Source organism: Muntiacus reevesi, chromosome 8 (assembly GCF_963930625.1).
Source record: "Muntiacus reevesi chromosome 8, mMunRee1.1, whole genome shotgun sequence".
In the NCBI taxonomy this organism is placed as follows: Eukaryota; Metazoa; Chordata; class Mammalia; order Artiodactyla; family Cervidae; genus Muntiacus; species Muntiacus reevesi.
This window is the reverse complement of record NC_089256.1, coordinates 21,155,102-21,299,280: the sequence shown is the minus strand read 5'-3', so window position 1 is coordinate 21,299,280 and position 144,179 is coordinate 21,155,102. Positions and strand designations below refer to the sequence as shown.

The 144,179-nt window shown below is 44.3% G+C and overlaps 1 protein-coding gene and 1 pseudogene across 3 annotated transcripts; one reads left to right on the top strand and one right to left on the bottom strand.

The window, feature by feature from the left end:
• The first annotated feature begins 10,135 nt into the window (after positions 1–10,135).
• On the top strand, positions 10,136–11,261 carry LOC136173574 (actin, cytoplasmic 1 pseudogene; annotated as a pseudogene).
• Positions 11,262–30,934: 19,673 nt separating this feature from the next.
• Positions 30,935–136,562, bottom strand: BACE2 (beta-secretase 2). 3 transcript variants are annotated; one of them, XM_065943716.1, is made up of 9 exons: positions 135,872–136,560; positions 92,744–92,832; positions 77,259–77,475; positions 73,602–73,730; positions 69,772–69,906; positions 67,690–67,791; positions 62,438–62,587; positions 58,175–58,343; positions 30,935–31,480 (listed from the first exon to the last, which is right to left on the bottom strand). In XM_065943716.1, exons 1-9 carry the CDS (start codon positions 136,169–136,171, stop codon positions 31,227–31,229), a joined length of 1,545 nt encoding a protein of 514 aa, XP_065799788.1. In that variant the 5' UTR covers positions 136,172–136,560; the 3' UTR covers positions 30,935–31,226. The 3 variants fall into 3 exon arrangements, with proteins under 3 accessions (XP_065799788.1, XP_065799790.1, XP_065799791.1); XM_065943719.1 differs by lacking the exon at positions 30,935–31,480 and adding an exon at positions 43,075–43,128 and having other exon boundaries at positions 135,872–136,561; XM_065943718.1 differs by lacking the exon at positions 67,690–67,791 and having other exon boundaries at positions 135,872–136,562.
• Between the last annotated feature and the right edge of the window lie 7,617 nt (positions 136,563–144,179).

Here is a 144,179-nt window from a genome sequence, read left to right as displayed (position 1 = left end):
TTGCCCTCTTCTCCTTCTGCCTTCACTCTTTCCCAACATCAGGGTCTTTTCCAATGTGTAGGCTCTTCGCATAGGTGGCCAAAGTATTGGAACTTCAGCAGCAGTCCTTCCAGTGACTATCCAAGGTTGATTTACTTTAGGATTTACTTTAGGATTTACTGGTTTGATCTCTTTAAAATTAGCAAGGTCTTAAAATAATGATAATAACATCAGCCAGATGACTGATTTCATCCTCTGCTGAGTGGAGTGTGAATTTGAGTAGCTTCACTGGAAAAATATTTAAATCCTTGACTTGACAGACCCTCCACTTCAGATAACATGGGGATGCTGTCTGCTCCAGCTACCTAATGAGGTGGCCAGAAGGAACCAAGGAAATAGTGAAATTCAAGACAAAAGCGTAGAGACAATAGAATATGTTACTCAAACAGTCAAAACATGGATAGGGTACTGTCATGGTTGCTGGGCAGGAATCTGAAATCCTATTCAGGACAAATTATTGTTATTCTAGCATGGGTTAGAACTGGTTCTTCTGAAACTGGGAGCCAGGTTGAATCCCTTCCTCCACTATTCATGCATTCCACTCTCAAGGGGGCAGATCTAGCCAGGCCGCAGCAACTGGCATGGGCCTGCGTGTGTTCTGGTTGTTTGAAGTTTGATGTGTGCCAGCTATTATTACACAACTTGATGATTGTTCCAGGCATCGGCGTGTGACAGGTGTGCCCTGGAAGAGGTAGAGTTAGGTCAAATTGGGGCTGGTCTTGAATGCTTGCATATGGATTTTTCTCCTGTGGCTGGTGCAAGCCATGGAAGTGTTTAGGATGGGAGTGGTCCAGCTCATAGGGAAAGTGGGTTCAGGATGGGAGAGGCTGAAGACAAGGAGACGAATAAGGGAACCAACTCAAGAGCCCAGAGGACAGGTGGCTAGAACAATCCAGGTGAGTGCAGAGGGGTTTGGGCTCTTTAGGAGGTAGGACCAAAAGCAATTTGAATGGGGAATAAGGAAAGGGAGGGCATGGGATGATATAGGTTTCCAGCCCAGGCTTTTGGTGGGGGGTGGGGGGGGAGGGGGAGGGAAAAGGTTGGCATCCACTTAGAGAATAAAATAAGAACAGAATCAAGTGTGGAACAGGAAGAAAACAATGTACAAAGTTGTTTTTCAATAGTTGTTCCTCATTATTAAAAGTAACATATGTTTAGAAAACATAGAATTTTTCAAAAGAATATTGTAAATTAACTGTAGCTCTTTTAGAGATAACCTCTCTGACTTTTTGCTCCATGTTTTTCAGTCTTTGGTCTCTCTCTCTTTTTTGGGGGGGGGGTCTCTGTTTTTTTAATCCGTCTTTTAAAAAACTTCTTTTATTGAGGTGTAGTTGATTTACAATGTGGTGTTAGTTTCTGGTGTACAGGATAGTGATTCAGTTCTACATATTGGGTTAGTCAAAAAATTCATTCTGGTTTACCATAAGATGTTTCAGATTCTTTTCCATTATAGGTTAATACAAGGTATTGAGTATATCCTATACAGGTCCTATATAGATATAGTAGGTCCTATACAGATATAGTAGGTCCTATATAGTAGGTCTGATACAGTAGGTCCTTGTTTGTTTATTCTATATGTAGTAGTATGTATCTGTTAATCCCAGACTCCTAACTTATTCCTGCCCCACTTCCCCTTTGGTAACCATCAATTTGTTTTCTATGTCTGTGTGTCTATTTCTGTTTTGTTTATAAGTTCATCTGTATCATTTTTTTAGATTCCACAAACAAGTGATGTCATATTTTTTCTGAATGTGTTTGTGTGTGTTTGTGTAAGCGTGGATGTGCATTTAAAATTATTGATATCACTGTATAGACAGTTTATTTTTTTCTTAGTAAGATATTTTTTTGGTTTCCAAAATCATTGCAGATGGTGACTGCAACCATGAAATTAAAAGACGCTTGCTCCTTAGAAGAAAAGCTATGACCAACCTAGACAGCATATTAAAAAGCAGAAACATTAAAAAGCACAGACATTACTTTGCCGACAAAGGTCCGTCTAGCCAAAGCTATGGTTTTTCCAGTAGTCATGTATGGATGTGAGAGTTGGACTATAAATAAAGCTGAGCACTGAAGAGATGATGCTTTTTAACTGTGGTGTTGGAGAAGACTCTTGAGAGTCTCTTGGACTGCAAGGAGATCCAACCAGGCAATCCTGGAGGAAATCAGTCCTGAATATTCATTGGAAGGACTGATGCTGAAGCTAAAACTCCAATACTTTGACCACCTGATGTGAAGCACTGACTCATTGGAAAGACCCTGATGCTGGGAAAGATTGAAGGCAAGAGGAGAAGGGGATGACAGAGGATGAGATGGTTGGATGGCATCACCGACTTGATGGACATGAGTTTGAGCAAGCTCTAGGAGTTGGTGATGGACAGGGAAGCCTGGCGTGCTGCAGTCCATGGGGTTGCAAAGAGTTGGACATGACTGAGCGACTGAACTAAACTGAATGACATAATCATTTCTTTAAAAGGAAGGCAGACTTCATTTCCTTCCATTTCTTAGACACCGTGTTTTTCACAAAGTGAATGTGGGCCTCCTGCATCAAGCAAGTCTATTGGCACCACTTTTCCAATAGCATTTGCCTACATCATGTCTCTTGGTCATATTTCAATGAATCTTGTAACATTTCAAAGTTTCCACATTATTACTGTATTTGTTAGGGTGATATTTGTGATCAGTGATGATCACTGATCTTTGCTGCTCCTTCTGCAACTCATGAAGACTCAGATGATGGTGAGCATTTTTAGCAACAAATTATTTTTTAATTATGTAAGGCATGTATATTTTAAAAAGATACAATGCTACTTCACACTTAATAGGCTATAGTATAGTGTAAACATAAACTTGTGTAACTTGCTTTACTGTGATATTCGCTTTATTGTGGTGATCTAGAGCCACACCTATAACATCTCTGAGGTCTACCTGTATATTTTTAATGGTTGCTGATTATTCCACCCTATGAATGTGTGAGAATTACTTTATTTCTTTACTGTTGGACATGTAGGTCTTCCATTTTTTCCACCTTGTATAGTACAACAATACATTTGTATTAAATCTTTACCTAAGTTTCAACTAAAGAGTTTAAAAACATTTAAATAAACAAACTCAACATTCTTGTAGAAAAGACAAAGAAACAAGCAAACAAAAACCTTAAATGATATAAAAATGTATACAATAACAGTGGAAGATCAGGGATTTCCCTGGTGACCCAGTAATTAGGACTCTCAGTTGCCACTGCAGGGGCATGGGTTCAATCCCAGGTTGGAACCAAGATCCCACATGTTGCATGGCATGGTCAAAAAATGACAAAAAAAAGTGAAAAAAGAAAAAAAAAATCCTAGAAGACCAGAGTTTCAGTATGAACATGGTCATGTAAGACGGCAAACACCCTCTGCTTCTCTGGGAAATCACAGACAAGAAACCAGAAAAATGAGATGAGTGAACCACACTCCCTGAACCTTACATTTTTAGTCAAAGTAGGAGGGAGGGAGAAGTTGCAGGTGGAAAGAGTGTGGAGAAGCTTCCAGAAGCAGCTGAGAGAGGGCAGAGGCCACAGGGAAGGAATGGAATGATAAAGGATGACCAGTGATTTCAGGTTCCAGCAGCACCCAACTCAGAAGGCACCAGAAAGAGTTCATTTCCCCACAGGAGGGGCTCACTGTCAAGTGTGAAAGCCTGTCCTTTCTTTTCAACAAGGGAAAAGTGAAGGAGAGGGACCTGAGCTGGGGGTACTTCTGGGAGAAGCAGCACACACACATTCCACATTTCCAGAAAACAGTTCACATACTTGGCAGCCAAGAAAGGGGGAATATTAGAATTGTGAGACCTGGAGGTTGAGTGAAACCTACACTTGCTTCCCCATTGGTACCTCCTGCAAATAGCTGGTCTCTAATATGGTGAGCAATTTAAAAACACAACTCAAGCACAATTATGAGCAGCTATTATTGAAAAAAAAAAGAAAAAAAACTTACCATCCAACGAGGAACACTCACCAGAAAAAGGTCTTTGGAAAGCAGGTAGAGAATGGAAGTGTGTGTTTCATCACAATTTTTTTCTTTTTAAACCAAAGCAATTCACTGAAGCAATTCCTTCCATGAAGAAGGCCCCTAATGAAGATGTGCAAAGATTAGGGGAAATAACAAACTCATTGGAGGAAATAAAATTCAAGCTGACCAAACTCAAGAAGGCCTGGGGAAAAAAAAAAGATGGAATCACACAAAGAAGCCCCAGAGAAAACAGACCGTCAAGAAAACCTAACAGGAACACAGGAGACAGAAATGAGGCAAGAAAAAGAGTCAGGATGGTGGAGTAGGAGGAGGTGGAGTTCATCTCCTGCCCGCCACCCCACCCCCACCCCCGGTGCATCGAGAAAACATCTACAGATGGGACAATTCTCACAGAGCACCCTCTAAACACTGGCAGAGGACCTCAGACACCTAAAGGGACAAAAAAGATTCCCACATAACCAGGTAAGAAAGAAGAAGGGAAAAGAAAGAGGAGACGAAGTGGGATAAGACTTGTGTTCCTGGTTGGGGGGCATGAGCCTTGGGGGATGGGAATGAGTTCCACAACCAGGAATGCTTGTGGAGAAGGCTCCATTGTCAAGTGATGTGCAAGGAGGAGGGGTGGGGGTGGGCGGCCACTACAGCCTCTCTCCCCACATCCCAGCCTTTGCCTCCCCAGCCACTAGGGAAGGCCCCCACCAGAGCCTGCAATCTCTTGCACCTACAGCCACAGGCTCCCCCATGTGACCTATCACTGCTGGGGCCAGCTCCTTCAGGCATGTGGCCGCCAGCCCCCCTGCACAACCAGCCCCTACTGGGACTCTCATGATTCCAGCTGCTGCTGTCTCCTCCTCCACCCCAGTCCCCACCAGAGCAGATGTTCTCTCGACCACCACTGCCTTCACGCCCCCTCCTCTCTGGGGCACACTCCTGTGCGCCATGGCAGCCTCGGGAAGCAGGCCTCTGTGGGTGGCCCACATGCAGAGGTGGGGTTAAACCCACAGCCGAGCCCCAGGGGCCATGCAACTAAAGAAGAAAAGTTGAAATCTCTTCTCTCAGCTGTGCAAACTGCCACCCCTGTGACCAGCTTTGTAAACCTAGCACCTATAGAACATCTGCCAGGGAGGAGGGAATGGCCACCCACTCCAGCATTCTTGCCTTAAAAATCCCGTGGACAGTGGAACTTAGCAGGCTGCAGCGCATGGGGTCACAAAAAGTCAGACAGGACTGATATGAACACATAGAACATGTGAATGGACAACGAGTGCTCCCATAGCCAAGACGGGTCATCTTCAGCAGTTATAGACTTTATGGGCATGTACACATGGGGTCAGGGCCAGGCGAGGACCTGTGCTGCCCCCATAGTGCCCACAGCGGGTGCAGAGCCATGATGCTGCGATCCTGGAATCTGACTTCAGTGAATCTGTGTTGGCAACCTGACAAAAGCAATTCCTGAGAGTTGCCGGGGCCAGCTGCCAGCATAGCCATGGCTTAGATGGGGCTGAGAGCTCTGCCAGCAACCATGTAATCTGAGAACTTGCAGAGCGGGTGAAAGGTGACACGACAGAGCACTCCCACAGGTGAATATCTCCTCCGGTGAGGAAAAAAAAAAAAAGCTGGCTTAAAACTCAACGTTCAGAAAACTGAGGTCATGGCTTCCGGTCCCATGACTTCATGGCAAATAGATGGAGGAAAAATGGAAACTGACAGATTTTATTTTCTTGGGTTCTAAAATCACTGTGGACTGTGACTGCAGCCATGAAATTAAAAGAAACTTGCTCCTTGGAAGAAAAACTATGAGAAACCTAGACAGTGTATTAAATAGCAGAGATATCGCTTTGCTGACAAAGGTCTGTATAGTCAAAGGTATGGGTTTTTCTGTAGTCATGTTTGGATGTGAGAGTTGGACCATAAAGAAGGCTGAGCCCCAAAGAATTGATACTTTTGAACTGTGGTGCTGGAGAAGGCTCTTGAGAGTCACTTGGACAGCAAGGAGATCAAACCAGTCAGTCCTGAAGGAAATATTCATTGGAAGGACTGATACTGAAGCTGAAAAGTCAGTACTTTGGCCACCTGATGTGAAGAGCTGACTAATTGGAAAAGACCCTGATGCTGGGAAAGATTGAGGGCAGGAGGAGAAGGGGACGACAGAAGATGAGACGGTTGGCATCACCAACTCAAGGGACATGAGTTTGAGTAAACTCAGGGAGATGGTGAAGGACAGGGAAGCCTGGCGTGCTACAGTCCATGGGGTCGCAAAGAGTTGGACAGAACTTAGTGACTGAACAACAGCAACAGGAATACTCGGTGGCTTGGCTCCCTATGGGAGTGCTCCAGTCCCACCTACCTCACACCTTAGATCAGAAACACAGCTAAGAAACAGATCTGAGGGCTTCTATTCCAACAACTAGGGAGCGGATCCTGCCTCTGATAAGGTGGTGACACCCACAGAGCAAAGAAAAGACCCTGTTCAGTGCGCAGTGCAGGCTCTGGTGAGAATGTCAGTCACACCTCCTATCAAGGGGATAATGGCCACACACATTGAGAAAAGAGGTGGCGGACATCTACACTAAAAACAGCCCTCGTGCCAAAAAGCATTAAACTCACACATGCTACAAAGGGATGGTCCCATAGAAAGATAGCCCTCCAGGACAGTCTGAGAGTCTGGCATTAAGGGGAAGAGCCCCTAGAGCATTTAGCCTTGAAGGTCAGCAGAGCTTGAGTAAAGAGCCCCACAGAGCTGGGGGAAGCAGAGAATCCACTCTTGGAGGGCGTCCACAGGTCTCACGTGCACTGGGACCCAAAACAAAGCAGTATCTCCATGGGAACCACCCATGGGCTCCACCTCCCTAGGGACAGTTTCCTGGGGAGGCGAAGGTCAACAGTAGGTCACTATGGGTCAAGGACACTGGGAGTGGAAGACACAGGGAATATTGATTGGAGTGAGCTCTCCCAAAGGTCCACACTTTGGTACCAAGACCCGGACCCACCCAACAAGCTGCAGGCTCCAGTGCTGATAAGCCTCAGGCCAAACACCCAGCAGAGCTCCACACATCAGCAGTCTGCACAGAGTCATCCTGAGTTCACCGTGGGCAGGAGGAGAAGGGGACAACAAAGTATATGATGGTTGGATGGCATCACCGACTCAATGTGCTACTGAAAGAGGTGTGTGGGTCTGGCGGCTCACCGCTCAAAAGCCAAGAAACAGGCCAGACTGGTGGAAAGGAAAGTTGGCTTTATTTCAGATGCCGGCACCTTAGGGGAAGAGTGGTGGACATCTGTCCAAAGGCTGACTCCTCCCTACCCTGACAAACAGGGGATGAGAGCTTTTATAGACAGATTAGGGGAGGGTCTACATGCAGACACAACACAGGCATCTCTAAGTCATCTTGAAATTGGTCATCAGTGCTCTGATCAACATCATCTTGGTTGTTTTAGGTACAGTTAATCTTCAGTTCCAGGGTACATTTGTTCCTATTTCTTTCAGCCAGTTCTCAGATGTGTGGCAGCTCATGTCCTGGGTACAGTCTGGTCAACATGTAGTTAACTTCTCCACCTAGTGTTTTGGTATCTATATGACAGCTCACAGGACATGGTTCAGAATATTATCTATGAAAGTGAAAGTCACTCATTCGTGTCCGACTCTGCGACTGGATGAACTATACAGTCCATGGAATTCTCCAGGCCAGAATACTGCAGTGGGTAGCCATTCCTTTCTCCAGGGGATCTTCCCAATCCAGGGATTGAACCCAGGTCTCCCGAAATGTGGGAGGATCCTTTACCAGCTGAGCTACCAAGGAAGCCCATCTATAGCTCTTGAGAAAAAACTAAAGGTTTTTGACTATGCTTAATGACTATATTATTATTCTTTAGTCTCCTTTGATTGTTTTCCTTTGTTTCTGCATTTCTCAATTCTCTGATTAAAATTTACCTCTGGCTAACGTTTTCCACAGACAAAAGGCAGGCAGAGGACATGGAGGGAAGGGAAGGACCATAGCATCCTGCTCTATTTCAAATGGATATGTTCAGTAGCATCTGTGACCCCTTGGACTGCAGCACACCAGGCTTCCCTGTCCTTCACCATCTCCCTGAACTTGCTCAAACTCGTGCGTTGAGTCAGTGATGCTGTCCAACTATCTCATCCTTTATCTCCCCCTTCTTCTCCTGCCCTCAATCTTTTGCAATGAGTCAGATCAAAGTATTGGAGCTTCAGGTGGCCAAAGTATTGGAACTTCAGCATCAGTCCTTCCAATTAATGTTCAGGCTTGATTTTATTTAAAATTCATTGGTTTGATCTCCTTGCAGTTCAAGGGCTTCTTAAGAGTCTTCTCCAGTACCACAGTTCAAAAGTATCAGTTCTTTGGTGCTCAGTCTTCTTTATGGTCCACTCTCACATCCATACATGACTACAGGAAAAACCATAGCTTTGACTATAAAGAACTTTGTTGGCAAAGTGATGTCTCTGCTTTTTAATATGCTCTCTAGCTTTGTTATAGCTTTTCTTCCAAGGAACAAGTGTCTTTTAATTTTATGGCTGCAGTCACCATCCACAGTGATTTTGGAGCTCAAGAAAATAAATCTGTCACTGTTTCCATTTCCCCCCCATCTATTTGTAATGAAGTGAGGGGACTGGATGCCATGATCTTAGTTTCAAGGCATGTTGAGTTTTAAGGCAGCTTTTTCACTGTCCTATTTCACTTTCATCAAGAGGTTCTTTAGCTCCTCTTTGCTTTCTGCAATAAGGGTGGTGTCATCTGCGTATCTGAGGTTATTGATATTTCTCCTGGCAATCTTGATTCTAGCTTGTGATTCATCCAGCCTGTCATTTTGCATGATATACTCTGCATATAGGTTAGATAAGCAGGTGACAATATACAGCCTTGATGTACTCCTTTCCCAATTAGGAACCAGTCTGCTGTTCCATGTCTGGTTCTAACTGTTGCTTCTTGACCTGCATATAGGTTTCTCAGGAGGCAGGTCAGATGGTCTGGTATTCCCATCTCTTTAGGAATTTTCCAATTTGTTGTGATTCACAGTCAAAGGCTTTAGCATAATCAATGAAGCAGAAAAAGATAGATTTTTTTTTTTTTTTTTTGTAATTCCCTTGCTTTTTCTATGATCCAACAGATGTTGGCAATTTGATCTCTGGTTCTTCTGCCTTTTCTAAATCCAGCATGTACACCTGGAAGTTTTCAGTTCATGTACTGTTGAAGTCTAGCTTGAAGAATTTTGAGCATTACCTTGCTAGCATGTGAAATGAGCTCGATTGTATGGTAGTTTGAACTTTCTTTGGTATTGCCTTTCTTTGGGATTGGAATGAAAATTCACCTTTTCCAGTCCTGAGGCCACTGCTGAGTTTTCCAAATTTGGTGGCATACTGACTGCAGCACTTTCACAGCATCATCTTTTAGGATTTGAAATTGCTTAACTGGAATTCCATCAGCTCCACTAGCTTTGTTCATAGTGGTGCTTCCTAAGGCCCACTTGACTTCCCATTCCAGGATGTCTGGTTATCCCGGTCATTAAGAACTTTTTTGTACACTTCTTCTGTGTATTCTTGACACCTCCATTTAATATTTTCTGCTTTTGTTAGGTCCATATCATTTCTGTCCTTTATTGTGCTCATCTTTGCATAAAATGTTCCCTTGGTATCTCTAATTTTCTTGAAGAGAGCTATCGTCTTTCCCAGTCTGTTGTTTTCTTCCTTTTTGCATTGTTCACTTAAGAAGGCTTTCTTATGTCTCTTTGCTGTTCTTTGGAACTCTGCATTCAAATGGCTATTTCTTTCCTTTTCTCTATTGTGTTTCACTTCTCTTCTTTTCTCAGCTATTTGTAAGGCCTCCTCAGACAACCATTTTGCCTTTTTGCATTGCTTTTTCTTGGGGAGGGTTTTGATTGCTTTCTCTTATACAATGTTATGAACCACTGTCCATAGTTCTTCAGGCACTTATCTATCAGATCTAATCCCTTGAATCTTTTTGTTATTTCCACTGGATGTCCACACAAGACCGTATCCGCCCCCGCCAGCACAGGCCTCTCGCCTTGGCTTCACCGCCTTTGCCGCAGATGGACACGGCAACCAGTTCACCATGGATGATGATATTGCCGCGCTCGCGGTTGACAACGGGCTCTGGCATGTGCAAGGCCAGCTTCTCGGGTGATGATGCTCTTCGGGCAGTCTTCCCCTCCATCATGGGGCGCCCCCAGCACCAGGGCGTGATGGTGGGCATGGGCCGGAAGGACTCCTATGTGGATGATGAAGCCCAGAGCAAGAGAGGCATGCTGACCCTCAAGTACCCCATCGAGCATGGCATCTTCACCACCTGGGACGACATGGAGAAGATCTGGCATCACACATTCTACAAAGAGCTGTGTGTAGCCCCCGAGGAGCACCCCATGCTGCTGACCGAGGCCCCCCTGAACCCTCAAGGCCAACTGTGAAAGATGACCCAGATCATGTTTGAGACCTTCACCACCCCCACCGTATACGTGACCATCTAGGCTGTGCTGTCCCTGTAGGCCTCTGGCTGCACCACCGGCATCGTGATGGACTCCGGTGACGGGGTCACCCACACGGTGCCCATCTACGAGGGGTATGCCCTCCCCCACGCCATCCTGCGTCTGAACCTGGCTGGCCGGGACCTGACGGGCTACCTCATGAAAATCCTCACGGAGCATGGCTACCGCTTCACCACCATGGCCGAGCAGGAAATCGTCCGTGGCATCAAGGAGAAGCTCTGCTACGTTGCCCTGGAGTTTGAGCAGGAGATGGCCACCATGGCCTCCAGCTCCTCACTGGAGAAGAGCTAGGAGCTGCCGGACAGGCAGGTCATCACCATCAGCTGTGAGCGGTTCCGCTGCCCTGAGGCTCTCTTCCCGCCTTGCTTCCTGGGCATGGAATCCTGCGGCATTCACGAAACCACCTTCAGTTTCATCATGAAATGTGACGTCGACATCCGCAAGGACCTCTACGCCATCACGGTGCTGTCTGGCGGGACCACCATGTACCCCGGCATTGCGGACAGGGTGCAGAAAGAGATCACTGCCCTGGCACCCAGCACGATGAAGACCAAGATCATCGCGCTCCCTGAGCGCAAGTACTCCGTGTGGATTGGCGGCTCCATCCCGGCCTCGCTGTCCATCTTCCAGGAGAAGTGGATCAGCAAGCAAGAGTAGGATGAGTCTGGCCCCTCCATTGTCCACCGCCAATGCTCCTAGGCGACTGTTAGTTGCCTAACACCCTTTTTCTTGACAAAACCTAACGCGCAGAGAACGAGATCAGATTGGCATGGCTTTATTTGTTTGTTTTTTGTCTTTTTTGATTTTTTTCTTTTCTTTCTTTCTTTTTTTTTTTTTTTTGGCGCTTGACTCAGGATTTAAAAACTGGAACGGTGAAGGTGATAGCAGTCGGTTGGATCGAGGATCCGCAAAGTTCTACAATGTGGCGGAGGACTTTGTACATTTTTTCTTTAAATAGTCATTCCAAATATCCCGAGATGCATTGTTACAGGAAGTCCTTTGCCTTCCCAAAAGCCACCCCACTTCTCCCTAAGGAGAAGGGGCCAGTCCTCCCCCAAGTCCACACTGGGGGAGGTGATAGCATCGCTTTTGTGTAAATTATGTACTCCAAAAAAATTTTTTTTTGTTTTTAATCTTCACCTTAATACTTGTTATTTTTGTTTTATTTTGAATGGTCAGCCATCATGCCCCCCTTTTTTTGTCCCCCAACTTGAGATGCAAGTATTAAGGTGAAGATTAAAAACAAAAAGCGATGCTTTTGGTCCCCCTGGGAGCAGGTTGAGGTGCAGAGCAGGCAGGGCTTTCTTGTACACTGATTTGAGACCAGTTCAATAAAGTGCATACCTTAAACATACACACACACACAAAATTGATTTGGATTTGATTTAGGTCAGACCTGAATGGTCTAGTGGTTTCCCCTACTTTCTTCAACTTAAGTCTGAATTTTGCAATAAGGAGTTCATGATCTGAGCCACAGTCAGCTCCCTGTCTTCTTTTAGCTGACTGTTTAGAGCCTCTCTATCTTCGGCTGCAAAGAATATAATCAGTCTGATTTCGGTATTGACCATCTGGTGATGTCCATGTGTAAAGTCGTCTCTTGTGTTGTTGGAAGAGGGTGTTTGCTTTGACCAGTGTGTTTTCTTGGCAAAACTCTGTTTTGCTCTGCTTCATTTTGTACTCCAAGGCCAAACTTGCCTGTTACTCCAGGTATCTCTTGAATTCCTACTTTTGAATTCCAGTCTCCTATGATAAAAAAGATATATATATATATATATATATATATATATTTTGGTTCTAGAAGGTCTTGTAGGTCTTCATAGAACTGTTCAGCTTCTTTGGCATTAGTGGTTGGGATGTACACTTGGATTACTGTGATACTGAATGGTTTGCCTTGGAAGCCTACCAAGATCATTCTGTCATTTTTGAGATTGCACCCAAATACTGCATTTTGGACTCTTTTGTTGACTATGAAGGCTACTCCATTTCTTTAAAGGGATTCTTGCCCACAGTAGTAGATATAATGGTTATCTGAATTAAATTTGCCCATTCCCATCCATTTTAGTTCACTGATTCCCAAAGTGTTGATGTTCACTCTTGCCATCTCCTGTTTGATCACTTCCAATTTATCTTGATTCATGGACTTAACATTCCAGGTTTATGCAATATTGTTCGTCATAGCATTGTACTTTACTTTTGCCACCAGACACATCCACAGCTAAGTATTGTTTTCACTCTGGCTCAGCCTCTTTATTCTTTCTGAAGCTATTTCTCCACTCTTCTCCAGTAGCATATTGGACACCTACCAACCTGGGGGTTCATCTTTCAGTGTCATATCTTTTTGCCTTTTCATACTGTTCATGGGGTTCTCAAGGCATAAATGCCAAAGTGGTTTGCAATTCGGAGACCCAAGGAAAAGCTGATGTTGCAGCTTGAGCCTTAAGGCAGTCTTGAGGCATAGTTCCCTCTTTCTCCACGAACTTCAGTCTTTTTCCCCTAACACCTTCAACTGATTGGATCAGGTCCAATCACATTACTGAGTGTAATGTGCTTTACTCAGCATTCACTGATTTAAATGTTAATATCACCTAAAAAAGAGAGCCTCTTGATGAGGGTGAAAGAGGAGAGTAAAAATCTGGTTGAAACTCAAGATTCAAGAAACTAAGGTCATGGCATCCAGTCATATCACTTTATGGAAAATAGAAAGGGAAAAAGTGGAATCAGTGACAGATTTCCTTTTCTTGGGCTCCAAAATCATTGTGGATAGTGTCTGCAGCCATGAAATCAAAAGACACTTGCTCCTTGGAAGGAAAGCTATGACAAACCTAGACAGTGTATTAAAAAGCAGAGACACCAGTTTGCTGACAATGGTGTATGTAGTCAAAACTATGGTTTTTCTAGTAGTCATGGATGTGAGAGTTGGACCATAAAGAAGGCTGAGTGCTGAAGAATTGATGCTTTCGAATTGTGTGCTGGAGAAGATTCTTGAGAGCCCCTTGGATAGCAAAGAGATCAAACCAGTCAATCCTAAAGGAAATCAGTCCTGAATATTCACTGGAAGGGCTGATGCTGAAGCTGAAACTCCAATACTTTGGTCACCTGATTCGAAGAGCCAACTCATTAGAAAAGACCCTGATGCTGGGAAAGACTGAAGACAAAAGGAGAAGAGGGCGACATAGGATGAGATGATTAGATAGCATCACTGACTCAGGGGACACGAATCTGAGCTAATTCCAGGAGATAGTGAAGGACATAGGAGTCTGGTGTGCTATAGTCCATGGGGTTGCAATGAATTAGACATGACTTTGTGACTGAACAACAACAACAAAGTCACCTAAAAATACTTTTGCAGAAATACTGACACACAAAATTAATCATCAGAGATGGATACTTCCTCTGCATAATAAGTTGTATCTTTCTCTGCTGCTAGGATCTTTTTTTAAAGTTGGGAACATAGTGGCTGTACTAGTTTGCATTTCTTAAAAAACTGGAAATAGAACTGCCATATGACCCAGCAATACCACTTCTGGGCATACACACCGAGGAAACCAGATCTGAAAGAGACACGTGCACCCCAATGTTCATCGCAGCACTGTTTATAATAGCCAGGACATGGAAGCAGCCTAGATGCCCATCCGCAGATGAATGGATAAGGAAGCTGTGGTACATATACACCATGGAATATTACTCAGCCGTTAAAAAGAATTCATTTGAATCAGTTCTAATGAGATGGACGAAACTGGAGCCCATTATACAGAGTGAAGTAAGCCAGAAAGATAAAGAACATTACAGCATACTAACACATATATACGGAATTTAGAAAGATGGTAACGATAACCCTATATGCAAAACAGAAAAAGAAACAAAGAAGTACAGAACAGACTTTTGAACTCCGTGGGAGAAGGTGAGGGTGGGATGTTTCAAAAGAACAGCATGTATATTATCTATGGTGAATCAGATCACTAGCCCAGGTGGGATGCATGAGACGAGTGCTCGGGCCTGGTGCACTGGGAGGACCCAGAGGAGTCGGGTGGAGAGGGAGGTGGGAGGGGGGATCGGGATGGGGAATACGTGTAACTCAATGGCTGATTCGTGTCAATGTATGACAAAACCCACTGAAATGTTGTGAAGTAATTGGCCTCCAACTAATAAAATAAAATTTAAAAAAAAAAAAAAAAAAAAATAAAGTTGGGAACAAACTAAGGGTCCCCATTACTATTTAGCCCTCTACTAAAAGTACTAGATTTGTAGTCAGAAGAAAGGAATTAGAGATGTAAAATTGGAAAGAATAATGTGATACTATCAGTAATTTTATATCTGCAGAATATCAGATACTCAAAGGCTCAAACAAAAGAATTCATGAAGATAGCATCATATAAAATTAATACACAGAAATTATCAGCTTTCATATTCAGAAAAAATCAGCCAGTTAGGAGATAATGGGAGAAAAGATCTCTTTTGCAACAACAAAAAGACTGAATACCTAGAAATAAATTTAATAAGAAATTGGAAAGACTTTTATCAAGGAATTTTAAAAATGTTCTGAAGGAACAAGAAGCTGTAATGAACACATAGAAACATTTCTTCTTGTTGGATAGGCTATCCCAATGTTAGAAAGGTGTTAGTCTCCCTCTCTTAAATTATATGTGATCTCCACCAAGTCCTAATATGTACTTTGTGGGCATCTATATATGCTAATTCAAATGCTGATATTAAAAAATAAGAGCAGATTGGCCTCCAACTAATAAAATAATATTTAAAAAAAAAAAAAAAAAAAAAAAAAAATAAGAGCAGCCAGGAAAATTTTGAAAAAGAAGGGTAATGTGAATGATGTAGCCATGATGTCTATTAAAACATAGGATAAAGTTTTTTTGTGTGTGCACACTTGCTTTTTTTTCCATTTATTTTTACTAGTTGGAGACTAATTACTTTACAATATTGTAGTGGTTTTTGTCTTACATTGACATGAAAGGATAAAGTTTTAAAACCCGAAATAGCAGAATTCTCACAAGCAATGGGACAGACCAGTGGAGAAGAAATATAAATGGAAAAAGAAAGTTCAGAAACAGACACAAAAACACACAACAATTAAGCATGTGATGTCATTTAAACCAGTGGAAAAGGATGAACTAGTTAATAGTGTTGATATAACTGGGTAAACCTTCCAACAGAAAAACCATATCCCCCATCTTGCACAAGCATATATTCCATATGGATTAAAGACTGATTTTTTTTAAAAGAAAAAACAACAAGCTACTGTTGAGGATGAGAAACTTCAGGGCAAGATTAATGATGAAGACAAACAGAAGATTCTTGACAAGTGTAATGAAATAATCAACTGGCTGGATAAGAACCAGACTGCAGAGAAGGAAGAATTTGAACATGAGCAGAAGGAGCTGGAAAAAGTCTGCAACCCCATCATTACCAAGCTATACCAGAGCGCAGGAGGCATGCCTGGAGGAATGCCAGGAGGAATGCCTGGGGGCTTCCCTGGTGGTGGAGCTCCTCCATCAGGTGGTGCCTCCTCTGGGCCCACTATTGAAGAGGTTGATTAGGCCAGCCTAGCATAGATCTAGCATTGTTCCACACAAAACATGGAAGGACCCAAATTTGTAGCAAATCCCGTGGCAGTTATGAAGTTGAGCTGCTATATAGTAAATAACTGGGCATTCTTGATACTTGAACATGGAATGTGTGTGCACATGGAAAAACATTGCACTTTACAAGCACTGTATTGTAAGTGGAAAAATGCAATGTCTTAAATAAAACTGTATTTTAAATTGGAAAACAAACAAAAACAAAAACAAAACAAAAAAACAACAACAAGCCATAAATGCACTATAAGAAAACATATTTCTTTATAAAGTTTCAAGTTAGGTCCATTCAGTTCAGTTGCTCAGTCATGTTCAACTCTTTGCGACCCCATGAACTGCAGCATGCCAGGCTTCCCTGTCCATCACCAACTCTAGAAGCTTGCTAAAACGCATGTCCATTGAATCGGTGATGTCATCTAACCAACTTATCCTATGCTGCCCCTTCTCCTTTTGCTTCCATCATTCCCGCTATTAGGGTCTTTTCCAGTGAGTTAGTTCTTTGCATCAGGTGGCCAAAGTATTGGAGTTTCAGTTTCAGGCATCAGTCCTTCCAATGAATATTCAGGATTGATTTCCTTTATGATTTACTGGTTTGGTCTCCTTGCAATCCGAGGAACTCTCAAGAGTCTTCTTTAACACCACAGTTCAAAAGCATCAATTCCTCTGTGCTCAGCTTTCTTTATGGCCCAACTCTTACATTCATACACGACTACTGGAAAAAGCATACTGGAAGTTGGATAGGCTTTTCAAATAGACTCAAATCCAGAAGACACAGTACAAAATGTTTAGCAAGTTTGAATATGTGTGTATGTATGCACTTTTATCCAATGCAAAAACAGAAAGGAAAAAAAAAAAAACTGACACAAGGAAAGCCAGAAGACTTGAAAAACTGGAAATAAAAACTGCAACTGCTAATTTCCATTCCTTTAAAACAATTATCACATATGGTTTTTCTAATGTGACAGATGTAAAACTGAGCACTTAAAAAGAGTTAAGTTAAGCTGTATACCAACCCTGTGATGCAGAATTATTACTAACCCCATTACACAACTGGAAAATCCAGGCTGGAAGGGTTAAGTAATTTGCTAAAGTCACAGAACTAGCACAAAGTGACCTCCAAATGTGAACCCTGTAACATGTACACCAAATACAGGATTCCCCAGAAACTGACCAGCAACCCAGTAGAAAAATGGGCAAGAGAGTTGAAGAATTCATAGAAAAAGAACTCCAATTGGCTCTTACACATAAGAAAAGATATCTAAAGTTGCTCATAATAAATATATGCAAATTAGAACTTCACTGAATAATTTGCAGAAGATGCAAGAGTTGCAGGAGATGCAAGACATGCAGGCTTCATCCCTGGGTCGGGAAGATCCCCCATAGTAAGAAATGGCAGCCCACTCCAATATTCTTGTCTGGAAAATTTCATGGACAGAGGAGCCTGGTGGGCTATAGTCAATGGGGTCGCAAAGAGTTGGACATGACTGAGCATACAGGCAGAGATGCAGAGAAATCATTTTCAACTTTTGAGCTTGGCAAAAAATTTGAAAGCTTAATACTCAATTTCCTGATGAGAGAACAGGGGAAATGGTCATTAGTCATCAGTTACTCATGGGAGTGTCAACCAAACTAATCCCTGGAAAGGGCAGTTGGACAGTGCTTGCAAGGATGACAAAGGTAGTGTCTTCTGATCCAGCAGTTCCCTTCCTGGAAATGAATCCTAGGTGGATGCTCCCACATAGTGATGTTTGTATAAGGTTATTCACTTTCTAGGAGCAAAATGGGAAAGAGCCCAGATGCTGTCAACATGGAACTGGTTACACACAGAATGAGGCATCTGGAAAAACGTATGGTGCACATCATCAAAGTAAACTATGTGAATTTTTTCTTCCTTTTGGAAGAAAGCAGCGCAGTGTTTGTAGTTTGCTACTTTTTTATGGAAAAAAAGATGAAAAATAAGAGTACATGCCAAAAAAAAAAAAAAAAAAAAGAATACATGCCAATCTGTGCCTAAAGATAAGTTGGAAGGCTACATGGCAAATTCTTAACAGGTCGCCTTGGCAGAGGTGGCGGGGGCAGCGGGCCCTCTTAATTTCAGGGTTGAAATTAAGCAGATGAGGTATCAGGCATGGGAAGGAGATTTTTCACAATATATTGTTTTGAGTTTTGAACTTTGAGAATGTATAACATTAAAAATTAAGTTAAAAAAACTGGCTTAAACATTGTGCTATATGCCACAGTAGGCATTTAGAAAGAAGAAGATGTAAAATAAAAGGCATCGATATTAGAAAGGAGATAAGGTTGCCATCACTTGCAGATGATAATATTTTCTTCTTGGAACCCCCCAGAAAATTAAACCAGGGAAGAAAATTTGCTAGAAATAATAGTTCACTGATGTGATCAATTGTTGGACATAGAAAAAAGGCTTTTTCAGATATATTTGCAGATATATATTATCATATATGTATTGTGTGCTCAGATGCTCAGTCCTGTCCGACTCTTTGCAACCCCATGGATTGTAGACCACCAGACTCCTCCGTCCATGGGATTCTCCAGGTAAGAATATTGGAGTGGGTTACTGTTTCCTCCTCCATGGGATCTTCCTGAACCAGGGATCGAACTGCATCTCTTATGTCTCCTGCATTGGCAGTAACCAATTTTAAAACATTATAGAAAAAAATATCCTCATAATGATAATAGAAAATCCCAAACCTTGGAAATTAAGTTATCAAGAAATAGGCATGGATCTACATGAGATAAACTTTACTCAGGGATGTGACCCATGACAAAGATTACACCATTCCATTGAATTTGAAGGCTCAGTTTTTTCACAATGTAAATTCTCCATAAATTCATCCATAAATTTAGCATGATTCCAAAAACAGATCTCAAAAGGATGATTTAAGAAATATTACCCATTAGAGGATATCTAGGAGAATATATACTTGATAATGTTACATGCAAGGAGACCAAAGCAGTCACTCCTAATGGAAATCAACCCTTAATGTTCATCAGAAGGACTGATGCTGAAGCTGGAGCTCCTATATTTTGGCCACCTGATATGAAGAACTGACTCATTGGATGACGCTGATGAAGACCCTGATGCTGGGAAAGATTGAAGGAAAAAGGAGAAGGGGACAGCAGAGGAGGAGATGGTTAGCATCGCTGACTCAATGGACAAGAATTTGAGCAAACTCCAGGAGATAATGGAGGACAGAGGAGCTTGCTGTCCATGGGGCCACAAAAAGTTGGATGTAATTGAACCCAGGTCTCCCACATTGCAGGCAGATTCTTTACCAGCTAAGCCACAAGGAAAGCCCAAGAATACTGGAATGGATAACCCATCCCCTCTTCAGCGGATCTTCCTGACCCAGGAATCTAACTGGGGTCTCCTGCATTACAGGCAGGTTCTTTACCAACCAAGCTATCAGGGAAGCCCTATATTACCTATTAATCATATAATAATATTAATTAATTATATTGGGCTTCTCTGGCGACTCAGATGGGATCTACCTGAGGAGGCCTGGCAACCCACTCCAGTATTCTTACCTGGAGAATCTTCATGGACAGAGGAGTGTGGCGGGCTACAGACCATGGTGTCACAAAGAGTCAGACACGACTGAGCACAGAACTTTATATATGTGTATTAAAACCACATCGACAGTGACATAACTAGGACAAGTAGGCACAGGTGTGGAAGCAGCTATGTAGAATCAGACGGGGCAGAGATGATCCTAGTAAATGTCAGAATTTAGAAAATGCTCAGGCTGGCCATGATCCAATCAACAGGATCAGCTCTGATCACGTAGGAAACCCCGCATGGATACACCATTAATTGATAAAAAGCAAGGAAGTAAATGCCAGGGCAGACAAGACTGAGAGCTGCCTCTGCACAGCAGGATCTAAGGGTGGGCAGGGGTGAGGCAGGTGACCACTGTTTTTTTTTTTGTGATTACCTGCATTTTTAATAGTGATGTAAATGTATTACTTGAATAAAAAAGTTTAAATATCCATATGTTGTCCCTTTTCATCCGGATCCCCACTCCTTGGGGTGACAGGTTCATGTGGATTTCATGTATGCACTAGATTCATATTTTATCCTCTCACATTCATATTAATATATTTCTCTTTAAAATGGATGCTGTATTGGCACATTATTCAACAAATTGCTTTCTCGCTCACTGTACACTCTTTCCTGGTCTGTCCATATTGCTGTTTCTTTAGAATTTGTTTTCTAAAAGAAGTGTTGATTCAGTGATGACTGGGATGTTTTAGGGCTCTACCAAATTATTTTTTTCCTTGCAGTTTACACTTCTCATCAAAGAGGAGGCTGTCCCCTCTTAGGCAGCTGTTTGTCATTTAAGAACTTGTTCATTTGATTTTTAGGTACTTCACCATTTTGCGTACATCATTAAACTGAACACTGGTGTGTTTCTTGACCACTTTGTCAGCTTTTGGTCATAGGTTTTGCATGTTTCTCTCCCAGGTTCTCATGTTCCTCTTCTTTGGTATTTGAGGCTAGCTGGGGTTTGTTTTAATGAGGTAAGTCATGCAGCAGCAGAAATGACTGTCATGAAGGAAGAAGTTTGTTTTGCTCACATCCCTAGAGACAGGAGGCAGGGCCTCCCATGCGGGCCACGCAGGAAGCACTGGGACAAGGGAGGGTGGGCAGGGAGGCCGAAGGGAGAGAGCAGGAGCGTTTATTTGTACTTGAAGGAATGTGCAAGGCGGGGTGAATAGGTTTAGGGTGGCCTAGACTTAAGTTCAGCTGGCTCTGGAGCGCTGATTGTCCCTAATCCTCTGGTACCCAACCCAGGGCTGATTGGGGCAGAGGGTGGTGGCCCAGAGGATAAAAGTCCATGAAGGATAAAGGACACCTTAGGGGTGCAGGCTCTGGTTGCTCTGCACCTGAGAGACACACACCCAGGTGAGCTGTTTGCTTACAGCTGAGTTGCTTGCTCACTCTGGGAGTTGGCCAACCCCAGGAGTCTAGTCTCTCAGGGTCAACAGGACAGTCAAAGCATCAGAATACCTTGATTATTTGTATGCAGTTTTTACATGTGAAGGATCTTTTCAGTTTTATTTATGTACCACTTTGACATGTTCAGGTTTGAGATCTCCCTTTCTCTGTCCCCTTTGATTCCTCCGAATCTATGCTCTCTGGGCTCCCTGCCTTCCACGCCAGGGTTTAAAAAATATTTTGTAGTAACAATGTGTACCTGTTGGGGTCATTCTGAGGATGAAATGTCATAATGCACCTAAGATGCCAGAATTTGTGTTCTATAAATGTTATTTTCTGTTCTGTATTTGTGACAAATATCTTCCCCAATATTTTCCTTGGTAGCATCTTTATCTTAGCATACATCCTTTTTAAATTTAAAATAAAAATAGCTTTCATGGGAATTCCCCAGAGGTCTAGTGGTTAAGACTCCACACTCCATTGCAGGGGCGAACGTTTGATTCCTGGTTGGGGAACTAAGATCCTGCATGCTTAGTGGTATGGTTAAAAAAAAAAATTTTTTTTAAAGAGAAACTTTCTATATTAAAAAAAAGGCCGGGGCGGGGGGGGGGGGGGCGCGCTTCCCTGGTGGCTCAGATGGTAAACAATCTGCCTGCAAGTTGGGAGACCCAAGTTCGATCCTTGGGTTGGGAAGATCCCCTTGAGAAGGGAATGGCAACCCACTCCAGTATTCTTACCTGGAAAATCTCATAGACAGAGGAGCCTGGAGGTATACAATTCATGGGGTCTCAAACAGTCAGACACGACTGGGCAACTAACATTGCAGTGGCGAGCGTTCAGTTCCTAGTCAGGGAACTAGATCCTGCAGGCCTTGTGGTGTGGTTAAAAAAAAAATTTTTTAAAAGAGTAACTTTCTATGTTAAAAAAAAATAGCTTTCCTTTTCATTTCCGATTTTTAACCTTACAAAGACAGTAGTTTAATGTTTGAGATTATGGCTCTGGTAATCAGACAAGCTGATTTTTCCAGTCTGGACTTGGCCACCACAGTGAGAATGTGGGGGGCTTTTTGGAAATGGCACCCCCACTCCAGGACTCTTGCCTGGAAAATCCCATGGGTGGAGGAGCCTGGTAGGCTACAGTCCATGGGGTCACAGAGAGTCGGACACGACTGAGCCACTTCACTTCACTTGACTCAGTTTACTTTCCTGTGACTCAGCCAAGCAAACCAGCCATGACTGGAGGTAGGTATTTAGACACTGCCCCCAAGAATGATTACACATCTAGCCAGTATACTTGGCAGGTTCTATGTTGGAGAAAAATGGAGGCGTGGACACTCTTTGATAGTTGCTGGATGCAATTTAATCACATACACACTGGATAAAAGTTGTCTGTGAAAGCCACCTGCCTCTTGAGAAACCTGTATGCAGGTCAGGAAGCAACAGTTAGAACCGGACATGAAACAACAGAATGGTTCCAAATAGGAAAAGGAGTACGTCAAGACTGTATATTGTCACCCTGCTTATTTAACTTATATGCAGAGTACATTATGAGAAACGCTGGACTGGAGGAAGCACAAGCTGGAATCAAGATTGCTGGGAGAAATATCAATAACCTCAGATATGCAGATGACACCACCCTTATGGCAGAAAGTGAAGAGGAACTAAAAAGCCTCTTGATGAAAGTGAAAGAGGAGAGTGAAAAAGTTGGCTTAAAGCTTAACATTCAGAAAACTAAGATCATGGCATCTGGTCCCATCACCTCATGGGAAATAGATGGGGAGACAGTGGAAACAGTGTCAGATTTTATTTTTTGGGCTCCAAAATCACTGCAGATGGTGACTGCAGCCATGAAATTAAAAGACGCTTACTCCTTGGAAGGAAAGTTATGACCAACCTGGATAGCGTATTAAAAAGCAGAGACATTACTTTGCCAACAAAGGTCCGTCTGGTCAAGGCTATGGTTTTTCCAGTGGTCTTGTATGGATGTGAGAGTTGGACTGTGAAGAAAGCTGAGCACCGAAAAAAGTATTTTGAACTATGGTATTGGAGAAGACTCTTGAGAGTCCCTTGGACTGCAAGGAGATCCAACCAGTCCATCCTAAAGGAGATCAGTCCTGGGTGTTCATTGGAAGGACTGATGCTGAAGCTGAAACTCCAGTGCTTTGGCCACCTCATGCGAAGAGTTGACTATTGGAAAAGACCCTGATGCTGGGAGGGATTGGGGGCAGGAGGAGAAGGGGATGACAGAGGATGAGATGGCTGGATGGCATCACCGACTCGATGAGCATGAGTTTGAGTAAACTTCGGGAGTTGCTGATGGACAGGGAGGCCTGGCGTGCTGCGATTCATGGGGTCTCAAAGAGTCGGACACGACTGAGCCTGAGCGACTGAACTGAACTGAAAGTCACCCAGGATGAAAGGGAAAAAAAAAAAGCACAAATATCGTTCCACAGTTTCACAACATTGCCACCTAGTGGCAAGCATGCAAAATAGCATCGGCAGTGCCACCCTCAGCTGAGAATGGCCAAAACTGATAAACCTAGGAAAACCGCATAGAAAACAAAAGTGAAATCTGAACTCTAATCATCTCCTTTATTATTAGATATTAAACCTCCTATTCTGTTTCCCCAGTAACTATTGCTTCCCCTCCTAATGATTTGACCCTACCCCCCACCCCCTTTTTCCCCCTTGCCTGGGTGATGGTGAAATTTGCTCAGTAGTGTCCGACTCTTTGCGACCCCATGGACTATACAGTCCATGGGATTCTCCAGGCCAGAATCCTGCAGTGGGTAGCCTTTCCCTTCTCCAGGGGACCCTCTCAACTCAGGGATCAAACCCAGGTCTCCCTCATTGCAGGCGGATTCTCTACCAGCTAGCCACCAGGGAAGCCAAGAATACTGGAGTGGGTAGCCTATCCCTTCTCCAGCGCACCTTCCTGACCCAGGAATCGAACCGGGATCTCCTGAATTGCAGGGAGATTCTTTACCAGCTGAGCTACCAGGGAAGCCCATCTATAGTCCTTGAGAAAGAACTAAAGGAGGAATCTTTACTAGCTGAGCTATGAGGGAAGCCCATTGTCAACCAAAAAGTGTTCAGTCACTGAAAGAAGTTTGCTTTTTGAAAGGGATGCCCATGGCTCAGGGATGATGTCTGTCTCCATTAAGTATCTGTGCTTGGCCGGAGTTGGTACACACCCCTCTCAGCTGGATCCCTAGGCTTCCGGAAGGTGTGACTGAGCGCTGCGCCTGGGCAGGCGAGTGCAGTGCAGAAGAAGCTCTGCTTTCGGAGGTGGGCCCATTACCAGGGCAAACCCTTTGCTGTGTTTTCCTGGGCACATGACTTGGGGCTGTCTTGTCACCTGTGGCATTTGGAGACCCCCCATCTCTGGCAGGAGTATTCCTGATCTGGCCATTTTCAGTTCCCATATGACAGCCCTGTTCAATCCTTGAGATCGTTTAAATGTGCTTATCGGGGGTATTTTCTACAGGTGGTTTCTCTCTACCACTCCCCAGGATGGTTCTCACATTCTGAAGTATTTCATTCTTCTCCACTTTCCAGCATATTTTACACCTTAAGGGTTGGACATGGACCCTCCATTCAACTCTATCTTGAATATTTTCCCAGAACCCACATTAAAGTAGTGCAGGCAAGCAGACCATGACACGTTGCCAACAGTAAGTTCAGAAATGTGACTTGAACTGAGTATTTAAAAAATTCCAAACCCAACAAATTGGAAGTAGTAGTTATTCAAACAAATCAACTCTTTTATTTCCTTTTCAATGGTGCACATCTCAAATTGGTGAAACAGACAGGTAGAAAAATAAGATTATTATAGAAAATTCCACTTTTGAAGTGTATAACAATTTGGAGACTGATCAGTAGCTAAGATAACCTCTTCTCAGATGACATGAACACCTTTGCAGTCCTGCTCCTGGTCCTATGGTGACATAGATTTAAATCAACATGATATATTAAAAATAGAGGAAAATTCCAAAAGGGAAATATAAATAACCTGAAGCATTTCCAGAAATACAAGTGACACATATGCATTGTGTATTGAAGGATGAAAATCTGAAATACACACATAAAATACATTTTCTAAAGCATTACTTTTAGGACTTTTTTTTTTTTTTTTTTTTAAAGAATACAAGGTTTTCAACTCTTTAGCCAAAACATAAACACTGCTGCTGCAGAAAAGTCACCCTTTTTGAGAAAAAATCAGTGGCTGCTTTACATGATTGAACATAGGGACTTTAAACTTTAAGTATATTTAATGGTGCAAATTAACAGACATAGTAGGAATACATCATTCTAGATTACAAAACTTCATCTTTTATTAGCACATGGTAAATCTCATCCATTGTTTTCCTCTCATTATGCTAATTCCAACCCTAAATTTCCAGCCTCATTGATAAGAATGTATAAAACTACATCCACAGTTAGGGGAAAAAAAAAAATCCAAGCCACCACTAGCAGGAAAGAACACCAAATCATAAAAGAAACTGGGGTTACCAAAGTTTATTTTTGGTGATTCTCATTACAAGTGAATAGACTCTTAATTAGCTTTGCTTATTTTTCTTTAACTCACAAAGATAATTTTTGAAAAGTTTTCTTAACTTTCACTCAGAAGTGTTGACTACCAGAATGTGAGGTGTAGGTGAAATTTTATTCTAACACATGAAATGAAGCAAGCTGAAACCTTAGTTATATCAGGAAACTTTCAACTACCTCTGCACCTAACATTTTAAAAAGAGGAAAAAATAAGCCCTTTTGGAGACACTAGTTTCTCATGTAATTCTGATCCATGCATGCATCATGAATTAAAAAAGTAAAATTATTCCAAGTGGAAGGAAGGAAGTTCTATGGAAAAATATCAATGTCAAATTAGGCTAGGTTCCAAAGATTTTCAACATTTCAAGTTTCCTTTTAATGACATCATCAGTATGACAGCTGAGTTTGTATTCAAAATCTATTTTATAAATCTATAATTTGTAATTATATGTTATAATTATAAATCTACATTGGCAAAATATTCTACTCAGATAGATATGTGTGGGGTACACCTGTGCGTTAGAGCTTCCCAGGTGGCACAGTGGTAAAGAATCCACAGCCAATGCAGGAGACACAGGTTCGATCCCTGGGTCAGGAAGATCCCCGGTAGAAGGAAATGGCAACCCACTCGTACTTAATCCCAGTAACTAGAGGTTTTGAAGACACACTGCATCACTGAGGCCTGGCTTTGCTTTCATGACCACATCCCACAGTGTTGCTGACTTGGGGCATCAGGCCGTCTCTGCTCGCCCCTGGGAAGGTGTTCTTACAAAGGCTGAAAGCTGGGTTTGTGTGCTAGCATCTCCTGCGGAGTCCAGAACTCCCTGAATTCTGCCAAGGATGTGTGTGCGTTCAGAGCCAGTGTGGACCTGTGAGGATGCTGCTGTCCAGGTGCCCTGAGGGAGGCTTCTGCTGCCCCCAAGTCCTTCTTCCTGGTCATGCTGCTGACAGCAGGTATCCCTGGAGAAGGAGTGTGCTCACGAAGCTGCAGGATTCTGAGTCAGTGAACTAACTGGCTGGCAGGGCTGGGTTGACATGGCCAGCTGCTCAGATCCTAAACTTCACCAGCTCCCTTTGACTTCAGACTCTTGGCCCTGTCCCATGAACTTCCCAGGGCATGACTTGAACCTGCAGCCTAAGGATCATGTCCTGCTTGGGAGTTCAGATATCTCCAGTTGTGTTAGAACAGCAGCGATGGCTCCAAAGCAAGTTTCTCTTTGATAAATTTGTACATCCTGAGAGTTTCCTTTGGAAAATTCCTAAGAAGGTAGGCTGTTCCCCAAACTTGGGGAAATGAGTTTCCTATGACATCCTGGGATGTCTTCAGTTCGTCCAGACCTTGGGCATCATCTGCTGACTGAGGGATATGACCTCTTATTCCCATTGCCCTTCCCAGGTTCTAGAATTCTCCCAGTCCCAACCATCGCCTACTCCCTGTTCCTTGGATGAACAAATCTTCACCTGGATCAGGTAATGCCAAGTGTAAGGGGCCTTGCTTTCTGTGTTTCTGTGCTGACATCTGACACGCACTTCCAGCTTGAATGTTCTTGAAATTTGGGGTTTGCAGCTGTGTGAAATAAATCACATCTCCCATGGTCTCAGCAATGTTAAGAGTAAAAGAAATCTTCTGATTCCTGGAATTGAAGCCATTTTCCAAAAGAGATAATTCCACTTATTTTGTTAGCTTACTTTTGATTATATTTCTATTTTCCCCTCCTCACTTTCAAAATGTAGTTTTCCATCTTGCTATTTAATTGGTAAACTGCCACAAGTTCAAGTCTGAAGTTCTTAAAACCCATTGAAACTGTAACAACAACTTCTGTCGGGTGGAGTTTTCTTGGCCCCAGAAATCTAGTGTCTTTCTTGGCAAAACTCATCATTTTACATTTTATGGTTGGTGTTTAGTTGTTTTGCCTAAAAGAGAAAACACTCTCAGTGGCAAGTATTCCCTCCGAACAGTTCTGTTATCAATTCTAATAAGTTTATGCAAGAGAAAAATGCACTGGGATTCCACTCAATTATTTGCTTTCTGCTAATAAGGATAAAGTCTGTGAAACTCAATTATTGTTGTTTATGGAACAGGCTGTCAGGCAGTGATTTATTTCTAATGACAACAGGTGACACCAGACTAAAACTTGGCACTGAACCATGCCTGGCAACTCCCCCAGTGGGGATCTGGTGAGAGGAATTTAACAAATTTTCATTTGAGAGGAGACTCTATTAAATGAAGAAATAGTCCTTCTGCTCCTCTTGAACGAGATAATGGAATCCCCAAAGCAAAACTGCTTTGCAGAATCTATGACCCAAAGCTCTGTGAAGTTGTTAATGCCTCATTGCTGGGAGCTACTTTTTGAACTGTAACCGACCCCAAATTTATCTCGGACCAAAAAGTCTGCATTTCACAGAAGCAGGTAAGAAAAATCCTGCAGAAATCTGGGAGTGGGCTGCATTCAGGAAGACCGTCCCGATTGTCACACACCAGGAATCTATTTCTTTAACACCAGGTCCCTGTGTTTTGGTTCATAAGAAAAGCAAAATAGTTCACCATGGTGATCACACACCAATCAGTTGCAGTTCTTCTAAATTCCAGAGGAAAAAAATATAATCAATCCCCATCTCATCGCTATTTTTGATAAATAGTTTCAGATTCTGAAGATAGGGTTTCATTTCAGGCTTCTGAATAACTCATCAAGAATATAAAGCATCAGCCTATTTAAAAAAATACATTGTTCAGGTAAAAACATCCTTTTTCCATCAGAGAGTTGACAAAGTTTTGACAAAAACCTGATGCTAATTTGCATCTTTCAGGAGAGGACCATCTTCCAGCTCCTTCCACAGTGTGTTGCCTGGTAAAAATGACACCCCCAAAGGGCTGCTATCTTCTTTCCTGTTCAAAGCAAGCCTGCTTGAAGGTTTGCCAAGTGAAGGATCAATTTACATAACCGGAGGAGGTGCGTGTCACTAACAGGGTTTTGACTCAAAGTCCAATTTTCAGCAGCAAGGCATGCCAGGAAAACGTCCCAATTTCAATTGTCTAGTTCATCCTTGTTGCTAAGCTATGCTTTTGTAATTTCAGTATTTCCATTAAAATGTCACATCCACTGACATCTCAGATGAAAAGGTAGAGAAATTTGATAGGAAATACAGAGCATTATAGCAAACTTCATTCAAACACCCAAGCTTGAAATCTAACTTGCTATTATCAAGTATTCTGGGAACCATGCCTGCTAGTTGATGGCAGGAGAGACAGCCCCCAGCTCAGAAACCAAACACGGGAAAATGAAACAGAAGATGCCTGAGTAAAGCAATAAGCAGCAGAATTAACCGGGTCATATATACAATCCCCTCCTTTTATTTCAGGAGTTTGGATTTTTCAGAGCAAGGGGAAGGCACTGTCAAGGGATATCACCTGCACGCCCAGGGAAAGTGGACCACCGAACAGGAACCCATGAAAAAGCCAGGAGGGCAAAAAGAGAACTGGACTTCCCAGAGATTTCTATCTCTGAAATGTATTTTGAAATTCTTACCTCTCCACTAGCTGAGGCTGGAAGTGACAATGACCTTCTGATAACCGCGTCCTGTTCTCATCCCATTTCAAGAGGGTTCCATTCTCACTACAGCCATACCTGCATGGACCTTAACACAGAAGATCCATGTTCTAAGATGCAACTCAGCCCTTCGCCACAAGATTCTTGGGGTCCCTGGGGGGACACTTAGTGTCTGTGAGGACACTAAGATGCATATCAATGGCCCTGCATCTCTCTGGCACAGTCATCTTGGGCAGGCTCATCTGTTTCTGAATATGGAGGTGACTTGGGGAGACAGTGAACCGGGCAGGTGAGTGAAACATCCACAGGAACATGAACAACATCCTAGCCAGACGAGATGGTTCAGGGAGCCCTTCTGGGTTTGTATATCTGACCCACCCCGACAGTGATGCAAAGGGAACCTTGAACTTGGCACACAGCAAGAGAAAGGATATTGCCTTTAAACCCTTCTTGTGATGACCTCAAGTTAAAGGCTTCTGCTTTTCTTTGCCAAAGTCCTCAAATAAATGATAGCAAGCGTGGAGTTCTCCAAATAAGGAAACCACCGCACCCCTGACTCATCACCAAAGACTGAACATGCCAAAGGGAAGAAGCATGGAGGTCAGCAGCTGTTTCAGCTGGGTGTGCTCGAGCCTTGGCGGTTCTGCACACAGAAGCTCATGGTTCCAAAGCGCAGGAAAAAGCAGAAATTCCCTCACATCCTTGGAGAGCTGGTCGGGGATATGGGCACTGAGCCATGTCTCTATTTCCCAAAAGAGTAATCAGCAACCTACCTTCAGGGGAGGCTTGGAAAAAGAAACAATTAAGCCAGTGAAAGAGAATCTGTTTTTCTCCTTCACACAGTGTTTATTCATTTTGGCTAAGAGTAAGCGTATGCGATGATAACCAGCTCCGTGACAGAACATCTCCAGGTTGATCTGTGGTTCAGCACCTATTACGTCTCTCCTGCTGGAAAGAGGATTCTTTAGGCGGGGGCAATGGCTGGAAGCAGGCTGCCTGTACCCCCAGCAGGCACAGGACCCTGGGTAAAGTGTTGACAGAGGTAGTTTTTACTTTCACACCCATAGTACTATGCAAGTATTGAGTACAAAGAGTATGCTTCCTTTGCACTTGAAGGCCTTCCGTCTTCAGAAGAGGCTGGTGAAGACTTGAGTGATCATCTCTTCCTAGTAGAGTCCAGCTCTCCTTCAGATCACAGGGAGACCCAGGACTTCCCAGGTGGTGCTAGTGGTAAAGAACCCCCCTGCCAATGCAGGAGATGCAAGAGCCATGAATTCGATCCCTGGGTCGGGAAGATCTCCTGGAGGAAGGCGTGGCAACCTGCTCCAGTATTCTTGCCTGGGGAACCCCGTGGACAGAGGAGGCTGACAGGCGACAGTCCATAGTATCACCAAGAGTTGGACACAACTTAAGTGACTGAACACGCACGCAGAGCATAGAGAGACCCAGAAAAGGGGCCTGATGCTCTCTTTCCAACTCCGAAGGGGGCAGGATGCTTTATCATCAGGCCCCAGACTATTTCTCCTGCTGTCACATTGCAAACCTTCTTCTTATCACTTTGACTCAGGCGGATCCTGGTACAAAATACCCTTAAATGTGATCAATACAAAAAGCTTCCCATTAGCTAAGAAGAGTTATAAAGTATATGCACTTATTTCTCCAGAGACAGAAGGGAAAAGAGAACAAGCCAAGGCTTGTGGTTGGTTTCTTTTTTTTGGGGGGGGGGGGTGGCTCACCCACATAGTTTGGCATAACCAGCTACATAAAGCCTGAAGCCCAATTCACTCTGTTTTGATTAAGAATGAGGTGCTTTTTTATTATCATTTTCCTTGGAAGTAGGGGGGAAAGAGGAAGCTGTAAAGTCAAGAATCAAAATACAGTGAATCTGGAAGGCATCTGGGAGCAAACAAATTTAAGACTAATGCGCACAGGAAGAAGCCTTGCCTTATAACCCCTGCCTGCTGCACTGAATCGTCTTAATTGTCAGGTTCACGGTCACCAGGCTTTTCTCTTCATTTCCAGCGATGCCGGACGAGCGAGGACTCATCGTTGACCACCTCGGGATCTCGGGGGTGATGCCTACACCGGACCGGAAGTAGCAGCAGGGTGATTAAAACAAGAAGGATGACTCCACACACGCTCATGAGAGTATAGGAGACGATCCACAAAATGGGCTCGTTCAACGGCAGGGCAGGGACGCAGTTGCTGGCTATGTCCTCTGTTGAGAAAGGCCCGGAAATCTCAGACACCGGAGCACCTGCGATCTCTGAGGAGACAGAAGGGGGACAGGCCACGGCTGTGAGACGAGCAGTCATCCCTACCACGTGACCCAGGACATAACCTCTTGCTTTACCGGCCACAGTCAAGTCGCACCGGCTCTCACGTTCCGAAGGCCCCAGTGTCTGAGCACACACCAGGGGGTCTCGGCGGCCGTGTGCCTTCAGAGGGTCCAGGCCCCTTCTTGGTGGAGTGACAGCGTGTCTCAAGGACTGCAGGTGCTGAACCCACATGGCAGAGAGCAAGGTGCAGAAGGACACAGAAGCATCAGGTCCTTCTCGACAAGAATGGAGCACCAGGCAGGTGAGCGTGAGCCGCGGGGCTGTGTGCCCTCAGCGGAGGTGAGCAAGGAAGACTAAGAAGCATCTAGAACAGAAAACTCAGCTGCACCTGCCAGAATCATGGGGATTTACCCTGTGGAGTCATCCTGAGTTCACGCTCCGTCGTAGATTCCATAGTAGGTAACATGCCTACATCAGCCTGACCCATGCTCCTAGTGTGTTCTAAGACCAGCAGGGTCAGCCTGGCCCAGGAGACTCTTCCCCACCCCACACTTGCCCCACACTTGTCCTAGGTCACATCTCCAGTGTACACAGTGCCCAGAATCAACAGAGGTAAATGAGGGACTCCCCTGGTGGTTCAGTGGTTAAGACTTTGCTCTTCCATTGCAGGGGGAGTGGGTTCAATCCCTAGTCAGGGAACTAAGATCCCATATGCCTTGAGGTGAAAAAATAAAGAGTGTTAAATGAGTATACCAGTGGATTTAGGATGTAACTGGTAACAAGGAAAAAGAAAAACAACCCAAAACACAGCTACAATTCTACCCATTACTTTTGCAAACTGATGCCTGAAAAGCATTCTCCCTGGAGAAGGACTTCCCAAAGCAGATTTGGGGATCCCTAATATTTCATTTGTCTGTACTAGGCTGGTCTGCTCCTTTCAGAAGTATAGAATTTGCTTGACATCTCAAGTTTTACTTGGAAAAAGAAAAAGGCCTCATGACCCATTTAAACTGACTGCTAAGCATTTAATTTTTCTATAGGTAAAGCCTCAAGATCCTAAGGCCTGCCAAGTAAAATCCTTTTTTACCGAGGGAAGAAAAAGTCAAAATAATACCTTTAAAGGTATGGTCTAAAACGAAGGAAAGGATAAACATGAATAATTTGCAAAAAGGTTGCTTTTCTTACTACCGATGTGGATTCTGTTAATACGGATCCATGGCTTTTTCTCCTCCCAGGTGGCGCTAGTGGTGAAGAGTCTGCCTGCCAGTGCAGGAGACATAAGACTTGTGGGTTCCATCCCTGCATCAGGAAGATGCCCTGGAGGAGAGTATGACAACCCACTCTGTACTCTCGCCTGGAGAATCCCACGGAGAGAGGAGCCTGGAGTGCTACAGTCCATAGGGTCACAGAGAGTTGGACATGACTGAAGTTAACTTAGCATGTAGCATGCCTGACGTTTTCTAAAAGTGCGGGGAGAGAAAAGCAAGAAACAGAACATGCAAACACCTACGAACAGAGGGATGCTGGCCTTCTGTTCGTCTAGACACTCAAGTGCCTACAGCCATCCTCAGTTAACGACAGAAAGAAAAGTGAAGTGTTAGTCACTCAGTTGTGTCAGACTTTTTGCAACCCTGTAGACTGTAGCCCGCCAGGCTCCTCTGTCCATGGGATTCTCCAGGCAAGAAGAGTGGAGTGAGTTACCATGTTCTCCTCCAGAGATCTTCCTCATCCAGGGACTGAACCTGGGTCTCCTGAATGGCAGGCAGATTCTTTACCATCCGAGCCACAGGGAAGCCCCTATAGCATTTAACAAACATTACATAACAAGGGCTTCCTGGATGGCTCAGTGGGTAAAGAATTCACTTACCAGGCAGAAGATGCAGGAGACACCAGTTAGATCTCTGGGTCAGGAAGATCCCCTGGAGAAGGAAATGGCAACCCACTCCAGTATTCTTGCCTGGAGAATCCCATGGACAGAGGAGCCTGGTGGGCTACAGTCCATGGGGTCACAAAGAGTTGTATATGACTGAGCATACACATTGTTACATAATGAAAATAACCTTTATTACAAAGGCAATAGATAGTATGGTTAAAAATTTGAAACTGTAAGTAAATAAGGAAATAAAAACACACTCAAAATTTACCACTCAGAAATAGCCAACACTGACATTTTTTAATATAATCATAGGCATCAATTTTTTAAACAAAGATGGAATCATGCTGTTCTATACACTGTATTTTCACTTTATATGTGATATGTCTTTTCATATCATTTAATTTTCAACCATGCTGTCTTTATGGTTACACAAAAACCATACTATAGATGTATCAAGTCTGCTTACCAATCTCTGAGACCATTTAAGTGGGGTTTAATATTTCCACCACTGTGAACACTGACATGTAAAACATCATGTACCTAAGTCTTTGCCCTTATTCATAGTTTGTTTCAGAATGAGTTAGTAAAGTAAAACTATGGGTCAAGGTACGCCCACTTGATATATGCTGGGCGTATGATATATGCTTGGCATTTGGATAAATACTGACAACATACACGCAAGAAAGGCTGAGACACTACATGCCCATCAACACAGGCTGGGGTACCACTTCTCACACACTTCCTTTTCTATAAGGAAAAACGATGGCTCTCAATCCAAAATCATGTCTGTAGTTCTTTGATTACCAGTTGGGGGCCCATTTGAAAAACACACTCATTGGCCATTTCTATTATAATTCCTATCTTTTTCTCATGGATTTGTAAGAGTCATGTAAATAGTAACAACTTTCTTTTGTTGCAAATGTCCTTCCACAGTAGGCCATTTGTCTTTTCAAAGATTCATTTACTTTATAAATAGAGAAGCTTTAACAAGCAATTATGAGAATGAAACATGCTTAGTGGAAAGATAATATCTTAATAGAACAAAGCACCAAGAAATGAAAAGTCACTTGAAACCACTTCTGTTTCCAGACAAGATGGAAGAGGGACAAGATTTACCCTTCCACCTGAAACAACTAAAATAGACCAAAAAAAAAAAAAAAGAAAAAGACTCTGAAGATATTAAAACTTGGGTAAAGAGACACAGCAAACCCTGAGGGATGGAAACAGATGGAGCCAGCCTCCCAGGTGCCCATCTTCCTACATTGAGAGTTTCTGGGCAGTGGCACAGACAGGGGTGTCACCCAAGTTGGGGAGACAGGCTGAAACCCACAGAAGCAAGGGCTCTTGGGGTTTGCAGGTAGCGTGATGCAGAGGAGAGAGAGCTACACAATGAAACCCCACACATCCCCAGAGGACTTCCCCTGAGTCGTCAGCCCAGTGCTGACCGTAAAATGAACGAGGGCCAGTGAAAGAACCACTTGGAAGGATGAAAAGAAACTGTGCTTGGAGCTCACACAAGAATCATGTGAGCTCACACAACAATAATAATTCTTATGCTCACATAAGAATAATGACTGTGGCCGATTATTTCCTGTTTGGTTCCCACGGTGAAAAACAAAAACCCAGAAAAACTCACTCAATTCACAGGGTACTTAGAGTACTAAAGGTCTTTGCTTTGTAGTAGGAAAGATTATCCCTAGACTAGCACTACTCTGATGCCTCTGATAAAGCTTGAAAGCAAGACAAAAAGGGATCAAACTCTTTATAAGGAAATTAATTGTGACCCAGACACATCTCAAGAGTATTTTAAAGAACAGAAAAGTATTCAGCAACCGACAGGGTAAAATTCACAATGTTTGTTATCTGATACAAAATTACCAAGATGCAAAGAATAGAAAAATTCATAATGGAAAAATTAATAAATTAAAATTCAGGAAGAAATGACACAGGTGATAGGATTATAGGAATTATATTAAGCCAGTTATTATTACTGTATTCTACTTAGGAAATGATAGCAAAATATTAGTCACATTAAAGAGAGACATGTGCTCAGTTGTGTCCGACTCTTTATGACCCCATGGACTGAAACCACAGGCTTCTCTGTCCATGGGATTCTCCAGGCAAAAATACTGGAGTGGGTTGCCATTTCCTTCTCCAGTGGATCTTCCCAACCCAGGGATCGAACCCACGTCTCCTGTGTCTCCCACATTGGCAGGCAGATTCTTTACCACTGTGCCACCTGGGAAGTCCTAAAATACAAACTATTAAAAAAGACATAAATCAAACTTTAGGGATTAAAAACTACATTACGTAAGATGAAAAATATACTGAATGGTGTTAATAGCAGATTACACGTTGGAAAAAAAAAGATAAGTGAACTTGAAAACATAGCAATATGAATGATTAAGATGAAACAAAGTAAAATACTGAAAAAAATAGAAAATCAGTAAACTGTGGGGCCACCCAAATAACAGGAGAGGATGGGAGGCAGAAACAATAGTTGAAGCAACAGTAACCAAAATTTTCCCAATGGGATAAAAACTATAAACCCACTGATCCAAGAGACTCAGAGAACCCCAAGTACAAGAAACATGAATACACTAGTGAATCGCTGATAACCAGTGTTAAAGAGAAAATCTTAAAAGGAGAGAGAAAAAGAAATCTTATGTACAAAGGAACAAAGAAAAGGATTATAGATGATTTCATGTCAGAAACTATAGCAGCTCTAAGAGAGTAGAGTGATATCTTTAGAGTATCAAGGGGAGAAACGCAGCCAGCCTAGAATTCTATCCCCCCCAAAAATAAGTCAAAAGTGAAGATAAAGCAATGTTTTCAGACATATACAAGCTGGAAGAATTTATCATAAGCAGACACACACACATGCATTCATATTGAAATATTATTCAGCCTTAGAAGGATGTCTTGTCATCTGGGCAATATGGATGAACCTGGAGAATACTGCTAAGTGGAATAAGCCAGACACAGAAGGACAAACACTGCATGATCCACTTACATGTGAAATCTAAAAAAGTCAAACTCATCGATTCGGAGAGTACAATAGTGGTTGCTAGGGGCTGGAGGCTACAGGTAAGGGGAGATACTGGTTAAGGGAGGCAAAGTTTTAGTTATGCAAGATGAGTAAGTCTGGGATTTAAGGTACAGCATGGTGACTGTAGTTAACAGTATTGTAGACGTGAAATTTGCCAAGAGGGTACATCTTAAGTATTCTCACTACCACCAAAAAAAAAAAGGAAAAAAGAAATGATTATGTGAGATGATGAATATGTTAATTACTTTGAGTAACCACTTTACAGTGGGCTTCCTTGGTAGCTCAGTGGTAAAACAACAATAACAACAACGACAACAAAAAACCTGCCTGCCAATGCAGGAGATGTGGGTTTGATCCCTGGGTTGGAAAGATCCCCTGGAGAAGGAAATGGCAACCCACTCTAGTATTCTTTCCTGGAGAATCCCCATGGACCGAGGAGCCTGGCGGGCTATAGTCCATGGGGTCACAAAGAGTTGGACATGACTGAGCGACTAAACAACAATAAATCATTTTACAACGTACAGGTATATCAAAACATCAAGTTGTACACCTTAAATATACATAGCTTTGTCAATTATACCTCAATAAAACTGAAAAAAAGAAAGAAATCATTACCTCAGATCTGCACTATCAAATGTACTAAATGTACTAAATGAAGTAAATGTACTAAAGGAAACCCTTCCAGCAGAAGAAAAATGAGATCAGGTGGAAACAGGGATTTACACGCAGAAATGAACACGAGAAATGGTAACTATGTAGGCAATTGTAAAATCTTTATTTCTAACTTAAAATATTTAAAGAGATAAGTGACTGATTCAAGCAAAAGTAATAACAATGTACTGGGTGAATTCTGGGCTTCCCAGGCGGTGCTAGTAAGGTAAAGAACCTGCCGCCAATGCAGGAGACATAAGAGGTGTGGGTTCAATCCCTGGGTTGGGAAGAATCCCTGGAAGAGGGCATGGCAGCCCACTCCAGGATCCTTACCTGGGAAATCCCCTGGACAGAGGAGCCTGGTGGGCTACAGTCCACAGGATCACACAGAGTTGGACACAACTGAAGTGACTTAGCATTCATGTACAGGAGATTTGTAAAATATACATGATAGTGATATTACAGAAAGGACAGAAGGCAAGGAGGGGAAGGACAGTTTGTAGGTTTGTTTACTACAGGAAGTGGTAGGTGTGATAAAGTAAATGGATAACACAGACCTCAGAGCCACTAAAATAACACAGCCAGGAGTCATAGCTAATGAACTTGCCGAGGAGAAAAAAAATACTTGATTCAAGAGAAGACGGAAAAAGAGAAAAAAGGAACAGCTGGGACAGAGAAAACACATAGCAAGACAACAGACTTAAATCCAACCATATCAATCATCTCATGAAATATAAATAGTCTACACTAGGGGTTTGTGAACTTTTTCCATAAAGGACCAGACTGTAAACATGTTAATTTTGGGGGTCACACATGGTTTCCATCACATACTCCTTCTGATTTTTTAACAACCGTTTAACAATGTAAAAATCATTCTTAGTTCATGGGCCATATGGAAGCAAGTCACATGCCAGATTTAGCTACCGGCTGTTGTTTGCTGATGTCCGGTCTAAGCACTCCAGTTAAAAAATGGGGATTGTCAAACTAGATAAAAAGCGAGACCCTACTATATGCTACCTACAAGAAACCCACCTTAAATGTTACTACTCAATTATGTTGAAAGTCATAGGATTTAAAAAGATGTATCGTGCCAATGCTGATAAAAAGAAACTCAGAGTGTGTATAATAATATCAGACAAAGTAGATCCAGAGCAGAACACTATCAGATAAACACAGTAATTTCATAATGATAAAATGTTCAGTTCATAAACATGGCATAATACTAAATATTTTTATACCTAGTAACAGAATTTCAAAATATATAAAGTAAGAATGATGAAAGTGCGAGGAGGAAGAAACAATTTTACAAATAGAGTCTGAGATTTCAAATTCCTTTTCTTAAAAATAGATAGAAAATAACTAAGGACATAGACGACCTGAACAATTCTATCACCTAACTTAACAATTATACAGAACATACATTGTTTTCAAGAGCACATGGAATATTTACCAAGATAGACTATTTCCTGGGCCACAATACAACTTTCAATAAATTTGAAAGGATTCAACTTATACTAAGCATGTTCTCTGGCAATGGTGGAACTAGACATTAGCAACTGAAAGATGGACTGGAAAATCTCTAAATATTTGGAAACAATTCTAAAACTATAAAATGCTTAGAAAAAACACAGGAGGAAATCCTCACATCATCAAGTGAAGCAAAAAATTTCTTGGCTATAACACCAAAATACACAATGTATAAAAGAAAAACATTGATTGAGTCTTATTTCATCAAAATTAAGAATCTGTCCCCTTTGAAAGACAAGGTTAAGAGACTGAAAATATTGGGAGAGAATGTTTGCAAGTCCCATTTTTGACAAAAGATTTGCGTTCTGAATATAAAGAACTCTGACTCAAAAATAGGAAAACAAGTGTGTGTGCTAAGTTGCTTCAGCACAACTCTGCGACCCTATGGCCTGTAGCCTGCCAGCCTCCTCTGTTCATGGGACTCTCCAGGCAAGAATATTGGAGTGGGTTGCCATGCCTTCCTCCAGGGCATCTTCCTGACCCAGGGATCAAACCCGAGTCTTTTTGTCTCCTGCAACGGCAGGCGATTCTTTACCACTAACACCACCTGGGAAGCCCAAGAAAACAGCAACCGAGCACAAACATGGGCAAGTAAACTGGAAAAGACACTTCACCAAAGAAGATGTGTGAATGGCAAATAAGCACATGAAAAGATGTTAAAGCCTATTAGTCATTAGGGAAAGGAAAATTTAAACCACAATAAGATACCACTAACTACCTACTCGGAGAAGGCAATGGCACCCCACTCCAGTACTCTTGCCTGGAGAATCCATGGACGGAAGAGCCTGGTAGGCTACAGTCCATGAGGTCACTAAGAGTCGGACATGACTGAGCGACTTCACTTTCACTTTTCACTTTCCTGCATTGGAGAAGGAAATGGCAACCCACTCCAGTGTTCTTGCCTGGAGAATCCCAGGGATGGGGGAGCCTCGTGGGCTGCCATCTATGGGGTCGCACAAAGTCGGACACGACTGAAGTGACTTAGCAGCAGCAACTACCTACTAGGGGCTTCCCCAGTAGCTCAGTGGTAGAAAATCCACCTGCAATGCAGGAAACATGGGTTTGATCCTTAGGCTGGGAAGATCCTCTGGAGGAGGACTAAACAACAACAGCTACCTATTAGAATGAAAAAGACTGGCCATATCAAATGCTGATGAGTATGTAGAGGCACTGAAACACTCACAGACAGCTGGTAGGAATGGAAAATGACACAGTCACCTCTGAAAAACAGTTTGGCAATTTCTTAGGAAGAAAATCACAGCCCCTTGATATGACTCAGCCATTCCACTTCCAGGTATTTACTCTGGAGAAATGAAAATTATGTCTAAGGACTTCAACACTAATTTCAGAGCAACTTAATTTATAACAGCCCCAAAACCCAGAAACAACCCAAATATCAACAGGTGAAAGAGGGTAAACAATTATATCTGTGCAATCGAGCACTACACAGCATAAAAATGAATGGACTAGTGATACATGAAATAAAAAGAAGTCAATCTTAAAATAATTATGCTGAGTGAAAGAAGCCAGGCAAAAAGGAACGCATGAAAAAGGAAATATGAGATTCTAACAAGGGAAAAGCAATCTGTAGTGCCAGAAGGCAGATCAGGGGCTATCTGGGGTTGGGGTTGGGGGGCAGCAAGGTCTAGGGGGTAGATATACCAGAAAAGTACAAGGAAATTTTGAGGCTTGATGGAAATATTTATCATCATATGTAAAACTTTTCAAATTGTACCCTATAATGTGAATGGCTCATTTCATATCATATCTCAACAGAGCTTTTAAAAAATCAAAAGAACAAGGCAGTCAAAAAATGCATCAAAGAATAACAGATGTGAAAATGATTGCATTTAGGATGAAAAAGAAAAAAACAAAACCAACCCCAGCTCTGTTAGGTACCTAGCAATTGATTTTAGCATTGTTCTTTAAGTGGAATGCCCAAGCTTATATACTTTGTCATATCTCACACACACACACACACACACCCCTTCCTAGACTTATGATGGGGTTGCTGCTGCTGCTGCTAAGTCACTGCAGTCGTGTCCGACTCTGTGCGACCCCATAGATGGCAGCCCACTCGGCTCCCCGATCCCTGGGATTCTCCAGGCAAGAATACTGGAGTGGGTTGCCATTTCCTTCTCCAATGCATGAAAGTGAAAAGTGAAAGTGAAGTCGCTCAGTCGTGTCTGACTCTTTGCGACCCCACGGACTGCAGCCCACCAGGCTCCTCCATCCACGGGATTTTCCAAGCAAGAGTACTGGAGTGGGGTGCCACTGCCTTCTCCGTATGATGGGGTTACATCACAATAAAAGCATGGTGAGTTGAAAATATAACTAAATCAAAAATGCATTTAATACACCTGACCTACTGAACATCCTGGCTTAGCCTGGACTATCTTAACTGTGCTCAGAACACCTACATTTGCCTACAGGTGTGCAAAATCAGGACTTCTACATGGCTCAGTGGTAAAAGAATCCACCTGCCATGCAGGAGATGTGGGTTTGATCCCTGGGTCAGAAAGATCCCCTGGAGGAGGAAATGACAACCCACTCCAGTATTCACGCCTGGGAAATCTCATGGACAGAGGAGCCTGGTGGGCTACAGTCTACGGGGTCGCGAGAATTGGACAAAACTTAAAGGCTGAGCATGCACACATGGGCAAAATCATCCGAGACACACCCTGTTTTATAAGAATGGGTTGAATCTCTCCTGTAATTTATTGAATACTGTATTGAAAGTGGAAAACAGCATCTGTGGGTACAGAGTAGTTCTAAGGATATTGGTTATCTACACTTGTGATCACCTGGCTGACTGGGAGCTGTGGCTTCCACAGCTCAGCACTCCACGAGCATCGGACCGCATATCGCCATCTCAGTGAAGGATCCAAATTCACACCTCGAAGTAAACTTTTTACTGAATGCATATGGCTTTCACACCATTATAAAGTCAAAAAATCTCAAGTCAAACCATCGTTTAAGTCTAGGACCATCTGTACATATATATAAATACAATAAAAATAGTAAAAAAATCATCCAACTTTCTTTAACGTACGTGTGTCATTCTTATAATCAGGAAAGTTATGTATCTTTTAAAATGTTTTTGAGAATTAGCACACATTTAAGGTTGTCAGCTCCAATACTTTGGCCACCTCATGTGAAGAGTTGACTCATTGGAAAAGACCCTGATGCTGGGAGGGATTGGGGGCAGGAGGAGAAGGGGACGACAGAGGATGAGATGTTTTGATGGCATCACCGACTCGATGAACATGGGTTTGAGTAAATTCCGGGAGTTGGTGATGAACAGGGAGGCCTGGTGTGCTGCGATTCATGGGGTCACAAAGAGTCAGACATGACTGAGCAACTGAACTGAAGGTTGTCAGACATGATGTATCATCTGGAGACAACAGACTTCTCATTTGCTAACTAGCTACTCAACATGAAGGGCTTTCCAGGTTGTGCTAGTGGTAAAGAACTTGCCTGCCAAAGCAGGAGATGTTAAAGATGTGGGTTTGATCCCTGAGTTGGGAAGATCCCCTGGAAGAGGATATGGCAACCCATTCCAGTATTCTTGCCTGGAGAATCCCATGGACAGAGGAGCCTGGTGGGTTATAGTCCATGGGATCACAAAGAGTTGGACATGATTGAACATCTGATCATAGCACTCAACACTAAAGGAAGGTTGATTTTCAGTTACATCTGGGACTTCCCTGGTGGTCCAACGGTGAAGAATCTGTCTGCCAATCCAGGGAACATGGGTTTGATTCCTGGTCTGGGAAGATCCCGCATGCTATGGGGCAACTAAGCCCACACGCCACAGCTACTGAGCCAGTGCCCTAAACCTATGCTCCACAACAAGAGAAGCCACCACAATGAAAAGCTCACACACTGCCACTAGAGAGTAGCCTCTGCTTGCTGCAACTAGAGAAAGCCTGTTGTAGCAGCTAAGACCCAGGGCAGTAAAAAATTATTATTTACTTAAAAATAAATGAATAATAAATAAATAACATCTAGAGGATATTTTCTAGAAATGCCATTCACAGAAAAGCCTGCACATATATTACACATACTACTAATTCTTTGGTCGCAGAACTTTTAACTTCATTTGTTGTTTAGTCGCTAAGTCGTGTCCAACTCTTTGTAATCCCATGGACTGCAGCATGCTAGGCTTCCCTGTCTTTCACTGTCTCCCAGAGTTTGCTCAAACTCCATGTCCACCGAGTCAGTGGTGCCATCCAACCACCTCATCCTCTGCCGCCCCTTTCTCCTCTTGCCCTCAATCTTTCCCAGTATCAGGGTCTTTTCCAATGAGTCGACTGTGCATCAAGTGGCCAAAGTATTGGAGCTTCAGCATCAGTCCTTCCAATGAATATTCAGGGTTGGTTTCCTTTAGGATTGACTGGTTTGATCTCCTGAGAAGCCACAGTATACTGTAGCTAAAAGCAAGGTCCCTGGGGTTCAAATCTTACTTGTCACTTGTGAGCTGTGCCATTTTGGCCAAGTTACTTAACTTCATTGCCCTGCAGCCTCCCCATCTGTAAAGAGAAGATAATAACAGCACAGTCTTGTTGTGTGGATAATCAAGTGAACAGGAGTTAAGCACTTAGCATGGGGCCTGGAGTAAGGCCAGTGTTTATGGAATGCCAGCTGGTAACACACTGTTGTTTTAAGTTCTTTCACCAAAGTCTTGGGTTAAAATTTTAATCATGCACTTTTCGTCTTATTGCCAAGGAGGTGAGGACCTAGTTGATAATGAATGCCTGAAGACGATATCTCCTTTACCAACTATAACATTTATCATGGTCAGGTTTTTTCCGTCATAGCATACAAAACGAAGTGACTTGTCCCCTTTGATGGACGGATTAGTCAGTGCTCAGATGCTTTCTGAGCAGACATGGTTTACTAGAAAAGTGTCCTGGGTTACAGGACAGGTGTAATGGATTTAGTACCACCTTGCTTTGCAAGGACCTGAAGTCGTTTACCACCTCGAAGCCTTGCTGTGCTTTTCTGTAAAGTGAGGAAGCAGGGCTGCCTAATGTATGTCTTTGGGAGCCCTTGGCTTTGGCGTCATTTGGTTGTACTCTAAGTAAATGTCAGAGGCGTATCTCTGAGACTATGTTCTTAACAGCTAACTTTCCTATTTTTAAACATGAACCAGAAGATCCAATTTCAACCTGCGGCAAAGAAAATTCACAGTGAAACGATTGCCACAATCCATGATGTGTCTCAAATTTTCTAAGCTGTAATCTATACAGCTCTTGGGTGCTAAATGTCTCAATCTATAAAAAGAGATGGGTGGTATTTCAGAAGCTTTGGATACATTAGGAGAAAGTTGTCAATTTTAGCACTGTATTATTTTCCTAGCTTTAGGACACTTGGCCCGGGCAACAGAGAGGCAGTCCCTCATACCTATTCCAGGCATGGGAGACTATGTGCTGAAGACCCCAGTTGGCCAACTCCATGATTCACTGTGACTCATGCCTTGTTTATCTGATATGAGATGAGAACAGTGACTGTCCGTAGGAGTGGAGGTGAGTCGAGGAGAAGCAGGGGCAGCAGAACAGAAGCATCTTGGGGTCTTTTTCCAAAGTACCCATCGCCTTCCCACCCACCACCAATCTGATATACCTTGGCTACAGAAGGAGGTGAGGATATGGACCATGCATATTTTAGAAAGCTCCCCAAGAGGTTATAATAATCAACGAGCTCCTACTCACTGCTCTCCTTCCTGCCTCAGCCCATCCCTTATAGAGAAGTCTAATCCCATAAACAAAGTGGTACTTGACAAACACAGATTATTATGAAAACCAAGATAAGACCCAGGGCAGGGGAAAGGGGAGTTCCCAAAGATTTTTCAAGTGCTGGTTGATGCAAAGGTAGAACTTTCTCCTGCCATAACACATAGAAATGAGAATAAAACAACGCTCAATTTAAAATATGCAGCTGAGGTCAGAAACAGACCCTAGTGCTACAGTTTCAATATCCAACAAGTTGGGGGGGGTGGTGGTGGTAATTGATGCCAGCACCAAGGAGAGAGGTACTAGAGCTGAGATGCCAGTGAAAGTCTGGCCAATCAGTACAGGGAGCCAGAAAATCTCTACCAACAAGTAAGCCTGACTCTGTCTGAGGTTTGAGAAGGGGTAGAAGTTGAAGGGAAGAAAGATTCTTCCTTGAGAAATGGGACCTCCCAACCAGTACTTCAAGCATGGCTGAGATATAAACTTATACAACTTGGTGTAGAAACCCTATACTTGGTTTGAAAACAGCCAACAGAAAAATGCAAAATTGCTTTATAGGAACATTTTTACAAACCAAAGTGCACTGAAGTCTCTCAGATGGAAAAATTGAAAAGCACTTTCACTAAAGATGAACTTCCCTGGTTGGCTCAGAGAGTAAAGCATCTGCCTACAATGTGGGAGACCCGGGTTTGATTCCTGGGTCGGGAAGACCCACTGGAGAAGGAAATGGCAACCCACTCCAGTACTCTTGCCTGGACAATCCCATGGACGGAGGAGCCCGGTAGACTATAGTCCATGGAGTCGCAAAGAGTCAGACACGACTGAGCGACTTCACTTGTCACTTTCACCAAAGATAAGTTCACAACAAAAAATTACAAACCAAGTGAGAAAAAAAATTCACCATGAGAGAACAGTCAGCAGACACAAAAACAGGGAGATGAGTTCTCCTTCAATCTTAGAAAATACAGCGATCTGCTTGAATTATACGAAAGCTGTGTTTAAAGGGATTAAAAGCTCACTAAAACATCAAAAAAGATTGCTTTTTTAACTGAACAAGATGATTCAAAGTTCATAAAGGAAGAGAAAATTAAGAATAGCAGAGAAGTTTTGAAAAAAGAACAAAAGAAAAATAATACTCTACAACATATCAACTGAACAAAATAGTAAGTCCAGAAATAAACATATATTTCTCAAGTATTTACTTGAACTTGGTATGCAAAATAATAGTGGGATTTCCAATTAGTCAAGAAGAGATAGATCAATTGATAAATGTTATAGAAACAATCTGGCAGTCATCTTGGGGGGAAAATATTTAATCTATACATTCTATGCCAAGGGGAAACCAGACATAAAAGTACTTAACTCACAGAATAATTTTAGTGAGGAAGATAATTTGAAATGGAACATTAAGCCCAAGAACCTTTGAGCAAAAGACTGATACACTTAAGTACATAAAAGTAAATAGTATTTACACTAAAATTCATCAGAAGCAAAGTTTAAGAATAATTTACAATTGAGATATGAATTTTAGTGTTTTTTCCCCTCCAGACAAATGTACACATAAAGAGTTCTTACAAATTAACACTAAAAAGTAAAAACCCAACAAAAAAAATGGGGAAAAGATCAGCATAGATAGTTCACAGAAAATGAAAAACAAATGCCTTTAGATATATGAAAAGAAACTCAACCTCACCTATATAAAGCAATACAATTAAAACTACAGTGAGATAATCTTCTTCACCCATCAGATTGGCAAAATTCCCCAAGGTATGTCACCATGTTGGTGAGTCTGACTAGAGAAACGGGCCATCACATACATTGCTAGAGAACTAGTACAGCCAGGTATAAACAAGCATAACCTGTTAGGAAAGCAATGTGACAATATCCACCAAGATTACAAATGCTACACCCTTCAGCCCAGTCATTCTACTTCTAGTAATCCAACCTGGAGGTATAATTTCTTATGTGTGAATAGACATACAAATGGTGTTCATTGTAGCATCATTATAACAACAAAAGTTTGGAAATAATCTAAATATCTATCAATAAGGATTAAACAAATTAGGAAACACCCATACAACAGATCATGATGCTCAAAAATTAATAATAAGGGAAGATTTTATGTACTCTACATCATTGACTCTGGGCTTTCCTGGTGGCTCAGACAGTAAAGAGTCTGCCTGCAACACAGGAGACCTGAGATCAGTCCCTAGGTTGGGAAGATCCCCTGGCAGAAGAAATGGCAACCCACTTCAGTATTCTTGCCTGGAAAATCCCATGGAGGTAGGATCCTGGTGGGTTACAGTCCAAGGGGTTGCAGAGTTGGACATGAATGAGTGACTCATTGGACTGGATAGAATAGTAAACTAGTACATTTGAGAAAATACAAAATAGCGTTTCTGGAAATGAAATATACAGTCAATGTAGTTAAAAACTCACAGAATAGGTTAAACAGATTAAACACAGCTGAAGAGAGAACGAGGCTAATATAAGATGTATCTGAGGAGCCCACACTGGATAGAATAGTAAACTAGTACATTTGAGAAAATACAAAATAGCGTTTCTGGAAATGAAATATACAGTCAATGTAGTTAAAAACTCACAGAATAGGTTAAACAAATTAAACACAGCTGAAGAGAGAACGAGGCTAATATAAGATGTATCTGAGGAGCCCACACAAAACTCAGCAAAGATGAAGAGAGAAAAATATGAATAAAAGGTCAAGGGATATGTAGGAAATAATGAGAAATCCCCAAATTTATTTCATAGAAGACTAGAAGAAAATAGGAAGAATGGACATGAGGCAATAGTGGAGGAGATATTGCTGCGAATTTTCCAGGGTTGATGATGAAAAACATAAATTATCAGAATCAGAGAGTACAATGAGTTTTAGCAAGCTAATAAAATAACCTTCATCTAGATATATCATGGTGAAAACTCAGAACACTAAAAATTTAAAATTAAAAGAACTCTCAACATTGTCCAGAGAGAAAGAAAAGATTACCCTTAAAGATGTAACAATGGAAATGCATTGTCAATTATTATGGCAGGAGAATAATGAATAGCATCTTCAGAACATTAAGGGAAAATACGTGTAACTCTATGGCTGATTCATATCAATGTATGACAAAACCCACTGAAAAATTAAAAAAAAAAAAAAAGTTCCTCCAAAAAAAAAAAAAGAAAATGGTCATCCTAAATTCCATACATAGCTAAATTATGATTCAAGACATGGTGAGGACTTCCCTGGTGGTGCAGTGGATGAGAATCTGCCTGCAAATAAAGGGGACATGGGTTCAATCCCTGGTCCAGGAAGATCCCACATGCTATGGGGCAACTAAGCCCGTGTACCACAACTTCTGCATCCACGCTCTAGAGCCTATGAGCTACAACTACTAAGCCTATGTGCAGGGACTCCTAAAGCCCAGGCACCCAAATCTGCACAATGTAACTACTGAACCCATGTGTTGCAACTGTGGAAACCTGCGTGCCTAGAGCCTATGCTCCCCAATAAGAGAAGCCGCCCCAGTGAGAAGCCTGTATACTGCCACGGAGAGTAGCCCACACACACAGCAACTAGACAAAGCCCGTGGTCCAGGGCAACCAAAAATAAATAAATGCAATTATTTTAAAAAAAGAAATGGTGAAATGAAACATACATTTCATAAATTTTCATAAAAGAAATCCTAAAGTACATTCTTCAGCAGAAAGAAAATTGCTAGGTAGGGTTACACTGAGTGGAAAGATGTGCTTACCCATTCTCTTTTGCAGGAGGCTGTTCCTAGTTTGAAGGAAATGATCGATTTATGGAACTACTAAATGAATGCAGTACTTTGGTTGGTTTTATGAATAAAGCTGTTTCTGGTCAAGTCTTTGAGTGGACATACATCTTCCTTTCTCCTAAGAGGAAACTGCTGAGTCATTGAGTAGGAGTCTGTTTAACATGAGTAGAAACTGTCAAGTGGTTTTTTTCATTCATACTAAACAACTGGAATCCTTTAACTGAGGATTAGAAGGGAATTCCACAAACCTATCCCATATATTATGCTCAATGGTAAAATATAATAATTACTCCCATTAAATTAAGGAAAAATATCCATTACCATTTCTATTCAATATTGCCTCTAAAAGCATCACAAAATAAAAACAAAAGATAAAAGATTAGAAGTGATAAAAATGTACCATTTGCAGAGCATATAACTTTTCAAAGAAAATCCAAGTGACTCTAATAACTATTTTAAAAAAGGAGAATCCAGCAAGGTGGCTTGATAGAAGATTGATATACAAAAAAAAAATTGAATGCCTGTATACCAAACAATCCATTAGAATGTACATTTTTAAATAATCTCATAGCAATAGAGAGGTCATAGGTATATGTGTTAAGACCTGTTTAGGGACAACTTCAGAGCATTGCTGTAAGACATAAAAAAGCTTACCTAAACAAATGGGATTTAGCACTTTGATGGGGAAAAGACTCATACAGTGAAGATTTGATTTCTTCTTAAGTTAACCTACAAATTCAGTATGGTTCTGACCAAAATCTTGGTATGATTCTTCAGAGATTTTGATAAGCCAAATAAAACAACAAGGGTAGACAGTACAACTTTAAAGAAGAATAAGGAGAGTCAAACCCCTACAAGATAGTGAGTCTTCTTTTAACTACAGGAATTAAAACCATATGTTATAGCACAAGAATACAACACTGGCCCTATTGGAACAGAATAGAATTCTCAGAAATAGACCCAGATATACATACATGACAAAGATGCTATTAAAGTTTAGTAGGTACCTTGCAAAACACATTTAACCTGAATCTAATCAAGCCTCTAGACTGAAGTTCAAGTATATAGGACATTTGAATATGATGCCAAACAAACATATTAAATGATACCATCAAGAAATACTCCAATAAATTTGAGTATGATACATTCTATAACACAACTGGCCTTCATATGGGGATATTGGACTATGGTTTAGACATTACATGATATTAAGTAAGTATTGTTACATTTTAGGTTTCATATTGATATGATTATTTTTGAGATGAATAATGAAATATTTAGGGGTGAGGTACCATAATATTGAAACTTATTTGCAAATGGTTCAGCAAACCATACATACACACATATATACATAAACCAATATATGGCAAAATGTTAAAATTAAATCCAGATGGTTGGTATGCAGAAAATTATTTTATTACTTTTAGTCTTTTTGTATATTAAAAATTTTCACAGTGAAATTTTGAAAAAAGTATTTGGAAAAGCATATAAGCAAAAAATGATGCTGAGAAAATACAATGTCCTCATAAAAATTAGATTTCTACTTCACATTTTAGAAGAAAATGAAACAAAATCATATCTTTAGAAGAAAAATAATTTCTATTTTTTTAGAGTAAGGAAGAAGTTCTCAAAAAAGGTACAGAATAAGAATCTTAAAAAGGGATTAGTACATTTTATTTCACTAAATTTAAAAAGGATAAATAAAAGACACCAAACCCAAGAAAAGCCAGAGAGACTAGGAGAAAATATTTGCCATGCACATAACCCAGAAAAATAGTTTCTCAACTATATAAAGAACTTAGGCATGTCAATAAAAACTAAATAGAAAAATGTGCACAAATTGCTACCAGAAAAATTCGCTATCAGATAAAAAGGTTAAACAGCCCATAGACATATCAAAAGTTATGTAATTTCAGGAGGAGTTAATTAAAATGTGACACTATTTCACATACGTGTTGACAAAAACAAAACAAAATGAAATTAATATGGCAATATTTTGACAGAATCAAAATTCTGTATAACCCTGGTAGTCCAGCTGCTTCAAAGAAAAATATGATAGCAGCCAGTAATACTGAAGGCTGGCATACAAGTCACCTACAAATTCCATTTACAGAAGGTCTCATTCATGTGCACAAAGACGTTCAGCATAGTACTGTTTAGAATTGAAATATCAGAAACAAGCCAAGCGTTAATCAAGGTAGGACTGCTAAGTGATCTGGGTATACTCATATAATGGGAAACTACCCAGCACTCATGATGAATGACCTGTACTCATTTCAACATGGAAAATCTAGCAAATGTGATGCTGAGCAATCAAAGCAAGTTGACAGTGAATATGCAAAGCATCATAGCATTCATATAAATTTTTAAATGCCCAAACACCAAAACAAACCAACCTACATTTGTTGTTGTTGTTACAATTACTCATTTATAGTATTTAGCAGGCAGCTTCTAGGCTTCCCTGGTGTCTCAGATGGTAAAGAATTCTTCTGCAATGCAGGACACCTGGGTTTGATCCCTGGGTCAGGAAGATTCCCTGGAGAAGGGAATGGCAACCCACTCCAGTATTCTTGAAGGGAATCAAGGGATTAGACCTGATAGATAGAGTGTCTGAAGAACTATGGATGGAGATTCGTGACATTGTACAGGAGGGGGTGATCAAAACCATTTCCAAAGGGGGAAAAAAATGCAAAAGGCAAAATGGTTGTCTGCGGAGGCCTTACAAATAGCTGTAAAAAGAAGAGAAGCAAAAGGCAAAGGAGAAAAGGAAAGATACATCCATCTGAATGCAGAGTTCCAAAGAATAGCAAGGAGAGATAAGAAAGTCTTCCTAAATGATCAATACAAAGAAATAGAGGAAAACAATAGAATGGGAAAGACTAGAGATCTCTTCAAGAAAATCAGAGATACCAAGGGAATATTTCATGCAAAGATGGGTTTGATAAAGGACAGAAATGGTATGGACCTAACAGAAGCAGAAGATATTAAGAAGAGGTGGCAAGAATACACAGAAGAACTGACAAAACAGATCTTCATGACCCAGATAATCACGACGGTGTGATCACTCACCTAGAGACAGATATCCTGGAATGGGAAGTCAACTGGGCCTTAGGAAGCATCACTATGAACAAAGCTAGTGAAGGTGATGGAATTCCAGTTGAGCTATTTCAAATCCTAAAAGATGATGCTGTGAAAGTGCTGCACTCAATATACCAGCAAATCTGGGAAACTCAGCAGTGGCCACAGGACTGGAAAAGGTCAGTTTTCATTCCAGTCCCAAAGAAAGGAAATGCCAAAGAATGCCCAGACTACCTCACAGTTGCACTCATCTCACAGGCTAGCAAAGTAATGCTCAAAATTCTCCAAGCCAGGCTTCAGATGTATGTGAAATGTGAACTTCCAGGTGTTCAGGCTGGATTGAGAAAAGGCAGAGGAACCAGAAATCAAATTGCCAACAGCTACTGGATCATCGAAAATGCAAGAGAGTTCCAGAAAAACATCTACTTCTGCTTTAATGACTATGCCAAGCCTTTGACTGTGTGGATCACAACAATCTGTGAAAAATTTTTCAAGAGATGGGAATACCAGTCCACCTTACCTGCCTCCTGAGCAATGTGTATGCAGGTCAAGAAGCAGCAGTTAGAACCAGACATGGAAAAGTATACTGGTTCAAATTTGGGAAAGGAGTACATCAAGGCTATATGTTGTCACCCTGCTTATTTAACTTCTATACAGAATACATCATGCAAAATGCCAGGCTGGGTGAAGCACAAGCTAGAATCAAGACAGACAGGAGAAATATCAGTAACCTCAGATATACAGATGACACCACCCTTATGGCAGAAAGCGAAAAGGAAATAAAGAGCTTCTTGATGAAAGTGAAAGAGGAGAGTGAAAATGCTGGCTTAAAACTCAACATTCAAAAATCCGGTCCCATCAGTTCACGGCAAATAGATGGGGAAACAATGGAAACAGTAACAGACTATTTTCCTGGGCTCCAAAATCACTGCAAATGGTGACTTCAGCCATGAAATTAAAAGACACTTGCTCCTTGGATGAAAAGCTCTGACCAACCTAGACAGCATATTAAAAAGCAGAGACATTACTTTGCCAACAAAGGTCCATCTAGTCAAAGCTACGGTTTTTCCAGTAGTCATGTATGGATGTGAGAGTTGCACTATAAAGAAAGCTGAGCACCGAAGAATTGATGCTTTTGAACTGTGGTGTTGGAGAAGACTCTTGAGAGTCCCTTGGACTGCAAGGAGATTCAACCAGTCCATCCTAAAGGAAATCAGTTCTGAATATTCATTGGAAGGACTGATGCTGAAGCTGAAGCTCCAATACTTTGGCCACCTGATGTGAAGAACTGACTCATTGGAAAAGACGTGATACTGGGAAAGATTGAAGGCAAAAGAAGAAGGGGATGACAGATGATGAGATGGTTGGATGGCATCACCGACTTGGTGGACATGAGTTTGAGCAAGCTCCAGGAGTTGGTGATGGACAGGAAAGCCTGGCATGCTGCAGTCCATGGGTCACAAAGAGTTGGACATGACTGAGCGACTGAACTGAGCAGGCAGCTTCTAAGATGACCCGCCGTGATTTCCTGCTGCTTAATATTTATTCCATGTAGTCCTCTGCCAGGTTATATAGTACCAAGCTGGGTCTGTGTGACAAGAGTGTAGGCATAAGTGATAGATTAAATAATAGATTAAAAAATGACACAAACTTCTAAGATTAGATTGTAAAAGGGCCATGGCTTCATGTCATGGACTCTATTTGCTCTTTCTCTCTCTCTCTCTCTCTCTCTGGGATCACTTGTTCTGGGGCGATCAGCGCCCTGACTTGTGAACATTTGGGTGGGCCAGTGATGAGGTCCATACAGCAAGGAAAGAGGGCTCTAGCCAAAAACCAAGTGAGTGAGCTTGGAAGCGCCCCTCTAGCCTTCAGGTTTCTGCAGCCCCATAAGAGACTCTGGGCCAGGACCACCCAGCTGAGCCCCCTCTCAATTCCTGACCCTCAGTACCTGCACAAGGCTGTGAAGTGCTGCTAAATTCGTGGGTAACTGTCACATAGCAATCGATAACTAGTCCAAGATAGTTACAGTCACATAGTGAAGTTTAAACATGTTGTAATTATGAAAAGAATATACACAAATTTCAGGATAAGGAGAAATTCTGGGAAGGCAGTGGGATAGGGCGTTGGCTATATTTATCTATTTCTACAATGAATTTCTGAAGAAAATATGACAAAAGGTTAACATTTGTTGCATCTGGGTGTTCCCAAGTATGTGCATAATATATGGCTCCTTGCAACTGAAAAAATTTTATTTCAAATATGTTATAACTTAAAAATACACACTTTAAAAAGGAAAAAAGAAAGGCAGCATATCTCTTCCACTTACTATGGCACTTTATTCCACTGTCTGGCTCCTAATTGCTGCCCTGAGGGATGTGATTACTTTAATGGCTAAACAATTTGCACTAAAGAGGAGACAAAGAGTATATTCCCACAGCTGGTAAAATCTAATGTTTAAGTACCAAGACCTTAAATACATTAAAAAAAAAATAGCAACAGAATTTGTATAAGAACACCTAACAAAGAATGCACGGTGAAATGTAGGGAAGAATGTAGCTCTGCTTCAGTTCAGTTCAGTTCAGGTCAGTCGCTCACTCATGTCTGACTCTCTGTGACCCCATGGACTGCAGCATGCCAGGCTTTCCTGTCCATCACCAACTCCTGGAGCTTGCTCAAACTCATGTCCACCAAGTCGGTGATGCCATCCAACCATTTCATCCCCTGCTGTCCCCTTCTCCTCCCGCTTTCAATCTTTCCCAGCATCAGGCTCTTTTCCAATGAGTCAGTTCTTCACATCAGGTGGCCAAAGTATTGGAGCTTCAGCTTCAACATCATTCCTTCCAATGAATATTCAGAACTGATCTCCTTTAGGATGGACTGGTTGGATCTCCTTGCAGTCCAAGGGACTCTCAAGAGTCTTCTCCAACACCACAGTTCAAAAGCATCAATTCTTCGGTGCTCAGCTTTCTTTATAGTGCAACTCTCACATCCATACATGACTACTGGAAAAACCATAGCCTTGACTAGATGGACCTTTGTTGGCAAAGTAATGTCTCTGCTTTTTAATCCACTGTCTAGTTTGGTCATAGCTTTTCTTCCAAGGAGCAAGCATCTTTTAACTTCATGGCTGCAGTCACCTTCTGCAGTGATTTTGGAGCCCAAAATAATAAAGTCTGTCACTGTTTTCACTGTTTCCCCATCTACTTGCCATGAAGTGATGGGACCAGATGCCATGATCTTAGTTTTCTGAATGTTGAGTTTTAAGCCAACTTTTTCACTCTTTCACTTTCATCAAGAGGTTCTTTCGTTCTTTTTTGCTTTCTGCCATAAGGGTGGTGTCATCTACATATCTGAGGTTATTGATATTTCTCTTGGCAATTTTGATTCCAGCTTGTGCTTCATCCAGTCCACCTTTTTGCATGATGTACTCTGCATATAAATTAAATAAGCAGGGTGACAATATACAGCCTTGAGGTACTCCTTTCCCAATTTGGAACCATCTTTTGTTCCACGTCCAGTTCTAACTGTTGCTTCTTGACCTGCATACACATTTCTCAAAAGGCAGGTAAGGTGGACTGGTATTCTTATCTCTTGAAAAATTTTCCACAGTTTGTTGTGATCCACACAGTCAAAGGCTTGGCATAGTCAATAAAGCAGAAGTAGATGGTTTTCTGGAACTCTCTTGCATTTTCGATGATCCAGTGGCTGTTGGCAATTTGATGTCTGGTTCCTCTGCCTTTTGTAAATCCAGCTTGAACATCTGGAAGTTCATGGTTCATGTACTGTTGAAACCTGGCTTGGAGAATTTTGAGAATTACTTTAGTAACGTGTGAGATGAGTGCAATTGTGTGGTAGTCTGAGCATTCTTTGGCATTTCCTTTCTTTGGGACTGGAATGAAAACTGACCTTTTCCAGTCCTGTGGCCACTGCTGAGTTTTCCAGATTTGCTGGCATATTGCGTGTAGCATTTTCACAGCATCATCTTTTAGGATTTGAAATCACTCAACTGGAATTCTATCACCTTCACTAGCTTTGTTGATAGTGATGCTTCCTAAGGCCCACTTGACTTCACATTCCAGGATATCTGGCTTTAGGTGAGTGATCACACCATCATGATTATCTGGGTTGTAAAGATCTTTGTTTATATCGTTCTTCTGTGTATTCTTGCCACTTCTTAATATCTTCTGCTTCTGTTAGGTCCATACCATTTCCACTCTACTTAGAGACGCTTAATATTAAACTATTTCCAACAGCAATTCACTCAGAGACATACAGTGATTATGCTCTCTGATATATTAAGTGGACAATCTAATGGCTGTTGCCATAGTAGCCTCTACTTTAATTGTATTACACAAGAGTGTAGAAATTATGGAGAAAATTGCTCTATTTCTTAGATCCTCTGGGTTGAAGAAGGCAAAGAGTCATGGGAGATACAGTAGTGTTTAAGGTTGCAGAGAAAGTGCTCTGTTAGTGATAATCTAGCTGGTTGAAAGAGTGAATACATACCTGAAAGGTAAAAAGTGACAAACCTCAAGGTTCCAAGTCTGTTCACTAACGCATAGTCAAAGAAATCCACATGGGTGCAAGACATTGAATCTGTACATGGGGTGGGATGATTTATTTATAGAGAATATGGCCTATAGTCCAGATGGGCTTCCCTGGTGGCTCAGTGGTAAAGAATACGCCTGCCAATGTGGGAGACATGGGTTTGATCCTTGGGTTGGGAAGATCCCCTGGAGAAGGAAATGGCAACCCACTCCAGTATTCTTGCCTGGGAAATCCCATGGACAGAGGAGTCTGGTAGGCTACATTCTATGTGGTTGGACATGACTTAGAGACTAAACAATAATAGTCCAGATACAATTTTTCCACTTAATATTTATCTTCTGTCTTCCATATTGTTATTTTACTTAGTGGGAATAGGCAGTATTGTTGAAATGAGAGTATAAAGCATCACTTACCTGCTTTATTTACTGGGCCTCTATTTTATGACCATGATTTAGCAATTTAGACAGTAAGAAATAAAAACTGAAATCTCACCTCCTGCGTAAGTCAGCTGTGAGCATTTGGCATTGTCCCTGTATACGCCCCCTCCTTCTCTCCCCTCCAAATATCTCCACTGGTCTTAGGTCAAAGTGAAGGTCTGGCTCAAGTGCAGGCGACCAGGATGGTTGGCAGCTTCCCTATCAGTCCTAGAGCTACAGCTAATGTTTAAGGCTATTTTTTTAAATCAAATTCGTATTTTCTTTCCTTCACTACATAATAGTCATGTATTTCACTATAACCCTCAATTTTCTTCTGTTTTATCTTTTTTTGTTGTTAGTTCTTATCTACTTCACATTTCTTGTTCTTCTCCTGCTCGCTGAAGAATTGCTTTTGAACTGTGGTGCTAGAGAAGACTCTTAAGAGTCCCTTGCATAGCAAGGAAATCAAACCAGTCAATCCTAAGGGAAATCAACCCTGAATATACTTTGGAAGGACTGAAGGTGAAGCTGAATCTCCAATACTTTGGCCACTGATGTGAAAAGCCCACTCACTGGAGAAGACTTCGATGCTGGGAAAGATTGAGGGGAGGGAGGTGACAGAAGATGAGATGGTTGGATGGCAACATCAACTCAATGGACTTGAGTTTGAGCCAACTCTGGGAGATAGTGAAGGACAGGGAAGCCTGGCGTGTTGCAGTCCATGGGGTCACAGAGAGTCAGACATGAGCGAGTGACCGAACAATCACCTTTAGCATGATATCAGCACAACTCAAGGATGTTCCTGAACCCGAATTCAATGCAGTGGGATGTTTTCCTTCCTCTGAAACCCCATCTTTAGTGCAGCATCTCTCCCAGCCTCCACCCTGGTGCATGCGCTTTCTTCATCCCTCTAGCAGTTCAATTTCCTTCCACTTCTGAGATCTGCCTTTTTCTTGCTAGCTTCAGCTATTAGTCAGAAGTACATGATCCTCCCTCTAACCCGTGTGCTATGGGGACACTCCATTTCAAGCAAACTGCTTACTCTACAGACCTTTCCAAGTGGAATGGGTTTAACCACCCTATCAGCTTTACTGTGCTCTCCTGGTTTTTCTGAAGAGCCACCCAGTCGTCAAGCTAGACATCGCTGAATAATACTGCTGTGTCATCCTCATATCATCTCTTCAAAAACATTCCATGAGAAAAATGGACTCCTTAGTTTTAAGATTTTAGGATTTTGAAAATAGCAATGACAGGCATTTAACTCTTATTTCATAATGAGGATGTCTTTGAAGAAGAAAATATATACAGCTTATCTATGAATTTTCTTTTTTATTCATTTTGCTTTCATTGCCCCAAAACTGTAATTCATCCCCAAGGTCCCACAGAGTATTGTTATTCCTGGTATGAGATGCCATTTTAAGTTTAGTATGAGAGGTGACTATAATGACTAACATTTATTGTGCATTTGCTGTGTGCTCAGCACTCACAGCAAGGAGATCCATCCAGTCCATCCTAAAGGAAATCAGTCCTGAATATTCACTGGAAGGACTGATGCTGAAGCTGAAGCCCCAATACTTTGGCCACCAGATGTGAAGAGCTAACTCATTGGAAAAGACCCTGATGCTGGGAAAGATCGAGGACAGGAGGAGAAAGGGATGACAGAGGATGAGATGGTTGGGTTGCATAATCTGCTCAATGGACATGAGTTTGAGCAAACTCTAGGCGATAGTGAAGGACAGGGAAGCCTGGCATGCTGCAGTCCATGGGGTCACAAGGAGTCAGACATGACTTAGTGACTGAACAACAACAACAATACTGGATTTAAGTTTGACATGAATTATTCTGATTCCTTTCTGCAACCCACACAGTACATTCTGTTGATAAGATTTTGATCGTTGATGACAGGCATGAGTGAAACAATTCAACAGCACTGACCTGTCATCAAGACCTGCTTCCAAGTCAGCCATCTGACATCAGGCATTCTCCCGAGGTTCCCTGTCTGACGTGAGCATCGCTTACCTGCACAGGGGCTGGCCGCAAAGCCCACTCTCTTCCGAGCTCTGTCAAAGACCACGTAGAAGCCCTCCATGACGGTAGCACCAATCACCAGTGCGTTGGTGGAAGGCGAGATGCCGAACCGGTAACATTCATAATTCAGGCCAGCCCCCATCATGGGCTGAATGTAAAGCTGTTGAAGAGGAAAGAGCAAAAGAGAAAAAGCACAGATCAGGCAAATCACAGAACTGTTGAGGTCGCTGTGTGCTCAGACCCTCCAAGGTGCCATCAGAGTTGCAGAGAATGGCAAGGATGATACCAGTCCTGCCATCTGAGAGGTGGGACCATGTGCCTGGTGAGGAACCTGCTGAAGGATAGGAGCACGCACACCACCTCTGGCTGCACACAGGTACACCCATCCAGGAGTCGTCCATCTGTCCATCCATCCACCCACCACCTATCTGCTCAGCACTTACTGAACACTTCATAAGGCCCGAACACTGTCCTTGGTACCAGCAATACAAAGATGAATAATCATGCTCTCTGCATGATCAAAACATGCATGATCAAAGTGACACACGAGGAAGATGAACGTCAGTGTACTTGCCATGTGCAGCGAAGACCAGAGCGAGGGGGTCTCAAGGCAGGAAGGTGTGCAAAGGCACAAATGGGTGGTCTGGAGTCATCACCCACTGGACATCAACCAGCTGCCATGTCCAGGGGGCGGGTACAGCAGTTTTAAATCAGGCACTGACTGGTATCTGTCTGTAAACACTTCTTCAAGGCAAGGAATTGTCCTATTCTCAACTCTGTTCTTGGCTCCTAGGTATCTCGTAAATGCTCTGCACACAGTAGGACCTCAGTAAGTGTGTGTTAAATGGATGAGCCTGATCAGTGTAGTGAAATAGACAACTTCCCCTGAGGGTCAACGTGAATTAAGAAAAGGTAGTGGATGTATTTAGCTGTTACTAAAACACTTCCATTTCTGGCCCTGTAAACACTTCCATTTCAGGCCCCGTAAGCAGGTCCTTGGACACACACACACACACACACACTCCTACCTTTGATGGAAGAATTCCGTAATAAGAGCCCCCCAAATCACCAAATAAAATGCAACTCTGACACTGACACAAACATGATGCAAACTGAATTTGTAACTTTCATTCTGACCTTTCTGTGTGTGTCCCCATTGACTTCCAGCAAAAACTCCAGACTGTAAATTTTGTAACATGTTGAGAAAGCTCCAGTGTTGCTAGGTCTCAGAGTAAAATGCCTGCCTTCAAAGGTAGGCAAATAGACAATCTGGTGGTATTTAGATGGAAACTATTTATGTTTTTAGGATCATATGAAAAAAATCAGAATTTCCCTGTGGGCCAGAAGCTGCTTTATAAAATAAGCCAAATAGGATTTCTTGGTGGCTCAGGTAGTAAAGAATCTGCCTGCAATGGGGGAGACCCAGGTTGGATCCTGGATTGGGAAGATCCCCTGAAGGAAATGGCCTCTCACTTCAGTATTCTTGCCTGGAGAATCCAATGGGCAGAGAAGTCTGGCAGTCTACAGTCCATGGGGTGTCTAAGAGTTGGACATGACTGAATGACTGAGAACACACACAGAATTCAGCCCGTGTGGTTTTGGAAAATAGAGTTGGGCACAGGCACTCTGTTTTTTGACATGATTCTTCTGCACTTAGAATTGATCATCAATCTACTGCTGCTGATGCCTAGATGGTCCTGGGTAGGGACCTCATTCTAAAACTTGGGTGACCAGGAGCCTTGATGATTGCTCTGAATGTCAGGAAGGGCTTCGATCAGGCAGGGCTGGGAGGGGGGCCTCCAGCGCTGTCCCCAAGGGTGTGTACCAGAACATGGGGCTCATGAGGTTCTCATCAGGTGATGGTTCATGACAGTCATCCCTTCCCATCAAGGCAATGGAAAGCAACTGGGATGTGGATGATGAAGGAGGAATCAGGACAACAGGGGAAAGCAGATTTTAAAAGACTGAAAATATGGACATGTCAAAGTCCACCAAGAGACATCTACAGTCTCATAAGTGAGAATAAAACTGAATTCTTATGCAGAGATGTGCAAATTAAATGCAATACTCCCAGACCTCCTTCATTATCTTTTCACGCTCACCCAGCACTTGGTCCTGAAAGCGGTTGATGGGCCCCAGTGGATCTTCAGCTCAGATGGCTACTGCCTGCCCTGGATGTAACGACAGATTTCACCCTGCAAGCCTGCTTTCCTCCTGCTTCTTAGAGTCCCTGACTGTCGACTCACCCACACGCCATTTATTCTCCAGCTCACATTTACCTCTGTCCTCAAGCTGGGTTTCAAGTTTAGTGACAAACCACACTGGTGAAATAATGTCCACATTTTGCTGGTGGCCTGACCAAAATTTAATCACAAAGAGCACATAATTTTAAAGGTGCTGAAAACATATCATTCTCACATCACCCTACGCAGTGCTGTTCATCCAAGGATATTGCAGTCTTCTGAAAATGTCTTTGGCAAGTATTATTATTTCTCTTTTTATACTTAAAGAGACACACAGAAATGGAGAAGTGACCATTCAGAGTTACAGTGTGAGTCAAGGGCAGTGCTGCGAGTGTAACTCAAGCCTCCGGCTCTGTGCTTGTATCCTCTGTTGGGCTGTTATTTCTCTTAAAGCTTTCAATCCTAATCCTAACAGCTCTCCATTTTGGGAATGCACTTCTCCATATAAAGTTGAGAACAGGGAAAAGGCAATATTTATCATTTACTTTTTTCTTCTGAAATTATTCCTCCTTCCCTATCCCCCAGTCCCACTCCTTTATCTCAAATTCACCAAACTGCAACAAAGACACATTCATCTGTCCACTCAACAAACAGTTATTATGCACCACCCCCTCACCACAGAGCAGTGTTAGAAAAGGAAAGATGACCTTTGAATCTCATGATTATCATCTTCAAGGAATTAATAATTTAATGGGGGAAGAAATAAAAGTGTGTGTGCAATTAAAGAAAAAAGAAATCAAATGAAGAAAGCAACAGCATAAGCTCAACCCTGAAGATATGATTCCGGGCCAGATGAGTGGACTAGAAAACATGCATTATAAGTTTGCAAGGCAAGCTCACAAGTGGACCATTCTGCTCGGCAGAGGTTCAACAAAGAAGAGTTGTTTGTGTTGGGTCTTAAAGGATGGGAAGAATGTGGATACACAGATGGAGTGGGGCATTTCAGGCAGTCAGTGGGGGAAGCAAAGCGAGGAGATGGAGCAGGCACCCAGTACTGGAGGACAGCCACCAAAAGGGGAAGGAAGGTCAGGGGGGAAGCAGGAAACAGGCTAGAGAACCAGGGTGGGTCCTGTGAGGTCAAGGAAAGCCACAGTGGCGAGTCTCCAGGATCGCAGTGGTGGGGTGGAGAGCTGCAGCTTAGCAAGAGGAATCTGGCAATGGTTTTGGAAGGAAGAGAGGGTGGGGGTGTGTGGAAGGCACTCTGGTGGGTCCTGAGGTGGGAGTGAGAGGGGATGTGAGTGAGGGCTCTGGGGATGGAGAGAGCAGGGACAGGTGAGACGGGGAGGACTGATGCTTAGGATGAAGGAGGAGTCAATGATTTATTGAATATGGAAAAACGCATAGCTTCATCTCTGAGCATCCAGTGTTATTTTCTGTTTATAAATAAAGTGGAACTAAACATATATTAGTGTTATTGGTACTTATTGCAAAAATGTCCTCAATTCTTGACCTTTCCTGGTAGGCACACCCTTGTGATGTGGCCTTGCAGGTCTTCCCACTGGGAATTGGCATCTACACCCTCACCTCGGGAATCTGGGTTGCCCTCGGCCTGGTTTGGGAAACATGGTACAAGAGGAGTCCAGTTCTGGGCCTGGACTTCAGAAGCCCCCGTGTGTTTGCTTTCTGTCTCACAGAATCCTGCTGCCACCCTGTGAGCCAGGATGCTGAGAGACAGTGGTCTTATCTCTTCATCAACCCAGCCACCAGGTATGCAAGTGAGGCCAGCTGAGACCATCCTAAACCGAGGCCAACCTATCCTTGGCCAACCACCAGCTGTCCGGGGACATGTGAGCAAGCCTGCAGAGACCAGCAGGCCTGCCTAGACTCACAAGCAGGAATAAAGGCTCAGTGATGAAAGCTGCTGTGTTTTATGGTTGCTCATTACGTAGCATTATCACAGCAATCGCTACCTAATACAGGTGTGATGCTGAAATGTGTATATTATGCATCAAGTGCTTTACTTTTTCATGTTTCATGTTAAAAAGACAAAAGCACAAATCTACGTTCATACCTGAGGCAGGATAGTTATACGGAATGATCTGCTGGAGTTCTCGTCTCTCAGGTAGATGGAGATTTTCGGGAAATAAGACCAAGGTGTTTCAGAATTCGTCCAGCATGCCAGCTGGGAACCAGTCCAGAAACCTTCAGAGAATTCTGGAATCTAGACAAAACAAGATCACACAACAAACAGTGACAAGTCTGGCACATCAACAGGAAGTAGCTCCCAGCTCTCCTCTTCACCTCGCCAGATGCCCACGGCGATAGACTCTGTTTAATTTGGACAGCAAAGCGGAGACATCAGTCCTCGGGAAGAGTGATGGTGATGACAAAAATCAAAATGATTAAAATTACCCAGGCATGTGGATTATTTACTGATATTAGACCTGCTACAGGCACTTTAGTCCTCAACACCCATATCAGTGCCGTAACAGCTTCCCCTCCACTTTACAGAAGAGGAAACCAATGCTCAGAGAGGTGAAGTGACTCACCCAGGGTCACATTGTAGGAGGCAGTACCCTTAGAAGAGAGATCAGATTTTAAACGTGCTCAAAGCTCCTTTGGTCATCGCCTTCCCTATACATTCCCTGAGCCCAGTAAGTTTCCTCCTGGTACACAGCCCTGTGGGGACCCTCTGCTCTTCTGGAACATCTTTCTTCTCCTCCAGATCTCAACTCCAATGCCACTTTGTCCAGGAAGCCCTCCTTGACTATCCCTGACAGTGCTGGTATCCCACCATGTATCTCTCCTCCTTGGCCTTTCTCTTTATATCAGTTATAATTTTATATTTGTTGGTGTGATTGGTTAACTTCTGTTTCTTGCAGGAGAACCTGATTCCTCTAAGGATACAGGTCTGCTGTCTGCTCCCCCATTTCCTCTCCATAGTCCTAAAACCTGACCCATAGGAAAGACATAGGGAATGCTCTTAGAGGAAAAAAATGAATGACCGAGAACACAGAATGTTCACCGATGCCTCTCATCAGGGGACGGAAGGGTAAAGCCGATCATGCTTGTCCACTAGTTGCTGAATCTGTAAGTTAACTACAAATCACTTCTGAGCCCTCTCACCAGATCCAGTGGTCTCTAAGAGCAGACCTGCTCTGTTCCTGCCAGCTCCCCGAGGGAAGGATTGTGTCAGATGGGTTTCTTTCCACACACCCAGCACATTGCCCTGCTCAGGTCAGTAGCAGAGGTGCCTGTGATGGGGCAGAGCTAAGAGGACACCTGATGGGGGGGACCTAGGAGGGGATGAGACAGGGCTGGAGCTAGGAGGGCATGGGACAGGAGATGTGATGGGGATGTGAGGTGGAGCTAGAAAAGGTTGATTGGAAGGAAGGGGTGTCTGTCAAGGTCCTGGAGGAAGAAGTACATGAGCTAAGTTGAGCAGGAGGTGAGTGTCAGGGCGGGCGGAGCACGGAACCTGTCCCACTGGACACCATGAGGCCATGGAGGCTGGTACTGAGGACAGGAAGGGGCAGCTGGGAGGGACCCACGGGTACCATCAGGCGTTTATCAGAGATCAGTTATCAGGATCACATGAGATGTGATGAAGGCATTCTAGCAGGATTTGTGTAGGTCACTTCTTATTTGACTCTAATCTCCAGGGAGTCAGCCTGGGCTAGACAGAAGCATTTGAAAGTCAGTGACCAATGGGTGGGAAGTGATGGTGTGGCTGTGGGTGGGATCACTTAGGAGAGGGTCCAGGGAGAAGGAAGGGGGTGTAGGACCCACCCTGAGAAACGGGCCAGCAAAGGAGACCCCATGAAGCAGGACACAGGGTGGGGAGAAAGTTCCAAGAGGAGACTGTTGCGGAAGCCGAGAGAACAGGTCAGGCAGGTAAGCGTGGCTGCTATGGAGGTCAAGGAGGACAGCAGCTGAGAAAAACACGGTGCCCCCGGATGAACACACGGCGACACACGGTGAGAGCTGCCTGTCCAGGACCATGCGGGGCAGGAGCCGCCTCCCTCAGGGCGGACAACCGGGAGGAAGGGCCTGCGGTCTCTTCACCCACTGCAGGGCTGATGCGCAAAGTCTCAATGCCTTCATGTATTGGGTTGGCCAAAAAGTCCCAATTTTTTGGTCAACCCAATATTTGTGCATTTTATGAAAGTGAAGTCGGTTTGAAATATGTGTCACCGGGAAGAACCCCCTGCTGGATGAGTTGAGAGGGGGAGGGGCGGTCACCTTGCTGGGTTTCAGGAAGAGTGAAGGGTGGTGGGGCCTGCAGGGGGGGCACAGAGCTCCAATCTCCAGATGAAGAATGAGGCTCGGAGGGGCCAAGTAATCTGCCTAAGGGACACAGTGCAGGAGTGGGTAGGGGACCGCCTCTCTCCAAAGTGGTGCTGGTGAGTCTGGAAGGCTTCTCTGGGGCCAAGCCTTGTGTCCTGGGGGAGAGTCTGGACACTCAGATCAGAGAGTTGGAAGTCAGAAGTCAGTTTACAGAAGGTATCAGCCTGCTGCCGGATTCTGCAGATGGAGAAGCACTGGGCCTGAGCCAACAAGGGCATCACAGCTGAACAGGTGGGGAGCCCAGGTCTCCATCGAACACAAAACTCCCTACCAGGCTCATTTAGAAAACACAGACTAACATATAGCATAGAGAACTGTATTCAATATCTTATAATAACCTATATTGTTGTTCAGTCACTAAGTCACATTTTATTTTTCCAGACCCCATGGATTGCAGCATGCCAGGCTTCCCTGTCCTTCATTATCTCCCAGAGTTGGCTCAAACTCATGTCCATTGAGTCAGTGATGCCATCGAACCATCTCATCCTCTGTTGTCCCCTTCTCCTCCTGCCCTCAATCTTTTCCAGCATCAGGCTCTTTTCTAGTGAGTCAGTTCTTCTCATAAAGTGGCCAAAGTATTGGAGCTTCAGCTTCAGTGTCAGTCCTTCCAATGAATATTCAGAGTTGATTTCCTTTAGGATTGACTGGTTTGGTCTCCTTGTTGTCCAAGGGACTCTAGAATCTGAAAAAGAACCTATCTCTACATATCTATATCTATGTGTATCTGAATTACTTTGTTGTACACTTGAAACAACACAACATTGTGAATTAACTATACTTCAGTAATTAAAAAGAACTACAGACCTACAAACTATTCATTTCTAAAATCCCATCTAAACAACCCAGGCCCAGAGACAGAGCCTGGCATCTGTACAGTATTGACTTCTCTGAAGCCAGCCCTTTGCTTAACTAAGAACGAAAACCCAGGTGAAGAGAGCCGGCTACGATGAACCCCGCAGAGAGAAAGCTCAGGCACATCTCTGGTCTGTGCACTGAGACAGAGAGCATCCCCCCTTGTTGCGCTTTCCCAGCTCAAGACAAACATCCCCCTGGGCCTCTCCTTCCTGATGCAGGCACTGAAACCAGAGGATAATTTTAGATTAGGTAAACAAATTTCGTAATCTCGTTCCTTCCACCTCGCGCTTTTCTTACAAAGTCAGGCACTGCTGAACATATGCTGGGCTGACCTCAGGCATGCGAGCGCCCCTCCGCCACAGCCCCGCTGGTTCTGGCTGAAGTCACGAAATCTGCAGAGGCCCAGGCTGGTCACGGGCTTGCTGGAGTCACATGCTGTGTTCTGCCAGTGAGTCCCTGGGATGTGGGTAAAACCCTTACAGCTCAGAATATTAAATCTGAAGATGCGCATGTTAATTTCACTGAGGACATATTTTACTCTGAAGAAAAGAAGCATATTGCTCTGTATTTCCAGCATGGTCTGGTTTTCAGCCAGTTTCCTAAATTTAAGTCACTAAAAACATTGCCTGCCACTTTTTTTCTGATTCAGCAGATATTAGACAAGATAGAGGTTTGCTCTGGCCTTTCTGTCCACTGTACTCTTGACCTCCCGGTTCACAAAGGACCTCGGTGTTGTTTCTTCTGGTTTTCCCTCTGGGTTCTTTTGATTTGCCTGCTGCATCTCCCACAGCACTTTTATTCAGGCGTTTGAAGTTTTGGTCCAGGACAACCAAAAGCCTGCTCTTTCTTCTCTGTTCCTGCTGCATCACCTGTGACAAAGTAACCGCTGTGCCTCTTCCATCCATCAGTCTCTGGGTTTGGCCACAGCCCAGTGGCGTCGTGGGACTGCCAGCCCCACTGGAGTCAGAACCAGGAGAAAGATTTTTTTTGGTGGCCTTGTAAGAGTGGCCCTGCGTGGACAGATGCTTATGAAGACACCCAAGAAGCTGAGAGAAATATTTATCTTGCATCCAAACAAAAAGCAGTAGCACCATGGTTTAGACATTAAATAGAAGTACTTCTTGACCAAACACCCACTGTGTTACCCTAGACCCTCACAACAAGCCATGATAAGAACACAGAAGCTCTCAGGGGGCACAAAAGAACCCCTTGCCCCACAAGGCACTCAGCTAATTAGTGGCAGAAACTAGATTAAATTCTAGTCCATCTGCCCCCCAAAGCTGTGGTCCTTCCAACCCACAAAGGATGGTCCTTCATGGTCCATGCTAGTGCTCAAACTAATTGAAAGTTGGGGTCACACTGGGATGATGTTAACAGGCCCTCAAGGCGTGTTGTCCTTTACCAGGATTTTAACGGTATTTCAAAGCATGGCCATAAAATAATTATTACATTGGTGGATTGACCTTTGTCTTCTGTGAATCATACTTTGTTACAGAAGTAGGAGTTAAAAATCCCAGCATAGCTTGGAAGGAGGCCAAAAATGGAGCATAATTTTTGGTTTGTTGAAAAAGCTACAAACACATTCCTGGTTTACTATTTAATGTGTTACCAAGTGGTTTATTTTTCCTTAGTTTAAAAAAGTACCATAGCAACTACATCCTTATTTGAAATACTGAAAAGCATTGCCTCTTTAGATCCAAGACCTCTGAGATTAAAATGAAGGAACTATTTGCTGGTTAATATCAAAGAATAAATTGGGAATCCCCAGTAGTGCAGTGGTAAAGAATCCGCCTGCAATGCAGGAGATGCGGGTTCGATACCTGGGTTGGGAAGATCCCCTGGAGAAGGAAATGGCAACCCACTCCAGTATTCTTGCCTGGGAAATCCCATGGACAGAGGAGCCTGGTAGGCTACATTCCATGGGGTTGCAAGAGTTGGACATGACTTAGAGACCAAACACCACCACCATCCACGAATAACATCATGAACTTAAGAAATAATCATTAAAACAACCCTCCAAACCCTTGGATGGGAATTGTTAGAATACACGGTGGTACTCCCCAGTATGTGGTCCCGACCTGGCGTGACCTCCAAGACTCATCAAACATTCTGGGGACTCACCAGAGATGTGCGGGCCACAGCCTCCACCACGGCGTCAAACACCTTCTGGGGCAGGCGCAGCAGCGTGGTGCCACTGTCCACGATGGCCTTGTCCGCATTGTACTAGAACAGGGGATGTGGGTGGGGAGAAGGCGCGTGAGCAGCAGGGCAGCCACGTCAATGCACGGTCCAGCCTGCCATCACCCTGCTTCTGGTACACACACATTCAGTAGTCATGGTACCTCCTTGGAGGCTACAATTCATTTCATATTCTCAGAACTTGGGAACCAAGAACTTCCTCACCCAGTGTTCTCACTACAGATAAAGAAACTGAGGCCAGAAAAGGGCAGTGATATCACCAAAATCAACAGCTTAATTCAGGATTCTTCTGTTATTCAGCAGTGGCTGGATCCTGTAAAGGATCACCACCCTTCCCGCCCGCACCCCCACCCCCACTCCCCCCCCACCCCCCCACCAAAGAGGAAAGACCCATTTGTCTTTAGAGGTTGAAATGAAACACTAAATTTTATTTATGTAAATCATGCAAAATCAACTCTCTATTACTCCATTAGCAGAGAAAGAGGAGGAAGGACGGTTTTTCAACAGACACTCCATATTTCATTTAGAATGGAACCAAAGCCCCATTCAATAAGATAATCTTACAACACAGAGGCATTGCCAGCCCTGCCCCCACCTCTATCATTCATTATGTGGCCAAGGGGGAAGGTGGAGGTCAGTGGGCCAAGACCAAAGAAGTCACCCAGCCTCTAGGGACATAACTGGATGAGCAAGGCTGCCACATGATGGAGTGAGCCATGGGCAATTTAATCCTCCTGTTTCCACGGCAAATCCCTGAGTCATATGATCAAATACACCAATCAGGTCAAAAGAAAGTAAGGATTTGTTTAGGTAGCAGGTGGGAGGAGTGAAGCATTTTGAGAAACTGAAATACAGCAACTGATTCATATTCTTTTCAAGTGTAAAACTAATTTCAATTTAGAAAAACTCTAAATACAGTTTTGTTTGTTCACAAAATTATCATGCCTGTGTGTGTAAGAAAAGCAAGACTGTATACTGAAATGTTGGAGTAGGATGATCTCACTTTTATTTTTTTCTCTGTTGTGGCAAAAGGTGGCAGATTGGGAAAAGGGGCAGGAGAGAATGAAGACTATGAGAATCAAACCTCCAAAGGTGCTTATACTTTCCAATACACACACACACACGGAGTTTGTACTTTATTTTAGGCCAGCCCATCAGATTCTACCATTGGATTCTTCAGTGGCAAGTGCCTTTTGACAATAAACAGATTTGTAGACTTAGGACAGAAACACCATCCCAGGGGACTGGACCATTGCTTTATCAAGCTTTGATTGTTTCTGCAGAGGCATCTCTATATATACTCATGGTGCAATGTGATGGTTAAAGTGAAAGGCAATGATGACAGGTATGAATACAATCAATGCTGATGAAATGCTGGTGGTTTTTAAAAACAATTCTGAAAATGTTGGAGATCATCACAATCATGTCATTATGTGCCACAAATAAGCCAAAATGCAATGAGAGGTGTGAACGAGGTTAATGAGAGATGTGGTTTCCCAGCTCTGCCTCCTTTTAGCACCATCAGCCACCCACATCTTTAGATCATAATGTTTCTTCGAATGAGAACTGTGTACTGGGGGGGAAATGGGAGATTAGTTCTTGATGGAGGATAAAGCTGATGATGTATTTCTGGTTTCATTTTGCTTATTTTTAGTCCCCTTTTACTCTGATAAAAACCCTGCTTATTTTACTCTCTTGAACAGAGTTCAGGGACCATCAAGCCTGGATGATGTGGTTCTATATAACTTTTTTCACTCATCATTTTATGCTAATTCCTCTTTTTCAAGAGGAGGAATTCAAGGGAAGCAATTAGAGGGAGGGTCATTGATATAAAATTACCTACAACAAGGCCCTGTAACTTTTATTGTCATGAGCTTTTGATTTATTTTGCAGTGTAACGCACAGTCTGATTTCATATTCAGGTCCTACCTGAATTAAATATGCAAATTTAGTGGCCCAGGCACATGCAGACAAGGAGACACACGAGATAAAGAGTGGAAATACCTCTCTGCAGTCCAGATTAAGGCTCTGGCCTCCAATTTCCAATTTTAGAATTTCTATCTGATAATACCACTCTTCCTTAATAGGGGTGTACCAGATGTCTCCTTTGTACAAAGTTGGTTCAATTCCACCTAGGACCTGGGAAGGAAAACATTTACATATTTAAGAGAAAAAAATATACAGGCATATAACAAAGTTACACAGAGAAGCGTGCTTTTTTGCTTTTTAAATTTATTTTTTTATTGGAGGAAAACTGTTTTGCCAATGTGGTGTTGGTTTCTGCTGTACAAAAAGGCAAATCAGCCATAATTATACATATATCACCTCCCTCTTGAACCTCCTTCCCCTCACCCTACCCCATCCCTGCAGGTCATGGCAGAACGCCAGGCTGGCCCCCTGTGTTATATAGCAACGTCCCACCAGCTCTCCATCTTACACATGATAGTGTATACATGTTGATGCTACTTTTTCCATTCATTCCACCCTCTCCTTTCCTGTGTCCACAAATCCATGCTCTACATCTGTGCCTTCACTCCTTCCCCACAACTACGTTCATCACTACTATTTTTTAGGTTCCATATATATGTGTTAACATACAGTACTTGTTTTCTGATGAGAAGCATGCTTTTATAAGGCAAAACTTCACTGGAATCAGTACTTCCAACTTAACAGGATGTTATAAACAAATGCATAGGCCTGGAAATTAAACAAGGAACATTCTGGGGCCATGTGTTGGAAGAGCAGAGACTTTGATGTCCCACTCTAATCAGGATGCTTTGATAATTTCTCTTATGTAGAGGAAATGCATACAGTTCCAGCTTTCTGATACTGAGATCCTCCCCAACCCCATCCCAGCTGTGGGCAAAGAAATGCAATAAAATGGTTAACCACACAGACTGACAAAATTTAGTTCTGCAGAAGACGAAGGATGACTTCCTGTCCCACATATTTGCATGGAAAGAGGAACAAAAGAGCTTCTCTAATCAAAACTTCATTTTGGAAATCTGTATAACATCACCCCTTTCCTCTGAAAAGGTGGTAAAAAAAAAAAAAAAACAGGTAAAAGAAGTGTGAGGCTGTTTCTCGCAGCCAGAGAGCAAAGGAGTCAGCGTCACCGCCCTGGGGGCCCTTCATGTACATCCTCCCCATTGTCTTCTCTTGTAGACGTCTGGGTGCAGGCCCATCAGGGAGACACTTGGGATATGGCATGTTCCCAGCATTGATTCTGTTTAACTATGTGTGTGTGTGTATGTGTGTAGGTATGTGTACATCTGTGCATGTATTTGTATCTATGCACGTGCAAGTACATATTATGTAAATCTCTGTGTAACTGCATATAGTGTGTGCATGCATGCATGTGTGTATGTATACACAAGTATGTGTGTATATGTTCATATTCATGTGTATATATTTGTGTGTACATGTGTGTGTGCACATGTGTAGCACACATGTATACGATGTATGTTTATGTGGTGTGTATATGTGTGTGTACATGTGCGCGCACCTGTGTGCATGTGTATATATATGTGCATTGTGTGCATGCGCATGTGTGTAAGTATGTATCAGTTCAGTTCAGTTGCTCCATCATATCCAACGCTTTATGACCCCATGGATTGCAGCACGCCAGGCTTCCCTGTCCATCACCAACTCCCAGAGCTTACTCAAACTCATGTCCATCAAGTCGGTGATGCCATCAAACCATCTCATCCTCAGTCATCCCCTTCTCCTGCCTTCAGTCTTTCCCAGTATCAGGGTCTTTTCCAGTGAGTAGGTTCTTCACATCAGATGGCCAAAGTATTGGAGTTTCAGCTTCAGCATCAGTCCTTCCAATGAATATTCAGGACTGATTTCCTTTAGGATGGACTGGTTGAAACTCCTTGCAGTCCAATGGACTCTCAAGAGTCTTCTCCAACACCACAGTTCAAAAGCATCAATTCTTCGGTGCTCAGCTTTCTTTATGGTCCAACTCTCACATCCATACATGACTACTGGAAAAACCATAGCTTTGAGTAGACAGACCTTTGTTGGAAAAGTAATGTCTCTGCTTTTTAATATGTTCTCTAGGTTGGTCATAGCTTTTTTCCAAACAGCAAATGTCTTTTAATTTCATGGCTGAAGTCACCATTTGCAGTGATTTTGGAGCCCAAGAAAATAAAGTCTGACACTCTTTCCATTGTTTCCCCATCTATTTGACATGAACTATGGAACTAGATGTCATGACCTTAGTTTTTTGAATGTTGAGTTTTAAGCCAGCATTTTCACTCTCCTCTTTCACTTTCATCAAGAGGCTTTTTAGTTCTTTTTCGCTTTCTGCCATAAGGGTGGTATCATCTGCATATCTGAGGTTATTGATATTTCTCCCAGCAATCTTGATTCCAGCTTGTGCTTCATCCAGTCCAGCATTTCACATGATGTATTCTGCATATATACTAAATAAGCAGGGTGACAACATACAGCCTTGAGGTATTCCTTTCCCAATTTGGAACCAGTCTGTTGTTCCATGTTCAGTTCTAACTGTTGCTTCTTGACCTGCATACATATTTCTCAGGAGGCAGGTAAGGTAGTCTGATATTCCTATCTCTTGAAGAATATTCCAGTTTGTTGTGATCCACACAGTCAAAGGCTTTGGCGTAGTCAATAAAGCAGAAGTGGATGTTTTTCTGGAACTCTCTTGCTTTTTTGATGATCCAATGAATGTTGGCAATTTGATCTCTCGTTCCTCTGCCTTTTCTAAATCCAGCTTGAACATCTTGAAGTTCATGGTTCAGGTACTGTTGAAGCCTCACTTGGAGAATTTTGAGCATTACTTTGCTAGCGTGTGAAATGAGTGCAATTGTGCGGTAGTCTGAGCATTCACTGGGACTGGAATGAAAGGTTATTGAAATGACCTTTTCCAGTCTTGTAGTCACTGCTGAGTTTTCCAGCTTTGCTGGTATATTGAGTGCATCCCTTTAACAGCATCATCTTTTAGGATTTGAAATAGCTCAGCTGGAATTCCATTACCTACAATAGCTTTGTTTGTAGTGATGCTTCCTATGGCCCATTTGAATGGGTATTCTAGAGCCAGGATATCTGGTTATCGGTTATGGTTATTCATGGTTATTCATTATGGTTATTCATGAAGATCTTTTTTGTATAGTTCTTACATGTATTCTTGCCACCTTTCCTTAATATCTTCTGCTTCTGTTAGGTCCATACTCTTTCTGTCCTTTTTTGTGCCCATCTTTGCATGAAATGTTCCTTTGATATCTCTGATTTTCTTTAAGAGATCTCGTCTTTCCCATTCTATGTTTTCTTCTATTTCTTTGTATTGATCACTTAGGGAGACTTTTTTTTATCTCTCTATGCTCTTCTTCGGAACTGAAGATGGGTATAGTGTATGTATAAGATGTGTAACATGTGTGTATATGCATGTGTATGTACTCCTGTGCATAAGATGCTCCTGTTTCTCCAACAAATTTATGAAATCCCAGGCCCCACTCCCCAGAGCACAGCCGAACTACTACCCTGCCCCACAGGTCCTTATATGCCCCTCCCTCCAACACCCAACAAAATCAGTCACCTTTCAAAGGAACATTAAAAAAAAAAAAGCTTTAAAGGAATTTGGGGAAGCAGTGAAAATCATTTTATTATATAGCAGGATGCTTAGGAAAGATTAAAAATTACCTAATTTGATCCATTTTTAAGGCTATAAAACAAGGATTATCAAAACCTTTACAGCACCTATGTATCTCTATGTATCTAATATTTCTATCAGAGTCTTAATAAAGCAGGAAAAACAGCCCCACTGGTTTGTGATTTTTTCCCCCCCTTTAAGACTAAAAGATACCCACAAGACTACCTCCGTTGGTACCAGATCCAGCTACTGGCAGTCCGGCTCCACACATCTGCATGGAGAACACGTTGGGGATTTTTGCTTGTGCCACGAGGGAATCAAAGAAGGTCTCCAGAGAACTTGAAGGCTGCAGGAGGGGCAGGGAAACAAGGCAGCTGATTAAGGACTCCAGGGTAGACAAGGGGTCACCCTGTGCAGGGGCCAGGCATGGTGTACAACATGGTATTTCTTTCTATTTAATATTTTCAAGGTTAAGAAATAAACAAGCTCATGATTAAGTCCACTAATTCGGAAGCCTCCAACAGAACTCCCTGTGACTTGGTATTTTTCCTTTTGGGGCAGTGACTCTGTTGGCAAGATAAGATAGTATTTCCTGAAGCTGTGAAGTGGCTGCCCCATTTATCATCTGACCACCTCGTGAGGCCAGCGTGAGAAGATGCAGAAATGGGTTACCTAGGTAGGTGGTGGAGTCTAATCTTAGACATTTCGGAGTAAGGAAAGAACAGGGTCTCCAGGAGCTGCCTTTGCAGCTTCAGAAAAAGTTTTTTTCCTACCCCTTTCAGTCACAGTCGTCCATCATGCAAATGACAGGTGCCTGACCCAAGAGAACAGTTCACATCCCTGACCCCTGGGAGGAGGCTTAGCTCTGCAGGCTGCCTGCTGAACTCTGGTGACCAGAAAAGGAACAATGCTGCTGTTGCAATCAGAAAAGGAAAGATGCTATTGTCCTGCAGTTTAAAAGCCCATTATTCCTCATTGCTATATGTCAGTAACATCCTCTGGGCCTCCTTACATGTAACCATGCCTTTGGAGAACAACCTCATTTCTCTAGAACTGAAAAGGAAGGATGCTCTGTGAACAGGTCTTAGCTGCGGAAGTGGGGGAGGCGGGTTATAGGTGCTGGTGGTGAGGAAAGAATGTCATAGATCCATGTTTCCATTTCGGCTTTGACAACTGGGAGAGATTAGAGTTTGTGACTATGAATGGTTTGTTCTTGATGAAAACTCAACAATTGTAGCAGCTTAGGTGCTGCAGGCATCTTCTGGCCATCCACAGTAAATATAGGGAAGGATTATTTATAATCTGTAGGAACTGAAACTCTAATTCTGGAGGCAGTGAGAGCAGTGTGATCAGAGAGAAACCTTCCTATTTGTTTAGCTCCTTCCTATCTGGCCTCCTATCGCTTCTTTCCCAGCCTCTGTGGACTCTGGCAGAATTTGGCACAATCCCTCTGTGTAACCGTAGCCTAAACACTTTGTGTTTGGGTCAAGGAAGGAGACAAAGCCCCCTCTAGAAACCAGGTTGGGTCTGGTGATGACCCAGCCTGTGTTTGCCTTCGTGAGAAGCAGCCAGGTAAACACTGCCTGGAATTGAATCCTGGCTCCACCCCTGACCTGCAAACTTTTTGACTTGTCTCTTTTTGTTTCCTTATCTGTAAAATGGGGATCACAGTTACATTCCAGAGCTCTTCTGGGGCTTAAGTGGGTCAGTACATACAGAGTGCTTGGAAAAGTGCCTGGTACATGGGACAGGATCTATTATTATTGCACCAAGTCATTCTTCGGCAGGACTTAGGATCCCTTTATGTATCCCTTTTAAACCTTTAAGGTTTAGAAGCACACAGTTGCCCAGGACCAGCTGAGAACCTGATTCAGCAGGTTGAGACCCTGCAGGTGGCCATAACCACATCTTTGGTGGGGGAGCAAACAGCAACAGCTGGGGACCGGCCCACTCTGACACCCTCAGTGGGTGCTCACGGAGTCTATTTCAGAAATGCCTTTGGGCCACCAACCCAGACCGCCCTGCCAGTCCTATTTCTAGCCATGTTCCACTTCCTGTAAATCCTGCTTTGGTCTCCCCTAACCTAGGAACATAAAGCGAATTGTTGGGCATCTTGGAATCTCATAGACGAAAAGATAAAAGGTCTTGTGGGGAGTCTGGACGTCCAAAAAAACCCGAAGCAGTCTATTCTCAAGGAAGTTTCATGTATTATTAATTCCAGATCATTTAGCTTTAAGCTACCATCTCCCAAATAACCAGCATCAAATCAATCATACATCTTTTATTTTTGAAGTCACAAGAAGAAACATGTGGTCAGTTGTCAGTGAAAAGTATTTAGAAATGGAAGCTGTTACAAGTCTGGGAACTCACATTAAACTTTTCCTATGGTTGTTGTTGTTTAGTTGCTAAGTTATATCCGACACTTTGTGATCCCGTAGACTATAGCCTGCCAGGCTCCTCTGTCTGTGGGATTTCCAGGCAAGAATACTGGAGTGGGTTGCTTCTCTAGGGAATCTTCCAGACCCAGGAATTGAACCCACATCTCTTGCATTTCAGGCAGATTCTTTACTGCTGAGCTGCCTGGAAAGCCCTATGGTTCTGAGCTCTAAAATCCATCTGGGCTCTTCAGACAGGGCTCTGTGCTCTGACAGTCCTCGGCAAGGGGTAAACCTCTCTGACCCTCCGTCCACACATAACTAACGTGAGCCTATGAAGTCTGCCTTCTGGGGAAGACTCCACGGAAGGACATCTTGTAATGGTCTCAGTCCAGGGATCACGGGTTGTTCCTTCTCTTTAAGAAACTACAGCGTTGGGAAACGCCCCCTGCCCTCTATGCTCCCTCGCTTCCTACCCCCCACTCCCACCTCATTGCCTGCATCACTTGCTAGTAAACTAGAGCTGGAACAAACATCCTTCCAGAGAGAAAATGGGACTTTCTACACCCACGATTCTTTAAAGCCTGTCTGAACAAGGAGAAGCCAAGCCAGGGTGCCGAGTAACAGGCCAGGAGGGGCGACTTCTCATGTGTACACTAACCTACCCTGGCCTCTCAGAGCCTGGGGGCCACACCGGGGTGTCAGATCCACCTGCCTCAGCATCCTTTCCTTCCCAGCCCACCCCTCTCCTCCCACATGTGATCACTGCTTCCTTGGGGTGGACCAAGGACAGAGAACTTCCTGTCTTTCCCTGTTTTGTGATGGTCCTGATGCTGATGAGGGCAAGGTTTCACTGTCTCTCCTCGAAGCATCACTGCTTCCCCTGGCCGGCGATCCCCAGGGTGTGCCTGCAGGTATCTGGGCTCCAGTTCCAGAGTGAGGGGAAAGCAGTGTCTTGCTCTGTGCCTGGCGGGACACATCTTCCTGCAGAGTTTCCAGAGTCACCCTGAGGCTCCTTCTTTATCAATATTATTTTTTAAAGAATCTTTTTGGCCATGCCATGCAGCGTATGCGATCCTAGTTGCCTGAGCAGGGATCGAACCCTCATCCGCTGCATCGGAAGTCCCCTTTATGAATTTAATAAATGTATTTTCTCTTAATCCTGCTCTAATGAAAACTCCTAAACAAGCACCATCATCAAAGGGATTCAGATTCTATTAACATTTGTCAACTATACAAGTAAAATTAACAGAAAAAGACAAATGAAAAAAAGTCATGTCATGGGAATATCTTACAGGAAGGCTCTAAGAATCTCACCATTTACCTTAAATTTTAAAAATACTCAGAGGTTTAATCAATCATGTGAACACTGGTCTTTCAACCATGTGATTCTCACTGACTGTCTTGGACAGCCTGACCCCTCTGCTGGCCCCTCCAGGGACTGGTTTCAGAATCTTGTTCCATCATTTGATGTTCGCCGACCCACCCATCATTCTTACCTTGGCCAGCGTAGCATAAGCCAGTCCAAGTATTCCATTCCATCTAATCCCAGGCAGAAAGAAATTCTCCGACTCAAATATGGTGGCGATGTTGACAAGAAAAGAACTGTTGAAGCCTTTGGGGATGGTAACCACATCCTCCCCAACGAAGCCGGTCCAGCTCCCCTGCGTGTACTTCACAGTGACATCAAAACCCTTGGGGCGGTACGTGCTGGACCTGGAGAAAGAGAAGAGGCGTGCTGTCCTGGGCTCCGCCCACCTTCCGCTGTTCTGACCACACGGTGGTCACGGCCGCCAAGACAGCCGCTCTGAGTGAGGAAGGTGTGCATCAACAGTTCTTCCCGAGGAAGAGTCCTCGTGCTCACAAGGCATGGTTTCCCATAACATAATCGCTGACATTTGGGCAATGACATTTTCCATGCCACATGTGAGGGAGTACTGGGGTCTACATGTAACCCGAATTTAACTCCTTCCTGGGCCCACGTATCCCCCGTAAGTCAGGAGTTGTCCTTAACTGGAACGCCACAACCAAGCGTGGGTCGGCCTGTCCCTCTGGCTCTGGGGGGACGCTGCACTGCTGGTCTGTGACACGGGGAGGGGCCAGCAGCCCCAGAAGGAGGGCCAGCAGCTTGTGCCCAAAGTGGCCGCAGGTTCAAATTCATACAAACCGCCAATGCGGTGAGTAAAAGTCAAGCCACAGCCCCCAACACCAGGGCAGCCCTCCTCAGGGCCCCTATGATCTCCTGGCATCACAGGTTCCTTCTCAAGGCCGTCCATCTGTCCCCAAGCTGATTATCCCCATATCAGAAGGGTGATGCTAATGAAAAGCTGGGATACAAGTCATTGCGACAACCGCACACACTTAAGGGTAAGAGATATTGAGACAGAATAACATGAACAGGACCAGACAACGAACAGGGCAAATGGAAGCCCTGCTCTCGGGATTTCAGGGACAGACAGTAAACAAATGAACACCCAGAATTCCAACCAGTGAGTGATGGGAGCCACCCAGGGAAGAGGGCAGGGTGAGGGGTGGGAGAGAGACGTGGAGGTCACAGAGGCTGCTCTGAGAGATGACATTCATGTAAGACCTGCCTGAAGACAATAAGCTATGGGATTCTCTGCAGGGGGGACATCCTGGAGAGAGAGAGCAGCAGGTGTCAAGGCCCTGGGGTGTCCAGTCCTGTAAGGTCATTCTTATACCCAGCTGAGCTTGACAGCTCTGCTGGACTACAGGTCAAGGGACATCTCCAAGCAAATATCTGTGTTCAAGCCATGCTTCCCTTAGGAAAACAATCACATTCCTAAGAGAAGTGTCCAACTGCCAGTGGGATCAATGTAAAGGTACCTGTTTGTCTACAGTTTTCATTTTAACATTCAATCTCTGAACATTCATACACGTTAATAAGTCTTTGCTGTCGGGTTATATGACCTAGTATAGTACTGTTGGGAGACAGAGAGGAAGTTAAGTCACACATGATATGAATTTTGGGGGGTACAAGTTATAAACTTTAAAAATGTTCAGTTTAGTTCAGTTCAGTCACTCAGTCATGTCCAACTCTTTGCGACCCCATGAATTTCAGCACGCCAGGCCTCCCTCTCCATCACAAATTCTTGGAGTTTACTCAAACTCATGCCCATCGAGTCAGTGATGCTATCCAGGTAACTTATCTGTCATCCCCTTCTCCTCCTGCCCCCAATCCCCCCCATCAGGGTCTTTTCTAATGAGTCAACTCTTCGCATGAGGTGGCCAAAGTATTAAAAATGTTAGGTCTATTTAATTCAGTAACTGCACTTCTGAGAATCTGACCCTAAGGAAACACCCATGATGCAAACAGAGATTCATTAACAAAGACAGTTATTATGTTTTATTTATAGTAGCAAACAGCTGGAAACAACCTAAATCCCCAGTAAAAAAAGGAAACAGCTTAGTAAATTATGGTACAGAAATATGAATGGAATACGATGTAGTACCGGAAAATGATGCTGACTAAGACATTTTCAATGACACAGAGAAAAATTAAGATAAAAGAAATCTTTGTATATGTGGCAGAATCTTCTTCAAAAAAAATTATTACACTCAGATACTAACAGGGCTACCTCTGAGTGGTGGGGTTTTGTGGGGGAACTCTCACTCTTGCGGTTAGGTCCTTCCACATTTTCTGCATATATAACTTTTATAATCGGGGGGAAAAGATATTTTTAAAATGTCTGGCAGACACATTTTGGAGAAATTTAATTTATTCCTACTCCATAACGGGATATGAAATACAAAGAATGTCTAATTTTAATGTTTTCTGACTATTTTAGCTAACTCCACCACAATCTTAAAGAGAGAGTCGCACTCATGAACATTTTCTGTACACATATCTTCTGACAACAGCAAGCACAGGCAGAAAAGTAAGCATGAATGGACCCCAGGCACATGGAGTGTGAAGGGACCCATCAGAAGTTACTTACAGAAAGCACACAGTCAGGCCACTGAAATGCAGGCACTTGGGGGCTGGTGCTTTGGTGCCAGGTCTGAGTACCAGCACCAATCCAGTGACGCCTGGCACACTGCAAGGGGCTGCACACATTAGGTTGAAAAGCAATGAAAATACTGAAACGCCAGTCCTTTCTGACAATTTAGGGTCATTCTTCAAGTTCAAAACATGAGCACTGTTGCTAACAGAAGAGGCTAGTTATTTTGAAAGACTTAGAGAATACGGCCCACCACAGGGCTGGTGAGCTTCTTCTCTAAAGGGCCAGAAAATAAATGTTTCAGCTTTTGTGGGTCACACGATCTCCATTTCACCTCCTCTGTTCTGCTAGTGAAGAAGCAACCACGTGTGACAGATTAAACAAACACATGTGGCCATGTTCCAACAAAACTTTACTTAGGAAAACAGGCGGCAGGCTGGAGGTAGCCTGCCAGCCCTAATTTACCAATTCTTCATCTAGAAGATCAGTTGTCCCCACCAAACAGTCTATAGTGTCATGACTTTCTTTTGAGAAGTTGTTTTTTTTAAATTTTTAGTCTGTTGTGTTTAGTCACTCAGGCGTGTCTGACTCTTTGCAACCCCATGGACTGTAGCCTGCCAGGCTCCTCTGTCCATGGGGATTCTCCAGGCAAGGAACACTGGAGTGGGTTGCCATGCCCTCCTCCAGGGGATTTTCCCAACCCAGAGATTGAATCAGGTCTCCTGTATTGCAGGCAGGTTCTTTACCATCTGAGCCACCAAGGAAGCCTGGTGAGCCTACAGAAAACTCATTAGAATCTGCTGAGGTCACTGAGAAGAGCATGAACCAGGCTGCCCTTCTAACCAGGCTGACCTCCTAGGCAGAACGTCCTCTGCAGTGTACTGACCAGTTTGCTATTTCCCTCACGGGTGAACATTCTGGATACTCTGGTGCCACTTACAAAGATGTGGGAGGCAGCTGGAGTTACGCTGCCTGGGGTCAAATAGCACTTCAACCACTTAGGAGCTGTGTGTGACTCCAGGCTAAGTTGTTTAACTTCTCCTTACCTCAGTCTCCTCAACGGAAAAGTGGGGACAATATAGCACCACACTTCACAGGGTTAATTCTAAGGATTAAAAGAGTTAATACTATAAACCATTTATTTTTTGAATGAATATATTATCATTACTTAAGGTATTTTATTTTCAAACTTTAAAATTTTTACTTTCTATTGGAGTATAGTTGATTAACAATGTTTTAGTAGTTTCATGTGAACAGCAAAGGGACTCAGCCATACACATACATGTCTCCATTCTCCCCCAAGGGCTTCCCTGGGGGCTCAGATGGTCAGGAATCTGCGTGCAATGCAGGAGACCTGGGTTTGACCCCTGGGTCAGGAAGATTCCTTGGAGAAGGGAATGGCAACTCACTCCAGTATTCTTGCCTGGAGAATTCCATAGAGAGAGGAGCCTGGTGGGCTTAAGTCCATGGGGTAGCAAAGAGTTGGACACAGCTAAGCAACTCACACACATACACATTCTCTCCCAAAAGCCCGCTCCCATCCAAGTCGGCACATAACATTGAGTAGAGTTCCCTGCGCAACACAGCAGGTCCTTGCTGGTTATCCATTTTGAATACAGCAGTGTGTACATGACCTTCCCAAACTCCCTAACTATCCCTTCCTCCCGGCAACCATAAGTTCGTTTGCCAAGTCTATGAATCTCTTTGTAAAGTATTTAGAACAAAACCCCAGAACACAACAGGTACACAACAAAAAAAGCTGCTATTATTATAATTATCTAATCACTTGCTACCTTTATTCAATCTACCAGCTGCTATTAGAAAATGTAAGCTTTTTTCCTAGAAAATGTTCCTATGTAATCTTTCTGAATATCCAAAACTGTTTCACTGTGAAGTCCAACAACCTCCAGGAAAAGGGGCAAGTCTCAGGTAAAACTTGGCTGAAATGGTGCAGGGAGGAGAAGAGCCTTCCAGGTTTTTAAAAGATGGAGTTCTTCTGTGTTCTGGACCAAGGCTGTCCAATAGAGCTTCTGCAATGACAGGAATATTCTCTGTCTATGCTTCCGATACAGTAGCCACAGGTGGCTACAAAACACCTGAAATGTGATTGTAGATCTTCCCCAATGGGGTTACATCCTGATATACCTATTGTAAGTTGAAATTATCATTAGGTTGAAAATGTATTTAATGGACTGAACCTTCTGAGCATCTTAGGTCAGCCCAGCCTACCTTAATGGTGCTCAGAACACCTCCATTAGCCTACAGTTGGGCAAACTCATCTATCACAAGGCCTAGCTTATGATAAAATGGTGAATATCTCCTTTAATTTACTGATTACTAAATTGAAAGTGAACAAAGCAGAATGTCTGTCTGGGTCCTCATGGGTCAATACATCAGTTGCTTACCCTCATGGTCATAGGGCTGACAGGGAACAGCGCTGCTGTTTCCCAACATCACGAGACAGGAGTGTCCCCTTACTGCCAGCTTTGGGAGAAGCAAAATTAAAAATGTAAACACTTCTGACCAATGCTATGTAGGAACAGTCACTAGGGAGGGCATTCCTTCTCAGTGAAAAGATGGCCACTTTAGGAGGAGTGTTCTTGCCTCTTGTTACTTGCTAGCCTCCTGTCTTCCTGCTGGAAATGTATATGTGATATCTGGAGAGGCAGCAGTCATCTTACCACCATGAGTACAAAAGTTTCCATAGAATTGGTGGAACAAGTCCATTGAAAGTGGGATAAAGAGCACCAAACTTGGATTTTAGTGTTGCATTGTCCAATGATTGAACTTGGATTTAGCTTCCATGACAGTGATTACCAACGAGAGGCTATTTTGCCTTCCGGGTGACATTTGGTAATGTCTGGAAACATTTTTGGTTGTCACAGCTGTGTCAGAGGGAAGCTTCTGGCATCAAATGGAACAGAAACCAGGATGCTGTAAACATTCTCCAATGCACGAGACAGCCCCTGACAATAAACCCGGCCCAAAATGTCAGTAGTGCTGAGATTAAGAAATTCTGGTCCATAGGTCTCAATTTCTTTAATGTTAAATAAAAGAATTTTTAAAAATTCAAAATTCAAAGTACAGTTTCTACTGAATGTGTATTGCTTTTGCACCATTGTAAAGTTGAAAGCTAATTCAAACCATCTAAGTCAGGGACCATCTGGATAGTTTGACTAAAGAATGAGACTGTATTTAACATTAATTAATGTAAATTTAAATAGCCACTTGTGTCTAGTAGCTACCCTTGTAGAAAGCACAGTTCTAGATAATGAGAGAAAAAAGTAATTCTTAGCTCATATTCCCTGGGCTCCTTGAACTCAAAGAACAAAAACCCCAGAGATGAATTGCAAGCAGCTCTGAATGTTATTAACGCGTAGGTTTCAGCACTAGACCTAAAAACTATGCATTCCTCCATGTTTACGTCCTAACATCCCACCTCTTGGCACTAAAATGCTTTGGCTCTCAGCTGCTCTGGACATTAATTAACTATATTGAGAGTGAACCCCAGACAGGCTGCTTTTTTGCAGCATCCATTCTGGGTGTGTAGAAACAGCCATTCATCAAGGATATGAGGAGCTAGGAAAGAGTCCACCCACAGCCACAGAATCACTTCGAACCAAATTCAGGAGACTTTCTGCCTCTGAAACAAGTCTGAAGGGAATGCAGGATTGAAAAGTGAAATCAATCAAACTGAGAAGAGAAGAACCACAGAACATTTTATTAATTTAAAGAAACCCATTTTGTTTTCAGAGAATATACAGGGAGGAGGTGGGAGAGCAGCGGTCGAGAGAGTTGAATCCTTCCGTCTACTATGGCTCCCCCAAAGCACCGGCCCCCCAAAGAATGTTAAGTTTCCTGGAAAATTCTGCCTGAGACCTCCCCAGGGGTCTTCTGCACATTTCAGAATTTGGACTCTATCTCAGGGATAAGGGACTTGGACCAGGTGACCAGATACCTGTCTTACTCTTCCAAAGCCAGGAAGTAACCATGTCAGAGTCAGGGAGGGCCACCCACCAGCCCAGGGGCTTCTGCTCACACTGGAGGGTCATCAACATCCTCAACAATGACAGATGCTTCAGGGCCCCAGTATGGCAAGACCCCTCCTGGACAAACTTGAGAAATTATCTAAATAATCAAGAAAAATGCGTGTCATCATCAGATGGAAAGATGTAACATGAGATCTCAAGGACCCAAGTCAGCCTCCTTAAGGAAATAACCTGCATAATTTTCTAATATCTCAACTCTACTTATAAGCATCAGTTGAAGACAAGAAATTGTTCTTTTGCCAGAACTACTCTGTGAGCTTCACCCCAGATGGAAGTATAGGAGGGGGAGACATTTTAATGAAAATATACTTAATTTCTGAATAGATTAGTATAAGGTCAGGGGGATGAGTATACTGAATCTCTCATCAAGCCACTTGGATGGAGACTATTTTACTGGCTAAAAAAGAAGTACATCTAAAAAAATACATGATTGCCTTTTTGCTGTATAGTAATTCATTGGAACATTCACCACCAGGAAAAGAGTGCTTCTGATGGGACAAATGACTGATGGGAGCCTGATGTCTGATTCCATAAATCAAAGAGATCTTGTCAAAGAACCCCAAGTCAAATCTCCAATTACTGGGACATGTTTCAGGAAGCGTTAAACCTGAATATCCAGAGACTGGGGGACTTGAATCAGAGGCTGACAAACCCAACCAGAAACCTTATTATAACTAAGAGAGATCAGAGGGACAAGCAAATACAGAAACATCACAAGGCAGCAAGCTACATCTCAGAAAAGAAACCTTTGTCAAAAATTGAAAGAGGAAGTAGAACATTCTCTCGGCTTCCATCAGATACCATGGTAGAACGTGTCACTTAGGCCAACTGTAAGGTGAGCTGAAAGCATCAGGCAACTTAATTGTACATAATTTACTATATAAATTATGTTCATAAATCATATCTTAACAATAATGCATCTGTGTTGACATAAACCTATGAGAACTATTTAGGAAAAACAGAAGAAAGGAGAGAAAGGTTAACATAAATCAAAGCAAGTATTTAACCTGCAAAGCACCGTGTGTTTGTATTGGTGACAAATGCAGGTGATTGAATAGAACTTGCCTAAAACTCAAAATATGATGTTTCACATTTGATTCAGTTAAGAAGAAGCCTGAGAGCCCAGTTGAAGAATGAATGCGTGCTCAGTTCCTCAGTCATGTCTAACTCTTTGCAATCCCATGAACTGTAGCCCATCAGGCTCCTCTGTCCATGGGATTTCCCAGGCAAAAATACTGGAGTGGGTGTCATTTCCTTCTCCAGGGTTCTCCCTGACCCAGGATCAAACCCATGTCTCCTGCATTGGTAGGAGGATTCTTTATTACTGAGCCACCTGAGAATAGATCTGTTTATAAGAAAGGCAGTATCAGGGCTAGAAGCCCAGAATGGGTCATGTTTTAAGGTACTAAATAAATTTCAACAATACTTGCAAATGAGAAGGCAGGCTGAAGTCTGAATAATGGAGGTGCCAGTGGGGGTGAAATTGACAAAGCAGGGGAGTCTGGGGTCTCCCCTGCATGTTGGCAGGTTCTGCTAGATCTGCGTTTGCTCACAAAGGAGAAGTACCTAGATGAGACCCTCAGGTGCTCAGAAAACTAGGAGGAAGCCCTGAATTCTCCTGTGTGGTTAGCAGGATGGCAGAGCTAGCCATCATGGGAGTCACGAATGTTCCCAGGAGTCTTCACATTCAATCAGGTGCAAAGGAGGCAGAGGAGCTCAATCTTTAAGTATGAAAGACAGGAGTCACCTGAAACCTGAACTCAAACCTGGCTAATAGGAAAGTTAGAAGGCTGTGTCCCACGAAGGCTGAGAGAATTATGGTTCAAGCCAACAGTGAACAAAGTCAAAGGTAAATGAGAAAGAAGCCAGTTGTCTACCATTGATTAAATACTGTACACATATTAAATGGCATTGAACCCAGTATTTGTAATGTTGACTAGTGTTTACCCTTGAATGCTTCCACATCTGCATCTGCATAGCAAACAGATGCGTGCCTGTGTGTGGTCAGTCAGGTACTGTTTGTGACAACCCTTTGGACTGCAGCCCACCAGGCTCCTCTGCCCATGGGACCTTTCAGGCAAGAACACGGGAGCAGGTTGCCATTTCCTTCTACAGGGATTCTTCCTGACCCAGGGATTGAACCCACATCTCCCATGTCTCCAGCATTGCAGGTGGATTCTCTACCTGCTGAGTCATTAAGGAAACCCAGCAAAAGGGTAACTGGGTTGTAAGCACACTCTGACTTTTACTGACCCCTGGCTGTGCTGTTTACCTACTTATGAGCCCCTGGCTACCTTTTCCCACTCAAGCTGTGGTTTGTCCAAATCCTCCGCCCCAAACAACCCCCTCCCCTCAACCACTTCATCATGGAACAGAATCTGGAGTCAGTCCAAACCTCTCATTTATATTCATGTAGCACAGTAGGTCTGGGAATGAAGAAAATATACACCCATGGTGTTAGATTTGCACATTTCAATCTAAAAGGTAGATATACACATCTCGAACTTGGCTTCACTACGCTGTACTATTATTTCCTTCTACTGTATCATGTATCTACAGATCTGTGACAGAAAACAAAATTGCTCTGGGGAGGAAAACTGTTAAAGATGTATCTGAGCTCAAAGGATGTCTGCTCTGTCTTATGGCAGGCAGAACCCCAGTAGGCGTGGAGAAACTGGGAGAATGTATAAACTAGGAAGAATCTTGTAGTGGAAAAAATAGGGCTAGGATTGCCTCACACCAAGATCAACATCTTCTACACAGTTTAATATACTTCGCATTTTCTAGGTATGCAGCTACTGTGTAGATTGAAGATGGCAATCCTGTGGGGAAACTGTACCAAGATTCTCCACTGATCTGGAAAACTGACATCACTAAACCAAGCTGTTCTGGGTGTCTGATTCTATTTTAGTTCAGTTTGCCAGTCTGCACTGGGCACTGCATGGCCAAAGTGATGCTCACAGCCTCCTGCATCACCCAGCTTCACGTGACTCCTACCCAGCGTGTTTACATATTGCGGTGCTGATCACCATCCTATAAATTAATTCCTTTTACTTGCTCCCAATCCCTGCAGATTGTGTCAGGGCATTTAGAATTACATGTGAAGATAAGTTTTTCTACATTTGCATTTTGGTTCAGAGCGTACACAGCGCTTACTATAAAGAGGAGCTGCCAGGGCTGCAGATGGCGGACCTCTTGTCCTAGAAGCCTGAACCTGGGCCACTTTCTCGGTTCCCAGACCTCCTGTGCTATGTGAATAAAAATGAGAGGTTTGGACTGACTCCAAAATCTGTCACATGATGGAGTAGTTGAGGGGAGGGGGCCGTTTGGGGCAGGGGATTTGGACGAATCACAGTTTGGGTGGCAAGGGGCAAAGGATAGCTGGGGGCTCCTCAGCCAGCCTCTGTTCCCTGGCTGCACAGCCCACGCCCCACTTCACAAGCATCTGAAGTCCCAAGAACAGCTCCAGGGCTCACATCTGTCTTCACGAAGCATCATGAGCCCAGAGGTGCACCTGGAATTTCGGTGATCAAGGGTTATCAACACCCTGAGTCATAACCTAAGCTCCAAGTTCCTTGAAGGAGGGGTCCATGAAGCACCAGCCATCCTTCCCTCCAGCTGGACACACAGGTGGCCTCCTTGTGCCACCAAAACAAAGACCAAGATGCATGGGAGAAGAGACGGGCCCTCCTGCCTTATTAAGGCTGCTGGAGATTTTCTGAACCTTCCCAGTTGTTACTTTCTCTCCTGTGTTTCCTTTCTTTTTTTTTTCCCCTCAAAAAAGGTGGGGCTTATTCCCTGAAACAAAAGACTATGGGAAAAGAAAGTGGGAAAGGAAAGACACGAAGAGGATCCGTAGCAGGGAAATGTGATGTGCTTGTTCACGAGCCTAAACACGTGGCAGCTTACTGGCTTTATCTGTTGAGTCTAAATTTTAGGGTCACAAAAAATGGATGTGCAATTAAAACGTGCATGCATTTAGGGCAGCAACAAGTATCGGGGACAGAGTGACTCCGACTCCGTGGACTCCTCTAGAGATGAACAGTGACACACACAAGGACCGCCAGAAGCTTCCTAGGGCCCAGGTCCAGGGACCTGGACACACAGGGCTGGCCTTGTTCCAGACCTGCATCCGGCTCTGCTCCTTCCCAGCCCCACCCACAGCTGCCAGCTCAGGGCCCTGTCTCGGGTCTGAGTGCTCTGAGCTCACTGTGTGTCCTTTCCAAGTGAGTCATGGATTTCTCTCACCACAAAGACTTCCCAGCACAGAAATGGTTTCGGTGAACCACACCCTGACTGACGCCACCAAACTTCAGGTGACACAAAGGTGGCTTTCCAAACAGTGCCAGGCCACTGCCCAGAACAGTCTCACACTCAGATCCAATGAGCCCTGCCCTGCTCGGGCCAGCTCCTCGTGAGGATTAGGGGGGCTCAACAAATGTCAAAGGGTCATGAGCTCCCTGCAAGTCAGGTCTGACCACAAAACATTCACGTTTGACTTGAATGTTTATAAAGCAGAGCTCATGAGAACACACCAAGGCTGTTAGGAGAATCCTGCTGTGGATTCATTGGGAGTGGACGTACACATATACATACTCATGTACACATGCCATACATGCACACCACACACAAATGTTAATACCACAATGTGCATGTACACAGAGATACCCACACCTACACAGATATATACCTGTATACACAAATACACACAGCACTAAGTGTGTATCATATGCATATACACAGATACCTACACTTACACAGATATATGTATCTATACACAAATAATCACACCACCATGTGCACGTACACACAGATACTGACAGATACACAAACATATGCATATATTCATAAATATACACACCACTAAGTGCATCATGATGGTGTGGCCAGACATCCTGGAATGTGAAGTCAAGTGGGCCTTAGGAAGCATTACTATGAAAAGACCTAGCGGAGGTGATGGAATTTCAGCTGAACTATTTCAAATCCTAAAAGATGCTGCTGCTAAAGCACTGCATTCAATATGCCAGCAAATTTGGAAAACTCAGCAGTGGCCACAGCACTGGAAAAGTCCATTTTAATTCCAATCCGAAAGAAAAACAATGCCAAAGAATGCTCAAACTACTGTACAACTGTGCTTCTTTCACATTCTAGCAAGGTTATGCTCAAAATCCTTCAAGCTAGACTTCAGTAGTACATGAACCAAGAACTTCCAGATGTACAAGCAGGGTTTTGAAGAGGCAGGGGAACCAGAGATCAAATTGTCAACATTCACTGGCTCATGGAGAAAGTAAAGGAGTTCCAGGAAAACATCTACTTCTGCTTCATTGACTATCCTGATGCCTTTGACTGTGTGGATCACAGCAAACTGTGGAAAATCCTCAAAGAGATGGAAGTAGATTATTTTACCTGTCTCCTGAGAAACCTGTATGTAGGTCAAGAAGCAACAGTTAGAACCGAACATGGAAACTGACTGGCTCAAAATTGGGAAAGGAGTGTGACAAGGCTGTATATTGTCACTCTGCTTATTTAAGTCACATGTAGAGTATGGGAACACCAGACCACCTGACCTGCCTCTTGAGAAAACGGTATGCGGTATGGTTTTAGAAAAGGCAGAAGAGCCAGAGATCAAATTGCCAACATCCACTGGATCATCGAAAAAGCAAGAGAGTTCCAGAAAAACATCCATTTCTGCTTTATTGACTATGCCAAAGCCTTTGACTGTGTGGATCACAATAAACTGTGGAAAATTCTGAAAGAAATGGGAATACCAGACCACCTGACCTGCCTCTTGAGAAACCTGTATGCAGGTCAGGAAGTAACAGTTAGAACTGGACATGGAACAACAGATTGGTTCCAAATAGGAAAAGGAGTACATCAAGGCTGTATACTGTCACCCTGCTTATTTAACTTACATGCAGAGTACATCATGAGAAATGCTGGGCTGGAGGAAGCACAAGCTGGAATCAAGATTGCCGGGAGAAATATCAGTAACCTCAGATATGCAGATGACACCAACCTCATGGCAGAAAGTGAAGAGGAACTAAAGAGCCTCTTGATGAAAGTGAAAGAGGAGAGTGAAAAAGTTGGCTTAAAGCTCAACATTCAGAAAACTAAGATCATGGCATCTGGTCCCATCACTTCATGGCAAATAGATGGGGAAACAGTGGAAACAGTGGCTGACTTTATTTTTCTGGGCTCCAAAACCACTGCAGATGGTGATTGTAGCCATGAAATTAAAAGACACTTACTCCTTGGAAGGAAAGTTATGACCAACCTAGATAGCAATTAAAAAGCAGAGACATTGCTTTGCCAACAAAGGTCTGTCTAGTCAACGCTATGGTTTTTCCAGTGGTCATGTATGGATGTCAGACTCTGACTATAGAGAAAGTTAAGCACTAAAGAATTGATGGTTTTGAACTGTGGTGTTGGAGAAGACTCTTGAGAGTCCCTTGGACAGCAAGGAGATCGAACCAGTCCATCCTAAAGGAGATTGAACCAGTCCATCCTAAAGGAGATCAGTCCTGGGTATTCATTGGAAGGACTGATGCTGAAGCTAAAACTCCAATACTTTGGCCACCTGATGCGAAGAGCTGACTCATTTGAAAAAACCCGGATGCTGGGAAAGATTGAGGGCAGGAGGAGAAGGGGATGACAGAGGATGAGATGGTTGGATGGCATCACCGACTCGATGGACGTGGGTTTGGGTGGACTTTGGGAGTTGGTGATGGACAGGGAGGCCTGGAGTGATGCAGTTCATGGGGTCTCAAAGAGTCAGACACAACTGAGCAACTGAACTGAACTGAACTGATTGGATGCAGAGTACATCATGCAAAATGCTAGGTTGGATGAAGCACAAGCTAGAATCAAGATCACCGGGAGAAATATCAATAACTTCAGATATGCAGATGACACCACCCTTATGGCAGAAAGCAAAGAAGAACTAAACAGCTGCTTGATGAAAATGAAAGAGGAGAGTGAAAAAGTTGCCTTAAAACGCAACACTCAAAAACTAAGATCATGGCATCCGGTTCCATCACTTCATGTCAAATAGATGGGGAAACAATGGAAACAGTGAAAGACTATTTTTCTGGGCTGCAAAATCACTGCAGATGATGATTGAAGGTATGAAATTAAAAGATACTTGCTCTTTGGAAGAAAAGCTATAACCTAGACAGCATATTAAAAAGCAGAGCCATTACTTTGCCAACAAAGGTGTGTCTAATCAAAGCTATGGTTTTTCCAGTAGTCGTGTATGGATGTGAGAGTTGGACTATAAAGAAAGCTGAGCACCAAAATATTGATGCTTTTGAACTGTGGTGTTGGAGAAGACTTTTGAGCATCTCTTGGACAGCAAGAAGATCCAACCAGTCCATCCTAAAGGATATCAGTCCTGAATATTCATTGGAAGGACTAATGTTGAAGCTGAAACTCCAGTACTTTGGCCACCTGATGCAAAGAACTGACTCACTGGAAAAGACCCTGAGGCTGGGAAAGATTGAAGACAGGAAGAGAAGTGGGCGACAGAGGATGATATGGTTGGATGGCATCACTCACTCTACGGACAAGAGTGTGAGTAAGCTCTGGGAGTTGGTGATGGACAGGGAAGCCTGGCATGCTGCAGTCCATGGGGTTGCAAAATGTTGGACACGATTGAGCGACTGAACAGAATTTAAAGCACACCATGAGAAATACTGGGCTGGATGAATCACAAGCTGAAATCAAGATTACTGGGAGGAATACCAACAACCTCAGATATGCAGATTATACCACTCTAACAGCAGAAAGTGAAAAGAAATGGAAGAGCCTCCTGATGAGTGTGAAAAAGGATAGGGAAAAAGCTCACCTGAAACTCCCGATTCAAAAAGCTATGATCATGGCATCTGATCCCATTGCTTCATGGCAAATAGGAGGGGAAAAAGTGGAAATAGTGACAGATTTTATTTTCTTGGGCTCCATAATTACTGTGGATGATGACTGCAGCCATGAAATTAAAAGATGCTTGCTCTGTGTAAGAAAAGCTATGACAACCCAGACAGCATATTAAAAAGCAGAGACATCCCTTTGCTGACAAAGGTCAGTATAGTCAAAGCTACAGTTTTTCCAGTAGTCATGTATGGATGTGAGAGTTGGATCATAAAGAAGTCTGAGTGCCGAAGAACAGATTCTTTCAAACTGTGGTGCTGGAGAAGACTCTTCAGAGTCCCTTGTACAGCAAGGAGATCAAACTAGTCAATCCTAAAGGAAATCAACCCTGGATATTCACTGAAGGACTGTTGCTGAAGTTCCAATACTTTGGCTACCTGATGCGAAGAGCCAACTCATTGGAAAAGACCCTGATGCTGGGAAAGATTGAAAGCAATAGAAGAAGAGGGTGTCAGAGGATGAGATAGTTAGTGAGCATCAGTGACCCAGTGTAAATGACATGGAGCAAAATCTGAGAGACAGTGAAGGACAGAGGAAACTGGTGCTGTGCTGAAGTACATGAGGTAGCAAAGAGTTGGACATGCAACAACTGAACAACAACAAATGTGCACATACTCACAGATATCTACATATACACAAATATACACAAATATATATACACAAATATACATGCCACCATATGCATGTACACACAATTATTTACACATATACAAATCTATGCATATATCCACAGTATACATACCACCATGGGCACAGATACACAGATAGTATACATACATAGATGTACAGATATATCCACAAATATGCACACCACCACATGCATGTACACATGGATACCTACACATACACTTATGTATACATACATACACAAACATACATACCACTATATACACATACACACACTTGTACATACACATACATACACAGATATATACATGAACATGTCCTCCTTAAAATGAAACAGCCTTTTGGCTGCATCTCCCAGGGTGTTTTGAAGCATCCATCTGGTGCCCCCTTGTCCACCACCCCAGGCACAGATCCATCACTCACCTCTCTGAGTCAAAGTAAGAGTCGATATAGGGATGTGGGGCCCCAGCCACGGCAAAGTTGCTGCTTCCGGTGTCAACGAGTATCTGCAGCTTTTATTTTTAAGGGAAAAACAAAGAAACCATTAGGTTACTTGCTTAGGGCAACACCATAGAATACTTCTCTTAAAAATTAAGTGCTGAGAACAATTTATTACTTGGAGAAATCGTATCGATTAGAAATATTTTTAAGAAGCTGCTAGAAAATTGAATTCCGAACACATTCCATTGTGAAGCTTGCAAGGGCAGAGATCAGTTTAGCTTCAGATACACACCAAACCTTAAAAGAAGATAAATTCAGTGGAATAAGTGGGATTTCGTTTTCCAGCCATCAGTACTGGGTAACCAGGCAGAGCTCTTTCTCACCCTGGACTTTTGGCTAGGTTTGTCACTTGGCTGGGTAGCCCTCCTCCTGTCTTTCCAATCTCACTTGAAAATCCTCATTTACCTCCCACCTCCACCCCACGCACCCAGTACACCTCCCCAGATACCTTCTGGCAGTGGGTATTCCCTCATCTTTGCTGCACAGGACCTGGAAACAACTGTCAGGGGAATCACTTTTTTTTTTTAAGTTTTAATGAATTATTATTTACATACAATAAAAATGAAAGATCTTGGATTTCCCACTGGTGAGTTCTGACATGGTGTTCTCCCAAACCAAGATACAGAAATTCCTATTATTCCCCAAAGGCCCCTCTATGCCCCTTTCTAGTCAATCCCCATTGTTTCTCAGAAGCAGCCACTCTCTGACACCTATTACCACGGACGGGTTTCACTGGTCCCTGGACGTTATATAAATGGCATCATGTGGGATTTTTGGCAGGAGCTTCTGGCTTCTTCTACTCAACATGTTTTTGGGTTTCTCATACTGAATAGAGAGACAATAAATACCCCTTTATGCACTGTGACTTTAGGAAATGAATTCTCTTAATTCCATTTATGAACACATAGTCACTATAAAAGTTTAAGGGTCTCACTACTTCAGGGTTTGTGTTCAGACAGAACACAATTAAAAGCATATATATATATATATTGGAGAAGGAAATGGAAACCCACTCCAACATTCTTGCCTGGGAAATTCCATGGACAGATGAACCTGGTGGGCTAGAGTCCATGGGGTTGCAAAGAGTTGGACACAACTGAATTGAACATGAAGTAACTGAACATGCTTCTGTTGGGTTGATGGATTAAATCATGAGCCATTGATGACTGATTCAACCTTCAACTCTTCTCCCTTCCCTGGAAATGAGGCTGAAAGTTCCAGCTCTCTACTCTCAGGGTTGGTTCCCCATCATTTGGGACTTTCCAAATGCCATCTCACTGACACACCTCAGGTATGGTTGAAAGAGACTTGTCATGGAAAACAAAGGCACCTTTATCACCCTTATCATTGAGGAAGTTCCAAGGGTTTCAGGAGCCCTGTGCCAGGAACTGAGACAAAGATCAAACACATATTTCTCTGTATAAATATGTATTTCTTCACACAAATCATAATATCACATATGGGCAGTCAGCAAGTTCCGGATTCTCACCCGTCATTGGAATGAAGTCCATTGTCCTGACAGCAGACAGTCCAAGCTGACATAATAAAACATATAACTCACATGGCCTGTGTTCTCAGCTCTGATTTCCTGGATTTAAATGGTTCCTAAAGGCAGGATGAACTTTTAATTTGCTTAGGTGAAACTAGTAGAGAGATGAACAAGAAAGAAAAAAACAAAAACAAACCCAGAATTCCAGGCTCACGACACTAATGAAAGCATGCCATTTTTATAAGTATTTCCCGGGGCTCTCTGGCAAACACACAGCCAACAGCCCAGCAGGAGGTGTGGGGAAAGACCAGCTGCCTGGAAGCCCAGGTTCCCAGGCTGGCATCCCACATCCACACCCAATGCTCCTGCACAACCAGCCACAGGTGGAGCAGACCCAGGACTCCTCTCCTGGGCATAACGGCCCCGGTGACCAGGGACGTGTTCTACAGACATTTCATTGTGCTTTCCCGGGTATGGAATTCCACCCGCCGCCTCTGCATCACACTAGAAGCACGTCCTTTCCACACACCCCCGTCCTTACTTCTGCCACGTGGCACATGGCCCCCCTTGCAGAGGCGGGCGACGCAAAACAGAGAAAGTCACAGCAAAACACAGACAGCGCTATCTTACACAGACGACGTCTGACTGCCCAGGCGCTGGACACAGTCATTCTCCCCAGCTGCTTCAGCAGAAGCCAGATTCCAAGAAAATTCAGTTTGGAGTCACGGCTCGGCCAAGTTGGTCATCCCCTCAGCTGCTGTTAGAGGACAGGATTTGAGAGGAGTAAACGAGGCAGCCGCAGAGTCAGGCAAGGAATGGATTTCTAGGGAGCAGTAAACACTTTGAGTGGGGCTTCAAGTAATGTTTCTGAGCTGTCAACACCTTTTTCTGTGTGATGACCTGCAAATAGACATTTTTCATGTTGAATTCTCGCCAGGGCCATGACTTTCTCTTTGTAAGTCCTAGTCTTAATCACAAAGGGAAAAAAAAATACAATCACTTGTCCTCTACATTTTATAGGATCCACCTTGAAAGCACGGACAGGTGAAGGCTCACTGCACCATTCCCCCGGACGCCTTGCCCCACTTCACACACACAACATCCCCTGCTGTGTCCTTATCTGTGGAATTTCCAGCATCACCTCCAGCCTCCTTGAGTTCAACTCAAACTGCAAATATAGTCTTACCCCAGAGGACATTATTAAACCCCATAAAGGGACACAGAAAACACACACAAATATGGGAAATGCACTGCACTTTTGAAGCACAACTGAAAATGAATCAGAAGCATGTATGAACCATCATCCCTGCTTTACAAGAAATGCTGCTGGGAGCTGGAAGTCCCCACCTCCTTCCCTATACCAAGCAGCCTCCTATAGAACCCACATTCCACTTCTTCCAGAATATAGCAACGAGGACAAAAATCTGCCTTCACAAAGAGCAAGGGTCCAGCATTCTGACAGTCACTGGCTTTTCACTGCTCCAATCTCTTTGCCAACATTGGAGTTCCAGGGGCTCTTTCATGGAAGAAGTGGGTCCCCACTGTGCATCATTTTCGCACTCCAGGATATCTTCTCCAGAGAGCATCCAAGCATGGGGCATCCCCACGAGAGTGAGCCAACCACAGGGGCCCACCTGTGATTCATCATCCTTCATCCATCCAGCACCTTGGACAGTGCCCAGGGCTTCCTAGGTGCTCAGTGAACAGTTGTTGAATAAATGAAAAAGTCCGGGATGGAGAGATTTTCACTGGCAGATGTGTGTGCGCATGTGTGTGTACTGTTATGTCTGACTCCTTTGTGATCCCATGGACTGTAGTCCACCAGGCTCCTCTGTCCATGGGATTTTCCAAGCAAGAATTGGAGTAGGTTGCTATTTCCTCCTCCAGGGGATCTTCCTGACCCAGGGATCAAACCCAGGTCTCCTGCATTCCAGGTAGATTCTTTTGAGTCATACCTTTGACTAATAGCCCCCATATCGCCTCTTTCCACTCTTCTGGGAACCACCATTCTACTCTGAGCCTTAAAAAAGAAGGAAATCCTACCATATGTACCAAAATGGATGAACCCGGAGAACATTATGCAGAGTAAAATAAGCCAGATGCAGAAGGGCAAATCCTACACGATCACATATGAAGACTCTAAAATAGTCAAACTACCTGTTTTTAGGCTTCCCTGGTGACTCAGAGGGTAAAGAATCTGCCTACAGTATAGGAGATGAGGGTTCAATCACTGCGTCAGGAAGATTCCCCAGAGAAGAAAATGGCAACCCAGTATTCTTGCCTGGAAAATCCCATGGACAGAGGAGGCTGGCGGGCCGCAGGCATGGGGCCACAGAGAATTGGACATGACTGAGCACACAAGGTAATTATACACACAACTGTCAACAGGAGATGGGGGCACAGGGAAGCCATGGGTGGCCCCTGACACAAACTCTGTGACATCCCCAGAAACTGCTGGCCGAGGGCTGGTCCTGGAACAGTTTGAAGCCAACAGACTCTCCAGGAAGATTCCTTTAGGGAGGTTCTTGGGGACAGTCAGGACTTTATCTCCATGCCTTGTTGTGTCTAGACAATGCTTTATTGTTTTTAAAATGGCATATCTTGTGGGATTTTACTTTCCTCCTTTTGTTCTGACACAATAATAAGCCACCTCTCACACTCTCTGCCAGCTGGCAGACTTCAACCACAAACCACACACAGTGCTGTCTTTGAGACCCAGGCAGTCCTGCAGCCTGCAAAAGGCCTTTCAGGGGCAGCCCTGATCCATCCCTCTCCCCCCTGACCACTGGGCCCTGAGTTTTGGCCCCTCACTTGTCTGATGCCTTTTACTGGCCTCTCATTTCCTCCCAGGCCCACATCTTTTCTCTCAGGGAGCTTGTAAGTTGCTTGAGGGCAGAGCCCTTTTTCTAAGTCTCTGGAGCCATCTCCCTAATAGGAATTGCTAATCACCTGGCCCCTAGGATGGGGAGGGGACACACATGAGCTCCACCTAGGAGTGGAAAGCTGATGAAGAAGGGGAAACTGCCAAGGAGCTGGAGAGAGTTTGCCAGGCCAAACTCCTGATAACGTTTGTGCACAGCCTTCACTGAGCTTTTTCTAGAACTGGCAAAGGTGGCTAACTTGACTTCCCAGTTGATATATGATGAATCACAAGCTGAAATCAAGATCACTGAAAGAAATATCAATAACCTCAGATATGCAGATGATACCACCCTTATGGCAGAAAGTGAAGAGGAACTAAAGAACCTCTTGATGACGGTGAAAGAGGAGAGCAAAAAAGCTGGCTTAAAACCCAACATTCAAGAAACTAAGATCATGATATCCAGTCCCATCACTTCATGGAAAATAGATGGGGAAAAAATGGAAACAGTTATAAACTTTTATTTTCTTGGGCTCCAAAATCACTGGGGATGGAGACTGTAGCCATGAACTTAAAAGACGCTTGCTCTTTGGTAGGAAAGCTGTGACAAACCTAGGCAGCCTATTAAAAAGCAGAGATATCACTCTGTGGGCAAAGGTCTATCTAGTCAAAGCTATGGCTTTTCCAGTAGTCATGCATGGATGTGAGAGCTGGACTATAAAGAAGGCTGAGCACCAAAGGATTGATGCTTTTGAACTTTGGTGCAGGAGAAGACTCTTGAGCATCCCTTGGACTGCAAGATCAAACCAGTCAATCTGAAGGGAATTCAGTCCTGAATATTCATTGGAAGAACTGATGCTGAAGCTGAAGCTCCAACACTTTGGCCACCTGATACGAAGAACTGACTCACGGGAAAAGACCCCGATGTTGGGAAAGACTGAGGGCAGGAGGAGATGGGGAAGACAGAGGATGAGATGTTTGGATGGCATCATCAACTCAATGGACATGAGTTTGAGTAAACTGTAGGAGACAGTGAAGGACAGGGAAGCCTAGCATGCTGCAGTCCATGGGGTCACAAAGAGTCAGACATGACTGAGCGACTGATCAACAAAGATATAAAATAATCACATGTTTCCTTGTAAATACCCAAGGCTAACCGGAGTTAGGAATGAGATGGTGGCCAAGGGCAGGGGATGGTGGTGGTGTTGGGACTCTTTGTGTGCCCCAACACTCACTCCAGCTGCTGGGGCTCTTCCAACATCCAGGGTACAGTGTGGGTCCTTCTCCTTTACTGGGAAGGACCCAGGAAAGCCTTAATTATACCCACTCTCCCCCACAAAAGTTCTGCAGCTTCCCGGGGAGATCTGAAATACCAGAATGAGTGCTCACTCCTGGGAGCAGCCCTGAACCCAAACACACAATAGCTGATGAAGCTTCCACTTCCTTGCTTCCCAGGTGGACGGCTCTGAGTGCGCCCTGTGCCTCGGGGAGTCCCGGCGGGTCTGCTCTGTATCACTAGCCTTCTCCTCCTTCCTGCCTCACTGCTCTGCCCCCACCAGTGTCTGGGGTAGAGAGACACAGAGAAGGCTGGCTCACACAAACCTTGCCTCATGCGCCCCAGAGACTAAATATCCGCACCCGTGGAAACCTATAGACTGTGCGTGTCTTCCCAGTGTCCCTTCTCAATCTTCAGCTGATGCATTGGGCAATAACCCCACAGAAAGCCATCTGCTAATTGCTGTAATAAGGTGAAAGGTTGCATTAAAGGGAAGAATGGGCTTTTCATCTAGTAAGTGATTAGCAGCCTGAGATTCCTCAGATACCATTGCCTCTTTTTCAGCAGGTTAATAGATAGGAAAATTAGCAGATAATTTAAATAATGGCTCATTTCACACAACGATTCCTAATTACATTAGCAGCCCATCTGCTGAAGTCTGCCGGCAAGCAGAACCCACAGCAGCAGCGGGATCCTCCCGGCCTGGCTCCGCAGGGCTGTTTGCCCACAGTTATTACACGTGATTGTAGGCGCCGATCTCGCTAATCAGGTTCTTTCAGGGCTTCAATTCTGGAAATGAAGCTCATTTACTGAAATACGTCTTGTTGAAGGAAGCAAAAATAATTGCCACGCACCATTTCTCCATGTTCTAAAATTAAGGTTGCTTTTATAGAGAAGGGGAAAAATATCATTTTCAAAGGGCTCCACTTAACACAAACAGATGTTATAGAAGTTAGCTACGAGGGACTTGATTATCAATTTATTCAGGCTTTGTGTGTGAGTGCACACGCACGCATGTGTAGGTGTGTTCGCTTCCCTCCTGCAGACGGGGCTCTTACTAGAAAAACACAGTTCAGAGTCTTGTGGATGGATTCCCTGGCCCCTTTTGGGAAAATCTTAACTTCCAAGGGAATGCTGGGGGAGGGAGAGGGTACCAACTGCGCTGATTTGAATGCAGTAGCAGTTTTTCACTGAACGTTCCGGGCTTGGCAGGTTGAGACTGGCAGAGGAAGTGGTATGATGAAGGAAGCTTGGTGTGAGGGTCCCTGTTTTAGGAAACTAAAAATCACCCCCAAGTCAGAATCCTCCTGGAGTTGCCACTACCTCTGCAGCTGAAATCTGTCGCTGTGGCTGTGTGACAGTTCCTAGAGGGAGGGGCTGCTCTGTGATTGAATTTTTTAACTTTTTGAACAACCCATCCTTGTTAGGATGAGCGGAAAGGCTGGATTTCTAAGGTTGGGGGAGATTTCATCACACACCCATAGCAGATGCCCTTAAATATGCTGTAACTATGCCCACTCACAGGATGAGGGCTTCCAGTTCACTTCTGACCTGTGGTCCCAGGATACACCCTGCATAAGTTCTCTAAAGGAGAATAGCATGAAAAATATCAGCTTTAACTTCTGGTAGACCTGGATCTGAACCCTAGATTAGCCTCCTATGAATGAAAGCTATTGCCTGTCACATCAGGAGGGCTTTCCACATGGCACTAGTGGTAAAGACCCCGCCTGCCAGTGCAGAAGACATAAGAGACGCGAGTTCCATCCCTGGGTCAGGAAGATCCCCTGGAGGAGGAAATGGTAACTCACTCCAGTTTTCTTGCCTGGGTAATCCCATGGGCAGAGGAACCTTGTGGGCTACAGTCCGTGGGGTCACCAAGAGTCGGACACAAATGAAATGACTTATCACGCATGCATACCATATCAGTAAACAAATGATGCTGTGGCCATCAGATCATCACGTTACAGCCACCCTGCCGGTGAGCCCTGAGAGAACTCATGATGGAATACGGTGTCCATGATCAAGCCAACAACTGCTGCAGCTGCCCCCACAGGGCTCGCTGAGGTGACTCAGGATGAGAGAAGGCCAGATCCTGACCCCAGGTAGCTGGTGGTTTAGTCGCTAAGTCATGTCTGACTCTTGCAACCCCATGGACTGTGGCCCGCCAGGCTCCTCTGTCCATGGGATTCTCAAGGCAAGAATACTGGAGTGGGTTGCCATTTCCTTCTCCAGGGGATCTTCCCAATCCAGGAATCAAACCCAGGTCTCCTGCATTGCAGGCAGATTCTCTACCAATTGAGTTATGAAGGAAGCCCAGGTAACTGAGGTACATATCAAACCAATGATTTCCATGAGTGCGGACTCTTACACCTTCCCATATATAGAAAAGTGCTCGATTCTTTAACTTGAGATACCTGGTTTTCTTTAACTAACAATAATCTTTTGATGTCCTAACCATCTGGTCTTTGTTGTAAATGCTCCTATTTATCCTGACTCCCCCACACCCTTGCCACTTCAGAGCAGTCCCTCAGAGTGATATCAGATGCTCTATTCCAGGCTTTGTAGTTATTCAGTTGCTAAGTCATGTCTGACTCTTTGTGACCCCATAGACTGAAGCATGTCAGGCTTCCCCGTCCTTCACCGTCTCACAGAGCTTGCTCAAATTCATGTCCATTGAGTCGGTGATGCCATCCAACCACCTCATCCTCTGTTACCCCCTTCTCTTCATGCCCTCAGTCTTTCCCAGCATCAGGGTCTTTCCCAATGAGTCAGCTCTTTGCATCAGGTGTCCAAAGTATTGGAGCTTCAGCTTCAGCATCAGTCCTTCCAATGACTATTCAGGGTTGATTTCCTTTAGAATGGACTGGTTTGATCTCCCTGCTGTCCAAGGGACTCTCAAGAATCTTCTCCAGCACTTAAGTCCTCAGTTTTGTCTGCTGAATAAAACATAACCCTCAACGTATACATTGTGCTTTTTTTCAGCTCACAAACCTGTTGGCTGCAGAACCTTGAGTAATCCACCTAACCTCTGACCCTTGGTGTCCTCATTCAAGAACAGATGATATCCAAGTTAAGATGACGTTGCTATGAGCAGCACACGAGATGCCCCTCGTACATCTGCGATGCACCCAAAATAGTGCCTGGCACATAGGGGTGTTTCAGTTTCTCAAAGAGGGGTGGCCTGCCTTTGTTTTTCTCTTGCTGCAGGGCTGACTTCTCAAACACACCACTGTGCCAAACATGACAGGCATCCAGTTCCCCACCAGGCTTTCTTTCCAAGTCTCTGCACTGCAGTGAGTCTGGATGTGGCCCAGAAGTGAAAGGCACAAGCTGCAGAACTGGCGCCGTGTGTTTAGCAGACCCCCACGCACAGTGCTGGCCCCGCAGCAGGTGATGCCAACACCGACATGACCCAAAACATCTGTGGGTGCGCTTGGTGTGTGTAGCACCTCCCTCAGCTGGAACAAGGTAGAGATACACCCAGGAGTGCTCGAATCCCAGGGCCAGAAGTGTGGTTTTCTCTCACTCTGCCTTTTCTTTCCCACGCTGGTGAGTGGCCACTCCATCACCCGAGTGCACAGGCTCCGCCTTTCCCGCCTGCCTCCACTTCCAGGAGCCTGTGTGTCCTCTCTATTTTACTTCCAGAATGTTCCTAAAACTGTTCATGTTCCTCTCTCCTCTTCCTTCTGCCTGGCTCATTCCTAGCTTTGTGTCCCTAGTTCTCAGACCTAGCACACAGTAAGGTCTAAAGGCAAGAATGATGCCCAAGCATCACTGAGGCCAACCTGTCCCAAAAGACTTACATGAAGTTAGCTTCTGCTTTCTGACCTGGGTTGTCTCGAGGTCCAAGTTCCCCCACCCCAAGGGGTTTTAGTGAGTTCTGGGTCTCCCAGTCACACCATCTCCCAGGCTCCAAGGACAAATTTTAACAGTGGTGTAACGGCAGCAGTAAAGTATATCTGATAAAGGAGAGCAGACCATCTTCTAAGCCTGCTTCCCTAACAAAGCTGCATTGGGGGGTCTCCCTTCCTGGGTTCCATCCTGAGAAATGGAATACTTCTTGCCATATCAGCAAACAAGGATGTCAGAGTCATCAGCTATTGTAGCCCTCCAATGTGAGCTTGTGAGCCCCGAGGGCACTCAGGAAGGAGAAGAATAACTGTGAATCAGCAGCCACCAGACTGCAGCCACTCCCTATGGGGAGCCCCAAGGGAGCTCAGGATGTGAAAAATACAGGATTCTGGCCTGGGATAGCTGAGATGCAGAAGAAAGGAAAGACTTCAGTGAGCCTAGACTCTTGTAACTTGTCATACAGAGGTGTGTGCATGATTGCTCAGTCCCATCTGACTCTTTGCAACCCCATGGACTGTAGCCCACCAGGCTCCTCTGTCCATGAGATTTTTCAGGCAAGAATATTGGAGTCGATAGCCATTTCCTCCTCTAGGGGATCTTCCCAACATAGAAAAGCACTACATTCCTTAACTTGGGATATCTGATCTTCTTTAATGAACAATAATCTTTTGATGTTCAGAATACTTACCGTTTGATGCAAAGTTTCTATTTAACCTGGCTCTTCCCCTTACCTCCACAGAGCAGTTACATTAAGGCTACTTGAGATGCTGTCTCCTGGGCTTGAAGTTCTAAAAATTCCCACTGAATAAAACATAACTCTTGACTTTCAGGTTGTGAATATTTTTTAAGTTGATAATCTTTACATGTGAGTGTTAACCCTGGGTTTGTTTTGTTAGGGGAAGCACAGTAACTAAAACCACCCTCCCAGGAACGTGTGCAACCATCTGTGAGAGTTATTCACAACAGGAGGTCCTGATAAAGAGCTTGCAACTAACAAGCCACCACCAACATGAAGAATTTGGGAAAGGTCAAAAGGAGACACCACAAGTCCGACCACCTCTCAGAATCCTTCTCGCTGGCATCCATCCTGGCTGAGCAATGTGGGTGCTACCAGAAAGAACTCTGAGTCATGACCGGCCAAAGACAGCCCGGAAACTAATCCCATAACCATAAATTGCAAGACTGTGAGCCTTGTGGCAGAGCCGTCCTTCTGGGCTCCCTGACCCTACTGCTCTCCACCCAGGCGCCCCTTCCCAATAAAGCCTCATGCTTTGTCAGCTCGTGTGTCTCCTTGGGCAATTCATTTCTGAGTGTTAGATAAGAGCCCACTCTTGGGCCCTGGAAGGGGTCTTCCTTCCTGAAACCATTTCACTTAATATCCCAAGGCTCCAGCCCCCATTTAGGCTGCTGAGAATCGAGACAACATATGCACATGAGTCTAGGTGTGACCACACACTCAGGGCTACCCCTGGTCCACAGAGTCAGGGCCAGAACCCAGAGCAACTTCACCCCTGGGCTCAGAGATTTTGGAGTAGCTGGCGTCACACCTGAAGAAGGTATTTGATTGTCTGCCGAGAGGCTACACATGGTGGCACTATCTCCAGTGGTCAAAATAGCCAGCTCCTGGTTCTCTGCCTCCTGGACAGGGAACCTGGACCACAGAGGGAGGGGCTGCAAGCAGCCTCATGTCCACTAAGCTTCTGGAAGTAGGAGCCAGAAGCCAGAAAGTGCTTATATGTTTGCAAGAAGATATTCAGAGATGGATGCTTCCCAGGTGGCTCAGTGGTAAAGAATCCGCCTGTCATGCAAGAGACATGAGTTTGATCCCTGGGTCAGGAAGATCCCCTGGAATAGGAAATGGTAACCCACTCCAGTATTCTTGTCTGGAGAATCCCATGGACAGAGGTGCCTGACAGGCCACAATTCACAGGGTGACAGAGTCCAACATTACTTAGGACAGAGAATGCACTCGCTCAAGAGACAGGTAGACTGGATACTTCCAGCTGCTTAGCCAGCCCCTCCCTCTTGGCAGGCAAACAAGGATGGTGCTAGGAAGTCAGAGAAAGAACAGAGGGAGCCCCTTTTCTATGGAGATGTTGTGGCCCCAGGGAACTCCCTGGGTGGTGGAGTTTCCCTCAGCCTCTGAGGTCACACCAGGATGCAGTCCCAGTGATTGAAGACTGAAGGAGGATGTTTAAACAGACATAGATGAGAGTCACAAGTCTGGATGGACCTCATTCACTGACGCCAATAAACATAATGATCCTTTTTCCCACAGAAAGGAAAATTCATGCAAAACGGTTTCTCAGAAAGCACCGTTAAAAAGGACAAAAGCAGGTCTGTCTCCATATTTCGGTGATTGTAGGGGTGGGGCCAAGAAAGGAAGCTACTAATAATGGGTGACTTAACCCTTTTTCCTCAAGTTCAATTCAGTTCAGTCTCTCAGTCGTGTCTGACTCTTTGAGACCCCATGGACTGCGGCACGCCAGACTTCCCTGTCCATCACCAACTCCCAGAGCTTGCTCAAACTCGTGTCCATCGAGTTGGTAATGCCATCCAACCATCTCATCCTCTATCATCCCCTTCTCCTCCTGCCCTCAATAACTAAAGCCAACCCCTCAACCCATTACACATTCCTAAAGATTGTAGGAGACATCATTTTAGCTAAAAATTGGTTCTTTCTGCACATTTTCCAAAGAAGTTTAAACAGATTCTCATCAAAGGTGTAATGTCTTAACTCTTAAGATACTTTTGGAGTTTCACTAAATTTTCACTTTTGCTCCAGTTGATAACTGCAAATAGAAAGACACTTCAGATCTGAACTTTTAGGAAAAAAGACAAAGGATTAACTTCCTCCTGATTCCCAACATTCAAATATTGTTACAATTTTCAGTAAATGTGAAAAAATAAAGCATGTATACTCACTGCAGCAACAGGCAAGATTTTCAAGTTACTATTATTATAAAGTGGTTAGTGCTCACTAGTATTCTAGGCATTTAGATTCTTTTTTTTAATTGCAAAGTACATATAATATGAAATTTACCATCTTAACCACTTTTAAATGTATGGTTCAGCAGAGTGGACATTCACATCGCTGTGCAGTCATTACTACCATCCATCTCGAGAACTTATCCTCATCTCAAACAGAAACTCTGTACCCACTAGGGACTTCCTTGGTGGTCCTGAGGTTAAGACTGTCCTTCCACTGCAGGGGGCACCAGTTCAGTCCCTGGTTAGGGAACTAAAATCCTGTATGGTAAGCGGTGTGGTCAAAAAATAAAAATTAAAGAAAAAAAAGAAGAAACTCTGTGCCCACTAAACAACTATCTAGTCCCCATTCTCCAGTGTCTGGCAACCACCACTTAACTTTCTGTGTCTATAGATTGGACTATTCTAGGGACCTCATGTGAATAGAATCCAGTATTTATTCTGTTGCTACTGCCTTATATCACTCAGCATAATGTCCTCAAGGTTCAGTCACATTGTAGCAAGTGTCAGAATTTCCTTCCCTTTAAAGTTGAATAATATTCCCATGCATGTGTAGTTCACATTTATTTTTGGTCCATTTATCCATCGGCGAGCACTTGGGTTGCTTCCACCTTATGGCTATTGTGAATAATGCTGCTATGAGCATACACGTACAAATATCTCCTCAAAATCCTGTTTCCATTCTCTTGGGGAGATTCTTTTTTTTCCCCAGTGAATATTTAATGAGATACCCCACATCCAAGGTAAGAGAAACCTAAGTAAGACGGTAGGTGTTGCGAGAGAGCATCAGAGGGCAGACACACTGAAGCCATAATCTCAGAAAACTAGCCAATCTGATCACATGGACCACAGCCTTGTCTAACTCAATGAAACTAAGCCATGCTGTATGGGGCCATCCAAGACGGCTGGGTCGTGGTGGAGAGGTCTGACAAAATGTGGTCCACTGGAGAAGGGAATGGCAAACCACTTCAGTATTCTTGCCTTGCGAACCCCATGAACAGTATGAAAAGGCAAAATAAGAGGATACTGAAAGAGGAACTCCCCAGGTTGGTAGGTGCCCAAAATGCTACTGGAGATCAGTTGAGAAATAACTCCAGAAAGAATGAAGGGATGGAGCCAAAGCAAAAACAATACCCACTTGTGGATATAACTGGTGCTAGAAGCAAGATCTGATGCTGTAAAGAGCAATACTGCATAGGAACTTGGAATGTTAGGTCCATGAATCAAGGCAAATTAGAAGTGGTCAAACAGGAGATGGCAAGAGTGAATGTCGACATTCTAGGAATCAGCGAACTAAAATGGACTGGAATGGGTGAATTTAACTCAGATGATCATTATATCTACTACAGTGGGCAGGAATTCCTTAGAAGAAATGGAGTAGCCATCATGGTCTACAAAAAAGTCCAAAATGCAGTACTTGGATGCAATCTCAAAAACGACAGAATGATCTCTGTTCATTTCCAAGGCAAACCATTCAATATCACAGTAATCCAAGCCTATTCCCCAACCAGTAATGCTGAAGAGGCTGAAGTTGAATGGTTCTACGAAGACCTACAAGACCTTTTAGAACTAACACCAAAAAAAGATGTCCTTTTCATTATAGGAGACTGGAATGCAAAAGTAGGAAGTCAAGAAACACCTGGAGTAACAGGAAAATTTGGCCTTGGAGTACAGAATGAAGCAGGGCAAAGGCTAATAGAGTTTTGCCAAGAGAACACACTGGTCATAGCAAACACCCTCTTGCAACAACACAAGAGAAGACTCTACACATGGACATCACCAGATGGTCAACACTGAAATCAGACTGATTATATTATTTGCAGCCAAAGATGGAGAAGCTCTATACAGTCAGCAAAAACAAGACCGGGAGCTGACTGTGGCTCAGATCATGAACTACTTATTGCCCAATTCAGACTGATATTGAAGAAGGTAGGGATGACCACTAGACCATTCAGGTATGACCTAAATCAAATCCCTTTTGATTATACAGTGGAAGTGAGAAATAGATTGAAGGGACTAGATCTGATAGACAGAGTGCCTGATGAACTATGGACGGAGGTTCGTGACATTATACAGGAGACAGGGATCAAGACCATCCCCATGGAGAAGAAAGACAAAAGGCAAAATGGTTGTCTGAGGAGGCCTTACAAATAGCTGTGAAAAGAAGAGAAGTGAAAAGCAAAGGAGAAAGGCAAAGATATTCCCATTTGAATGCAGAGTTCCAAAGAATAGCAAGGAGAGATAAGAAACCCTTCCTCAGTGATCAGTGCAAAGAAATAGAGGAAAACAACAGAATGGGAAAGACTAGAGATCTCTTCAAGAAAATTAGAGATACCAAGGGAACATTTTATGCAAAGATGGGTTTGATAAAGGACAGAAATGGTATGGACCTAACAGAAGCAGAAGATATTAAGAAGAGGTGGCAAGAATACACAGAAAAACTGTACAAAAAAGATCTTCATGACCCAGACAATCACGATGGTGTGATCATTCACCTAGAGCCAGACATCCTGGAATGTGAAGTCAAGTGGGCCTTGGAAAGCATCACTACGAACAAAGCTAGTGGAGGTGATGGAATTCCAGGTGAGCTATTTCAAATCCTGAAAGATGATACTGTGAAAGTGCTGCACTCAATATGCCAGCAAATTTGGAAAACTCAGCAGTGGCCACAGGACTGCAAAATATCAGTTCTCATTCCAGCCCCTAAGAAAGGCAATCCCAGAGAATGCTCAACCTACCACACAATTGCACTCATCTCACAGGCTAGCAAAGTAATGCTCAAAATTCTCCAAGCCAGGCTTCAGCAATATGTGAACCATGAACTTTCAGATATTCAAGCTGGTTTTAGAAAAGGCAGAGGAACCAGAGATCAAATTGCCAACATCAGCTGGATCATCGAAAATGCAAGAGAGTTCCAGAAAAACATCTATTTCTGCTTTATTGACTATGCCAAAGCCTTTGACTGTATGGATCACAACAAACTGGAAAATTCTGAAAGGGATGGGAATACCAGACCACCTGACCTGCCTCTTGAGAAACCTATATGCAGGTCAGGAAGCAACAGTTAAAACTAGACATGGAACAACAGACTGGTTCCAAATAGGAAAAGGAGTCCGTCAAAGATGTATATTATCACCCTGCTTATTTAACTTATATGCAGAGTACATCATGAGGAACTCTGGGCTGGAGGAAGCACAAGCTGGAATCAAGACTGCCGGGAGAAATATCAATAACCTCAGATATGCAGATGACACTACCCTTATGGCAGAAAGTGAAGAGGAACTAAAAAGCCTCTTGATGAAAGTGAAAGAGCAGAGTGAGAAAGTTGGCTTAAAGCTCAACATTCAGAAAACTAAGATCACGGCGTCCGGTCCCATCACTTCATGGCAAATAGATGGGGAAACAGTGGAAACAGTGGCTGACTTTATTTTTCTGGGCTCCAAAATCACTGCAGATGGTGACCACAGCCATGAAATTAAAAGACGCTTACTCCTTGGAAGGAAAGTTATGACCAACCTAGATTGCATATTAAAAAGCAGAGACATTACTTTGTCAACAAAGGTCTGTCTAGTCAAGGCTATGGTTTTTCCAGTGGTCATGTATGGACATGAGAGTTGGACTGTGAAGAAAGTTGAGCGCCAAAGAATTGATGCTTTTGAACTGTGGTGTTGGAGAAGACTCTTGAGAGTCCCTTGTACTGAAGGAGATCCAACCAGCCCATTCTAAAAGAGATCAGTCCTGGGTGTTCATTGGAAGGACTGATTTTGAAGCTGAAACTCCAATACTTTGGCCACCTAATGTGAAGAGCTGACTCATTTGAAAAGACCCGGATGCTGGGAAAGACTGAAGGCAGGAGGAGAAGGGGATGACAGAGGATGAGATGGTTGGATGGTATCACCGACTCGATGGACATGAGTTTGAGTAAACTCCGGGAGTTGGTGATGGACAGGGAGGCCTGACGTGCTGCAATTCATGGGGTCACAAAGAGTTGGACACGAGTGAGTGACTGAACTGACTGACTGACTGAACTGACCATATGCTTGGGTCATGAAGACCAAAAGATATGGGGTTCCTTATGGAATTCATCACCTAACATTCAGACCGAAGACCTGCCTTCTCTTTTATGATGATTTTCAATGTCTGTTGAATTGGCTATAGGACTGGTGAGGAATTAAGCACAATGAACTATAGATGACTTATTTAAGGTTTCTTCCCCCGAATTAAAAGTTTAATGTCTAAGTCATTTCTCATGCCAATCAACACTCTAAAAGGAAAAAAAAAAAATCCCTCTGTTTATGATGATATTTATCAAGATACTAGAATCAATTTTAATAGTGTATAAAACACAAAGGAATGGAAAATAAATTTCCAAGTAGGGAAATGGACTACCAATTTTATTACTTTTCATTACGCATACAGATGATTATATCATAACTGCACTAGATCTAAAACAGACCTGCCACATGGGCCTGTGAGGTTAGCCTCGGCGGGTTTACTTGAAATAAACTGTGTGAACATGGGCTTCCCTCATAGCTCAGTTGGTAAAGAATCCACCTGCGATGCAGGAGACCCCAGTTCAATTCCTGGTTTGGGAAAATCCCCCGGAAAGGCTACGCACTCCAGTATTGTGTCCTGGAGAATTCCATGGACTGTATAGTCCATGGGGTCACAAAGTACATGTATTAAACAATGCTATCATTAAGTGCTTTGAAAGCAGGAAATGTGATTTGCATCCTAAGTGTCACAAGGGTACAGTGCCTTCTAGCAGCAGTGATGACTGTATGTGGGTATGTTAAGAGTAATGATTGATAATCTAAGGTTCTTCATATGCGTCGCCATGTGGAATGCTGTGACCTAGCCTTTATAATGTCTTCTTCAAATCTAAAATGGTGTCTCCACGTTGCAGAACATCTTTGCACGCTGATCTGACTGGCCCAAACTTGGAATGCATAACACACAAAAAAGTCATTGTTTTCAGATTCACTACCCTTTGTTAATTTCAGTCCAGCCATTTAAGAAACAGTCTATTTCTATGTGGTTCATCAAAGGCTTTGATTTTTTTTCCCCTTATTAAACCTATGAGAAAAATGTACTTTAATAGGCATATGGTGATCAAAGATATCATTCTCTGCTAAAAAGATTTTTTAAAGTCTTTCCAAGTAAATTCCTTTCAGGAAAGACATTAAATCTCCACATTTTTTGTGGTGTCCAGATACTTTGAAAGAATGCTAGCCCAGAAGAGAAATGACAATGCACTCCTCTTTTGCAATCTGTGCCAGCGAAATACAGATGTTTTCCTAATTAGGGTATAGAACAGACACACGAAAACATTCCAGAACATTTCAGAGATGACAAAGAAACAAAGACTTGGCAAGAAATTGCAACATATTAACCTTGGCAAAATCTCCAACACACAGGTGAGAGCTCTTGCCTATCATCAGTTACTATGACAGATGTTGAAAAAGTAGAGACAGATCCATGTCTTCCTAATTCCAGCCTCTTCCATGGACACTGGATCTACCCCATCGCCCACTCAGGACAACACACTCCCAAATCCCCCAACTCTCTCTGCATCCTCAGGTTTTTCCTCCTCTACCTGAGCTCCCACTCACTTCCAAGCAGGCTGTGGTTATTTCCCATCTTAATAAAGATGACACACAACTTTTTTTACCCCACATCTTCCTCCCACCTCAGCCCCACTCCTCTGCACTTCTTTTACAACAAAGCCCCTAAAAGAGTTGACAGCAAATCCTCTCCTCCTGTTCCCACTGGACCCACCACCCATGGAAACAGATCCTCTCTCCATTAACCATGACCCTCATGTGCTTAAGTCAACCGTCAGACCCCCTCCCTGTTCCAGGCTCTGCTTCCCTTGGCTTCTGGACAGACCGTTTTCCAATCCCCTTCCACCTCTGTGACTGCTCCTTCTTAGGGCTCTGGCTGATTCCTCCCGACCTCCCCAGCCTCTAAAGTCCAGGGTTGTCTCAGAACCAGTCACTGGAGTCCACAGCAATTGCATCCAGTCTCAAGACTACACATCTCCTCTGGCCAAATGATCCCCAAATTTAGGTCTCTATCTGAAACCTTTAGCTTAAACTCCAGACAAAGATTCAGCTGCTACTGGACACTCGCCTTGGATGTTGCAAAAGGCATCTCAGTTTGACTTTTCCAAAACTGAACTCCTAACTCACCTAGTAAGCCATGTGGATGAACCACAGCCATGCAATCGCCCTTTCTCTCACCTCCTCTCCCAATGTGCTCCTGGCTGGAGACTCTTTGGTGTTCCTCCCAATGCAATCACACACTCTTCTCAAAAGGGCCTTTGCACTGGCCGCTCCACCTGGTGAACATGATTTCCCAGAACCTCACTCCCTCTTTCTTTAGGTCTCACCTCCTAGTCAGAGGTGCCTTCCCAGGCTCTCCTATACAAATTAGCAACACTTCCCCAACCACAGTGTGCCTTTGCTCATATTTTAATAATTTTCATAGCAATTGATCACTGGGTCAGGGAGATACCCTGGAGGAGGAAATGGCAACCCACTTCAATATTCTTGCCTGGAAAATCCCATGGACAGAGGAGCTTGGCATGCTATAGCCCATGGGTCGCAAGAGTTGGACATGACTCAGTGACAAACCTCCACCACCACACCATCCAAATACAGTACATTTACTTGATCTGTCTGCCTTTCTGCACTAAAATGTGATCTTCGAGGAGGCAGGTTCGTTGTTACCATGGCTCACTACTGTATCGTCCATGCCCAGGACAGAGACAGGCGAGTATTCAGTGCACATCATTTATTTCTTGAATGTGTTTAGTCAGTTGTGAATTATAGCAACAGCCTTAACAAAACAATGACCAAACTTAGCTACTAGTTTTTATTATGAAATACAAAATTGAAGAATTGAAATGAACCTCAGAGGTCATTGCTTTGTCCACTGGAATCACTCTGGGAATTAGATATATGGAATCTCCAATTCAGAGAATGGAGCCTGGAGTTCAATGCTCTTAACAAGGACCCAGGTGAGTAACGATCAGCCAGGTATGGGGACCACCAATGTGTTACAGCCTGTCTGTAAAGTAACACCGCTGTCGAGATCCACGCTGACGGGTAGTCACGTGTCTGCCAGGCACTTCAGTGGTGCGAAGCTCAATACCTGAGGCTCTGAATTGTCCCAGGTTCAGGGCATTCATTTTGGAATGCTCTTTCTTTCTCAGTTTAATTCAGGGAGCACTTTTTGAGGACCTACCCTATGCCAGGTACGATGCTCCATCCTAGGATGAAGGAGTAGCAAGAAAAACTCAAGTGCTCGTCCTCAGGGAGATTCCAGTCAACTAAATAGTTCACAGTCCTCACTGCTGCCCAGGAGACCTTGCCAGATCTTGGCAGGAAAGCCCACTCCCATGAACCAGCTTGTTAAATATCTAAAGTATGGTAGAGTGTGCTCTATGTGGAACCCACGGCATACTTCCCCTGGGATGGTGGGCGGGCAGGAGGTATATCCCCCTGGAATCCTCTAAGCCTTGCTCATGTGACACGACTTCCCCACCAGGGGAGCATCTCAGGGTCCCACTGAAAGTTAATATCCAGCCTCCATACCATCTTCCAACAATCCACTAATCAACCATCTAATTATCAATTTCCACACACATCAGCATTACCCATGTCTTAATACACAGAGCAAACACTGAACTGCAGCCACACCTGCCCGTTTAGCCCAAAGAGTTAGTCGCTCAGTCATGTTCGACTGTCTGTGACCCCATGGACTGTAGCCCGCCAGGCTCCTCTGTCCATAGAATTCTCCAGGCAAGAATACTGGAGTGGGTTACCATTCCCTTCTCCGGGAGATCTTTCCAACCCAGGGATTGAACCCAGGTCTCCTGCATTGTAGGCAGATTCTTTACCATCTGAGTCATCAGGGAAGCCCAAAGACCTGTGAAAATAACTCATAGTAAAACTTGTATTACATGATTTCACAGTTCCCTAAAACATTAAAAACTCTAGAAAAGCCAACATCATACAATGAGATATGCACTTGATAAAGATTTTTCTTGGCACTCCAGTATACCCTGCTCTGGCCAATCAGGGCCTCTGACTGCTAGCATCCAACTGGAGTTTTAAAACAATCAGGTTTTCATCCCTGACAATAATTCTTTAAAAATGTTGGGCTTGCAAGTTTGGAAAATATGGACAACTGTCTGCAAATGCCCAAATTAACTCAAACTTCATCTCCTTCACTGACAAAATGGATTTCATGAAGAAATGAGCGTGAGTGTAGACCTCGGAAAAAACATCCCCACACCATTTCCTGAACTCTGATTTATAGGAAGAGTCTTAGCAGCCTCACCACGGAACATTAGCACGCGCCTAAGGAGCCTGCCTGCCACACCTCTTGGTTTCTGGACAGAATGGAGATTTGAACTGCTCAGTCTTAAATCTCCTCTCCCCGAGGAGGCTACCAGGCTTGGAAATCAATGAACTGCCCAGACGGAGATGAGACTGTAAGAGTCACAGCGGAAAGCCTCAGACTCTTAAGTGCCAGGTTTTGTTCAAAACATCCCAATCCTTTCTGTTTCAAGTGCTCAGAAGGGCAGGCAGTGAGATGATCTTAGCCTTCAAATACCTGGCTATAAAAGAAGCCATAATTTTCTGATTCACCCAAATGTCACGATTTTGCCCCCGAGTGGATGTGTCTTGATTTGTGAAAAACAAACTTAACTCTATTAAATGTGATTCTCTGCCTTCGGTGTGAGAAGCGAGTCCAGCAGTGCCTGGCCCACAGTGAGTGTTCAGCTTGTTTCTGGCATATTAACATTCAATTACTGAAGAACAAACGACTTCACAGGACAAGTATTTTTTATGGCAGAGGGGCTCTTACAGTACAGGGACAATTTTACCCTGGAAGGCCCTCCCCACAACTCGTTCCTGCCAACAGAAAATGACCTGCTCTGATGGGATGGGGAACATGGGAGGCCGGGGACACTGGAAGCCCGTAGAATCTGAGTGAGGGTGTGCATCCCGCCCCCACTGGGAGCTGGACATAACCAGAGTGTATTTGTTTGCTGGGGCACCCAGAACAAAATACTGCAGGCTTGGATGTTGGAACAACAGAAATTCCTGATCTCACAGTCCTGGAGGCTGGGGTCTGAGATGCCAGCAGGGCTGGTTTCTCCTGTGGCCCTTCTCCTTGGCTCACAGATGTCAGTCCTCTTGCTACCCCTTCACACAGTCATCCCATTATGCATGGGCTCCCCAACATCTGTGTATCCTCATCTCATCTTAAAAGGACCCCAGTCAGAGGGCATCAAGGCCATCCCGACAGCCTCACTTTATCGCTCTTTAAAGGTCCTGTATCTCCGCGTGCAGTCTCATTCTGAGGTCCCTGGAGGTCAGGGCTCCCATGTACGAGTCTTGGGGACACAGTTCAGCTAATAACAGGGGGCTGGGCCAGCACAGTTCGTGGATAAGGCCCCGAGACCCTGCAGTTCTCACAGTGTCAATCTGAGCCCCTGTGGGCATGAGAACGCTGATATCCAGAGGAGGAGGAGATGGTGGTGAAGACGGATGGGAAACTTGGCTAAGTCTCTGTAGCTCAGTCTATTCACTACAAACCAACCAAACCAAGGCCTGTATTTAAACACTCAACAGACTCCTAAACAAAGCTTCGCTCTCACTGTCATCACCGCCAGCCATGCTGATATCCTGGCCACCAGAGCCCAGCAAGAAAGGGGATTCTGGTCCAGGCTTCCCAGGAGAAGGTTGGATGCAGGGCCAGCCTACAAGGATGGACAGGGGCACCTTCCCATCTGGGCTTGAAGGCAAGTCAGGAACCCACTCAGAAGCCAGAAGAAAGGGGAGTTTGAGCGGTACAGTTATGGATGTTGGCCACCTTGATGAAGGAGAGAAGGACCATCCCTGGAAAACTCCCTGCCCGTCGAGTCCCTGGGTGATGCCTTTTCATCGGGGTGCCCAGATCAGATGCCTCATGCTGTGTGCTGGGCAGGACCCCCACCACTCAACAGACGCATCCCCAGCACCTTGCTCCTCACCGGCCTCCTCTGCCTCCTCCTTCCTCTGGCTTCCACTGGAAGATGGTGTGGGGAGGGCAGGACTGGCAGTAGGAAGGAATGGGGTGAGCAGGCTGTGGAGCCAACCCACCTCCCCACACACAAAGGCTGAAGAAGAGGAGCAGACGCCACCCTGAGTTTGGAGACTGGCCCATGAAAAGGTTGTTGCTTTGTTCAGTCACCCAGTTGTGTCCGACTCTTTGCGACCCCATGGACTGCGGCGTGCTTCACTATCTCCCAGAGTTTGCTCAAACTCACGTTCACTGAGTCAGTGCTGCCATCCAACTATCTCATCCTCTGTCACCCCCTTGTCCTCTTGCCTTCAATCTTTCCCAGAATTAGGGTCTTTTCCATTGAGTCAGTTCTTCACATCAGATGGCCAAAGTTTGGAGCTTCAGCATCAGTCCTTCCAATGAATATTTAGGACTGATTTCCTTTAGGATTGACTGGTTTGATCTCCTTGTAGTCCAAGGGACTGTTTTGATCTCAAGAGTCTTCTTCAACACCACAGTTCAAAAGCATCAGTTCTTCAGTGCTGCATAAAACAAATGGGCACTGCTAAAACTCAAGAGGTGTAACTCCTACCAGCTAGTTGGAAAGTGGGAAAAATAAGCACACAGAGACAGCCACTGGGAGTTGATATTTATGGTTTAGATAAAGCTTTCAGTTGTCTAATTCTATTCTGGGACTGCCCTGGTGGACGAGCTTATTAGAGAAGGCAGCCTGTCCATTCTCCAGGAGGCCAAGCATCAGTGGACACATGAGGGCTATTTTCTGAGCATCTGTGCTTTTCCAAGAACTGGCTGAGGACCAGACACCTTGGCTCAGCTCAGCAATGGGCAGTTCCTCTAGGATCAAATCAGGTCCACCATTCCTTACAAGGCTCCGGAATACTTAGACTAGTGACTCCGGAAAGTTTTGGATAAACCGCCCCATCCAGGGAAATATACATGATCTTGCATGCTCAGTCACTCAGTAGTGTCTGATTCTTCGTGACCCCATGGACTGTAGCCCACCAGGCTCCAATGTCCATGGGATTTCCCGGCAATAACAACAGAGTAGGTTGCCATTTCCTTTTCCAGGGAAACTTCTGAATCCAGGGATCAAACCTGCCTCTCTTGCATTGGCGGGTGGATTCTTTACCACTGGACCACCAGGGAGGCCGTATATCTGAATACTCAACCCCTATATGTGAATATACCTCTAACTTACAAGCTAAGAGGCAGCTTGGTAAAGTGGTTCAGGGCACAGGGTGTGGGAATAGCCCACCACTTTTGAAATCCTGGCTCTGGCCTCATGCAGTGTGTTGCCTCAACACTGAGAATATCTGTGCCTCTGCTTACTCATCTGTAAAATGGGGACAATGAATGGTAAACTTTCACCTTCCCTAACAGCAGACAGTAGCTCCAACAAACTAACAAGAGTGTACAACCTATCTCTAGTGGGTCATTTTTTCTTTTAACAGCTGAAATTCTCTGGAAGATTTTTACCCAGGTAGGAAATTCAGTTTCTAGATTAACTACTCCAAACTATTTTTATAGGTAGCAAACTTAAATCACTTTTGGTAGTAGAAATCAAATCATGATGGAAACATTTAAAACTGTCATCTTTGGACTTCCCTGGTGGCAGAGTGGATAAGAATCCACCTGCCAATGCAGGGTACACAGGTTCTATCACTGGTCTGGGAAGATTCCACATGCCACGGGGCAACTAAGCCCATCCACCTCAAATACTGAGCCTGTGCCCTAGAGCCCGTATTCTGCAGTAAGAGAAACCACTGCAGTGAGAAGCTCACACACCACAACTAGAGACCTCCCTGAACAACTACAAAGGCTCAGTACAGCCAAAAAAAGAAAAATCATCTTCAAAAAGACTCTCCATTGCAGGAGCTCCTGTTGAAAAGTTATTTCCAACTCAGGGTTAAAATATCCCTTAAAGGACCTTTATTAATTATATGCATTATTTCTTTCAATATCTATTAATGGCATGCTGCTGATAGACACTTGGAGTCTCAATAAAAGTCAGGAAATCTGGAACTGTGGCTTTCTGGGGAATAGAAGCAAGTAATTCATCTTCAGAGGTCTTGTTTTCATAAACAAACCAGACCGAGGATGTACTGCAGCCTTAAAAATGGGGGCAGCAGCTGTAAGCAGCACATGCCGGAGAGCAGAGTGCAGGCTCATCTGGCTGCAGAGTCTGCCCATCGCTGGAGAGTTCTGTCCTGGGCAATCTCGAGAGAGAGAGACCCGTGTGATCTGGACCCACTTGCTTAGATGCGCCTTGCCCTCTTTTCTCCACCTTGTTGTCCTCATGTGAGGTTTTAAGAGCATCCTTGTCTGCTTGCTGCTGCCTCCCATTCCATGGACAGAAGTGCCATGGTTCAGCCCCCTTCCCACGAGCATTTGGGTCATTTCCAATCATTTGCTCTTACAAACAACATGACAAAGAACAGCCTTGTGAGTTACTTTCCATAGTTTTGCCGAATGTAACTTTTGTGTTAGAAAAAAGGCTGAGCGTGGAAGAATTGATGCTTTTAAATTGTGTTGCTGCTGAAGGCTCTTGAGAGTCCCTTGGACTGCCAGGAGATCAAACCAGTCAATCCCAAAGGAAATCAACCCTGAATATTCATTGGAAGGGCTGATGCTGAAGCTCCAATACTTTGGCCACCTGATGCAAAGAGCCGATTCATTAGAAAAGACCCTGATTCGGGGAAAGATTAGAGGCAAAAGGAGAAGTAGGCAGAGGAAGAGATGGTTAGATAGCGTCACTGATTCAATGGACATGAATTTGAGCAAACTGAGAGATGGTGGAGGACAGAGGAGACTGACCTCCTGCAGTCCATGGGGTCGCACAACTTGGCGACTGAACAACTTTTGTGTAAATTCCTAGGAGTGAGTTTCTGAGTCAAAGGGCAAACACATATGAATTTGCCTAGTCATTTCCAAACTCCCCTCTGTGGTTTTTGTAGGATGGAGTAGCATTTTAATAGAAACTTCTCTTGCAACACAAATGCCTTCAAATGAGCTCTGTAAATTGCTCTTTCCCATCCTTGAATGAAATCTTGGCCAAAACTACATTTTTCTAAGAGCTTTGTGGCAACACATTTATTTTTAGGTATTATAAGTCCTGTCCTGTTTAACATCGAATTTTCTGTCTGGCACGCTTAAGGGCCTGCCTTAGGCTCAGGGTTTAGAGGGGGAGGGGAGGTGTGGTTGGATTTATCTCTATTCATTTCTATTTCCCCATCTTGATCACAAAGGTGCCTCTGATTTTTCCAGGACTGAAACAGAGGGAGTGGAGAGGTAACGGGCACAAACGTTCTTGTTTGGCTTCGTGGTTGGTAGATTCTGAAAGTGGCTGATGTTGACATGCAGGTGTCTCCTTAGAACCACTGTCTCGTCCTCTCCATCCCCATCGACTCCCACCTGCAGCTTCCTGGTGCAGGCAGAACCACTGCTAGCCACTTGGCCACCTACTACTCCCTCCTCAGTCTCTAGCTCTTGACAGTGAGGTTGGCAACCTTTTCCCACCTAGAGCCAGGTAGTAAAAATCTCACTTTTTGACAATATGCTTTCCGGTTCATGCACTCAGGTCTGCTATTGTAGCATGAACGCATTCTGGACAGCATGCAAACAAATCACACGGTGGCGTTCTAATGAAACCTTGTTTACAAAAAAGCAGCAGGCCTTAGTTTCTGACCCTTGGGATACCACACACAAACTCCCTCTGGGGGTCCTCTCTTGTGGGGTCCTTCTGTGGTGACCAAGGTCTAGATTCCTGTAACAGGGACATACCATGCCCACTGAAAATAAGCATCTTGTCCATAACAGCAATAAAGACAGTAGTGACAAGACTTTTAGACTTGCTCCTCTCTTCTTTGAAGAGTCCAAGGAAAGGAAAAGAAGGACAAATTGTCTTAAACTAGTTTTTAATTATTATTAAGCTACTATTTACCACCACCCAGACTTCTTCCCCAGCGACTCATGGTAAAGAATCCACTTGCCAAGCAAGAGACCCAGTATTCAATCACTGGGTCAGGAAGATCCCTTGGAGAAGGAAACAGCAACACACTCCAGTACTCTTGCCTGGAGAATCCCATGGACAGAGGAGCCTGGAGGGCTACAATCCATAGGGGCATGAAGAATTAGACACAATTTAGCAACTAAACAACAATAACAAAACGTAAGATGATGATGCATCATTTGGAATGCTTTTGGCTGCAAGTAAACAGAAAACTATAGATTTAGAGTGAATCAAACAAGTAGGGGTTTATTTTTCTCCAAATCAAGAAGTCTTTTGAAATAGTTGGTAGTAGATCAACATCCCAGGGAAAGTCAGTGTCAGATCTCTGCTTTTTTTAACCCCTGACCTCTTGTTCAAGGTCAGAATTTGGCTACCCCTGTTAGAAGTCTCATATTTTTATCAAAGGCAGGAAGGAGGAGAAATTATAACCTCAGCCACACCTGTGCCACCCTTATTAGGAAAACACACACTGCCCCGGAAATCCCCCAGGATACCACATTTAAGTCCCACTATCCATAGCTGTGTCCTTAGTCACAAAGCAAGTGACAGTGAAAAGATTCAGGCTGGAGAAAGGAGACTTGGAAAGGTGTTTCAGGTTGATCACCCAACTGAAAATATCTGCCACAGGACAGGAAACAGAATCATGACCATCGCCACCTTTCAAAAACTAGACACAGACACACATAACGAGAATATTCCCCAACCTCTGTGTGCACACAAACTGTAACGTCCAATCAGGTTCGAAATGTTTCTACTTTAAATATGAAAAGACAGCCACAGTCACCAGATGTTTGAGGAAAGCCTCTAGGTGAGACACGCAGACACCGACAAACACCCTGAGAGAGGGAACCCAGGAGAGACAGAGGCAAGGCAGGGAGACGAAAGAAAACTTCAAAAAAGTCGTGATTTTTCTCAGAGTCATGCAACTTTGAAACAAGAATAAGACACAACCAAAAGAGAAACATTCAGAGGAAAGGAAAGTGCTCTTGAAAATTAAAATTAAGAGAGCAGAAATGAATATGGAATGTAGAATCAAAAGACAAAGAGATGAGAAATAGGAGAGACCACACAGCATCTGGATAACAGGAGGTCCAAAAGAGAGGATAGTTACTAAAAAATTTCTCAGAACTGAATGGCATGAAATTCTAGACTGAATAGATGCACAAAGCATCCCAGCATAAATAAGACACGCCATCATGAAGTTTCAGAATACCAGGTCTAATAATATGACACTTATCTCATATTTAATTCACATACAAAAATAAGAAATCACAATTGCATTAGGCTTATTAACAGCATCAAAGCAAAAGGTAATGTAAAACTAGCTTTAAGACTCTGAGGGTACTTTACATAGAAGACTTCAAAGTATACACACACACAAAAAACTATTGGAATTAATGAATGAATTCAGCACAGTTGAATGATATGAGGTTAATATACAAATATCTGCTGCTTTTCTCTACACTAATGAACTAGCAGAAAGTTTTTAAAAATCCCATTTAAAATTATATCAAAAAGAATAAAATGCCTAGGAAAAAATTAACCAAGGAAGTGAAAGACCTATACTCTGAAAACTATAAAACACCGATGAAGGAAACTGAAGATGATACAAAGGGAATGGAAAGACATCCAGAGTTCTTGAATTGGAATAATTAATACTGTCAAAATGGCCATACTCCCCAAAGTAATCTACAGACTTAATACAACCCCTATCAAAATACCCATGATATTTTTCCCAGAACTGGAACAAATAGTCCCAAAATTCAGATGGAATCACAGAAGACCCCTAACTGTCAAAACAATCTTAAGAAGAGAACAAAGCTGGAGGAACCACCCTCCCAAACTTCAGACTATACGATAAAGCTATAGTAATCAAAACAGTGAGGTACTGGTACAAAAACAGACACACAAATCAGTGGAACAGAATAGAGAGCCCAGAAATAAACTAATACACCTATGCCTATGGTCAATTAAACTATGACAAAGGAGGCAAAAACACACAATGGAGAAAAGACAGCCTCTTCAACAAGTTGTGCTTGGAAAGTTGGACAGCTACACGTAAAACATGAGATTAGACTATTTCCTCACACCATATACAAAAATAAACTCAAAATAGTTTAAAGACTATTTTGTAAGACAATTTTTGTAGTCTTACAAGTAGAACATTCTTTGACATAAATCATAGTAGTATTTTTTTTGGATCTATTTCCTGAGGCAAAAGAAATTAAAGCAAAAATAAACCTATAGTGACTGATTAAACTTAAAAGCTTTTGCACAGCAAAGGAAACCACTGACAAAATGAAAAGACAACCTACAGAATGGGAGAAAATGTCAATACTATGACAAGGGGTTAATATCAAAAATATATGAACAGTTCATACAACTCAATATAAAAAATTTTTTTTAAATGGGAAGAAGACCTGAATAGACATTTTCCCAAAGAAATCATATAGATGGCCAAAAGGCACATGAAAAGATGCTTGACATTATTAATCATCAAAGAAAAGCAAATCAAAACCACAATGAATATCACCTCACACCTGCTAGAATGAAAGTGAAAGTTGCTCAACTGTGTCTGACCCTTTGCAACCTAGTGGACTATAGGGTTCATGGAATTCTCCAGGCCAGAATACTGGAGTGGGTAGCCTTTCCCTTCTCCAGGGGATCTACCCAACCCAGGAATTGAACTGGGGTCTTCTGCACTGCAGGCGGATTCTTTACCAACTGAGCTATCAGGGAAGCCCCCTGCTAGAATGGCCCTCATCAAAAAGTGTACAAATAACAAATGTTGGCAAGGATGTAGAGGCAAGGAAACCTGTGGACACTGTTGGCGGGAATGTAAATTGGTACAGCCATTATGGAAAACAGTATGGAGGTTCCTCAAAATAACAAAACATAGAATTACCATACGATCCAACAATCCCATTCCTGGGCATATGACCAAAGCAAACAAAAACAGTAATTTGAAAAGGTACAAGCACCCAATGTTCATAGCAGCATTATTTACTGAAGTCAAGATACAGAAGCAACTCAAATGTCCATCAACAAAGTAATGGATAAAGATGATGTGGTATGTGTGTATACATATGTATGTACACACACGCACATACACTGGAATATTACTCATCCATAAAAAGAATGAAATTTGGTTGGCCATTTGGAACAACACAGAGGGGCCTAGAGATTATCATGCTTAGTGAAATAGGCCAGAGAAAGACAAGCAGTGCCTGATATGACTTAGATGTAAAATCTAAAAAATGAAACAAAGGAACATATATAACAAAACAGAAACAGATTCACAGATATAGAGAACATACCAGGGGTTACCAGTAGAGAGAGGGAAGTGGGGATGGGGGAGATCAGGGAAGGGGATTAAGAGATTAAAAACTACTATGTATAACATAGATAACCAACAGGATATATTTTGTATAGCAAAGGGAGTTATAGCCATTATCTTATAATAACATTTAACAGAATATATGTAAAAAATACTGAATCACTATGATGTACATCTGAAGCTAATATGACATTGTAAATCAACTATACTTCAATAATAAAGAAAAAAAGTGGAGTGTCTCCACTCACTCTTGGGTGCAGTTCAGAGGTGGTGCTGACCAAAGGAGCCACAGGAAATGGGAAGTGACTACCAGTGACCACTGGCTGCACTGACCTCCAGAAACCCCACCCCCCAACAGAGCTCTGGTGAATCTGGGTTGGAGCATGAGGCCCAGATTTGAGGTTCAGCAGGTCTCTGCCTCCCTGGAGGCCTGAACATAAATACTGGGGTTTCTGTTCTGCAGCCAGCCTCATGGTTCATAAGCCTAGGACAGTGAGTGTTCAAAGAGGCAGAGAAGAGCTGGTTCCAACTGCAGCGCCCACTCAGACATGGAGGGGAAGGTAAGGACCCCACCTCTACCAACAGCCCAGCCACTGGGCACTGCAGTATCTCTTGATTGGGTGGAGTGAGCAAGGAGGAGGGGTAATGGAAGTCACCCACGTCTTACAGAATGAGTGAGCCAAAATGCACATACACTTACTGATCAAAGGATGACAGAAAACATTTTATAGTTTTTGCAATTTGTGTATACTGAAGAACTGATGTTATGGAGACCAAAGGCAAACTGTCACATAGGAAATTCTCACATATAGCCACCCTTGGGTCAACGTGGTTATGGGTTAGATGACATGTCAGTGTCCGTGGACCAGGAACTTGGCAGTTTTGTGACCTTGGGAGCCCCACTCCTCCACATCACAAGGCGTCAGCCACTCAAAGGGTTTTGAAAATCCTTATGTTCAGAGCATTTGATCTTCAAAGGAAGTTTTGTGGTTGTTTTTAACCTCAAACAAAATCTCCCTTTGCCCCCCAACCATTTTCTCCCAGTGCTTACAAGTCACATCTTCCTCTTCCAGAAAAAAGTTCAAAGTACACACAGCAATGAGAGGCTCACTCCGGACTGACTCACAGAGGCTTTCGCGAGTTAGATTCTAGAACACTCCAGGAAGTTAGGATTTTGGAAGCAGAGCTTTAAAACTCTGCTTTGTGACTCCTGGGCCAAAATGATGCTCTTAAGTGCATTTGGTGGCAGAGAGTAACCATTCTTTTATTCCTCATATATTAGCCCAGCCTGGGCCAGCCTTGGTTCCAGGCAGGAGGGGTGTAGTGGCCATGGTACCCTGTGCCAATGCCAATGGCTCCGTGCCCCTGAGCCTGAAGCCTCCGGGGACACGGCCTGACAGCTTCTCTGGCCAATGGCTGCAGGACCACAAACGCGACCTCCGTTAGCCCTCACCCAGGACCCAGAGGAGTGGGCGACAAATGCCCAGCTCCCTCTCCCTTCAACTGGAACAGCTGAGTCTAGGCAACATTCCCTCTCAAGAGATCCTGGGGGACTGAGCCCACCACCCACACCTGTAATCTCTCCCTCCCCAACACTGCCCCTCTCCCCTCACTGCCCCAACTTCTGTATACCGTTCCTGGAATCACCTCACATCCTTTCTGTTTCCAAGGGAACCCAACCCAAGGCACCATCTAAGTGGTTGCCTGCACCCTGCCTCCTGCCAGGGACCCCGAGTTTACCTTCCCTATCTAACTCAGAAACCCTCCTCCACAACCAAATTAAACTCCCCTCCCCCAATCCTCACACCCTGCACATCCTTGGCCTAGAGCAGGTAGAGTAACGTTTTCACACTTTGCAAGGCCTTTGTTATAATAAAATTGAATCTCAAAGCACAACTTAAAAACAGATGGAGGTGAATCAGCTCTTCCTGTAGTTCAGTCGCTAAGTTGTGTCCCACTCTTTGCAGCCCCAGGGACTGCTGTGCGCCAGGCTTCCCTGTCCTTCACTATCTCCCAGAGTGTGCTCAAACTCATGTCCATTGAGTCAGTGATGCCATCCAACCATCTCATCCTCTGTCACCCTCTTCTCCTCCTGCCCTCAATCTTTCCCAGCATCAGGGTCTTTTCCAATGAGTCAGCTCTTCGAATCAGCTCCATATATCCATATATCCCCTCCCTCTCAAGCTTACCCCCTCCATCCCAACACTCTAGGTCATCACAGACCACCGAGCTGAGCCCCCTGTGCTATACGGCAAAGCAATTATACACCAATTAAAAACTTTTAAAAAATAAAATTTAAAAAAGCCAAACTTTATGTTTCTGAGGAAATTTTGGTAACAAGAAAACAAGAAATTTCTCTTAAAAAAACACACACACACACACAAAAACAGATGAAATGAGGAATTGCATAAAAAACCGGGCACATCAGAGTGACTCCCCATGGCCCAGATGCTGGTGCTGCGTGTTCTTTTGGCCTCAGCCTTCACCTGTCTGGTTTCATCCTGGAACATGGGCCCCCTTTCTGAAGGGGTCTTTATCCACTCCCATCACCAGGCTGATACTGGCCCTCAACACCAAACATTCTGTTTACTCTCTTACAGTCTATCTTCTCAGTAAGCACACAGATCCTAGAAAAACGAGGGCTGTCTTGGTGGAGTTGACTGTCACATCTCAGGGCCGGGAAGAGGGCCTGATATACAGTAGGTGCTTAATAAATACACCAAATGAAGGAATACATCATGCTCCTCCTTTGAACCTAGTTCAAGATTCTTTCATCTCTTCAATCCCCAGGCACTTGAGTTAGAAGTTCCTTACGGCATCTGGCAAGAAGAACTAGGACATTAGGAACAAAGACAGGATTGCAACAATCAAGAGACCCACAAGCGCAGGCCTGCTGCCACTGCCCGCTCCTGCCCACACAGAGGCTTCTGGCGGACACTCTCCCTACTGCTCTCAGCAGTCACTACCAGGCGAGCTGAGTTGCCAGGATTTCAGATCCCTGGTACCCCTGGCTTTTGGAGGCAGATAATATTTTGTCAAGGGAGGGGCTCTGCCCTGAGCATTCCTGGGCTCCACCAACCAGATGCCACTCCCAACCTGTGCCAGCCGAAAACTTCTCAGAAGCAGAAGGTATAAGAAGAGGGGGCAAGAATACACACACAGAAGAACTACACAAAAAAGATCTTCACGACCCAGATAACCATGATGGTGTGATCACTCATCTAGAGCCAGACATCCTGGAATGCGAAGCCAAGCGAGCCTTAGGAAGCATCACTACAAACAATGCTAGTGAAGGTGATGGAATTCCAGTTGAGCTATTTCACATCCTAAAAGGTGATGCTGTGAAAGTGCTGCACTCAATACGCTAGCAAATTTGGAAAACGCAGAGGTTGAGATGGTTGGATGGCATTACCGACTTAATGGATATGGGTTTGAGTAAACTTCAGGAGTTGGTGATGTACAGGGAAGCCTGGTGTGCTGCAGTCCATGGGGTCACAAAGAGTTGGACATGACTGAGCGACTAAACTGAACTGACTGCACAGAAAATATCTCCAGGGAGTGCCCAGTGACCCGTGCAGGACACACTTTCCCAGACTGTGACCCGCTGAGTTATACTTACTTGCTATCTCTGATATAAAGCTCGATACCACCACCTTTTGAGAGGGCTGGAAGCCCAGAAGCCAACACTCACATCACTCACATTTCTTTTTTTTTTTTTCCTTTTAAAGATTTTTTTGATGTGGGCCATTTCTAAAGTCTTTATTGAATTTGTTACAGTATTGCTTTTGTTTTATTTTTTGGCCCCAAGGTATGTAGGATCTTAGCTTGGCGACCAGGGACCAAACCTGCAAACTTTGCATGGGAAGGCAAAGTCCCAACCACTGGACTGCCCAGGAAGTTTCTGCTTTAATGAAAATGACCACTGTCCTCTTGAAGATAGCAGGCAGCAAAACAAGTGTTACTAGAACCATTTGTAACAACTTCTTATCTGTGCTGGATGAGTGCCCCAGATGGTGGCACCCATCAAACAAACAAATGGTTACATGTTGGCAACAAGGTAACCACAGGATGGGTGAGGAAGCCCTAGAAACTTTGGCAAACAGAAAAGTGGAACATCTGCAAAGTGGAACGACCGCAGAATCTTATCATCTAAAATATGGTGCTTATATATGTATGTCTCTTAAACTTTCATTTTCCTAGTAATTCATTTTCATTGATTTACAAATTACTGTTCAGGGCAGACTGCAAATTTAAAAAGGACGCAGTCAGCACAGAGATTTTTGAACAGCAGGGCTTTAGAGCTCTTGCTCTGCAGAAAGTGCATACCACCTTTCCAAATTGCCAAATGCAAGCAAGCGTCTGGAACACAACTTGCTAGAGGTAGAGATTTCCCAAACAGTCAGCATGCATGCTAAGTCACTTCAGCAATGTGCAACTCTTTGGGACTCTATGGACAATAGCCTGCCAGGCTCCTCTTCCATGGGATTTTCCAGGCAAGAATACTGGAGTACTTTGTCATTTCCTCCCTCAGGGGATCTTGCCTACCCAGGCTTTGAACCCGTGTCTCTTGTATCTCCTGTGTTGGCAGGCAGGTTCTTTATCACTAGCGCTACCTCACACTTAATCAAACAACCAGGCCTCAGGAAGACGAAAGAACCTACTGCTTCCACTCAGGAAATCACACTGCAGAGGAGACTGTCTCTGTCATGGCCTGCAAACAGTGTCCAAGGGCTGAGATCAGGCCAGCCACTTAAGGGGCAGGGGTGGGAGATGCAATAAAGGGCAGACTCTCAGGCCTCGGTGCAGACAGTCTTGTCCAGTCAGTCTGGACTAGGTCTTGGGAATCTTAATTTTTAACCAACTCTACAAACTGCGCTCACTTCCAGGTGGCTCAGCGGTAAAGAATCTGCCTGGGTCGGGAAGACCCCCTGGAGTAGGAACTGGCAACCCACTCCAGTATTCTTGCCTGAAAAGCCCCACGGCCAGAGGAGCCTGGAGGGCTATAGTCCATGGTGTTGCAGAAGAGTCAGACACAACTGAGCGACTAAACAACAATCACCAGGTGTGTGTGGTCCCCACCCCCACCCCGCTGTGGCCAGCTGGTTTACAAAGCAAAGACCCCAGTTCTTGCCTTCCAACCAGCACCATGCAGCCTCCCTGCTTCCCATGGCCTGAACCGGGCTCCACATCTTCACAGAACCCAAGTGATGCACCTGCAAGCAACTGCTGAAAGTCAGAGCTGTCAGAAGGGCTCCCAAACAAAACGGATAATAATCACTCAGTGCTGGGGCTTCTAGAAGGCATCTCAGGTCACCCGGTCCAATCTCCTAATTTACAGATGAGGAAACCAAGGCCCCAAGAGGCTGGAGAACTTGCTCATCCACACCAGTATTTGGTGAGCAGACTTTCTGGGACCAGCACCAGAAACGCCTAATTCCCCAAGGCTGTGACAAGCGGGAGACAGTGGCTTGTCAGACTGAGAAAAGCTAATGAATTTCCCCAGGAGACAGCTCAATGTAGCGAAGATGGCTCTGAATGTTCCCTCTGCGGCTTGGGGAATCCACACCTCCTTCACAAAGCAGCAGCTTCCCAATTCCGGCCTTGAAAGGGAGTCAGACCTGATTATCCAGCTCCCCTGAGGCTGCCTGGAAAACTTGGATTCAATGCTTTCCACTCTTTCCCCTCCGTGGTGCCACTTTCTGAAGGGGCTGCTTTGCAGTTGCTCTCTTGGGCTTCTGGCACAGGGCTGGCAGGGCATACAAACTGAAGCAGTTTTCAACCCCCTCCCAAGAAGGCCATTTATCCAGGGCTGAGGTGAGCTGGAGGTCTAGAGGGTCCTTGATGCTGTTGTGTTAGGAGCTCAGTCCTGTCCAACTCTTTGTGACCTCATGGACTGTAGCCCACCAGGCTCTTCTGTCCATGGGGATTCTCCAGGCAAGAATACTGGAGTGGCTAGCCATTCCCTTTTCCACGGGATCTTCCTGACCCAGGGACTGAACCTGCGTCTCCTGCATTGCAGGCGGATTCTTTACCATCTGAGCCTGCAGGGTCCTTAGGAGGGCCAGGTATAAATCCTCCCGTGCGTCCTCAGACAAGTGTGAGATGGAGTGAGAGGTTCCCACTGCCCTTTACGATGAAGCGAGCCCAGGGTACTGCCCCTTAACACTGCGGACAGTCCTCTTAATCTTCCTAAACCAGCAGGACTGAGATTGTGTGTTTCCACATACAGGTATATGATGCACCGTATAATGAAACTCAGAAACACCCGACCTGATACCTGCGCAGGGCTGCAAGCATTAACTCAGAAACAAACCTACTAGCTTTGTTTCCCCCTGTGGTGATGTCAGCCCTCCAATAGTCTCTTTATTCTTCGAGAACTCCAAGAGCAAAAAAAACAAACAAAAACTATTTTTTATTAAGTAGTGATAGATAAAAAAAAAAATCAAATTGTCAATCTGGGCCAGGAGATGAGGAACGGAAGCCACGTGACAGCCAGTCCAACCATGTGTCACACACGCATTTCCCACAGCTTGGGAAATGGCCCAGAATATGGCACACACACCCTTACTCACATTGCATGTGTGTGTGCAATGCAGCTCTTTGTCATCCCATGGAGTGTGGCCCGCCAGGCTCCTCTGTCCATGGGATTCTTCAGGCAGGAATACTGGAGTGGGTTGCCATGCCCTCCTCCAGGGAATCTTCCCAACTCAGGGATTGAACCTGCGTCTCTTATGTCTCCTGCATTGGCAGGCACATTCTTCACCACTAGCACCACCTGGGAAGCCCAACTCACACTGCACCCATCACGATGTATGAACAAGGCACGGAAGCCCAGGTGAGCTATCCACCTGCCTCACAGGTGTGTTCCGTTTCCCAGGTGGTATCTAGTGTCACCATCGAACAATGATTCCAGTGTCAACATCCAGCCTGGGCTGGGCAGGCAGAGCAGAGAGAGTGTAAGGAGGGACCTGTGACAGACGGCAGGGGAGCCAAGTGTATGCAGAAGGCCCATTGTTCATCCTAAACTGAGGTTCTTAAGGCTCAAGGGAGCAGTGGCTTGCTCACCATCAGATAAGACCCAATGCCTCCCCCTGCTGCCCTCTGCTTGGGGCCAGGGCGAGAGTCATCAGCCATGACCCCCAACCTCAGCCCAGGTGGACCCTGAATCCAGAACCAAAGGCTTGACCTGCTCCAGTCAGGGTCTGAGACATAAAATAAACCCCAAGGCATGCTGCTCCACCCCACAGGGATGGGAAAATGGTGTCATCTCTAAAGTCTTCTCCTCAGGTCCAACACAGTCCACTGTGGACACAGCCCATCATCGACACAGCCCACCATCGACACAACCCACTGTGGAGAAGAAATCAACCATAGCAGTGGCTCAGCTAGGCCTTCCTCTTTGGGTTTTAGCTACACTGGGGTCAGCGATAATCCTAGGAGCAAACAGGAAGCCCAGAGGAGGTCAAGCCACCTTCTGATGACACAGGAAGTCAGGCAGAAGTCAAGAAAGGACTGTGGATGCTTCATGGAAAAGCATGTGTATTTCGTATCCTATAGACTCCACTGAAAGGGGCGGACAGATGCCTTCCAAAGTCTTTATGACATGAAATGCAAGCTTACAGCGTGAGTATCTGTGAGTCATAGGTATTTAAACACCAGTGATCTGAGCCTGCCTAAGTGGGCTTTTCCCAGGTTATGCAATGATTCCAGCAATTCTGGAATTAATGCAACATGACAAGAGATGTTTTAAAATTTTAAGTGATTACTCTCTAGTGAGGAAATGGACAATGAAATACAGAAAATAACCCCAAACCTTCCCCTCTGCGACCTCCTGCCCTGCCCCACAGCACAGTATCACGTCAGACTCTGTGTCAACATAGCACCAAAGCCACCATGTGCTGCGGCCTTTGATGAACACTTGAGCTCCAAATTAAAATAATAGGCAAATAAAAGATGGGAGAGAATGAAAGGAAAAAGAACCACAGAATGATAAACTTAGAATGAACTTGAGTGGATTAAATTATGTGTCCCCCTGACCAAAAAGAAATGTTAAAACCCTGAACCCATGACCTGTCTTGAGAGTTAAAATCAAGCCACAGTGAGGCTGGACTGGGTCAGACAGGTCCTAATCCAGTGACTCCTGTTCTCATAAGAGGAGGCAGACTTGGACATAGAAACACTCACGGGGTCTGGGGTGGGGGGGGGTGATGTTACAGGAAGGCAGAGGAAGGGATGGGAGGATGCAACTAGGAGCCAAGAAAAAACATGGACTGCCGGGAGCCACCAGGAGGTGGAAGAGGCAGGAAGGATCCACCCTCAGGACCTTTGGAGGGAGTGCAGTCCTGCTGACCCCGTGATTTTGAACTCCTGGCCTCCAGAACTGTGAGAGAGTATGTTTCTATCGTTCTAAGTCACCTAGTTTGGGTTCTTCCATTACAGCAGCTGCAGGAGACTTAAAATATTATCAGCCAATGGGGAAGGGGAAGCACAGGGAGGTTGTCATCTGCCCATCGTCACATATGAAATGCCACTAGGACCCAGGACACTGCAGTGGCTCCAGGGTGCTTACCACTACACCCAAGTCATTCACAGACAAATGAAGGCGGTTCTTTAAAAACAAAAGCCATTGCAGGGACTTCCCTGGTGGTCCAGTGGCTAAGACTCCATGCTCCCATTGCAGGGGGCCAAGGTTCAATTCCTCATCAGGGAACTAGATTTCCAAGTAAACATCCTGCATGCGACAACTAGGAGTTTGCACACCACAACTACATGCTGTAACTAAAGATCTCAGATGCCTCAAGACCCAGTGCAGCCAAATAAATAAACATTTTGGTGGTGGGGGGAAAGTCACTGCAGTTCAAATAGCAGCATGCAGAGCAGTGAAATCTTCAGACTGTGGGCCCAGGCAGACCTGATGGTTAAAGTCAGCCCAGTCACTCACCAGTGTGGCCTCGGATAAATGACCTGGCTTCTCTGAGCCTCAGTTTCCGCATCTGAAAACCGAGTCAAACAACTGCACGTACTTCACAGGGCTGTTGGAAAGTGAGAATGAGGTAATCTGGGCAAAATGCTTAGTGTGGTGTTTAGCACCCAATCAGCCTGAAATCAAGGTTAACACAGTTGTTAACAATTTCTCAGACTCTGCCTCTTCACGTTGTTTGGAGCAGATTCCTGGGCTTGGCATTTCACAGTCCTCTGTAATGAGAGCTTTGATATTGAATTATTATTCCAAAGCTCAGGAAGGGCAACTTCCCCCACCTCAAGGAGCTAGATAGAGGGAACCTGGTTTTGGCTTCTGGCTCTTTCCATGAGAGTCATCCATCCTAGCTTCATTGTCTTTACTCATTTACCTTCTCAATTTGTTCCATCAAATTTCCTCTTGCTGGCCTTTTTCCAGCCTCCCCTGAAGTGAGTTTAATGTAATTTGGGGACACTGGGTGGCTTATTCTGAAAAAGACAAACCTTTAAATTGTATATGAAGGACACATCGTATCTTTAGTTCAAAATCTTTCAGGTAACTGTGAACTGAGAAGCCAACGAGCCCATGTGCTATGATTGAAATGTGCGTCCCTTAATAACTCGTGAGCTCTTTACCTTCAAATGTTTAAACCCCAAAATCACTTTGCTGTCTGTTTTATCCATATTAGTGGAGATGACAGAAAATCTTTCAACAGAAACCCAAAAGCCTTTTTGAAGCCATTACCAGGTACAAAGCCTCAGACCTTTAGCTTCTCTAGTTGGATTTATTGTGTCAGCATGAAAGTCTTTTTTAAAAAAATAATGGAAATTGCTGTAATTATAATCACTTTAGAACACCATTATTATTATTAATAAGACCAAATTACATGGTTCAAGCAGCTGCTGGTTCTCTCCTGTTAGAAGGAAGTCATGTAATGGTATCTGAGCCCCAGCTCTCATCTCCATGCCAACGTGGGGCTGCTCACACACGGACTTCCGGGTGGATGCTTGTGAGGTCTTGGAAGGGTGTCAGGCTGAAAGAGGGACCCCAGTTTTTGATTAAAGCACCCAGGGACTGAGCACATCTTTCCCAGGAGAGAGCAAGGAGCACGGGGCTCTGGTTTCTGTTGAATCTTCTTGTACGGTCTTTCCCATGCACACCTGGATCCAATTATTCACAATGCCGAGGCTTGAGCATCACCCTGAAGGAAGGGGGTGCATGGAGGGGTGGCGGGGGCTGGGAGAGTCCAGTCTGGGTCATATGTTAAGTTCCTAATACCTGAGGGTGCACAGTTCAGGGAGCTCTGGCTGATGAGAATAACAGGAGGCCAAAAACCAAAGAAAATAAGTCAGAAGGGAGGCAGGGAGGGGACCAGGTGTTTGCCAGGTCATTGAGAACTTGGGTTCTGGAGTCCAAAGGCCTGGGTTCAACTTGTGGTGTTTTCTAGAGCTTTGATTTTGCCTTGTCCCATTGCCGTGGGAAAGTTACTCAACTCCAAGCTTCAGTTGTGCTGTCTACCAAATGCGGGTAAGAACTTGGGGCCCTTTTGAGGATTCCTGGGGAAGGCACCTGGAAGGCATGTAACATGGTGCTGGCCACAGGGGGAGGCCTCCACACGATCTATGACTCTCCCTTCATTTTCAAAAGATTCTTGGTTATTTACTGCTTGAATTTACAAATCCATTTTTCTCTCCACCTAAGCAAGTTTTATTTTAGGCTTCAGAAAATCAGCAGAGCACATATGCAGGACTCTTGGCAATTAACAGAGCAGGAAAACTTCCATTAAGTTCAGAAGTCACCCCACAGCTTCCCCCTCTTGCCTGTTACAGACCCCCAGTTAGTGGTCTGAGATGTTTCAGGAGGAGGCAGGCAGAGAATGAGTTCTGATTTACTTGTCATTAACACCTAAGAGTTTACAGTAGGCATTTGGAATGAGCACACATGAATTCTGCTATAAAGCAGCTTATTACTAAATCAGGCCAAGGAGAAGGCACAATATATTTCATTTCCCGTCAAACATAAAAATTAAACCTGGATTGTTAAAAAGAGCCTTCCCTGGAAACATGAGAATGTATAAATGAGAAGTAACCTTGAATGAACTACTTCCTTGGCCTCAGTAAAGACAGCAGCATAAGATACTCAATGCCTTCTTCTTAATTCAATAAACTTCGTCATTTTAGACTAAAGGTGATTAGACTAATTGATAAAGACAAACTATTATTTGAGAGTCCCTTGGACAGCAAGAAGATCCAACCAGTCCATCCTAAAGGATATCAGTCCTGAATATTCATTGGAAGAACTGATGCTGAAGCTGAAACTCCAATACTTTGGCCACCTGATGGGAAGAACTGACTCATTGGAAAAGACCCTGATGTTGGGAAAGATTGAAGGCAGGAGGAGAAGGGGAAACAGAGGTTGAGATGGTTGGATGGCATTACCGACTCAATGGACATGAGTTTGAGTAAACTCCGGGAGTTGGTGATGGACAGGGAGGCCTGGCGTGCTGCTGTCCATGGGGTCGCAAAGAGTCAGACACAACTGAGTGACTGAACTGAACTGAACTTTGGGTGTCAGGACCCACACTGCCCAGATTAATTTTTGTTATTGAGTCACTCAGTTCTGTCCAAGGGATTTCCCAGGCAAGAATACTGGAGTAGGTTGCTAGAATCGAGAAAATTCTCTTCCACTCAAAACATCAAGACACACATTCCCAGGTGGTAATGATTATTTGTTCCAAAAGATTATCCTTGGGCCACGAGAGCAGCTCACCCTCAGTATCTCAGCGAAATCTCATGAGAAATGAAATGTACCAGACTCTCACTGCCAGCGCGTGCTCTCACGTGGTGGCCTTCACCAGCACCAACCTCTCCTGACCAAGTTAAGCTTTGTCAGCTGACTCCCTCCCTCTAGACTTCTCACTGCCCCCCAACCACCCTCCACCGCAGATGCCAAAAACAGCCCTTAGATGAAAGGCAACCAGAATCAAAGTTTTGAGCCGCAATACATTTTTGAAGGCTTTTCTCTTTTCAACTAATTAAACAAGTATAGAAGTTATTCAGTGGGGTTTCTTTTTTTAAAGAGATTAGCATGGCATGTCTTTGCTCTTAAGAAAGTCTTGAATAATTTAATTAGAATTACACCGAAGTCATGAGTATGTGCTATTTATGGATGAATCACAGCTGAATTAAAAACCAAATGACAATGTTAAAAATAAAAATAAAGTATCTTCAGACAGCATATTCGATCAATAAGAAAAACTTGACTCGAAATCACAGATTGAGTAGTTTGGAAGGAGGAGGGGAGCCAAATCTACTCCTAGGATTTGGTTTTTCTTAAAATGACTGGGCCTGGGCAGATGGGTTTCTTGCTACAAAAAAGTAGTAATAACTGAAAGTGAGGATAAGATCGCTGTTTGATTTTAATTTGTCATTGGGAGACCACTTGGTCTCTGGGAGCCTGACTCAGTCCATGTTTTTTTTCCCCAGTCCCTTTACTGCATTTAGCACGTTCCATACACGTGCATAGACTCTTCCATTGGTGCCGAGGTCCCCGGCAGCCTGGAGCCGCTGGGCAGCTCGGAGGAAAAGTGACAATCCAACTCGGAGAGAGCAAAGTGGCGCCGTGGAAGCACGGCTCCTTCCACCGGCAGCCAGCAAGCCAGCCTGCTAAGACAGCGTTGCTTTGAGCTGAGATAAAGCCAGAATCCCTTGTAAGGGGTACTGCGCCGTTGGAGGCCGGCCACGAGCCTCCTGAGCGATGAGACAGCACCGGGGTTGGGGTGGGAATATTAGCGCAAAGTGATTTCCCCCGGATCAGCAGCACCGCTCCCTGGGCCCACCGAACAGTCTCTTCGCTGAAAAGAGGTGTCGCTCGCCAGGGGCAATGCCGTTAGAGGCAAGTTACAGGTCTCTCGCCTCGCAGGCACATGGTGATGAAGAGCTAACAAGTTCGGAAGCACGCACCCCGGCTGTGCCGGGGGCTGGGCAGCTCCGCATCCCGACCTGGGAGTGCGCGCGCCCGGACTCCCGACCTGGAGCCCTGCTGGGTCCCCACGATTCTCTCTCCGGGGACAGCTGCTTCTGCTTTGTGGGAGACGCTAAGCTGCGAGGGAGGCACAGCTGGGCGCCTCAAGAGGCCCCGAGAAGCCCCCGGCTGCAGGGCGCCCGGTCCGAGTGCGCTGGCGAGCGCGCACCGACCTACCTTCTGCGGGGGGGTCCCGATCTGCATCTCCAGGTAGTAGCCGCGGCCGGAGTCCCCCTGCAGGTTATCCACCATGGCCAAGAAGTTGGCCGCACTCCCAGCGGGTTCCAGGGCGAGCGCCAGGCCGTCCGCGCGGGGCTCAGCGGGGGGTCCGGGTCCCGGGGTAGGCACAGCCCCCCGGCTGGTGGTCGAGGCCACCCGGAGAGGCAGCGTGAAGGGCGCGGAGGCCAGCGCCGGGGCCGCTCGCAGGAGCCACTGAGCCAGCAGCGGCAGCAGCAGCGCCCGGGCCAGCGCGCCCATGCCCGCGGCGGGGCTCGGGGGGCGCGCTGGGCCGGGCCCGTCCCGTCCGGCAACAGCGGCTCAGCGACTCGGCGGCGCGCCGGGCTGCGGGGCAGGGCTGGGCGCGCAGCGGGGCCGGCGGCGGCGGACCGGAGGAGGAGGACCGGGAAGGAGGCGCGGCCGGAGCGGGAGGAGGAGGCGCCGGAGCCGCCCCAGCCCGCGCCAAGTTCTGCAAGTTGGTCGCCGCTGCCCCCTCTGGCGGGCGGCGGCTGCCCCGCAAGGGCCGGGCCCCTCCCCGCCCCGGCCAAGGTCAAAGCGAGGAGCGGGGTGCGCCCGGGTCCCCTCGGGCTGGCCCTGTTCACCCTCGCTCTTCTCGGGCGGCGCCTCTTTCCCGGGAAACTCGAGTCCCCAATTTCCTCGGAATGCGCCCCGCTGCCGCGGCCAACGGATGTGACGAGGCTCATCTGATACCAGAGGGGAAAGTTTCGGGAACCCTTAAAGGGGCAGCGAGGGCCTGAACGGGCTCCCTGGCCCCGCGCACCAGGTGCCCCGCAGGTGTTCCCCAGCCCCACAGTGGCGGGGGCTGTCAGGGGTGACGTGGGGGTCAGAGGGAAGTGCAGGGAATCGTAAAAACGCTGCGAGCATCTCAAGGAGTGTAAGAGTCTGCGCCTCCCCTCGCCAAGTCCGTCCCTGCAGCTTTTCTGCCTTCCCGGAGTCCGGCTGCTTCTCGGGGCATTTTTCCGTGCACTGCGCACCCCCACCCCCCACTCGCGTTCCGCATCCCCACTTCTGGGGCCCCTGAATGATTTTGAGGAGATCTGATTGGAGGCTGGGAGAGGTGAGGATTGGGAGAGCCGGGCGAGGAGGCGAGAGCTTTGGAGACTTCCCTCTAAAAATCCTGGGGGAGGTGGGGGGTTCTTGCTGCTGTAGCTGCGCCGGCCTCGGCTCTCCCTCTGCGCCCAACGTTTCGGCTGGGAGGTGGCCTCCGCAGCTGGCTTTGAGCCTGGGCTTCTCTGCCCCCTGCTCGACCGTAATGCAGATGGGATGCTGCTAGTAGCTGCACTTCACCTGCCCCAGGACTCCCTCACTCCACCGGGCAAGTTGCAGTCATCATCCAAAATCAGGGCCATTGAATTTACAGCTCTGCCTCCATCCCTCCCGTTCCCGCTTCCCCCAAGCTCTCCGCGGATAATCTAATTAATACTTGTTTAGCCACAGACACCAAGGCGGACCCAGAAATGCATTCAGTAATGCAAGCCATCAGAGTGATTTTATTTTAGATATTAAACGCAGGGGGGACAATTACACGAGCTGAAGTCCATCGATTTCTACTGAAACGGGGAGTAGACAATGCTTTCTACCTCCTCTAGCTGAATTATGTTAGCTGTTTTTTAAAAAACCAAACAAGCCCATCTTCAAACAGTGGGGAGGTTGGAGGAATCTTCCCTCCTCCCTGCAATTTCCAGTTACTGCTACTCAAGATTTGATTCTTATTCCTATCTTCTCAATTTTAGAATCATGTCTAGCTCTGCAAGGGACCCTTATGTCAGAGATCTTCAGTTGTATTGATTTTCAGATGACTTTAACTATAAATCATACTTTTCCCAAACTATATCTCAACTTTAACAAATCCCTGGCCACACAAAGAAAGGCCTGGTTGGGTCCTGGGATATAACCTAAGTTGATATTCCCCATAAATCTGCATAGTGATTCCAGAGCTATTATATTCATATATTCACATTTCAAATTCAAGGTTGGAGAAGTGTAATTTTTTTTAAATGATTATTTATACTCCTCAGTGTCCAGTCTTGAGGGGTTCAAAAAGACATCAAGACAGCTCTCCAAAGACTGCAACCTTGTAAAAAACCCATGAAATTTATTAAGGACATTGACACACGGGCTACGTGACATAGAAGTTCAACATGAGAGACATTTGCTCTAATAATTAAACAACCCAGGAGAAGTTTTTTAAAACCGAGTCTAATTAAGGTTTGTCCTTCAGGAAACTCCTCACTCCATCTAATATGAGTATTCATGAGCTTTTCATTTTAAGAGAGCTTGTTTAGGTTTGTGGGTAAACAGATGCAGTAAAATATAGTCACAGAGGACCTCAGGCAGTTTTAATGGAGGGCAGAGCTGCCGCATCAGAAAACAATGCAGACAGAAATGACAGCGTCTGATGACTGTCCCATTGGTGGCATCTGTTTTTATGGTCTTAGAATTCTTGATCCCTGCTCAGAAATATGGTGCTGGCTGGATTTGTGAAACAATCATTTTACCTTCCAGGTGTTTTTAACTGAAATCATATGTGGTAGTCCTCCCAAAGGGTGGCTTTGGGTTTCTTTTACAGCATTCTTGAAGGGCTTCAAGTAGTATCAATCTCAGATATGCAGATGACACCACCCTTATGGCAGAAAGTGAAGAGGAACTAAAGAACCTCTTGATGAAGGTGAAAGAGGAGAGTGAAAAAGTTGGCTTAAAACTCAACATTCAAAAAACTAAGGTCATGGCATTTGGTTCCATCACTTCATGGCAAATAGGTGGGGGGGAAACAATGGAAACAGTGAGAGACTTTATTTTCTTGGGCTCCAAAATCACTGCAGATGGTGACTTCAGCCATGAAGTTAAAAGACGCTTGCTCTTTAGAAGAAAAGCTATGATCAACCTAGACAGCATATTAAAAAGCAGAGACATTACTTTGCCAACAAAGGTCCATCTAGTCAAAGCTATAGTTTTTCCAGTAATCATATATGGATGTGAGAGTTTAACCATAAAGCAAGCTGAGCACTGAAGAATTGATGCTTTTTAACTGTGGTATTGGAGAAGACTCTTGACAGTCCCCTGGACTGCAAGGAGATCAAACTAATTAATCCTAAAGGAAATCAGTCCTGAATATTCATTGGAAGGACTGATGGTGAAGCTGAAACTCTAATACTTTGGCCACCTGATGAGAAGAACTGACTCATTGGAAAAGACCCTGATGCTGGGAAAGATTGAAGGCAGGAGAAGAAGGGGATGACAGAGGATGAGATGGTTGGATGGCATCACTGTCTTGATGGACATGAGTTTGGGCACGCTCTGGGAGTTGGTGATGGACAGGGAAACCTGGCATGCTGCAGTCCATGGGGTCGCAAAGAGTCAGACACAACTAAGCGACTAAACTGACTGACTGAGTGAAGGGCTGCTGCAAGGAAGAAGCCACTTCTCCAATGTGGGTGAACAATGCAGTGGGGAGGGAGGAGATGACCCCTCACTCCTTGAGGACAGTCCCACATCCTCTTTAGACTGGCTTGTGTTCCCTTACTACACCCTTAGCTCCCCCCTCTCCTCTCCCATTCCTTGTCACCCTTCTTCTCCCCTCTACCCTTCTCCCACTCCTTCCTCTAGCCTGAACACCTCCACTCTCGGCCACGCTCTTTCTTGGCCCACTCAGGAGCAGTGAGATGGTCCTTCCCTCCTTGCAAAGAGCAAATACCGTCATCATGCCCCTGGACAGCAGGAGGTGAGATAGGGTCTCACCTCCCAGCCCACATTGTTCACCAGGGATTCCTTCCATGAATACAAGGTGTTTGGCCAGAAAGGTTGTCATTGGCATGTGTGTTGATGTTCCTTGGCTTGTTCACTGACTCTGAGTTCCTTTGACACCAGCAGTTCTCAGAATTTTTCGTTTAAGGTCCGTCTTAAAAATTGATGACCCCAAAGAGCTTTTATTTATGTGGGTTTTATCTATCAACAGTCAGCAAATTAGGAACTAGAAGTGAGAAATTTTAACAGTATGCAATAATTCATGTAAAATAGCCATAACAAACCCACCACACAGCAACATCAGTAATGTTTTAATAAAAACTAACTTTACTTTTCAAAAGATGAGAAGAATCACATTATTTCTGCACTTTTGCAAATCTCTCTGTGGCTTAATAGAAGGCAGCTGGATTGTGATATCTGTATCTATATTCAGTCTATCAGGAAGTTGTTGGAAAATTCTGTCCGACAGGCAGAAGAGAATGAGTGTGAACAAGGCAAATGACATTTTTGTATTATAAAAAATGTTTGGAGCCTAAGGACCTCCTGAAAGGGTCAGTCTACATTTTGAGAACTGCTGCTTTGCACTATCTTTTTGGTTTTTATGTTTGCATCTTAAATCATTTTCAACATAAAAAGAGTCCTTTGCACCAGGCACTTTGTCAACAACAGAGAGGAAAAGGCGAAACAAGAGCTGGTCCTTAAGTTTACAGACTAGACCCAGGAGCCAGTCCCAATATCCTAGTGATGTCTGGCCTCCCCAGATTTAGCAGGAGGGGATCCCTGCCACTGTAGCCAGAAGAAGCTGGTCCATTGATCTCTTCATTCTCCTGCAGCTTCATTTCCCACCTGTCTCCAGGTGCCTTCTAGGCAACAGCTGAACATTTAGGTTAAAGGCTTCTCTTCTCTCTTTTTTAAACCTGCCCTGATTCTGCCCCTCTGTGGCTGCTGCTGCTAAGTCACTTCAGTCGTGTCCGACTCTGTGTGACCCCATAGATGGCAGCCCACCAGGCTCCCCTGTCCCTGGGATTCTCCAGGCAAGAACACTGGAGCGGGTTGCCATTTCCTTCTCCAGTGCATGAAAGTGAAAAGTGAAAGTGAAGTCGTTCAGTCATGTCCGATTCTTCGAGACCCCATGGACTGCAGCCTACCAGGCTCCTCCATCTACGGAATTTTCCAGGCAAGCCTACTGGAGTGGGTTGCCATTGCCTTCTCCACCCCTCTGCAGTTGCTACTCCTAATCCCCTGCCCCCTGAATATGCTGCCTGCACTCCCATCCCAACTTCCACCCTGTCCTTCACTCCTCACTTACAAGTCCCCATCCATACATGGACAGACTGTGCCCTGGTGGACAGTCTCCAGCCTCATCCTACCCACCCCCTGGGCAGCATTCCACACTGGGTTCTCCATCCACATCTCCATCAAGCCCGGCTCTTCACTAGAATCACCCAGGGATCCTGCAGGTGACTCTTCCCTAGAGGTTCCCATTCAGTTGGTTTGGGGCATGCCTCCTGAATTGCTAGTTTTCAAAGCTTCCAAGTGAATCTGGAATTTGAACCTGGGAGAAATGACTTTAACAAATCAGATTGAAGAGGCTCAGTGCCCCCATTGTCCTGAATTGATTTGGAAATGTCAGTATGCACCCAGAGGTCTTTCATATTTAAAAAAACAATTTCTTGCTGTGTTGAGTGAAAAGACCTAGAAAAAAGTGAGCATCCCTAGTGCCTGAATTAAGGTTTCTAAATATTATTTCCCTCTGCTCCAGGCCTCTTTGGAGAAGGCTGATTTCAGGCCTGGAGCAGAAACCCAATAAAATGACCCTGGGATATCTCATCATACCGAGAGTGAGGATGTTTATCAAAGGTTCCTGAGGTCCTGTCAAGAGCCAGGGCAAAGCTGCAACCATTTAAACATCATTAGAAGTAGTAATTTCAATGGCTCGGAACATTTCCATTATGTTGAAACCTATTCGTTCATGATGTTCTTTTACAAACTACATCGATTATCTTTGAAGAATGCTAAGGAACCCAACTAATTATTTTTAAAAACTGGCAGAGAAAGGAGAAGAATCAAGGATTCGTTATCTTCACTTTCTTGTATAAACCATGCCTTAGTAGAACCGAATAGCTGATGAAGGGGAATTTCTCTTTATAGAAGTATTACAGCTAATAAATGAAGGATGATGGAATTAGACTTGCCATTTTGTAGCCCCTAATGATTTTTAAAAATATCTTATTTATTTTTGTATTTGGTTGGTCAGGTCTTCATTGTATCATGCGGGATCTTTCCTTGCAACGTGAGGGCTCTCTAGTTGTGGTGTTCGGGCTCCAGAGTGCTCTGGCTTAGTAGTTGTGGCTCACAGGCTTAGTTACTCCCATAGCATGTGGGAGCTTGGTTCCCTGACTAGGGAGTGAGCCTGTGTCCCCTGCACTGCAAGGCAGATTCTTAACCACTGGACCATCAGGGAAGTCCCAGCCCCTATGAAATAATGGATCTAGGCATTGAACATACAGAGCTGATGATACCACACAGCATCCTCTGACTCCTGATGGAAGGCCACAGTGCTACCTGTGCCATGTTCTTGCCAAAAAATCAAACCTGAATTGGATCAAGTCTCTAAACCATAGATTGGCCAACTACATCCTGGGGGCCAGATCTGGCCTGCTGCCTGTTTTGATGAATAAAACTTTGTTGAAACACAGCCACACCTATCTACTGAAGTAGTTGCAACAGAGACCATATGGTCCTTAAAGCCTGAAATATTTACTGACTAACCTTTATATATGGAGAAGGAAATGGCAACCCACTCCAGTATTCTTGCCTGGAGAATCCCAGGGATGGGGGAGCATGGTGGGCTGCCATCTATGGGGTCGCACAGACTCGGACACGACTGAAGCGACTTAGCAGCAGCAACCTTTATAGGGGGCTTCCCTGGTGGCTCAGTGGGTAAAGTATCTGCCTGCAGTGCAGGAGACATGGGTTCTATCCCTGGCTTGGGAAGATCCCCTGGGGAAGGAAATGAAAACCCACTTCAGTATTCTTGCCTGGGAAATCCCATGGACAGAGGACCCTGGTGAGCTACAGTCCATGGGGTCACAAGAATTGGAAATGACTTAGCAACTAAACCACCACCAGCCCTTTAAAGACAAAGTCTGCCAACCCTGCTCCAGATCACAAGAGTGCCTAGACCCTTATCAACAAATTACAATTTAGGGACATTATTTGGATCCTGATATGAACACATTGAAAAAGTTAGTTATGAAACAAATTAGGGAAATTTGAACACTAGTTGGAGGATGTTGTGAAATTATTGTTAACATTTTAGATGTAATAATAGCATCAAGTGTATATGTGTCTGTGTGTGTGTTAAGAGTTCTCATCTAGTGAGGGTTTATTCTGTAGTGTTTACAAATGAAATGAGAATTGTTTCAAAATAATACGGGTTGGTGGGGAATGTGCCAGGCAGTGTTCTCAGTGAAATAGATGATCCTAGTAATAACCCTGTCAGCAGGCACCATTAGCATTCCCATTTTACAGATGAGAACCAAGGCACAGATTCGAAATCTGAGTCCCGATTTCAGATCCTGGGGTCTTCATCACAGGGCTTGGGTCTCCTCTTTAATGTGGATTTTCTACAGATCACAGGATGGTTGAACTGAGGAGGACCTCCAGAGGAGCACCGGCAGGGAGAGCCTGCCAACAGTGGCCACATCTCCCCATCAACCACTTAACAGGCATATGTTGAGTATACCTCTATGTCAATGCCATGTTACAGCCAGAGCTAGGTGGGCCTATAAGACCAGACAGCCCCTCCCATCAGGGGCCACGGCAGGAGACAGACCTTAAATACACCTCCTTTTTGGAGACACCGCTGCAGCTTCTGGATGGAGGAGAGTTTGAGGCGGTGAGTCTGGAGACAGGGAGAACAATCTGGAGGTCAGCAACTCACTCCATAAGGATAGAGATGCTGGTCATGGAGAGGGAGAGGTAGCGTCTAGTGTTGAGAAGTGAAATCTGCACAGCCTTGGGAAGGAGGATGACAGGTCTTGTGTTAGGACGCTAACTGTACAGGCATCTTCATGATCATTCCTCCTCTCTGCCCGTGGCTGGTGCTCCTCAGCTTTCACAGCAGAGACACAAACCATCTCACCTTAATCCTCAAATGGTGGGAGCTGGGGGTGGCGCACGTCCCCGTGTATGAGAGGACATTGAGAGATGGGAACACTGAGCTCCCATCACATTCTGGACGCTCTTTCCTCTGATTCACACACTCCGACTATGGTCCGAGGTGGGCATCCCATACCCAGGCCATGGAGGAGGGCACTGAGGCAGAGTTCAAGGTCAGCCTGAGATCACAGTGAGTAAATGGCCAACCCATTTGAACCTGGTCCATCAACTGCCCAAGACTATGTCTTTTTTTCCTAAACCATGTTGCTTTTTTCTTTTTTTATTTTATTGAAGAATAGTTGCTTTATAATGTTGTGTTAATTTCCGCTGTACAGCAAAG

Excerpts from the sequence above, each read along its gene's own strand:
- BACE2 (XM_065943716.1), bottom strand. The coding sequence starts at position 136,171 with ATGGGCGCGCTGGCCCGGGCGCTGCTGCTGCCGCTGCTGGCTCAGTGG. Across the intron at positions 92,833-135,871 it reads TCGGGACCCCCCCGCAGAAG|CTGCAGATACTCGTTGACAC; the intron begins GTAGGTCGGTGC and ends TAAAAATAAAAG. Across the intron at positions 77,476-92,743 it reads TCTTACTTTGACTCAGAGAG|GTCCAGCACGTACCGCCCCA; the intron begins GTGAGTGATGGA and ends CTCTTTCTCCAG.